The following is a 141130-nucleotide window of genomic DNA, read 5'->3' as shown; positions in this document are numbered from 1 at the left end:
AATCGGCAAAAATTGAGCGTATTTCATCCAGAAGTTGGTCATTTTCAGTCAGAAAACCTCAAAAATGAAAATTTTCAGACTAAAATTCGGTCAATTTAAGTAAGAATCAATGATTTTCGGTCAAAATAACCACTTTTAGGTCAAACCTGAAAAAACCTCAAAATGAGAATTTTCAGTCAGAAATAAATGATTTTCGGTCATAAAATGACAATTTTAAGCCAAAATGTACAAATTTTTCTCGAAAAGTCCCGTTTGGATGAAAAATCGACAATTTTCAGCCAAATTCGGTAATTTTAAGCTCAAAATAAACCATTTTCAGCCAAAAAATGTCTGAAACTAACCCCAAAAAGTTGGGAGCAGTTGAGGTGAAGAACATTCTGGCGATGAGAGCAGCACACTGTCGATGGGAGAGTGTAGCCGATTCAACTTGGCCCATCAGACAGTAGATACGCTGAAAAAAACCTCATTTTTCATTGAAAAATCTCAATTTTCAGCGATTTTCCAGTTAAAACGGACATCTGGACACTCGGAAACACAGATAGACCTATTTTACATCAAAAAATGCGAATTTTCTACCTAAAAACCAAAAATCTGTAATTTTCACTCATTTTCAGCTCAAAATGGACATCCGGACGAACAGACACACAGAAATTCTCAAAATTGTCAATTTTCCACTGAAAAATCACAATTTTCAGCAATTTTCCAGTTAAAATGGGCATCTGGACGCACGGAAACACAGATAGACCTATTTTTCATCAAAAATCCGTTATTGTCGCTCATTTCCAGTTCAAAATAGACATCCGGACGAACAGACACACAGAAAATGTCTAATTTTTAGCGATTTTCCAGTTAAAACGGACATTTGGACGCACGGAAACACAGATAGACCTATTTTTCATCAAAAAATGCGAATTTTCCACTAAAAAATCTGTAATTTTCGCTCATTTTCAGCTCAAAATGGACATCCGGATGGACAGACACACAGAAATTCTCAAAATTGTCAATTTTCCACTGAAAAATCACAATTTTCAGCAATTTTTCAGTGTAAAACGGACATCTGGACACTCGGAAACACAGATAGACCTATTTTTCATCAAAAAATGCGAATTTTCCACTAAAAAATCCGTAATTTTTGCTCATTTTCTTCTATAAACCGTACCTCTGGCAACAACTGATAACCAGACAACGCAATCTGTACGACTCGTCCGAATTGATCCAACGCGTATCGATCGTTTCCTTGATACGATTCGTATTTCGAGAAATATCCAAAGAGCGCCGGGAATGGATGATAGACTGTCATTCCGCACATATCGTGGATCAGGCCCTACAAATTTCAGAATTTTCAGCAAAAATGAACCATTTTTTGGTTAAAATCTATCATTTTTCAGTTAAAAATGACAGTTTTTAAACAAAAAATTGACTATTTTCAGCCAAAACCGGCTCATTTTCAGGCAAAAATATGAGTTTTCACTGAAAATCATACTTGTCAAGGGCCGGGCCGGGCCGGGCCGGGCCGGGCTTTTTTTTCAAAACTTCAGGCCCGGCCCGGCCCGGCCCGGCCCAAGCCCGGCCCGGCCATGGCCGGCCCGGCCCGGCCCCTCAGGCCCGTCTTTTGGAGGGAATTTTTTTTTCAAATTTTTTTCAAATTTTTTTTTCGAATTTGAGTAAAGATGGACTAAGTTCAACTTTGACTTTTTCATAGAATAATGTATGTGTGTCTGAATTCATTTTCATATCGAAAGAAAATTTTCAAAGAATTTTTTTCAAGTTTTATAACATAATTACTTTCGCCATTTTTTTATTGTTTTCTTCCATGGCTACAGAAATGCCCAAACTGTTTCGCCGCTTGATCTCTGCGGGGTTTCGACCGAATTTTTATATTCTTTCGATATGGAAATGAACTCACGAAAACACACAGATTATTCTGGGAAAAAAATCAGATTTGACCTCAGAGTTTTTTATTGCCGGAGGCGTCTCGCTGAAAAATTCAGTCAATCTTTCGAAAAATATACTAAATCATCGTGAAAAAAGTATAAAAAACGAGTAAATTGGGAAATTTTTCATGAGGAAAAATTGAATTTTTGGGAAAAATTTGAAAATTTTTCTCAAAAATCCCATATCCCTGAAAAGAGGGGCCTGAGGGGCCGGGCCCGGGCCGAAGCTTTTCAGGCCCGGCCCGGCCCGGCCCCAGGGGCCGGGCCGGGCCCGGGGCCGGCCCCTCATTTGACAAGTATGCTGAAAATAGACCATTTCCAGCCGAGAATCGAGTATTTTCAGCTCCTGACTAGAAAATTATAGAAAATTGAATTTCAGACCGAAAATCTGGAAATTAATTGAAAAATTTCAGTTTTTCAAGTGAAAATCGTAAAAATGTTAAGTCTGGCGCACCTGTGACGCGTTTTCAGTTCTAAGCCTCAATTTTCGATTAGGAAAAGCGTCAAAGGTGCGCCAGACTCAAATTAGAGTCGATTTTCGGAACTTCGACAGATAAAGTGGTGCATTTCAGCCGAAAATCGATTATTTTCAGTCAAAATTTGGTCATTTTCAGCCATAAATATGTATTTTCAGCAAAATTTTTCAATTTTCAGTCAAAAAATATGAGTTTTCACTGAAAATCGATCATTTTTCAGTCAAAATTTGACTATTTCCAGTCAAAAATTGATCGTTTTCAGCCAAAAATATGAGTTTGCACTGAAAATATGAGTTTTCACTGAAAATAGCCCATTTCCAGCCGAGAATCGAGTATTTTCAGCAAAAAATCGATTATTTTCAGTCAAAATTTGGTCATTTTCAACCATAAATATATATTTTCGCACCTTTGACGCGTTCTCAGTTGTGAGCCTCAATTTTTGATTTGGAAGCGTCAAAGGTGCGCCAGACTCATATTTCTGGGTTTTCGACAGATAAATAGTCCATTTCCAGCCGAAAATCGACTATTTTCAGTCAAAATTTGACTATTTTCAGTCAAAATTTGATCGTTTTCAGCCAAAATTTGACTATTTTCAGCCAAAATTTGACTATTTTCAGTCAAAATTTGATCGTTTTCAGCCAAAATTTGACTATTTTCAGTCAAAAATCGATTATTTTCAGTCAAAATTTGCTCATTTTCAGCCATAAATATGTATTTTCAGCAAAAATTTTCAATTTTCAAGCAAAAATGAACCATTTTCAGTCAAAAATATAAGTTTTCACTAAAAATCGATCATTTTCAGTCAAAAACCCTCTGAATCATTTCGAAAACTTACACTGAACAACATCAAACAGTCCGTTTTGTATCGATTCTCTCTCGCGTATCCAGTCAGTAAATTCTTGTACATCTCGTATCTTGGATTCGGCAAATCTCTCTGAAATTACTAGATTAGGGGCGGAGTTTCAAGGAGGGGGCAGAGCTTCTTACCCATGTCTTCTTACTGTATTTATCCTGATTGATGATGACACGTTCTATTTCAGATCGGTAAACTGTAAGAAATTAGAGATTTATGGTTTTCAAGGTGAAATTTGGACTGAAAATGGGATTTTGAGCTGAAAAATGCTCATTTTAGGCTGAAAACCTCATTGAAAATAGTCAATTTCTGGCTGAAAATGCCGATTTTCAGTCAACTGGCTCATTTTCCGGTGGAAATCGCTGAAATCTCAGGTTTAAAACGAATCTATGACTATAAAACCCAGAGATGAAGTTTTTGGCTAGAAATAACCAAAAAATCTCTTTTTTCATCATCCGAAAACTGTAATTTTTCATTGATAATTTTGAAAAAACCATGTTTTTAGCTTAAAAATCTCATTTTCGACAAAAATTTCAGCCAAAAACCATATTTTCAGCCATTTATCGATCAATTTTCAGCCAAAACCCTTAATTTCAGTCATTTTCAGATTCAAAATCATGTTTTTAGCTCAAAAATTCCATTTTTCAGTCATTTTTTCTATCAGTTTCCAGCCAAAACCCGATTTTCAGCCATTTATCGATCAGTTTTCAGTCATTTTCAGATTCAAAATCATGTTTTTGATTCTGAAAATCTCCTTTTTGACCAAATTTTCAGATAGAAGCCATATTTTCAGTCATTTTACAATGAATTTTCAGCGAAAATCTTAATTTCAGTCATTTTCTTGCTGTTTTCAGTGAAAAACCTCTATTTTCAGCGATTCCTCAAACAATTTTCAGAGAAAAAAACACGATTTTCAATCATTTATCGATCAGTTTTCAGCCAAAACCCATAATTTCAGTCATTTTCAGATTCAAAATTATATTTTTAGCTCGAAAAATCACATTTTTGACTCAAAATTTCGATTTTTCAGTCATTTTTCTATTAGTTATCAGTCAAAAATCCATATTTTCAGCCAGAACTTAACAATTTTGAGCAAAAAATGTGCGTTTTCAATCATTTTTCGGTGAGTTTTCAGCCAAAAACCTCAATTTTCAGTCATTTTTCAATCAATTTTCAGCCAATTCTCACATTCTGCCTGCTTCTGCATCTCATTCACTTCACAGTATCTGTAATTCGTTTTCGGATTGCAATTCGGCGACTGGAAATCCGGTTTGAATATGAGATATTTATTGTCTGGACGGGGACGTGGAGCCGGTTTAGGCTTCGGAGCAACGGGTGACGTCGTCGTGGGCTTTTTGTCTTCTGGAGCAGCCTTCACGTCTTCTGATTTCTCATCGTCTTCTGATAAGACGATCTCTTCGGCTTCATCGCCAGAATTCTGGAAAATTTTTTCAGACGATTTTCAGACGATTTTTAAGGGAAAAAGCGAAAAAAAATGTGATTTTTGACGGATTTTCAACAGAAAATGGTTGAAAATCACTGAAAATCCGGAAATTCGATTCTAAATGTGTCTGGCGCGCCTTCGACGCTTTTACTAATCGAAAAAATTGGGCTCAACGCGTCAAAGGTGCGCCAGACTCGACATTTTTGCATTTTTCTATAATTTTCGAGTCAAAAATCGATAGTTTGCTCAATTATCTGTTGAAAATCCCGGAAATTCGATTCTAAAATGTGTCTGGCGCACCTTCGACGCTTTTCCTAATAGAAAATTGGGCTCAACGCGTCACAGGTGCGCCAGACTTGATATTTTTACGATTTTCACTTGAAAAACTGAAATTTTTCAATTGATTTCCAGATTTTTGCTAAAAATCTGTCAAAAATCGCCATTTTTTCCATCAAAAACTTCGATTTTTGAGGATTTTCAGCCAAAAATTTTCATTTTTTGTCGATTTTCGTCGACTAACCGGTTCCAACGAGACACGTTCTATCTTCTTTCGGCACAAACTCTCTGATTTCGTCTCACTTTCCTGTTCTTCGACGTCTTCGTCTTCTTCTGCTACGACGACGACTTCTGTATTCATCTGAAATAAGATTTTTGACTCAAAAATTGGATTTTTTGTCTCAAAAACTGAAATTTCGGACTAAAAATCTGCAATTTTCAGCCCAAAACTTGATTTTCTAGTCATTTTTTCGATTGTCTCATGTCAAAAATGACTAGAAAATTCAAATTTTCCACACAAAATTGAATTTTAGCTCGAAAATTTGATTTTTTCGACATAAAACAACATGGTTAACATGAATATTTCGGTGTGACCATCTGCTTGGCACTGTGCCAGTTTTCTTAAATTTCAGACCATTTTTAGGCTGAAAATCGGTAATTTTCAGCCCAAAAACCCCAAATTTCAGTTTAAAATCTTATGAAAACTGAAAAACTGCACAACATTTTTTTTGAATTTTTCTTATTTAGTTTTCTTAAATTTTCTTGTTTTTTAAATCGGTCAAGTACGCGCTAAAGGTACGCCAGACTCCCCAAATCTTGTCTAGCGCACCTTTGACGCGTTTCTAAAATGAAACCGTCTCTCCGGACTCCAGATGTCCCAAGTTCCGAATTTATATTTATAAACTGGCGCGCCTTTGACGCGTGTTCAGTTTTGAAGCTCAATTTTCGCATTAAAAGCGTCAAAGGTGCGCCAGACCATTTTTAGGCTGAAAATCGGTAATTTTCAGCCAAAAAAACCGCATATTTCAGTCTAAAAGCCGAATTTTCCGGGAATTTCGAGTGAAAACTGCTAAAAAACTCATTTTTCAACATTTTCTGACTCAAAATTGCCTAATTTTCTAATTTTTTTAATGTAAAAACATGAATTTCTCCATTCCCATGCAATTTTCAGCCGATTTTTCTGAAATTTCGACTTAAAACTCCGATATTCATGCATTTTTCTGAAATTTCCACTCAAAAATCTCCAATTTCAGCCGATTTTTCTGGAATTTCGACTTAAAACTCCGATATTCATGCATTTTTCTGAAATTTTCACTCAAAAATCTGCAATTTTCAGCCGATTTTTCTGAAATTTCGACTTAAAACTCCGATATTCATGCATTTTTCTGAAATTTCCACTCAAAAATCTGCAATTTTCAGCCGATTTTTCTGAAATTTTCGACTTAAAACTCCGATATTCATGCATTTTTCTGAAATTTTCACTCAAAATCTGCAATTTTCAGCGCGAAATCTCGTTTTTCCAGCAGCTCCAACCTCTTCGTGACTCTCCATCCGAACATCGTCAGCCTCATTGACGTCTTCTTCTTTTTCATCTACTTCCATCGTCTCCTCTTCTTCCTCGTTATTTCTGACGACGTCAGTGGATTCTGAATCCTCAAGAATAATCTGTGGAATTTTGACTGATTCGTAGTCGAAAATGTCTTGAGATGACGGTGACTTTTGGAGAGAATTCTGGAAATTACAGATGGTGGCATGCGGGGGTGGGATAGTGGGATACACAGACAGACAAATAGTTATTAAACTAAAATTTGGGAGTTTTTTGGCTGAAAATTGAAGAAAAACGGCTGAAAATGACCGGTTTTCAGCGCCAATTTTGAAAATTTTCAGCTAATTTTTAGCAAAAAATCTCATTTTTTGGATTATTTTCGGTCAATTTTCACGATTTTTAACCAATTATTGACCGATTTTTCAGCCAATTTTCACGATTTTAGCGTCAAAAATCAATCTTAGGCTGATTTTCAGTCAAAAAGACATCTGGACGCATTTTGACTATTTCAGCCGATTTTAAGCATAAAACTCATTTCTGGGTCGATTCTGACGATTTTCAGCCGATTTTCAGCCGCCAATTTTCAGCAAAAATCTCATTTCGATGATTTTAGGTCAATTTTGACGATTTTTCAGCCAATTTTCAGTCAAATTGAGCTATTTTAGCTGATTTTCAGCATACAATCTCATTTCTAGGTCGATTCTGACGATTTCAGCCGATTTTCAGCCAATTTTCAGCAAAAATCTCATTTTTGGGTTATTTTCGGTCAATTTCCACGATTTTCAGCCAATTTTCACCGCAATTCCCCAATTTCCACACCTCTTCTGCCGTCTTCATCTCGATTTCCATCTCTTTCAGCACTTCCTCATCCTCTTGACTCGAATTCGACTCATTTTGCTTGTTTTCAGCAGCTATTCCTCGTTTTTCAGCCTCATAAATCTCTGTTTCATCGAAAACCTCTCCGATTTCCATAGAACCCTCGGATTCGACTTCTTGCGAGTCGTCGACGCATTCTGATTCGATTTCTGGACCATTTTCAGCAAAAATTGACCATTTTCAGCAAAAAATTGACCATTTTCAGCCAATTTTTGAGTATTTTCAGTCAAATTTCCACTCGTTTCCTCATCTTCAATCGATTCTCGACACGTTTCGTATCCATCATTCGACGGTTGAGAACTTGCGAAGACGTCGATACTCTTCGGCTCCTGATTGACTTCTGAATTCACGATGAGTGACGATACAGATGACGTCGTTAGTCGCATCTTTTTCGCCGGTGGCTTATGATGGGCTACGCCGACTCCAATGTACTCGGCGTAGTCTTTTTCCTGAAAAAATCGATATAAAAATAGATTTTTTGGCTGAAAATCAGAAAAAATCACAAATTTCCTATGATTTTTCAGCTAAAATTGATCATTTTCACCCGAAAATCGATCATTTTCAGTCGAAAATCGATCATTTTCAGTCGAAAATCGATCATTTTCAGTCGAAAATCGATCATTTTCAGTCGAAAATCGATCATTTTCAGCCAAAAATGGATAATTTTCAGGCAAAAATCGATCATTTTCAGCCAAAAATCGATAATTTTCAGCCAAAAATCGATAATTTCAGCTAAAAATCTATCATTTTCAGTCAAAAATTTATCATTTCAACTGAAAATTAACAATTTTCGTCCAAAATTGACAATTTTCACCCAAAAATATGAGTTTTCACTGAAAATAGACCATTTCCAGCCAAAAATCGGTTATTTTCAGCCAAAAATTAACCATTTCCAGTCATAAATTGACCAGTTTCAGCCAATAAGAAGTGTTTTCACTCAAAATTGACAATTTGAACTAAAATAAAATGACGAAAAAAAAATCGATTTTTCACGAATTTCCGATGATTTTCAGCTATGCAAGGCAGAAAATTGACTGAAAATTACGAATTTCGAGTCGAAAATGGGATTTTTATGTCAAAAATAAGAAAAATCGACAATTTTCGATTGAAATAACTGAAAAATTGAAGATTTTTGATGAATTTCAGCCAAAAACCATAAATTTTTGTTTCAAGCGAACACATAAAATAGTAGATTTCTCAGTGGGGAAAACTGAAAATGTCAAAAATAGAAGTTTTATTCAGAAATGAATGAAAATCAATTTCAAATCATTCGGGAATCGAAGAGACGTTACAGTAATCTATAAATCTTTAAAAATGCTCAAAAAACTGTCTGAAAATTGCTCGAAAATGGTCAAAATGTCCTTCCTGGCCGAACTTTTTTCAGTTGTGTTTTAAAGCGGTGGCCTAGAAACACAACTGAAAAAAGTTCGGCCAGGAAGGACATTTTGACCATTTTCGAGCAATTTTCAGACAGTTTTTTGAGCATTTTTAATGATTTATTGATTACTGTAACGTCTCTTCGATTCCCGAATGATTTGAAATTGATTTTCATTCATTTCTGAATAAAACTTCTATTTTTGACATTTTCAGTTTTCCCCACTGAGAAATCTACTATTTTATGTGTTCGCTTGAAACAAAAATTTATGGTTTTTGACTGAAATTCATGAGAAATCTTCAATTTTTCAGTCATTTCCATTCGAAAATTGTCGATTTTTCTTATTTTTGACATAAAAATCCCATTTTCGACTCGAAATTTGTAATTTTCAGTAAATTTTTGCCTAGCATAGCTGAAAATCATCGGAAATTCGTGAAGAAAAATCAATTTTTCCACATTTTCAGTCGAAAATTGCTGAAAAAAATCGTACATCTTGATTCATATCGCTTCCGATATCAGGTAGTTTACTCATCTCTCTTGGTGAGATGAATCGATATTCAAGTTCTCGGCTGACGTCTTCTTATTCTTGAGAAGAAAACGGAAGAATCTACCTGAAAATTTCAGATTTTGTAAAAAAAAATCGGCTGAAAATAAAGAAAATTGACGGATTTAAAGCAATTTCAGATAATTTTCAGCATGATTTTGGACCTGGAAGCAGTTCCACCTATACAGCCGGTTTTAAATGTGATTTTCAGCCAAAAATTGACAATTTTAAATTATGCGTTTTCGCTGAAAATTGACAATTTTCACCCAAAAATTGATCTTTTTAAGCCAAAAATCCATCATTTTCAACCAAAAATTGACCATTTTCAGCAAAAAATCGACAATTTTCAGCCAAAACTTGATATTTTCAGCTATAAAATTGATTATTTTCAGTCAAAAATCATAACTTTCTCCAGTTTTTCGATTCAGAATCCCCAATTCTGCCTCCAAAACCACCGGGAAACGAGAAACAAACGAAACAACTAGTTTTCACTTCTAAACCATATTCAAGATGGCTATCTATAGAAGTGAATCTTGATTCTTCAGATTCCGGAGATAAAACATGAAACACATAGCTTACTTCAGTAGGCAAACGGATTCTGTGTTTAGCATAGGCTTAGCTACGAGAGAGAGATACCGTATTCCTGGTAGTTACAGTAGTTCAAGTTGCTACCGTACCCAGCTACAGTATTCCTGATAGCTACCGTATACTCAAAACCTGACTTTGAGAATCGATAGATCCTGGATCTACAGTACTCCGTAGCTACAGTATCCTCTTCTAGCTATTGTATACTCAGAATCATCGCCCACAATTGAGATACAGTATTCCTGATAGTTACGGTATTCAGAATCCGACTACAGTATCCTCCAAGCGATTGCTACCGTATACTCAGAATCTGCTTTTGAGAATCGATAGATCCTAGATCGATCTACAGTACTCCACATAGGATTTCTGGTTATTCGTAGCTACAGTATCCCGCCCTCCAGATACCGTTTACTCAGAATCGGATAGATCCTGGATCTACAGTAATCCACATAGGATTTCTGGCCAGTAGCTACCGTACTCCCTCTCAAAATGTGGTCCCCCTCGACTCAACGAATTCTAATAATTACCGTGATCCTTCTGATTCTCATCAAACTTCTATTCTTCTCTAATTCTAAATTAATCGATTCTGTGGAACCTCGCGATTTGGAGAAATCCGATGTGTTCGACTTTATTGTCGACACGAATTCTCTTTGGGTCGATGAGGGAGAGGAGAAACGATTCGAATCGTATACTAATATTCCAGCATATGCTCAAGTATCCAATAAGATGGCTGTGAGTGCAAAAAATGCCGTTTTCAGAGTCCGATTACCGTAGAAATTGTGATTTTTCAGCTTTTTTAAGTCTTTTGAGTGCAGAAACTGTAATTTTAGGCAGTTCAAGCATACAGGACAGTTCAAGTGTCCCGACCGTTTCTTGTAGTCCGGTTACTGTAGAAATTGGGATTTTCAGCCTTTTCGAGTGCTGAAATTGCAATTTTAGGCAGTAAAACCTCAAAATTTGAGTTTTAGTCCGGTTACTGTAGAAATTGCGATTTTCAGCCTTTTCGAGTGCTGGAATTGCAATTTTAGGCAGTAAAACCTCAAAATTTGAGTTTTGGTCCGGTTACTGTAGAAATTGCGATTTTCAGCCTTTTGAGTGCTGAAATAGCAGTAAAAACCTCGAAACCTCACTATTTCCTCACTATTTCCAGGCAATCACCAAATCGAAGACCGCCGTTTGTGAGACGGACACTTTTATCGGTCAACAAGTGCTCTGTGGTCTACAGGAGAAAATCGATGAGGAGACGTGAGTGTTTCTCAAGAAGTGGGCGGAGCTTATCTTTTTTGGAAAACTGAATAAAATGCAGTCGTGGCATAGAATCCGACAACTCGACCATGGTGACATTTTATCACGAAACGAAAATGACGCACAGCTGAAATGTGTGCTACAGTAATATTTTGGCGGGAAATTTGAATTTTATTGGATTTTTCGATTTTCAAGATATTCAACATAGAAAAATCCAAAAAAATTCAAATTTCCCGCCAAAATATTACGGTAGCACTCGTTTCCAGCTGACGTCATTTTAGTGGTAAAATATCACGATGGCCGAGTGGTCGGATCCTAGGCCACGACTGTCTTTTCATACAGATTTTCATTCTAATGACTGAAAGGGGCGGAGCTAACTTTCTCAATTGTCAGAGCGTGTGACAGTGATTCTCTCCAATACTTCTCTGATTTTGATGATCTACAAAGAGAACAAGAATTGGATCGGAATTTCGCTGATTGGAAGATTCTTTTCGCACGGAGAGATCCAATAGAGAGATTTGTGGATCACTATATGGATACGTGTGTGAGGTGAATGCTTTATACAGCAATTGAGCTCAAAGAGCTGATTTTGATGCTGAAAATCAGCTAAAACAGTGAGAAATCACGTTTTTAGCTGTTTTTGATGCTGAAAATCAATTTTTGTGTCAAAAATATTGTTTTAGCACCTCTTGAAAAAGAAAATCGCCGATTTATAAGATTTATTACAGTAACCAAACTGCAAAGTCTTGTTTCAGCAGCTGAAATAAGTGAAAAATCACGAATTTTGCAGTTTTTCTACAGTAATCGAACTGCAAAGTACTGTTTCAGCAGTTTCAGCTCAGAAGCTCAAGGATACCGCTTTTCAGTGTTTTTCATTAACCAAATAGTGAAAAATCACGAATTTTGCAGTCTTTTCTACAGTAATCAAACTGCAAAGTACTGTTTCAGCGGTTTTCCAGTGTTTCGAGCGTAATTTCAGCTCAAATTGGCGAAAAATCACGAATTTTGCGTTTTTTTCTACAGTAATCAAACTGCAAAGTACTGTTTCAGCGGTTTTCCAGTGTTTCGAGCGTAATTTCAGCTCAAATTGGTGAAAAATCACGAATTTTGCCGTTTTTTCTACAGTAATCAAACTGCAAAGTACTGTTTCAGCGGTTTTCCAGTGTTTCGAGCGTAATTTCAGCTCAAATTGGTGAAAAATCACGAATTTTGCCGTTTTTTCTACAGTAATCAAACTGCAAAGTACTGTTTCAGCGGTTTTCCAGTGTTTCGAGCGTAATTTCAGCTCAAATTGGCGAAAAAATCACGAATTTTGCCGTTTTTTCTACAGTAATCAAACTGCAAAATGCTGTTTCAGCGGTTTTCCAGTGTTTCGAGCGTAATTTCAGCTCAAATTGGTGAAAAATCACGAATTTTGCCGTTTTTTCTACAGTAATCAAACTGCAAAATGTTTGTCTCAGCGGTTTCCCGGTATAGCGATATTTCGAGCATAATTTCAGCTCAAATGTGTGAAAAATCACGAATTTTTCAGCATTTCACGCTGAAAATCAGGAATTTTCTGAAATTTCCTAATTCCAGAGAAGACCGCCCGTGCTACAACTGCCGTCTGGACCTTCGTTGTTATCTCGTGAAGATCTACGCGGAGATCACTCAACTCTACGCCAAAACAAGACAGTAACCGAGGATCAAATGAAATTTGTGCCCCAAAACTGGTTCTGTCAGATGGAATCGATGAATCAGAGGTTCCAATTCGTGGATCACTCACTATTCTCGAATCCAACGAATCCAGCGTATGCTGAGGCGAAGGTGAGTGGGGAATCGGCTGGAAACCGTCTCAAATAGTCGATTTAAGCCAATTTTGGTCATTTTGACTCAAGAAATGAGTCTTTTAGCCTAATTTTAAGCAATCTCCGCCCATTTTGACTCAAATTCGGTCACAAATGAACCGGAAAGGTGTCTCAAAACCAAATTTGCATCAACTTACAATTGGAAATGAGCATTTTTGGCTGGAAACGGTCTCATATAGCGAGAAATCCCGTTTTATAACGAGTTTCTGGTCTATTTCAGCCAATTTTGGTCATTTCGACTCAAAAAATGAGTCTTGGTTAAAATTTCAGACTTTTAGCCACATTTCCAGACAATTCTGATTATTTTGGCTCAAATTTGGCAAAACAAAAACAGAAATTGCACTGGTTTTCGAGGTTTGGACATCAAATTACAGTTGTAAAAGGGATTTTTTGGGATTTTTGGTTGGAAAAATAGGTTTTTGGCTGAAAATTCTCATTTTTAACTGAAATTGATACCAAAAATGATATTACTATCTGAAAATGCCAATTTTCAGTCAACTGACTCAGTTTTCGCTGGAAATTGCTGAAATCTCAAGTTTAAACGAATTTCTGACGGAAAAACGGTCAGTTTTCGACTCAAAATTTCAGAATAAGCGTCAGAAACCAAGTTTTTCAGTTTCAAAATCACTTTTTCAGCGGAAAATTGGAATTTTCATTCAAATTCTCAATTTTTAAACCAAAAAAAAAACCCAATTTTTCTAGTTAAAAATCTTTTTTCCGGCAAAATTACCCCATTTTTGCATCCAAACCTCCATTTCCAGTCATTTTTCGACTCAAAATCTCAATTTTTGGTTTTTTTTAATCAATTTCTTCTCCGCTTTTTTCTACCATTTATACTCTTTTTGCCCCAAAATTGTCAATTTTTTCGAGTATTAAACGATTTTTCACCCATTTTTCCCTTCAAAATTTCAGCGTCCCGACGCCGAGTCGATCTTCGCCGACTCCGTCTCATCCTATGAGAAAATCAGCAAATTCTACACGACATATATCTATTCGCGGCCCGATGTGCTCGATTTGTTCACAAAAACGTATTATTGGGACTATTTGGTGCTGAAAATGCCGTTGCCCGAGTTGAAAGTGGCAGAAGTCAGGGATTATAAGGAAGGATGGTATTGAGACAAGCGATTTTCGTGAATTTTGAATAAAAATGTGTGATTAAATTGCATTTTTTTGCATGAAACACTTGTTTTTCGCCGGGAATTCTGAAAAAAATCGAGAAAATTATCGGAAACTCGCTTTTTGGCCTGAAAGTAGTCGATTCCATCCCAAAATAACGCTGAAAACCTCGAAAAACAAGTTTAGATGAATTTTTTCAATAAAAAATTGTCAAAATTGAGAAAAGCTAGAGCAATATCGATTTAATCATTTCTAGACCAAAATTATCGACTTTCATACAAAAATGACGCTAAAAATGCCGAAAATTTGCTGAAGAATAATTTTTTATACCAAAAGAACTCGAAAAGTGAAAAAAATCGAAATTTTTCAGAAAATTGAATTTTTCAGTGAAAAAACGGATTTTCTGCCTAATACTCTTGAATTTTCCAACTTTATAACATTTTTTTCAATAAAATTCACCTGAAAATCGATAGAAAACTTACATTTTTCAGACCAATGAGTTTTCTACCTTATTTCCACAAATTTTCCCATTTTTCAGCATCATTTCACGCGCCAAACCCGTCTTGATCATAAAATACCGGCTTTTTTCCTCATAAAACTAACAGAAAACTCGAAAAAATCACGAAAAACCATCGAAAACCGGCGAAAAAGCGATAAAAAATAAAACTTGGCGCGTGCACGAGAATCGCGTCAACGCTGCGCACGAGAAACGCGTCTTCAAAAAACATGGCGCATTTCTCGTTCCCGCGCCAAATTTAATTTTCAATCGGTTTGTCGGTGGTTTTCAATGGTTTTTTGTTATTTTTTTTAGAGTTTTTGAGTGTTTTTTAAGAAAATCCTTAATTTTTAGCCTGTTTTTCGAGGTTTTTAGCGTTATATTGGTATAAAAATCGTTGATTTTGGTCTAGAATGTGTGAAGAGCACTCTAACGTAAATATCCGACACTATTTGGCAAGTTGCAAATGCGCTCTATTGAACTCTAACAATAGGCGCGAGTTTTGAATTTTTTGACTATAATTATAGAAATATAAAGCTAAAGTCCCCCAAGTTTTGTAACCAGTTGATACTGGGTCAGAATTGATGAACTTTCAGAAAAACACACCGAGAAAATACCAAAACGTTTAGTTGAAACTCGAATAAAGACACATAGTAGAAATCTGTCCTAAAATAGTAACACTGTGTGCTAAAATCTGTCCTAAGGCCTAAAAAGCAGAAAAAATCTTCCTAACTTATTGAAAAATTGAGAATTAATGTTTAAAAAATATCAACAAAACGATTTCGCCAGCATGGGTTCGATCCCTACACCTACTGACTACCGGCAGCGCCGTCACCCTACTGAGCCACCGAGGCACTGAAACATGACGGTGCGGCAGGTCCCTATATGTGTGGTGTGGGCGTGCGGGTGGTGCAACCGGGCGCATTTGCAACTTGCCAAATAGTGTCGGATATTTACGTTAGACTGTGAAGAGCGATATTGTCAAGTTTTGGAGTGTTTTCCACGCATTTTTAATAATTTTCAATTGGTTTTGTACAAAAACTTACTTTTCAGCAGTTTTTCGAGATTTCTAACGTTTTTTTAGTTTAAAAATCGAAGATTTTCGCGTAGAAATATTTATCGATATTTATCTAGTTTTTGACCGTTTCTCCTGTTTTTTCTTCATTTTAGACTGATTTTTCGATAGAAAATTGAGTTTGAACCAGTTTTTCGAGATTTTTAACGTTTTTTTTAGTTCAAAAATCGATAATTTTTGTCTAGAATGCCTGATGAGCGATGCTTTGAGTTTTGGAGCGTTTTCTCTCGTGTTTTCTTATTTTCAACCAGCCTGGCTGCCGCGCCTTCGGCGCTTCATCCGGCTAGCCTCTCCTCATTTACTTGTTCACCTTCTCAGAAATGTGCCCGCGTGGCCGAGTGGTCCAAGGCGGCGGTCTCTGCGCAAAAAGAGCAAGTTCGATTTTGTGCCCGGACGCTTTTCTTTCTCATTTCTCAAAATTTGCGGACATTGGGACAGATGGACAGACTCCACATGCGTTTTATATATAAGAATGATCGATTTTTTGTAAAGAAACTTATTTTCAGCAAGTTTTTGAAATTTTAACCGTTATTCTGCTATAAAAATCGATGTTTTTGGTGTAGCAATATGTCAATCGAGTTTTGCCGTAAAATACCCGATTCGTTTTCGATAAATCCAGCGATTCACATCAAAGTTTTTGTGGAAATTTACTGGAAATCACTCAAATTTTACCCTTTTTTTCTAATTTTTCACATTTTGTCACGATTCTTTGAGTTTTCGTCCGAGTTCCGCTTCTTTAACTCTTTTTGTCGGCTGCAAAGTTTTGAAATAAAATATTCTTGTAGATCAATACATTATTGTAGCCGAACACTTTGCATTTTTGCTTTAAATCGTTGAAGTTCTGTTGTTTTTTCTCCTCTGATATCCGTTGTTAGGGAAAACGAGCCAAAAATCTTATTTTTCAAAAAAAAAAAACGTCAAAATCGTGGTTTTTGGTCCAAAAAGCATGAAAATCGGTCAAAAATGACTAAAAATCGATTTTTTTTTAAATGAAAAAAACGCGCCGATGGCGCGCCAGACGAGCATAAAACTGAAACTAGTCATTTTTCGAGCATTTTTGCACCATATTCTTCAAAGGTACTCTCAAAAACGCGTCAAAGGCGCGCCAGCCCGTTCAAGACAGATTTTTGATGAAAAATATAGATTTTTATGTCTAAAACGGTCCTACAGCCCCCTGGGGGCGCCGTTGACGCGTTTTTTCATTCAAAAACTAAGTTGCAATCATTTGTGGCCGCTTTTTAAGCTTTTCTGATCGAAAAACCACGATTTTTGACTATTTTTCGTATATAATTCAATTTATTTGCAGCCGGAAGTCTTCCAAACAGTCGAATCATCAAACTGAGACACCCGAAAGAGGGATGTCCACTGTTCCGTATCTCCGACACACATTTTGATGAGTTGAGCACGAAATTCCACTGAAATTTCCAGATTTCCAGTCGAAAAATCTTGAAAATTGTGGATAATCGTGAAATTTAGAGGGTTTTTCAGTCAAAAATCACATTATTTCGCATTTTTCGGCTTATTTTTCTGAAAATGTTCAATTGAAAACGCGACTGAGGCACGCCAGACCGAAATCCAGCGCGTCCGAGGTGCGCCAGTCTCTTTTTTTCACCAGAAACCGCGTCAAAGGTACGCCAGAATTCATTTTCGCTCAATTTTCCCGGTTTTTGACCGGTAAACACGTCAAAGGCGCGCCAGTACCCAATTTCTTCAAATTTACGCTCAAAACGCGTCCGAGGTACGCCAGACACTGAAAATTCCAATTTTCGAATCAAAAATCCAGAAAATTCGAAATTTTTGCTCATTTTTCCACTAAAAACTCCAATTAAAATGTTCAATGAAAAACGCGTCAAAGGCACGCCAGTGTTCAATTTTCTTCAAATTTACGGTAAAAAACGCGTCCGAGGTGCGCCTGACACTGGAAATGCCAATTTTCTAGTCAAAAATCCAGAAAAATTGCTCAATTTTTGCTCATTTTTCCACAGACTTGCATTTTCCTCAATTTTCTTCAAATTTAGGCTCAAAATTAACATCTTCCTACTCTAAAACGCGTCCGAGGTGCGCCAGACACTCTGAAAATCCCAATTTTCTTGTCAAAAATCCAGAAAATTCGAAATTTTTCGCCATTTTTTCACTAAAAACTTCCATTTTCTTGCAGATTCTCGCCATCAACGACGGTCACCGTTCATTCTTCTACGGAGAGAGTATCATTGAGAACGGTACCGTCCATCTCATTGCCCCATTCAATCCCATCTTCACTTGTCTCCCATTTCTCCACAAAACGGCCGACAAATTTCTGGAAATCGACGAAATTCTCGTCGACGAAAAGTTCGAAGGAATCCGAGAAGTGGCGAGAAACGAGAGGATTCTCAAGGCGTTGGAATCAGTCGCTGATGTGAAAGGTACGGGGGCGCTGGTGTGTCTTTGACGCGGTTTTTTCGCTGAAAACGAGTCAAAAAACCGGAAAAATTGAGCGAAAATGAATATACTGGCGCACCTTTGACGCGGATGCTGGTGAAAAAAGAGTCTGGCGGACCTCGGGCGCGTTTTGAGCGTAAATTTGAAGAAATATGGATGCTGGCGCGCCTCAGCCGCGTTTTTTGTGAAAAAAACGAGCGAAAATGAAGCCTGTCGCACCTTTGACGCGGTTTCTGATGAAAAAGAGGCTGGCGCACCTCGGACGCGCTGAATTTCGGTCTGGCGTGCCTCAGTCGCGTTTTTAATTGAACATTTTTAGAAAAATAAGCCAAAAATTGGGAAAAGTATGATTTTTGACTGCAAAATGAGGTAAAAATGTGATTTTCGCATCAAAAAACCTCAAATTTTCACAGTTTTAAATGTTTTTGACTGAAAATCTGGATTTTTTTGTGATTTTAGATAAATCAGCCAAAAATCGAGAAAACGTTTCTGGCGCACCTTTGACCGCGGTTTTCGGGTGAAAATGTGGAGAAAAATGAAGTCTGGCATGCCTCAGACGCGTTTTTGGGTAGAAAATTTTAGAAAAATGAGCCTGGCGCACCTTTCACGCGTTTTTGGAATGGGAAAATATTGATTTTTACTGATTTTCGCACCGAAAACTCCCATCTGGCGCGCCTTTGACGCGGTTTTCCTCAATTTCTCGTTAAAATCATCCCATTTTCAGACGTTCTCGACGTGAAACTGTACCGTCTGAATCAGGAGAAGTTGATGGAATGGATCAAACGAAAATTCGATGGACTGAAAGTGGAAATGGCGAAAGATGCGCATAAATCACTTCTCGATTGTCGTAAGTTTCGAATTTTCCAGAAATTCCCGGAGTCTGGGGCGCTTTTGGAGCGTTTTTCTGGTCCAAAATCCAAAAAAATAGCGTTAAAAGCGCCCCAGTCGCCATTTTTGTGCTCAAAATGCATTTTTTTAGTCTCAAAAACGCGCCAACGTCACGCCAGAACTCTCGAGACGCGTCAAAGGAGCGCCAGTGATGTAAACGCGCCGAAGGTGCCCCAGAATCTCCTAATTTAATAGAAAATAGCCGATTTTTGTCTTTTTTCTCTCAAAAAACGCGCCAATGTCACGCCAGACATATAATTTTGTGTTGAAAAAGCGCCGAAGACGCGCCAGCTCCTGAACTGCCACTTAGACGATTTTCGCTCAAAAACGCGCCAACGTCACCCCAGTCCTCTCCAGAATCCCCCTCAAAACGCCCGATTTTTGTTTCTTCTGCTTCATTAAACGCGTCAACGTCACCCCAGCTCTCTCCAGATCGCTTTTCTAGAAACTTTCGCGTCAAAGGTGCGCCAGAAACGTAATTGTCAAAAACGCGCCAAAAGTGCCCCAGAATCTCCCGATTTTTGTCATTTCCCCCCCCCCCCCCCCAAAAACGCGCCAACGTCACGCCAGACAAATCATTCTGTGTGGAAAAAGCGCCGAAGGTGCACCAGATCCTGTTTTTGTCCAAAACGCGCCAACGTCACCCCAGCTCTTCAGATCCCAAAAACGCGCCAAATTTGAGCCAGAATCTCCAGATTTTTGCCTGAAAAAACGCGCCAACGTCACGCCAGACAAATCATTTTGTGTTGAAAAGCGCCGAAGGTGCCCCAGATCCTGTTTTCGTCCAAAAACGCGCCAACGTCACCCCAGCTCTTCAGATCCAAAAAACGCGCCAAATTTGAGCCAGAATCTCCAGATTTTTGCCTGAAAAAACGCGCCAACGTCACGCCAGACAAATCATTTTGTGTTGAAAAAGCGCCGAAGGTGCCCCAGATCCTGTTTTCGTCCAAAAACGCGCCAACGTCACCCCAGCTCTTCAGATCCCAAAAACGCGCCAAATTTGAGCCAGAATCTCCAGATTTTTGCCTGAAAAAACGCGCCAACGTCACGCCAGACAAATCATTTTGTGTTGAAAAAGCGCCGAAGGTGCCCCAGATCCTGTTTTCGTCCAAAAACGCGCCAACGTCACCCCAGCTCTTCAGATCCAAAAACGCGCCAAATTTGCGCCAGAATCTTCCAATTTAATAGAAAAATACTCGATTTTTGTGTTTCCCCCCCCCCCCAAAAACGCGCCAACGTCACGCCAGAATCCCTATTTTCTTGCAGCTGAAGCGTTCGACCGTCACGTCTTCCAATTTCTGATCGATTACCTGCCAGTCGACATCATCACTGCCGTCAAATCACATCTGAAAATTCAAGAACCGTCCGCATCTGAAAATATCGATCAAAGTATGAAGAGAAAAGCGCCAGAAGACGATGAGTATCCGGATGAGAAGCCTGTTGTGAAGAAACCGAAAGAATCGATTCAGGCGAAAAAATTGCAGGCGGCGTCGAAGGGAACCAAATCGATTTCCGCGTTTTTTGCAAAGAAAAATTAAATTTTTTGGCATTTTTTGATAATTTTTTTTTTGAAATTTACTGAAATCTCACTTTTCCACTTATTGATACTCATTTCCATCTCTTTTTATGTCGGTTTTTATGCTCAATTTGCTATATTTTCGTGTAAAAAATTTAATTGTCGTCAGATATGACGCATTGTACGCAAACACCGTCACGCAACGATTGCGGACTTTTTTTTTGAAAAGTTTTCGAGTTTTTGAATGATTTTTGAGCGGGTTTTCAAAGTTTATAGCGTCATTTTGTTATAAAAATCGATCTGAAATTCAAAATTCAAAATTTCTGATCATCAGGCGTGTCGGAGACGCGTTTCTGCCAACAAAAATCACAAAAAACCCAAAATTAAAGTGGGGGACACTGGAAATTTCGTGTACATCATCATTATCATAATTAAATGAAAAAGTAGTCCCAAAAATATCGAAAATACGTATAAACAGAAAAAATAGAGAGGGAAACTGGGCGGGGCCAGACAGAGATCATTATAAATTATGTAGAGAATACCGGAAAGATAGAGAGGGGGAGGGGGCGGAGCCAAAGAGGAAAATAAAGGGAAAAGAGGGCGTGGCCTATCTTTGAAAAGACAAAAGGCGAGGAAAAGGGGCGGAGCCTAGTATAGAATACGGGAAAACGGCTCAAATTTAACAGAAAAAGGGACAAAAAGTGGGCGGAGCGTGGAAAAAGAAATACGATGAAAAGGGGCGGGGCATCCGGGGAAAAGTAGGGAAAAAAGTGGGCGGGGGCTTATCATAAAATACGGGAAAATGGTTTTAAATTTGTCAGAAAAACGCCAGAAATAATGGGCGGATCTTGGAAATGGAAAATACGGAGAGAAGGGGCGGAGCCTAGCATAGAATACGGGAAAATGGCTCAAATTTTACAGAAAGAAGGGGCAAAAAGTAGGCGGAGCTTGGGCATAAAATTGGGAAAAAAAGGCGGGGCTTGACAAAACTACTTAAATAAAACAGAAAAAAAAACGTCAGAAAGAAGTGGGCGGAGCTTGGGGGTGGGAAAGGGGAAATGGGCGGAGCCTAGCATAGAATACGGGGAAATGGCTCAAATTTAACAGAAAAATTGCCAGAAAACTGGGCGGAGCCTCGTGGATTACTGTGCTTGATGCTGGACGGGAGGCGTGGCTTGCTTCCATTCGGGATCGCTGATCGTCGTGTAGATGTAATCGAAGACGGTACTGTCGGTGAGTGTCGGCAGCGCATCGAGCCTTCTGAGCATTCCGAAGAGAGCGGCTAGAAAAATATGAGATTTGGCTGGAAATCTACTGAAATTTTGGAATTGTTGAGTATTTTTAGCCCGAAAATCGATTTTTTCACTCGAAAAGTATATTTTCAGCTGAAAAATGTAGAAAATTTTCAGATTTTCAATTGAAAATCGCAAAAATATCGAGTCTGGCGCTCATTTGGCGTGTTTTCAAAACAAATAAATCGCGCTAAAGGTACGCCAGACTCATGGAGCACCATTTACTCGTTGAGCCTTAATTTTCGATTTGGAAGCGTCAAAGGTGCGCCAGACTCGAATAAAAGTCGAATTTTCGGAACTTCGACAGATAAATGGAGCATTTTCAGCCAAAAAACTCGCAAATAATAATAAAAATGTAAAAATGTGGAGTCTGGGGCTCATTTGACGCGCTGAGCCCCCCATTTTTCGATTTGGAAGCGTCAAAGGTACGCCAGACACATTGTAGAGTCGAATTTTCGGATTTTCAGCCTGTTTTCCCCCAAAATATCGTTGTTTTCCAACATTTCCTTACAAATAGTGACATCTTTGGCTTTCAACTTTTCCATCAGCTTCCTGCATTGCTCCGAGAGCTTCGTCTCTCCAAATGTACAGAATTGGAGGGGACGGCGAGCGTATCCGGCGGCGATCACTTGGATCATGACTGAAAATTGAAGAAAAATGAATATTCAGTGAGAAAAATAGGGTACAAAGCTCAGTTTTCAGCCTCAAAACGTCGAAAATAGTGCGACTGGCGCACCTTTCACGCGTTTTGAATTGAAAATCGGTCAACTACGCGCTAAAGGTACGCCAGACTCCCTAAATCTTGTCTGGCGCACGTTTGACGCGTTTCTAAAATGAAAACGTCTCTCCGGGCTCCAGTTGTCCCAATTTCCGATTTTATATTTATAAACTGGCGCGCCTTTGACGCGTTTTCAATTTTGAAGCTCCATCTTCACATTAACGCGTCAAAGGTGCGCCAGACACATTTCAGAGCCGAATTTTAGCATAAAAACTCATTTTTCCAGTCAAAACGACCTCAAAAATTCCATTTTCAGATCAAAAATGGCTTTTAATCTCATTTTCTATCATTTTTCAGTCAAAAACACTTCAAAAAACCAAAAAACTGCTCACATTTCATCTGCTTGCATCCACTTGCGCGCTTTTGGCGCGTTTTCAGTTTTGAAGCTCAATTTTCGATTTAAACGCGTCAAAGGTGCGCCAGATAGATTTTTGAGCCGATTTTTTCGGATTTTCAACAGATTTAGCGATGAAAAGACCCATTTCTAACATTTTTCAGTGAAAAAAACCCATTTTTTCGGTGTGAAAAATGTCCCCATAAAACCGCCCTTACATTTCATCTGTTTACACCCTCCGAATGCTCCACACCCCCACCATCCCGTCCGAATCGGAACCGTCTCGAACGGGCGGCCGTCTTGAGCCGTGAATCCGGTGATTGCTTTGAGAATCTCTCGAATGATATTCTCTCCGTCGACTTGTTCTCTTAATGCATTCCATCGACTGTATTGAATCGCATCGATTGCAATCGTTTCGACTGGAAGACGTCCGTATTTATCACGAAGAGACGAGTCGTTCTGATCCGCGTCTTCCGGTTGCAATGGCTTCCATTTCAGTGATTTTCCTGAAATTATTTAAAAATTGCTGATTTGTGAGGTGAAAATCGTATTTTCAGCAATATTTTTTGTCTGAAAATCACGTTTTTAGAGGAAAAAACTTTGAAAATTTCATTTTTCAAGAAAAAATATGGTTTTCGGATTGAAAGGGCAAATTTTAAGTCAAAAAATACATATTTTCGCATTCTTACTAGATAAATCTATCAAAAGTGCAGATCTGAGCTGAAAATCGTATTTTTTAGCAAATTTTTAGTAAAAATGCAATTTTTCGACAGAAAAGCGTGTTTTCAGCTGGAAAAGTATTGAAAAAAAAAGATTTTTATTGTAAAAAACTATGAAAACTCTCGAAAATGTCATTTTTCTAAGAAAAATTAAGATTTAGGATTCGAAATGCAATTTTTAGGCTAAAAATTCGGTTTTTTGAGCATAAGATCGGATTTTCAGCAAAATTTGTTTCAAAAAAGCAATTTTTGAGCTGAAAATCGTGTTTTTAGCAGGAAAAATATCTCAAAAATAAGATTTTTACTATTAAATAAGAGGTATCGCTCAATTTCAGACTGAAAATTGCTTTTTTTCTTCAAAAAATGTTTTAATGAGTTTTATGACTGAAAATCTCATTTTCAGCCGGATTTTCGGATTGAAAATTCAATTTTTAGTCTGAAAATTCAGTTTTTACTGAAAAATCCTCTCAAAAATGCAATTTTCCGGCTGAAAATCGCATTTTTCAACCATAAAAAATGAATTTTCAGCTAAAAATGTAGTTTTTGATCTCATAATCACTTACCGTATCCGTCGTACGAACTGTATACATATGCACCGATGATTGAGAATGATTCTGTGTTGTGCATTGCTGTCTTGCTCAATAGCATTCCGACAATCATCTCTGGACACATCAGGAATCGTATTTCTTCCTGAAAAAAACTTAGATAAGTTAGCAAAAAATGCCGAGACTGGCGCTCATTCGGCGCGTTTTCAAACAAACAAATCGTGCTAAAGGTACGCCAGACTCATGGAGCACCTTTTACGCGTTGAGCCCCCCATTTTTCGTTTAGGAAGCGTCAAAGGTGCGCCAGACACATCTTAAAGCTAAAGTTCCGGGATTTTCAGCCAAAAATATCGACTTTTGACTCGAAAATTATAGACAAATGCCAAAATGTCGAGGCTGGCGTTCATTTGGCGCGTTTTCAGACAAACAACTTGCGTAGGCGCACCTTTGACACGTTCTCACTTTTGAGCCTCAATTTTCGATTTGGAAGCGTCAAAGGTGCGCCAGATACATTTCAATTCAGGAATTTCCGGATTTTCGACCGAAAATCGATTTTTTTACTCGAAAATTAAAAATTAGCTGAAAAATCTGGAAATCAATTGAAAAAAGTAGAAAATGTTCAGATTTTCAAGTGAAAATCACAAAAATGTCGAGTCTGGCGCTGATTTGGCGCGTTTTCAAAAAACCAAATCGCCCTGGCGCACCTTTTACGCGTTGAGCCCCCATTTTCGATCTAGAAGCGTCAAAGGTGCGCCAGATACATTGTAGAGTCGAATTTTCGGATTTTCGACGGTATTTTCAGCCCAAATATCGTTTTTTCCAACATTTCCTTACTAATTCTGACATCTTTTGCCTTCAACTTTTCCATCAGCTTTCTGCATTTTTTTTTGATAATTGACCATTTTCAGCCAAAATATCGTTTTGACTCGAAAATTATAGAAAAATGCAAAAATGTCGAGTCTGGCGCTCATTTGGCGCGTTTTCAGCCAAACAAATCGGGCTGGCGCACCTTTGACGCGTTGAGCCCAATTTTCGATTTGGAAGCGTCAAAGGTGCGCCAGACACATTTTAGAGCCGAATTTTCGGAAAAAAGTTGGAAATTTCGCAACTGTGACCACTTGTAACTGCCTGGATGTCTCATTTCCTTCTAGAAGTGTCAGAATGTGTCCCCTGCTCTAACCTGAACAGAACCCTCTTTCGTCACTCCTCCACCGAGAAATGCGTTTGCAAAATCAACTTGCGTGCACTGTGTCGTCTGCTCAATTCTCTCGTCGTCAAGCATCGTCACTTCTGGAAGTTTCTGGAATTTTCTCTCTCTCCATTTCGTTGTTCTCAATTCTTCCTCGTCTCTGCTGATTCGTCTGAAACTGACGACTCCCTGGGGTGGATTCGCCGAGATTCGATCGAAGTAGGCGAAAAGGAAACGGAGTTTTTCAACGGCGACGGGCGAGTTAGAGTTCAGTATTCTGAAAATATTGAAAATGACAATTGTGGTGATTTTGGATGAAAATTGACTAAAAATGAAGAATTTCAGCCCGAAATTCGGTCATTTTTTGAGGTTATTTGACTGAAAATGGGGCAGATTTTCCGAGGAAATTATGAGTTTTGGCTTAAAATTTGTTATTTTTGACCGGAATTCATTTATTTCTGACTGAAATCGATAGATTTCTAGATGACGCTCAATTTTGACCATTTTGATCTTCTTCGATGTGAAAATTGTGGATTTCGGATGCGCAGCTCAATTTTTAAGCGTTTTCCGTTGAAAAATTACAATTTTCAGTGAAAATTTTATTATTTTAACTGAAAAATTGACTAAAAATGAAGATTTTAAGCCCAGAATCGGTCAATTTCAGTCAAAAACCTCTAGATATGAGCATTTTTAGACTGAAATCTATCATTTTGGCCGAGGAATCAAAACTACCCATTCCTTGCGAAAAAAATGGTAATTTTCAGCCAGACATCGGCGATTTTTGGCTGAAAATTGAGTTTTTTCATCCTTTTACATCGAAAATGATGCAAATCGGCAAAAATTGAGCGTATTTCATCCAGAAGTTGGTCATTTTCAGTCAGAAAACCTCAAAAATGAAAATTTTCAGACTAAAATTCGGTCAATTTAAGTAAGAAATCAATGATTTTCGGTCAAAATAACCACTTTTAGGTCAAACCTGAAAAAACCTCAAAAATGAGAATTTTCAGTCAGAAATAAATGATTTTCGGTCATAAAATGACAATTTTAAGCCAAAATGTACAAATTTTTCTCGAAAAGTCCCGTTTGGATGAAAAATCGACAATTTTCAGCCAAATTCGGTAATTTTAAGCTCAAAATAAACCATTTTCAGCCAAAAAATGTCTGAAACTAACCCCAAAAAGTTGGGAGCAGTTGAGGTGAAGAACATTCTGGCGACGAGAGCAGCACACTGTCGATGGGAGAGTGTAGCCGATTCAACTTGGCCCATCAGACAGTAGATACGCTGAAAAAAAAACCTCATTTTTCATTGAAAAATCATAATTTTTAGCAATTTTCTGTTTAAAACGGACATTTGGACACTCGGAAACACAGATAGACCTATTTTACATCAAAAATGCGAATTTTCTACCTAAAAACCAAAATCTGTAATTTTCACTCATTTTCAGCTCAAATGGACATCCGGATGGACAGACACACAGAAATTCTCAAAATTGTCAATTTTCCACTGAAAAATCACAATTTTCAGCAATTTTTCAGTGTAAAACGGACATCTGGACACTCGGAAACACAGATAGACCTATTTTTCATCAAAAAATGCGAATTTTCCACTAAAAAATCCGTAATTTTTGCTCATTTTCTTCTATAAACCGTACCTCTGGCAACAACTGATAACCAGACAACGCAATCTGTACGACTCGTCCGAATTGATCCAACGCGTATCGATCGTTTCCTTGATACGATTCGTATTTGGAGAAATATCCAAAGAGCGCCGGGAATGGATGATAGACCGGCATTCCGCACATATCGTGGATCAGGCCCTACAAATTTCAGAATTTTCAGCAAAAAATGCCAATTTTTTTGGTTAAAATCTATCATTTTTCAGTTAAAAATGACAGTTTTCAACAAAAATTTGACTAGTTTCAGCCAAAATTGACCATTTTCAGTCAAAAATATGAGTTTTCACTGAAAATAGACCATTTCCAGCCGAGAATCGAGTATTTTCAGCTCCTGACTAGAAAATTATAGAAAATTGAATTTCAGACCGAAAATCTGGAAATTAATTGAAACATTTCAGTTTTTCAAGTGAAAATCGTAAAAATATCAAGTCTGGCGCACCTGTGACGCGTTTTCAGTTCTAAGCCTCAATTTTCGATTAGGAAAAGCGTCAAAGGTGCGCCAGACTCAAATTAGAGTCGATTTTCGGAACTTCGACAGATAAGTGGTGCATTTTCAGCCGAAAATCGATTATTTTCAGTCAAAATTTGGTCATTTTCAGCCATAAATATGTATTTTCAGCAAAATTTTTCAATTTTCAGTCAAAAAATATGAGTTTTCACTGAAAATCGATCATTTTCAGTCAAAATTTGACTATTCCAGTCAAAAATTGATCGTTTTCAGCCAAAAATATGAGTTTGCACTGAAAATATGAGTTTTCACTGAAAATAGCCCATTTCCAGCCGAGAATCGAGTATTTTCAGCAAAAAATCGATTATTTTCAGTCAAAATTTGGTCATTTTCAGCCATAAATATATATTTTCGCACCTTTGACGCGTTCTCAGTTGTGAGCCTCAATTTTTGATTTGGAAGCGTCAAAGGTGCGCCAGACTCATATTTCTGGGTTTTCGACAGATAAATAGTCCATTTCCAGCCGAAAATCGACTATTTTCAGTCAAAATTAGACTAATTTCAGTCAAATTTGATCGTTTTCAGCCAAAATTTGACTATTTTCAGCCAAAATTTGACTATTTTCAGTCAAAATCGATTATTTTCAGTCAAAAGTTTGACTATTTTCAGTCAAAAATCGATTATTTTCAGGCCAAATTTGCTCATTTTCAGCCATAAATATGTATTTTCAGCAAAAATTTTCAATTTTCAAGCAAAAATGAACCATTTTCAGTCAAAAATATAAGTTTTCACTAAAAATCGATCATTTTCAGTCAAAATTTGACTATTTTCAGCCAAAAATCGATTATTTTCAGTCAAAAATACTCTGAATCTCATCTCGAAAACTTACACTGAACAACATCAAACAGTCCGTTTTGTATCGATTCTCTCTCGCGTATCCAGTCAGTAAATTCTTGTACATCTCGTATCTTGGATTCGGCAAATCTCTCTGAAATTACTAGATTAGGGGCGGAGTTTCAAGGAGGAGGCGGAGCTTCTTACCCATGTCTTCTTACTGTATTTATCCTGATTGACGATGACACGTTCTATTCCAGATCGGTAAACTGTAAGAAATTAGAGATTTATGGTTTCAAGGTGAAATTTGGACTGAAAATGGGATTTTGAGCTGAAAAATGCTCATTTTAGGCTGAAAACTCATTGAAAATAGTCAATTTCTGGCTGAAAATGCCGATTTTCAGTCAACTGGCTCATTTCCGGTGGAAATCGCTGAAATCTCAGGTTTAAACGAATCTATGACTATAAAACCCAGAGATGAAGTTTTGGCTAGAAATAACCAAAAAATCTCTTTTTTTTCAGCCGGAAAACTGTAATTTTTCATTGATAATTTTGAAAAAACCATGTTTTTAGCTTAAAAATCTCATTTTCGACAAAATTTCAGCCAAAAACCATATTTCAGCATTTATCGATCAATTTTCAGCCAAAACCCTTAATTTCAGTCATTTTCAGATTCAAATCATGTTTTTAGCTCAAAAATTCCATTTTTCAGTCATTTTTTCTATCAGTTTTCAAGCCAAAACCCGATTTTCAGCCATTTATCGATCAGTTTTCAGTCATTTTCAGATTCAAAATCATGTTTTTGATTCTGAAAATCTCATTTTTGACCAAATTTTCAGATAGAAGCCATATTTTCAGTCATTTTACAATGAATTTTCAGCGAAAATCTTAATTTCAGCCATTTTTCTTGCTGTTTTCAGTGAAAAAACCTGATTTTCAGCCATTCCTCAAACAATTTTCAGAGAAAACCCCGATTTTCAATCATTTATCGATCAGTTTTCAGCCAAAACCCATAATTTCAGTCATTTTCAGATTCAAAATTATATTTTTAGCTCGAAAAATCACATTTTTGACTCAAAATTTCGATTTTTCAGTCATTTTTCTCTTTGTTTTCAGTCAAAAATGCATATTTTCAGCCAAAACTTAACAATTTTGAGCAAAAATGTGCGTTTTCAATCATTTTTCGGTGAGTTTTCAGCCGAAAACCTCAATTTTCAGTCATTTTTCAATGAGTTTCAGCCAATTCTCACATTCTGCCTGCTTCTGCATCTCATTCACTTCACAGTATCTGTCATTCGTTTTCGGATTACAATTCGGCGACTGGAAATCCGGTTTGAATATGAGATATTTATTGTCTGGACGGGGACGTGGAGCCGGTTTAGACTTCGGAGCAACGGGTGACGTCGTCGTGGGCTTTTTGTCTTCTGGAACCTTCGTCACGTCTTCTGATTTCTCATCGTCTTCTGATAAGACGATCTCTTCGGCTTCATCGCCAGAATTCTGAAAAATTGCGATTTTCAGACGATTTTTAAGCGAAAAAGCGAAAAAAAAAATGTGATTTTGACGGATTTTAAACAGAAAATGGTTGAAAATCCGGAAATTCGATTTTAAAATGTGTCTGGCGCACCTTCGACGCTTTTCCTATCGAAAATTGAGGCTTAGAACTGAAAACGCGTCACAGGTGCGCCAGACAGACTTGATTTTTTTTACGATTTTCACTTGAAAACTGAAAATTTTTCAAATAATTTCCAGATTTTTTTGCTTAAAAATCTAAAAAATCACATTTTTTCAATCAAAAACTTCAATTTTTGAGGATTTTCAGCCAAAAAACCAGGGTTTTTTTTTTCGATTAAAATTTTCATTTTTTTGACAATTTTCGGCTACTAACCGGTTCCAACGAGACACGTTCTATCTTCTTTCGGCACAAACTCTCTGATTTCGTCTCACTTTCCTGTTCTTCGACGTCTTCTTCTTCTTCTGCTCCGACGACGGCTACTGGATTCATCTGAAAATAGGATTTTTTGCATCAAAAATCGGAATTTTGGACTAAAATCTGCAATTTTCAGCGCAAAACTTGATTTTCTAGTCATTTTTCTATTGTCTTATATCCAAAAATAGCTAGAAAATTCAAATTTTCCGCTCAAAAACTGGATTTTTGCATCAAAAATTTATTTTTTTAGCTCGAAAAATTGATTTTTCGACATAAAACAACATAGTTAACTTAAATCTTTCGAAGTGACCATCTTCTTGGCACTGTGCCAAGTTGTTCTCTAGGAAATTTTCAAGTACGCGCTAAAGGTACGCCAAACTCCCCCAAATCTTGTCTGGCGCACCTTTGACGCGTTTCTAGAAAAAACCGTCTCTCTGGACTCCAGATGTCCCAATTCCGAATTTATATTTATAAACTGGCGCGCTTTTGTCGCGTTTTCAGTTTTGGAGCTCAATTTTTGCATTAAAAGCGTCAAAGGTGCTCCAGACCATTTTTAGGCTGAAAATCGGTAATTTTGAGCTCAAATCCCGCAAATTTCAGTCAAATTTCTTGTTTTTTTTCTATTTTCAGCCGAATTCTCCGGGAATTTCGAGAGTGAAAACTGCTAAAAACCAATTTTTCACCGTTTTCTGACTCAATATTGCCTAATTTTCTAATTTTTTGAATGTAAAAACATGCATTTCTCCATTCCCATGCAATTTTAAGCCGATTTTCTATGAAATTTCGATTGGAAATTCCAATTTTCTATCTATCAACATGCAATTTTCTGGGAAAATTATAGATTTTTTTCGATAAAAGTGGTCTAGATATCGTCTCGCACCTATTTTTCTGACATAAATCGATCGAAAAGCATATTTAGGATGGAAATTGAGTAAAAAATGCTGAAAATGGCGTATTTTCAGTCGAAAAATGGTCGGAAACTGAGAAAACGTGGTGTGAAACTCCGTAAACGATTACAGACGATTTTTCAGCTAATAAATCAGTATTTTTGAGTTGAAATTCCAGAAAAATAGTATTTTCAGCCATTTTTGGTGCCATTTTCCGATTTTTAAGTGATTTTAGCTGGAAAATCAGGAATTCTTGGATCATAATCTTAGGAAATTGGCTGCAAATGACAATTTTTCCGACCAAAAACCTAGATTTTCTCGTTTTTTCCTATAAAAATGATGAAAATTCATTGAAAATGACATTTTCTATGGAAAAACATGCAATTTTAAGCCGATTTTCTAGAATTTCGACTCAAATATCTCATTTTCATGCATTTTTCTAGAATTTTCACTCAAAAATCTGCAATTTTCAGCCCGAAATCTCTTTTTTCCAGCAACCTCTTCCTGATTTTCCATTCTGACATCGTCAACCTCCTTGACGTCTTCTTCTTCTTCTTTTTCATCAACTTCCATCGTCTCCTCTTCTTCCACGTTATTTCTGACGACGTCAGTGGATTCTGAATCCTCCAGAATCTGTGGATATTTGTCTGATTCGTAGTCGAAAATGTCTTGAGATGACGGTGACTTTTGGAGAGACATCTGGAAATTACAGAGGTGGCATGCGGGTGGATAGTGGGACACACAGACAGACTAATAGTTATTAAACTAAAATTTGGAGTTTTTTGGCTGAAAATTGAAGAAAAACGGCTGAAAATGATCGGTTTTCAGCCAATTTTGACCATTTTTTAGCTAATTTTTAGCAAAAAATCTCATTTTTGGATTATTTTCGGTCAATTTTCACGATTTTTAACCAATTATTGACCGATTTTCAGCCAATTTTCACGATTTTAGCGTCAAAAATCAATCTTAGGCTGATTTTCAGTCAAAAAAGACATCTGGACGCATTTTGACTATTTCAGCCGATTTTAAGCAAAAAACTCATTTTTGGCTCGATTCTGACGATTTTCAGCCGATTTTCAGCCGCCAATTTTCAGCAAAAATCCCATTTTTGTGTATTTTTAGATCAATTTCCACGATTTTCGGCCGGTTGTCAGCCAATTTTCAGCAAAAATCTCATTTTTGTGTATTTTTAGATCAATTTCCACGATTTTCGGCCGGTTGTCAGCCAATTTTCAGCAAAAATCTCATTTTTGGGTAATTTTAAGTCAATTTTCACGATTTTCGACCAATTTTCACCGCAATTCCCCAATTTCCACACCTCTTCTGCCGTCTTCATCTCGATTTCCATCTCTTTCAGCACTTCCTATCCTCTTGACTCGAATTCGACTCATTTTGCTTGTTTTCAGCAGCTTTTTTCTCGTTTTTCAGCCTCATAAATCTCTGTTTCATCGAAAACCTCTCCGATTTCCATAGAACCCTCGGATTCGACTTCTTGCGAGTCGTTCGACGCATTCTGATTCGATTTCTGGAGCATTTTCAGCCAAAAATTGACCATTTTCAGCAAAAAATTGACCATTTTCAGCCAATTTTTGAGTATTTTCAGTCAAATTTCCACTCGTTTCCTCATCTTCAATCGATTCTCGACACGTTTCGTATCCATCATTCGACGGTTGAGAACTTGCGAAGACGTCGATACTCTTCGGCTCCTGATTGACTTCTGAATTCACGATGAGTGACGATACAGATGACGTCGTTAGTCGCATCTTTTTCGCCGGTGGCTTATGATGGGCTACGCCGACTCCAATGTACTCGATGTAGTCTTTTTCCTGAAAAAATCGATATAAAAATAGATTTTTTTGGCTGAAAATCAGAAAAATCACAAATTTCCTATGATTTTCAGCTAAAATTGATCATTTTCACCCGAAAATCGATCATTTTCAGTCGAAAATCGATAATTTTCAGCCAAAAATCGATAATTTCAGCTAAAAATCTATCATTTCAGTCAAAAATTTATCATTTCAACTGAAAATTAACAATTTTCGTCCAAAATTGACAATTTTCACCCAAAAATATGAGTTTTCAATGAAAATAGACCATTTCCAGCCAAAAATCGGTTATTTTCAGCCAAAAATTAACCATTTCCAGTCATAAATTGACCATTTTCAGTCAAAATAAGAGTTTTCACTCAAAATTGACAATTTGAACTAAAACAAAATGACGAAAAAAATCGATTTTTCACGAATTTCCGATGATTTTCAGCAAAAAATCGACAATTTTCGATTGAAATAACTGAAAAATTGAAGATTTCCGATGAATTTCAGCCAAAAATCATAAATTTTTGTTTCAAGCGAACACAGAAAATGATAGATTTCTCCGTGGGAAAACTGTGAAAATGTCAAAAATAGAAGTTTTATTCAGAAATGAAAGAAAACTAATTTCAGAACGTTTGGGGTTGAAGATACGTTACAGTAATCTATAAATCTTTGAAAATGCTCAAAAAACTGTCTGAAAATTGCTCAAAAATGGTCAAAATGTCCTTCCTGGCCGAGCTTTTTTCTGTTGTGTTTCTAGGCCATCGCTTTAGAACACAACAGAAAAAAATTCGGCCAGGAAGTACATTTTGACCATTTTTGAGCAATTTTCAGACCGTTTTTTGAGCATTTTTAAAGATTATAGATTACTGTAACGTCTCTTCGATTCCCGAATGATTTGAAATTGATTTTCATTAATTTTTGAATAAAACTTCAATTTTTGACATTTTTACAGTTTTCCCACTGAGAAATCTACTATTTTATGTGTTCGCTTGAAACAAAAATTTATGGTTTTTGACTGAAATTCATGAGAAATCTTCAATTTTCAGTCATTTCCATTCGAAAATCGTCGATTTTTCTTATTTTTGACATAAAAATCCCATTTTCGACTCGAAATTTGAAATTTTCAGTCAATTTTTGCCTTGCATAGCTGCAAATCATCGGAAATTCGTGAAGAAAAATCTATTTTTTCGTCATTTTCGGTCGAAAATTGCTGAAAAATCGTACATCTTGATTCATATCGCTTCCGCCGATATCCGGTAGTTTACTCCTCTCACGGTGAGATGAATCGATATTCAAGTTCTCGGCTGACGTCTTCTTATTCTTGAAAAGAAAACGGAAGAATCTACCTGAAAATTTCAGATTTTGTTTTAAAAAATCGGCTGAAAATAAAGAAAATTGACGGATATTTAAAGCAATTTTAGATAATTTTCAGCATATTTTGGACCTGGAAGCAGTTCCACCTATTTACAACCGGTTTAATCATCCGAAAATTGACAATTTTCTGTGAAAATTCGAGCGTTTTCAGCCAAAATTGATCTTTTTCAGCCAAAAATCCATCATTTTCAGCCAAAAATTTACCATTTTCAGCCAAAAATCGACAATTTTCTGCCAAAACTTGATATTTTCAGCTATAAAATTGATTATTTTCAGTCAAAAATCATCATTTTCTCCAGTTTTTTAATCCAGAATCCCCAATTCTGTCTCCAAAATCATCGGGAACGAGAAACAAACGAAACAACTAGTTTTCACTTCTAAACCATATTCAAGATGGCTATCTATAGACTACAGTATTCCTGGCAGCTACAGTATTCCTGGTAGTTACAGTATTCCTGGTAGTTACAGTATTCAGAATCTGACTACAGTATCCTCCAAGCGATTGCTACCGTATACTCAGAATCTGTTGTTGAGAATCGATAGATCCTAGATCGATCTACAGTACTCCACATAGGATTTCTGGTTATTCGTAGCTACAGTATCCCCCCTCCAGATACCGTTTACTCAGAATCGGATAGATCCTAGATCTACAGTAATCCACATAGGATTTCTGGCCAGTAGCTACCGTACTCCCTCTCAAAATGTGGTCCCCCTCGACTCAACGAATTCTAATAATTACCGTGATCCTTCTGATTCTCATCAAACTTCTATTCTTCTCTAATTCTAAATTAATCGATTCTGTGGAACCTCGCGATTTGGAGAAATCCGATGTGTTCGACTTTATTGTCGACACGAATTCTCTTTGGGTCGATGAGGGAGAGGAGAAACGATTCGAATCGTATACTAATATTCCAGCATATGCTCAAGTATCCAATAAGATAGCAGTGAGTGCAAAAATGCCGTTTTCAGAGTCCGATTACCGTAGAAATTGTGATTTTTCAGCTTTTTTAAGTCTTTTGAGTGCAGAAACTGTAATTTTAGGCAGTTCAAGCATACAGGACAGTTCAAGTGTCCCGACCGTTTCTTGTAGTCCGGTTACTGTAGAAATTGGGATTTTCAGCCTTTTCGAGTGCTGAAATTGCAATTTTAGGCAGTAAAACCTCAAAATTTGAGTTTTAGTCCGGTTACTGTAGAAATTGCGATTTTCAGCCTTTTCGAGTGCTGGAATTGCAATTTTAGGCAGTAAAACCTCAAAATTTGAGTTTTGGTCCGGTTACTGTAGAAATTGCGATTTTCAGCCTTTTGAGTGCTGAAATAGCAGTAAAAACCTCGAAACCTCACTATTTCCTCACTATTTCCAGGCAATCACCAAATCGAAGACCGCCGTTTGTGAGACGGACACTTTTATCGGTCAACAAGTGCTCTGTGGTCTACAGGAGAAAATCGATGAGGAGACGTGAGTGTTTCTCAAGAAGTGGGCGGAGCTTATCTTTTTTGGAAAACTGAATAAAATGCAGTCGTGGCATAGAATCCGACAACTCGACCATGGTGACATTTTATCACGAAACGAAAATGACGCACAGCTGAAATGTGTGCTACAGTAATATTTTGGCGGGAAATTTGAATTTTATTGGATTTTTCGATTTTCAAGATATTCAACATAGAAAAATCCAAAAAAATTCAAATTTCCCGCCAAAATATTACGGTAGCACTCGTTTCCAGCTGACGTCATTTTAGTGGTAAAATATCACGATGGCCGAGTGGTCGGATCCTAGGCCACGACTGTCTTTTCATACAGATTTTCATTCTAATGACTGAAAGGGGCGGAGCTAACTTTCTCAATTGTCAGAGCGTGTGACAGTGATTCTCTCCAATACTTCTCTGATTTTGATGATCTACAAAGAGAACAAGAATTGGATCGGAATTTCGCTGATTGGAAGATTCTTTTCGCACGGAGAGATCCAATAGAGAGATTTGTGGATCACTATATGGATACGTGTGTGAGGTGAATACTTTATACAGCAATTGAGCTCAAAGAGCTGATTTTGATGCTGAAAATCAGCTAAAACAGTGGTGAGAAATCACGTTTTTAGCTGTTTTTGATGCTGAAAATCAATTTTTGTGTCAAAAATATTGTTTTAGCACCTCTTGAAAAAGAAAATCGCCGATTTATAAGATTTATTACAGTAACCAAACTGCAAAGTCTTGTTTCAGCAGCTGAAATAAGTGAAAAATCACGAATTTTGCAGTTTTTCTACAGTAATCGAACTGCAAAGTACTGTTTCAGCAGTTTCAGCTCAGAAGCTCAAGGATACCGCTTTTCAGTGTTTTTCACTAACCAAATAGTGAAAAATCACGAATTTTGCAGTCTTTTCTACAGTAATCAAACTGCAAAGTACTGTTTCAGCGGTTTTCCAGTGTTTCGAGCGTAATTTCAGCTCAAATTGGCGAAAAATCACGAATTTTGCCGTTTTTTTCTACAGTAATCAAACTGCAAAATGCTGTTTCAGCGGTTTTTCCAGTGTTTCGAGCGTAATTTCAGCTCAAATTGGTGAAAAATCACGAATTTTGCCGTTTTTTCTACAGTAATCAAACTGCAAAGTACTGTTTCAGCGGTTTTTCCAGTGTTTCGAGCATAATTTCAGCTCAAATTGGTGAAAAATCACGAATTTTGCCGTTTTTTTCTACAGTAATCAAACTGCAAAGTACTGTTTCAGCGGTTTTTCCAGTGTTTCGAGCATAATTTCAGCTCAAATTGGTGAAAAATCACGAATTTTGCCGTTTTTTCTACAGTAATCAAACTGCAAAGTACTGTTTCAGCGGTTGTGTTTCGAGCATAATTTCAGCTCAAATTGGTGAAAAATCACGAATTTTGTCGTTTTTTCTACAGTAATCAAACTGCAAAATGTTGTCTCAGCGGTTTCCCGGTGAAAAGCTGTTTCGAGCATATTTTCAGCTCGAATGGGTGAAAAATCACGATTTTTCCAGCATTTCACGCTGAAAATCGTGGAAATTTTCAATTTTTTTCACAATTTCAGAGAGGACCGCCCGTGTTACAACTGCCGTCTGGACCTTCGTTGTTATCTCGTGAAGATCTACGCGGAGATCACTCAACTCTACGCCAAAAACAAGACAGTAACCGAGGATCAAATGAAATTTGTGCCCCAAAACTGGTTCTGTCAGATGGAATCAATGAATCAGAGGTTCCAATTCGTGGATCACTCACTTTTCTCAAATCCGACGAATCCAGCTTATGCTGAGGCGAAGGTGAGTGGAGGAATTGGCTGGAAACCGTCTCAAATAGTATATTTAAGCCAATTTTGGTCATTTTGACTCAAAAAATGAGTCTTTTAGCCAAATTTCAAGCAATTTCCGCCCATTTTGACTCAAATTCCGTCACAAATGAACCGGAAAGGTGTCTCAAACCAAATCTGCATCAAATTACAATTGGAAATGAGCATTTTTGGCTGGAAACGGTCTCATATAGCGAGAAATCCCGTTTTATAACGAGTTTCTGGTCTATTTCAGCCAATTTTGGTCATTTCGACTCAAAAAATGAATTTTGGCTGAAATTTCCGCCTTATAGCCAAATTTCCACCCATTTCCGCCCATTTTGACTCAAAATTGGTCACAAAACCGAAATTACACTGTTTTTCGAGGTTTGGACATCAAATTACAGTTGCAAAACGGATTTTTTTGGGATTTTGGGTTGGAAAAAGAGGTTTTTGGCTGAAAATTCTCATTTTTAACTGAAATTGATACCAAAAATGATATTACTATCTGAAAATGCCTATTTTCAATCAACTGACTCAGTTTTCGCTGGAAATTGCTGAAATCTCAAGTTTTAAACGAATTTCTGACGGAAAAAGCGTCAGAAACCAAGTTTTTCAGTTTCAAAATCACTTTTTCAGCGGAAAATTGGAATTTTCATTTAAATTCTCAATCTTTTAACTAAAAAAACCCAATTTTTTCTAGTTAAATCTCTTTTTGCCGGCCAAATTACCCCATTTTTGCATCCAAACCTCCATTTTCGTTCATTTTTCGACTCAAAATTTCAAATTTCGGTTTTTTAATCAATTTTTCCGCGTTTTTCTACCATATATACTCTTTTTGCCCCAAAATTGTCAATTTTTTCGAGTTTCAAACGATTTTTCCCAAATTTTCGCTCCAAAATTTCAGCGTCCCGACGCCGAGTCGATCTTCGCCGACTCCGTCTCATCCTATGAGAAAATCAGCAAATTCTACACGACATACATCTATTCGCGGCCCGATGTGTTCGATTTGTTCACAAAAACGTATTATTGGGACTATTTGGTGCTGAAATGCCGTTGCCCGAGTTGAAAGTGGCAGAAGTCAGGGATTATAAGGAGGGATGGTATTGAGACGGCGATTTTTGTGGATTTTTAATGAAAATTTGTAAATTTTTGTATTCATTCTTATTTTTCGCAGGGAAATCTGAAAAAAAATCGAGTTTTCGGTCGGAAATTGTCGGAAACTCGTCAAAATAACGCTGAAAACCTCGAAAAACAAGTTTAGATGAATTTTTTCAATAAAAAATTCGTCAAAATTGAAGAAAAGCTAGAGCAATATCGATTTAATTATTTCTAGACCAAAATTATCGACTTTCATACAAAATGACGCTAAAAATGTCGAAAATTTGCTGAAAAATAATTTTTTTATACCAAAAGAACTCGAAAAAGTGAAAAAATCTAAATTTTTCAGAAAAATTGAATTTTTTCAGTGAAGAAACGGATTTTCTGCCTAATACTCTTGAATTTTCCAATTTTATAACATTTTTTAGATAAAATTCACCTGAAAATCGATAGAAAACCTACATTTTTCAGACCAATGAGTTTTCTACCTTATTTCCACAAATTTTCCCATTTTTCAGCATCATTTCACGCGCCAAACCCGTCTTGATCATAAAATAACGGCTTTTTCCTCATAAAACTAACAGAAAACTCGAAAAAATCACGAAAAACCATCGAAAACCGGCGAAAAAGCGATAAAAAATAAAACTTGGCGCGTGCACGAGAATCGCGCCAATGCTGCGCACGAGAAACGCGTCTTCAAAAAGCATGGCGCGTTTCTCGTTCCCGCGCCAAATTTAATTTTCAATCGGTTTGTCGGTGGTTTTCAATGGTTTTTTGTTATTTTTTCGAGTTTTTGAGTGTTTTATAGGAAAAAACTCAATCTTTAAGCTGTTTTTCGAGGTTTCCAGCGTTACTTTGGTATAAAAATAGTTGATTTTTGTTGTATCTCGTGCTAATAGAGAAACAATGTATATTAATCACTCGTTTATTCTGATTCAGAATAATAGAAATGAGGGGGACAAGGGGTACAATCTATCCGTAACAGTCACGTTCCGGAACCAGGTATAAAACTACAACTGACTTTAGAACGAGAGGAAAAAGATGACAATTCCTCTTCGCGGGCAAACGGGGGAAAACGAGGGACAGCGGGTAGATCAAAAATAATAATATAAATCTTTGTGACTAAATAAACAACGTCACAACACCTCCCTACGTAAAGATAAAACATACTGGTTAATCAGGTAACAACAATGATGGTATCAGGATAAGTAGAACAAAATAGAAAGTATCACAAATAAGAATTTAGCTGTGATCTGATGGATCGTACTTGACGACGTTCTTCCTGACACGGGTTGTCCTTCTTGGCTGAACTGGAGACGGAGCAAGTCGTTGTCCTTGAACTGCTGTAGTTGTTGTTGACTGACTTGACGATTGTTGAGTAGATGCCCTCGACTGAACTTGTTGCGCTGGAGATGCCGATGTCCCTTGACCTTGATGCACTCGTTGTGGTGAATCCATGACTGGTGTAGACGTCGCATTATCCCTCCTTGCTTCATCGGTTGACTTCCTTGCTGACCAAACTGTCGGCAACTCGAACACATCGAACATAGTGGTAGCCCACTCATGCTCCTTGCTTTGCTCCTGTGTTGACTCCTCCAATCTCATCTTCATTTGATTGGCATGTACAACACGCTCTCGTCCGTCCTTCAGACCGATGACGTAGACGACTCGACCTTGTCGCTGGTTAACCTTTCCAGGTTTCCACGACCATGTATTCTTCTCGAATACCTTCACAAATACAGAATCACCTTTACGGTAACTTCTGGCTTTCACTCCGTGATGCGTATCAAACTGTTCTTTCATTGCACGTTGCTCTGAATCTACAGTCTTATTCAACTGTGGTATCATCAAAGATAACCTCGTTCTCAGACGCCTTCCGAGATGAACTTCTGCTGGTGTCAAACCTCCAAGAGCATTTGACGGTGTTGAGCGATAGTGCAACAGAAATTGAGATAAAATCTCATTGTTCACACTTCCCTCCCCTTTTAACTTTTTCAATCCTCTCTTCAATGTGTCAACAAATCTTTCTGCTTGACCGTTCGATTGAGGGTGAAATGCTGGTGAGCGAACATGCTCAATTCCTGCCTCCTGGCACATCGTAGCAAATTCCTTTGACACGAACTGTGTACCATTATCAGAAACCAAAGTTTCAGGGTAACCGTGTTGACTGAACATGTCTTTCAATGTTCCGACGGTCGAAACTGCCGATATCGACTTCACTATCTTAACCTCTGCCCATTTTGATTTAGCATCAACTGCGACAAGATAGTATTGTCCGTTCTCTGGACCTGCATAGTCGATATGAACTCTTTGCCAAACACGCTCCGGTGTTTTCCATGGCTGTAATGGGACCTTCTTTGGAGTTTTCCCATGAACCTGACAGATAGTGCACGCAGACACTACTTTCTCAACGTCTTCATCTATTTTCGGCCAATAGACAAACGATCTTGCAAGCTGTTTCATCCGGACCATTCCTGGATGCCCTTCATGCAATTGTTTCAGAACAGCTCTTTGCAGACTTTCTGGAACCACGACTCGATCTGACATCATCAGACAGTTTTGAACAACTGAGAAAGAACACTTGACAGAATAGAATTTCTTCAACTTCTCGTCAATTTTCTTTGGCCATATTCCTCTTGAAACATACTTCATAACATTTTGCAACATGTTACTCTTTTCAGTTTCCTCCTGAATATCTCTGACCCTTACTGGCAACTTCCTTATTGCTGAGCGCAATGTCTCCTCCACGTCAACTTCTACCTGAGCAATGACAACATCCTCATGCTCGTTTGGCATCTTCTGAATCATTCGCGACAAAGCATCCGCTTGTCCGAAATCATCTGTTTTGATATACTCAATATCAAAATCATACGCCAAAAGAATTGTGGACCATCTTACGAGACGGTTCTGGGAATGCACTGGGATTCCTTTCTTGCTTCCAAAAATGGACAACAACGGTTTATGATCTGTTCTGAGCAAAAATTTGCGACCCGAACAAAAACTTGTGGAATCTTTTCACTGCAAAGATCAATCCAAGTCCTTCCTTCTCAATCTGCGAATAGTTCTTTTCAGCAGAATTCAGAGAACGGGCAGCATGTGAGATTGGTTTTTCAGTTCCATCGGGAAATCGATGACTGATAACCGCACCAATTCCGTAATCGCATGCGTCCGCAGCGACTACGATCGGGACATTCGGCAAGAAATGGGTAAGATTCAAGTCCGATGACAAGATATCTTTCAACTTTTGGAACGCTTCTGCTTCCAACTTTGACCATTTCCATTCAACATCTTTAATCAGAAGTTTGTCAAGAGGTCCACGTAGAGACTTCATATGCGGAATGAACGCACTGTAATACGTTATCATCCCCATGAAACTTTTAAGCTCTTTCTGATTAACCGGTTCTTTCATTCCCTTTATTGGCGCCACCTTTGCCTCATCTGGTCTTCTACCATCTTTATCGACGATAAATCCCAGAAACTTGATCTTTTCCTCCAGAAATTTGCACTTTTCGAGTTTCACTCGGAATCCATACTCGGATATCCTTTTGAACAACTCGAGTAAGTTCTCAGTATGCTCCTTTTCTGTACTACCGACAATGATAATATCATCAAGATATGCGGTTACACCCTTCAATCCCGTGATCATTTTATCCATTATTCTCTGAAATACCATTGGTGCCGTCTTGGCTCCAAATGGTAGACGTTGGTACTCGTACAGACCTCTGTGTGTATTCACCGTACACAAGGCTTTCGAATCATCACTCAACTCAATTTGTAAATACGCGTCTTTCAAATCGACGGTTGAGAACAATTTCCCTCCATTCAACGTCGCAAAGACGTCCTCCGGAGCGGGAATCGGATGATCTTCATCTTCAAGCGCGGTATTCAACCCTGTCTTGAAGTCAGCACAGACTCGCAAGTCTCCTCCAGCTTTCTTAACAACAACTAGAGGTGCCGCCCACCTACTGTGGTTCACTTTCTTGAGCACGCCCAGATTTTCCAACCTGTCCAGCTCTTTCTCCACGACCTCCGTAGCTCCATATGCAACTGGACGCTTCGGTTTGAAGACCGGTGTAGCATTCTTTTTTACCGTAAGAACTGCTTTCTCTTTTACACACCGTCCTAGTCCCTCTTTGAACACCTCCGGAAACTTTTCTTTCAATTCCGCATGAATTGAATCTGTGTTTGAACGTGTCAGCTCATTGACCATCATCTCCATGTGATAAGACATCTCCTCGGATTTTCCAATCCAGTCTAACCCCAACAAATTTCCGTGTTCTCGGACATACACATAACCGGATCCAACTGATCCTTTGAGTCTGAAGTCCACTAGCGCCCTGCCTAGCAACTTCAACTCATTTCCACTTGCTGACTTGACCTTTGATGTACATTTCTCCAGGTCAGGCTTTCCTATTCTAGTCCAATCTTCCTTCCCGATGAGTGTGATATCAGATCCCGTATCCAACTGAAACTCCACCGACTCACTATTCACATCAACTGACACATACTGACGGACAGAATTGACCTCAGCATCTTCCGAAGAAGCCCCACCAACTATGGCAACGTTCTGTGTCTTTTATATGATGAACTTTTCTTTGCTTTGCAGAATGAAGACATGTGTCCGCTTCTCTGACATTTGAAACATTTTGTGAGTGGTTGGGAACATTCTGGCTTTTTATGGCCACCTTTCCCACAGTTCCAACACCGTTCACCCTGTGAACTCTCATGTTTTGCTGTGTTTTTGGATGAATTTTGTTTCTGATTACTCGGCTTTTTAGCATAAACTGCTCTCACTGCCGTATCACTTTTCTCCATCTCCGATACCGCACTAGTTTGACTCTGAATTTTCTGCCATTCTGTACACAACTCATTGATGTTAACTTTTTCTCCCAGTTCTGTCTTCTTCTCGACATATTTCAGAAAATATGCACGAGTTTTGGTATCCTGTGCGGGATCTAACCCTCTTAGCCAAAAGAACACCTTCCAACCATCAGGGTCAATGTCTTTCAACATTGCCAATTCACACAACGCATTCACCTTGTTTGTGTATTCCACTGGAGAATCACCATCACGAGCAATATTGATGCACGCGAATCTATGCGAGAACAAACTCTTCTTTATATCGAACATTTCTTTCAAAATGTCGACGGTATCTTTGAAGTCCACCTCATGGTGCAACTTGGGACAGATTCTTCTCGAATACTGTTCATATACCTCCTCTGACAATTTACTCACTAACAGAGCAACTTTGTTTTTGTCATCGAGACCCTTCCCTTCCTCAGTAAACGCCGTACTGTAACGCGCGTACCACTTTGAGAATGTTTTCTCGGTTTCCAAATCGAATTGGAACACCGAAATTCTACCACCAATGTCGTTCATCAACTGTGATTGTGACACGGTTAGTCCGCTTGATGTTCCCAAGGAACCATCAATTTGACTCTTTTCCGCCACGGCTTTTGTCAAGACCGCAATGGTTTCTTCATGCTTTTTGGCTTGTTCTGCCATTTGCTTTTGCATGAATTCCATCATTTCGATGAACTTTCGGTTCATCTCTGCGTCTGACATTTTTCAATCAAACTTTAGATAAACTGGGTAACAACCAGTATCTTTAGCTTTGATCGCCTCAATCACCAGAAAAATCGATATTCGCCGGATAAAAATCCAATCGAAAAACGAATACTTTTCGTTTTCGATTACGAAAAATCGATATTTCTCTGTGAAATTGAGTGTGCTTCCGGATCCACGTTTAGCAACACACAATTCTTTGAGAACTAGAGGCAGCGAAAACTGATTTGCTTTCCGGATCTACGTTTAAGCAAACAGAATTCTTAAAACTAGAGGCAGAGAAAACTGATTTGCTTTCCGGATCACGTTTAAGCAAACAGGATTCTTAATCAACTTGTTAGTCTTTCTTTCCGGATCACGTTTAAGAAAAGAGCTAACAAGTGATACGGTGGTCTTCTTACTCAAACTGAGCTCGAAATCTGATCGCCACTGTTGTATCTCGTGCTAATAGAGAAACAATGTATATTAATCACTCGTTTATTGTGATTCAGAATAATAGAAATGAGGGGGACAAGGGGTACAATCTATCCGTAACAGTCACGTTCCGGAACCAGGTATAAAACTACAACTGACTTTAGAACGAGAGGAAAAAGATGACAATTCCTCTTCGCGGGCAAACGGGGGAAACGAGGGACAGCGGGTAGATCAAAAATAATAATATAAATCTTTGTGACTAAATAAACAACGTCACAACAATTTTGGTCTAGAATGTGTGAAGAGCGATATTGTCAAGTTTTGGAGTGTTTTCCACGCATTTTAATAATTTTCAATTGGTTTTGTACAAAAACTTACTTTTCAGCAGTTTTTCGAGATTTCTAACGTTTTTTTAGTTTAAAAATCGAAGATTTTCGCGTAGAAATATTTAAATCGATATTTATCTAGTTTTTGACCGTTTCTCCTGTTTTTTTCTTCATTTTAGACTGATTTTTCGATAGAAAATTGTGTTTGAACCAGTTTTTCGAGATTTTTAACGTTTTTTTAGTTCAAAAATCGATAATTTTTGTCTAGAATGCCTGATGAGCGATGCTGTAAGTATTGGAGCGTTTTCTCTCGTGTTTTCTTATTTTCAACCAGCCTGGCTGCCGCGCCTTCGGCGCTTCATCCGGCTAGCCTCTCCTCATTTACTTGTTCACCTTCTCAGAAATGTGCCCGCGTGGCCGAGTGGTCCAAGGCGGCGGTCTCTGCGCAAAAAGAGCAAGTTTGATTTTGTGCCCGGCCGCTTTTCTTTCTCATTTCTCAAAATTTGCGGACATTGGGACAGATGGACAGACTCCACATGCGTTTTATATATAAGAATGATCGATTTTTTGTAAAGAAACTTATTTTTCAGCAAGTTTTTTGAAATTTTAACCGTTATTCTGCTATAAAAATCGATGTTTTTGGTTGTAGAAATATGTCAATCGAGTTTTGCCGTAAATACCCGATTCGTTTCGATAAATCCAGCGATTATCAACGTTTTTGTGGAAATTTACTGGAAATCACTCAAATTTTACCCTTTTTTTTTCTAATTTTTCCCATTTCGTCACGATTCTTTGAGTTTTCGTCCGAGTTCCGCTTCTTTAACTCTTTTTGTCTGCTGCAAAGTTTTGAAATAAAATATTCTTGTAGATCGATACTCATTGTAGCCAAACACTTTGCATTTTTGCTTTAAATCGTTGAAGTTCTGTTGTTTTTTCTCCTCTGATATCCGTTGTTAGGGAAAACGAGCCAAAAATCTTATTTTTCAAAAAAAAAAAAACGTCAAAATCGTGGTTTTTGGTCCAAAAAGCATGAAAATCGGTCAAAAATGACTAAAAATCGAATTTTTTTTAAATGAAAAAACGCGCCGATGGCGCGCCAGACGAGCATAAAACTGAAACTAGTCATTTTTCGAGCATTTTTGCACCATATTCTTCAAAGGTACTCTCAAAAACGCGTCAAAGGCGCGCCAGCCCGTTCAAGACAGATTTTTGATGAAAAATATAGATTTTTATGTCTAAAACGGTCCTACAGCCCCCTGGGGCGCCGTTGACGCGTTTTTTTCATTCAAAAACTAAGTTGCAATCATTTGTGGCCGCTTTTTAAGCTTTTCTGATCGAAAAACCACGATTTTTGACTATTTTTCGTATATAATTCAATTTATTTGCAGCCGGAAGTCTTCCAAACAGTCGAATCATCAAACTGAGACACCCGAAAGAGGGATGTGCACTGTTCCGTATCTCCGACACACATTTTGATGAGGTGAGCACGAAATTCCACTGAAAATTCCAGATTTCCAGTCGAAAAATCTTGAAAATTGTGGATAATCGTGAAATTTAGAGGGTTTTTTCAGTCAAAAATCACATTATTTCGCATTTTCGGCTTATTTTTCTGAAAATGTTCAATTGAAAACGCGACTGAGGCACGCCAGACCGAAATCCAGCGCGTCCGAGGTGCGCCAGTCTCTTTTTTTCACCAGAAACCGCGTCAAAGGTACGCCAGAATTCATTTTCGCTCAATTTTCCCGGTTTTTGACCGGTAAACACGTCAAAGGCGCGCCAGTACCCAATTTTCTTCAAATTTACGCTCAAAACGCGTCCGAGGTACGCCAGACACTGAAAATTCCAATTTTCGAATCAAAAATCCAGAAAATTCGAAATTTTTGCTCATTTTTCCACTAAAAACTCCAATTAAAATGTTCAATGAAAACGCGTCAAAGGCACGCCAGTGTTCAATTTTCTTCAAATTTACGGTAAAAACGCGTCCGAGGTGCGCCTGACACTGGAAATGCCAATTTTCTAGTCAAAAATCCAGAAAATTGCTCAATTTTTGCTCATTTTTCCACAGACTTGCATTTTCCTCAATTTTCTTCAAATTTAGGCTCAAAATTAACATCTTCCTACTCTAAAACGCGTCCGAGGCGCGCCAGACACTCTGAAAATCCCGATTTTCTAGTCAAAAGTCCAGAAAATTGCTCAATTTTTGCTCATTTTTCACTAAAAACTTCCATTTTCTTTCAGATTCTCGCCATCAACGACGGTCATCGTTCATTCTTCTACGGAGAGAGTATCATTGAGAACGGTACCGTCCATCTCATTGCCCCATTCAATCCCATCTTCATTTGTCTCCCATTTCTCCACAAAACGGCCGACAAATTTCTGGAAATCGACGAAATTCTCGTCGACGAAAAGTTCGAAGGAATCCGAGAAGTGGCGAGAAACGAGAGGATTCTCAAGGCGTTGGAATCAGTCGCTGATGTGAAAGGTACGGGAGGGCGCTGGTGTGCCTTTGACGCGGTTTCAGGTGAAAATTCTGTGGTAATCCAGTCAAAAACCGGAAAAATTGAGCGAAAACGAAGGCTGGCGTGCCTCAGACGTTTTTTTTTTTAGAAAAATGGCCAAAAAAATTGAGAAAGGAGTGTCCGGCGTGCTTTTGACGCGGTTTTCAGGTGAAAATTTGGAGAACGTCGGTCTCAAAAAAGGCTGTCGCGCCTTAGACGCGTTTCGAGCGTAAATTTGAAGAAAATTGATTACTGGCGCACCTCAGACGCGTTTTTTTTGTAAAAACTGTGTCAAAAAACGGAAAAATGAGCGAAAATGAAGCCTGGCGCACCTTTGACGCGGTTTATGATAAAAAAGAGGCTGGCGCACCTCGGACGCGCTGGATTCCGGTCTGGCGTGCCTCAGTCGCGTTTGTAATTGAACATTTTTGGAAAAATAAGCAAAAATTGGAAAAAGTATGATTTTCGACTGAAAAATTGCGGTAAAAATGTGATTTTCGCATCAAAAAACCTCAAATTTTCACGATTTTTCACAGTTTTAAAGGTTTTTGGCCGAAAATCTGGAATTTTTTGTGATTTTAGATAAATAAGCCTAAAATCGAGAAAAGAGTGTCTGGCGCACCTTTGACGCGCTTTTCAGGTGAAATTTTGGAGAAAAATGAAGTCTGGCATGCCTCAGACGCGTTTTTAAATAGAAAATTTTAGAAAAATGAGCCTGGCGCACCTTTCACGCGTTTTTTGGAATGGGAAAATATTGATTTTCACTGATTTTCGCACCGAAAAACTCCCATCTGGCGCGCCTTTGACGCGTTTTTCCTCAATTTCTCGTTAAAATCATCCCATTTTCAGACGTTCTCGACGTGAAACTGTACCGTCTGAATCAGGAGAAGTTGATGGAATGGATCAAACGAAAATTCGATGGACTGAAAGTGGAAATGGCGAAAGATGCGCATAAATCACTTCTCGATTGTCGTAAGTTTCGAATATTCGAGAAATTCCGAAGTCTGGGGCGTCTTTGGCGCGTTTTTTTTCGTTTGAAATCCGAAAATAGAGTTAAAGGCGCCCCAGACGCCATTTTTTTGGTAAAAATGATATTTTTTGCCTCAAAAAACGCGCCAACGTCACCCCAGCTCTCTGTCAAGATAGTTTTTTGGGAACTTTCGCGTCAAAGGTGCGCCAGCTACGTAATTGTCAAAAACGCGCCAAAGATACGCCAGAGTCTCCGAATTTACTTCAAAAATGCCCGATTTTCGCCTTTTTGCCTGAAAAAACGCGCCAACGTCACGCCAGACAAATCATTTTGTGTTGAAAAGGCGCCGAAGGTGCCCCAGATCCTGCTTTCGTCCAAAAACGCGCCAACGTCACCCCAGCTCATGAGATCCCAAAAACGCGCCAAATTTGAGCCAGAATCTCCAGATTTTCGCCTTTTTGCCTGAAAAAACGCGCCAACGTCACGCCAGACAAATCATTTTGTGTGGAAAAAGCGCCGAAGGTGCGCCAGAAATGCAATTTTCGTTTCAAAAACGCGCCAAAAGTGCCCCAGAATCTCCCGATTTTTGTCATTTTTTGCCTCAAAAAACGCGCCAACGTCACGCCAGAATCCCTATTTTCTTGCAGCCGAAGCGTTCGACCGTCACGTCTTCCAATTTCTGATCGATTACCTGCCAGTCGACATCATCACTGCCATCAAATCACATCTGAAAATTCAAGAACCGTCCGCATCTGAAAATATCGATCAAAGTATGAAGAGAAAAGCGCCAGAAGACGATGAGTACCCGGATGAGAAGCCTATTGTGAAGAAACCGAAAGAATCGATTCAGGCGAAAAAATTGCAGGCGGCGTCGAAGGGAACAAAATCGATTTCCGCGTTTTTTGCAAAGAAAAATTAAATTTTTTGGCATTTTTTGATAATTTTTTTTTTGAAATTTACTGAAATCTCACTTTCCCACTTATTGATACTCATTTTCATCTCTTTTTATGTCGGTTTTTATGCTCAATTTGCTATATTTTCGTGTAAAAAATCAAATTGTCGTCAGATATGACGCATTGTACGCAAACACCGTCACGCGGACTTTTTTGAAAAAACTTTCGAGTTTTTGAATGATTTTTGAGCTGTTTGTCGAAGTTTATTGCGTCATTTAGTAAAAAAATTGATCTGAAATTCGAAATTCACAATTTCTGATCATCAGGCGTGTCGGAGGCGCGTTTCTGCCAAAAATCACAACAAAAAAACCGAAAATTTAAGTGGGGGACACTGGAAATTTCATGTACATCATCATTATCATAATTAAATGAAAAAAAAGTAGTCCCAAAAATATCGAAAATACGTATAAAACAGAAAAAATAGAGAGGAAACTGGGCGGGGCCAGACAGAGATCATTATAAATTATGTAGAGAATACCGGAAAGATAGAGGGGGCGGAGCCAAAGAGGGAAATAAAGGAAAAAGAGGGCGTGGCCTATCTTTGAAAAGACAAAAGGCGAAGAAAAGGGGCGGAGCCTAGTATAGAATACGGGAAAACGGCTCAAATTTAACAGAAAAAAGGGAAAGTGGGCGGAGCTTGGAAAAAGAAATACGATGAAAAGGGGCGGGGCATCCGGAGAAAAATAGGGAAAAAAGTGGGCGGGGCTTATCATAAAATACGGGAAAATGGTTTAAATTTGTCAGAAAAACGCCAGAAATAATAGGCGGATCTTGGAAATGGAAAATACGGTGAAAAGGGGCGGAGCCTAGCAGAGAATACGGGAAAATGGCTCAAATTTTACAGAAAAAGGGGCAAAAAGTAGGCGGAGCTTGGGGCATAAAATTGGGAAAAAAGGGCGGGGCTTGACAAAACTACTTAAATAAAACAGAAAAAAAACGCCAGAAACAAGTGGGCGGAGCTTGGGGGTGGGAAAGGGGAAATGGGCGGAGCCTAGCATAGAATACGGGGAGAATGGCTCAAATTTTACAGAAAAAGGGGCAAAAAGTAGGCGGAGCTTGGGGCATAAAATTGGGAAAAAAGGGCGGGGCTTGACAAAACTACTTAAATAAAACAGAAAAAAAACGCCAGAAACAAGTGGGCGGAGCTTGGGGGTGGGAAAGGGGAAATGGGCGGAGCCTAGCAGAGAATACGGGAAAATGGCTCAAATTTTACAGAAAAAGGGGCAAAAAGTAGGCGGAGCTTGGGGCATAAAATTGGGAAAAAAGGGCGGGGCTTGACAAAACTACTTAAATAAAACAGAAAAAAAACGCCAGAAACAAGTGGGCGGAGCTTGGGGGTGGGAAAGGGGAAATGGGCGGAGCCTAGCATAGAATACGGGGAGAATGGCTCAAATTTAACAGAAAAAGGGCCAGAAAACTGGGCGGAGCCTCCTGGATTACTGTACTTGATGCTGGACGGGAGGCGTGGCTTGCTTCCATCCGGGATCGCTGATCGTCGTGGAGATGTAATCGAAGACGGTACTGTCGGTGAGTGTCGGCAGCGCATCGAGCCTTCTGAGCATTCCGAAGAGGGTACCTAGAAAAATATGAGATTTGGCTGGAAATCTACTGAAATTTTGGAATTGTTGAGTATTTTTAGCCTGAAAATCGATTTTTTCACTCGAAAAGTATATTTTCAGCTGAAAAATGTAGAAAATTTTCAGAATTTCAAGTGAAAATCGCAAAAAATTTCGCGTCTGGCGCTCATTTTGGCGCGTTTTCAAAAAAACAAATAGCGCTAAAGGTACGCCAGACTCATGGAGCACCTTTTACGCGTAGAGCCCCCATTTTTCAATTTGGAAGCGTCAAAGGTACGCCAGAAAATTATAGAAAATTCGATTTTCAGCTAAAAATCTTGAAATCAATTGAAAAATTTCAGTTTTTCAAGTGAAAATCGTAAAAATATCAAGTCTGGCGCACCTGTGACGCGTTTTCAGTTCTAAGCCTCAATTTTCGATTAGGAAAAGCGTCGAAGGTGCGCCAGACACATTTTAGTATAAAATTTCCGGATTTTCGACCGATAATTTATCATTTTCAGACCGAAAATCGATTTTCAAGTGAAAATTGCAAAAAATGTCGAGTCTGGCGTACCTTTGACGCGTTTTCAGTTTTGAGCGTCAAAGGTGCGCCAGACACATTTCAGAGTCAAATTTTCGAATTTTCAGCCCAAAATCAATGATTTTTCCAACATTTCCTTACCAATAGTGACATCTTTGGCCTTCAACTTTTCCATCAGTTTTCTGCATTGCTCCGAGAGCTTCGTCTCTCCAAATGTACAGAATTGGAGGGGGCGGCGAGCGTATCCGGCGGCAATCACTTGGATCATGACTGAAAATTGAATATTTAGTGAGAAAAATGGCGTAAAAAGCTCAATTTTCAGCCTCAAAACGCCGAAAATACTGCGACGGGCGCACCTTTGACGCATTTTTGAATGGGAAAATATTGATTTTCACTGATTTTCGTTCTGAAAACTCCTATCTGGGGCGCCTTTGACGCGTTTTTCCTAAATTTCTCGTTAAAATCATCGATTTTCAGACGTTCTCGATGGGAAACTGTAAAAAAATCTTGTCTGGCGCACCTTTGACGCGTTTCTAGAATGAAACCGTCTCTCAGGACTCTAGATGTCCCGATTTCCGAATTTATGATTATAAACAGGCGCGCCTTTGACGCGTTTTCAGTTTTGAGCCTCAATTTTCGATTTAAACGCGTCAAAGGCGCGCCAGGCACATTTCAGAGTGAAATTTTACCTTCAAAACTCATTTTTCAGTGAAAAAAACCCATTTTTCCAGTCAAAAACATCTCAAAAACTCTATTGACAGCTAAAACAATTAGAAACCTCATTTCTTTAAAAACTCATTTTTCAGCCAGAAAAACCACTTTTCCAGTCAAAAATATCTCTAAAACTTCATTTTCAGATCTAAAAATGGTTTGAAATGTCATTTTCTCTCATTTTTCAGCCTAAAAACAAACAAACAAATCGTGCGAACGGTACGCCAGACCCATGGGGCACCTTTGACGCGTTATCAGTTTTGAAGCTCAATTTTCGATTTGAACGCGTCAAAGGTGCGACAGACTCGAATTAGAGTCGAATTTTAGCTTGAAAACTCATTTTTCCAGTCAAAAACGCCTCAAAAACTTCATTTTCAGATCAAAAATGGCTTTTAATTTCATTTTCTATCATTTTTCAGCCCAAAACCCCACTTTTTCAGTCAAAAACATTTCAAAAACCCAAAAAACCGCTCACATTTCATCTGCTTGCATCCACTGGCGCGCTTTTGGCGCGTTTTCAGTTTTGAAGCTCAATTTTCGATTTAAACGCGTCAAAGGTGCGCCAGATAGATTTTTGAGCCGAATTTTCGGATTTTCAACACATTTAACGATGAAAAGGCCCATTTCTAATATTTTTCAGTGAAAAAACCGCCATAAAACCGCCCTTACATTTCATCTGTTTACACCCTCCGAATGCTCCACACCCCCACCATCCCGTCCGAATCGGAACCGTCTCGAACGGGTGTCCTTCTTGAGCCGTGAATCCGGTGATTGCTTTGAGAATCTCTCGAATGATATTCTCTCCGTCGACTTGTTCTCTTAATGCATTCCATCGATTGTATTGAATCGCATAGATTGCAATCGTTTCGACCGGAAGACGTCCGTATTTATCACGGAGAGACGAGTCGTTCTGATCAGCGTCTTCCGGTTGCAATGGCTTCCATTTCAGAGATTTTCCTGAAATTAGAAAAAATTGCTGATTTTTGAGCTGAAAATCGTATTTTCAGCAATATTTTTTGTCTGAAAATCACGTTTTTAGAGGAAAAAACTTCGAACATTTCATTTTTCCAAGAAAAATGAGGGTTTTCGGATTGAAAATGCAATTATCTGATTAAAAAATTCAGCTTTTTGACCAGGAATTGGATTTTTACGAGAAAAATCAATCGAAAATGAATTTTTTTGCTTCCATTTCAGAGATGTTCCTGAAATTCGAAAATTGCTGATTTTTGAGCTGAAAATCGTATAATATTTTTTGTCTGAAAATCACGTTTTTAGAGGAAAAAACTTCGAACATTTCATTTTTCCAAGAAAAATGAGGGTTTTCGGATTGAAAATGCAATTATCTGATTAAAAAATTCAGCTTTTTGACCAGGAATTGGATTTTTACGAGAAAAATCAATCGAAAATGAATTTTTTTGCTTCCATTTCAGAGATGTTCCTGAAATTCGAAAATTGCTGATTTTTGAGCTGAAAATCGTATAATATTTTTTGTCTGAAAATCACGTTTTCAGCCAGCAAAAAACTTTGAAAATGTCCTTCTTCTAAGAAAAATAAAGAATCGCGTTTTTAGCGGGGGAAAAATATCTCTAAAATAAGATTTTTACTATTAAATATTTTTCTTCAAAATTTTATATCAAAAATGAGTTTTATGACTGAAAATCTCATTTTCAGCCGGATTTTCGGATTGGAAATTCAATATTTAGTCTAAAATTGCAGCTTTTACTGAAAAATCCTCTCAAAAATGCTATTTTTGAGCAAAAATCGCATTTTTCAACCATAAAAAATGAATTTTCAGCTAAAAATGTAGTTTTCGATCTCATAATCACTTACCGTATCCGTCGTACGAACTGTATACATATGCACCGATGATTGAGAATGATTCTGTGTTGTGCATTGCTGTCTTGCTCAATAACATTCCGACAATCATCTCTGGACACATCAGGAATCGTATTTCTTCCTGAAAAATTGAAATTTCATTCAAAAATTGCTGAAAACACAGTTTCTGAGCTCAAAATTTAATTATTGAACTGAAAATGCTGTAGTTTGACTGAAAATCTAGTTTTCTAACCCAGAAAACGGGAATTATCGGCTAAAAATGGAATTTTTGACAGATTTCGATAGATTTTTCAAGTAAAGCTGCAATTTGTGCTAAAAAAAACTGAATTTTAAGTCTAAAAAACTCATTTTTGACTCCAAAAATTTAATTTTTTATAGAAAAAATCAAAGTTTCTTTCAGCTCAAAATGTGATTTTCAGTCATAAAACTCATTACTGATATAAAAAATTTAAGAAAAAAAATCATTTTCAGTCTGAAATTGAGCGATACCTCATATATAATAGTAAAAATCTTATTTTTGAGATATTTTTCCCTCTAAAGACGCGATTTTCAGCTCAAAAAACTTGCCATTTAGCCAAAAAATTGCATTTCGAATCCGAAAGTCTTCATTTTTCTTAGAAAAAGGATATTTTCAACGTTTTTTTTTGCTGGCTGAAAGCGTGATTTTCAGACGAAAAATATTGCTGAAAATACGATTTTCAGCTACAAAAACTGCAATTTTCGAATTTCAGGATCATATCTGAAATGGAAGCAAAAAAATTCATTTTCGATTGATTTTTTCTCGTAAAAATCCAATTCCTGGTCAAAAAGCTGAATTTTTTAATCAGATAATTGCATTTTCAATCCGAAAACCCTCATTTTTCTTGGAAAATGAAATTTCCAAAGTTTTTTCCTCTAAAAACGTGATTTTCAGACAAAAAATATTATACGATTTACATTTTTAGCTGAAAATTCATTTTTTATGGTTGAAAAATGCGATTTTTTGCTCAAAAATAGCATTTTTGAGAGGATTTTTCAGTAAAAACTGCAATTTTAGACTAAATATTGAATTTCCAATCCGAAAATCCGGCTGAAAATGAGATTTTCAGTCATAAAACTCATTTTTGATATAAAATTTTGAAGAAAAATATTTAATAGTAAAAATCTTATTTTAGAGATATTTTTCCCCCGCTAAAAACGCGATTCTTTATTTTTCTTAGAAGAAGGACATTTTCAAAGTTTTTTGCTGGCTGAAAATGTGATTTTCAGACAAGAAATATTGCTGAAAATACGATTTTCAGCTACAAAAACTGCAATTTTCGAATTTCAGGATCATATCTGAAATGGAAGCAAAAAAATTCATTTTCGATTGATTTTTCTCGTAAAAATCCAATTCCTGGTCAAAAAACTGAATTTTTAATAAAATAATTGCATTTTCAATCCGAAAACTCTCATTTTTCTTGGAAAAATGAAATGTTCGAAGTTTTTTCCTCTAAAAACGTGATTTTCAGACAAAAAATATTGCTGAAAATACGATTTTCAGCTCAAAAATCAGCAATTTTTTCAGTAATTTAAATTTCCAACCTGAACAGATCCCTCTTTCGTCACTCCTCCACCGAGAAATGCGTTTGCAAAATCAACTTGCGTGCACTGTGTCGCCTGTTCAATTCTCTCGTCGTCAATCATCGTCACTTCTGGAAGTTTCTGGAATTTTCTCTCTCTCCATTTCGTTGTTCTCAATGTTTCCTCATGTCTGCTGATTCGTCTGAAACTGACGACTCCCTGGGGTGGATTCGCCGAGATTCGATCGAAGTAGGCGAAAAGGAAACGGAGTTTTTCAATGGCAACCGGCGAGTTAGAGTTCAGTATTCTGAAAATATTACGGGCGTTTTACGGCGAAAATGACAATTTTCCGACTAAAATTGACCAGTTTTGATGAAAAATTGACTAAAAAATGAGGATTTTAAGCCCAGAATCGGTCAATTTCAGTCAAAAACCACAAGATATGAGCATTTTTAGACTGAAATCAAGCATTTTGGCCGAGGAATCAGTGATATTCGGTTGAAAACTACCCATTCCTTGCGAAAAATGGTAATTTTCAGCTAGAAATCGGTGATTTTTGGGCTGAAAATTGACAAAATCCACGATTTTCACTGATTGGGCAAAAATTTAGCATTTTTGACCAAGAACTGGCGTATTTCATCCAGAAGTTGGTCATTTTCATTTAGAAAACCTCAAAAATGAAAATTTTCAGACCAAAATTCCATAATTTTGAGCCAGGAATCAATGATTTTTGGTCAAAATAACCACTTTTAGGTCACACCTAAAAAAACCTCAAAAAATGAGAATTTTCAGACTAAAATGAATAATTTTCAGTCAGAAATAAATGATTTTCGGTCATAAAATGACAATTTTAAGCCAAAATGTACAAATTTTTCTCGAAAAGTCCCGTTTGGATGAAAAATCGACAATTTTCAGCCAAATTCGGTAATTTTAAGCTCAAAATAAACCATTTTCAGCCAAAAAATGTCTGAAACTAACCCCAAAAAGTTGGGAGCAGTTGAGGTGAAGAACATTCTGGCGATGAGAGCAGCACACTGTCGATGGGAGAGTGTAGCCGATTCAACTTGGCCCATCAGACAGTAGATACGCTGAAAAAAAACCTTATTTTTCATTGAAAAATCTCAATTTTCAGCAATTTTTCTGTTAAAACGGACATTTGGACACTCGGAAACACAGATAGACCTATTTTACATCAAAAAATGCGAATTTTCTACCTAAAAACCAAAAATCTGTAATTTTCACTCATTTTCAGCTCAAAATGGACATCCGGACGAACAGACACACAGAAATTCTCAAAAATGTCAATTTTCCACTGAAAAATCACAATTTTCAGCAATTTTCCAGTTAAAATGGGCATCTGGACACTCGGAAACACAGATAGACCTATTTTTCATCAAAAATCCGTTATTGTCGCTCATTTCCAGTTCAAAATAGACATCCGGACGAACAGACACACAGAAAATGTCTAATTTTTAGCGATTTTCCAGTTAAAACGGACATTTGGACGCACGGAAACACAGATAGACCTATTTTTCATCAAAATCCGTTGTTTTCTACCTAAAAATCTGTAATTTTCGCTCATTTTCAGCTCAAAATGGACATCCGGATGGACAGACACACAGAAATTCTCAAAATTGTCAATTTTCCACTGAAAAATCACAATTTTCAGCAATTTTTCAGTTAAAACGGACATTTGGACATCAGGAAACACAGATAGACCTATTTTTTATCAAAAAATGTGAATTTTTCACCCAAAAAATCCGTAATTTTTGCTCATTTTCTTCTATAAACTGTACCTCTGGCAACAACTGATAACCAGACAACGCAATCTGTACGACTCGTCCGAATTGATCCAACGCGTATCGATTGTTTCCTTGATACGATTCATATTTGGAGAAATATCCAAAGAGCGCCGGGAATGGATGATAGACTGTCATTCCGCACATATCGTGGATCAGGCCCTACAAATTTCAGAATTTTCAGCAAAAATGAACCATTTTTTGGTTAAAATCTATCATTTTTCAGTTAAAAATGACAGTTTTCAACAAAAATTTGACTAGTTTCAGCCAAAATTGACCATTTTCAGTCAAAAATATGAGTTTTCACTGAAAATAGACCATTTCCAGCCGAGAATCGAGTATTTTCAGCTCCTGACTAGAAAATTATAGAAAATTGAATTTCAGACCGAAAATCTGGAAATCAATTGAAAATTGTCAGTTTTTCAAGTGAAAATCGTAAAAATGTTAAGTCTGGCGCACCTGTGACGCGTTTTCAGTTCTAAGCCTCAATTTTCGATTAGGAAAAGCGTCAAAGGTGCGCCAGACTCAAATTAGAGTCGATTTTCGGAACTTCGACAGATAAGTGGTGCATTTTCAGCCGAAAATCGATTATTTTCAGTCAAAATTTGGTCATTTTCAGCCATAAATATGTATTTTCAGCAAAATTTTTCAATTTTCAGTCAAAAAACATGAGTTTTCACTGAAAATCGATCATTTTCAGTCAAAATTTGACTATTTCCAGTCAAAAATTGATCGTTTTCAGCCAAAAATATGAGTTTGCACTGAAAATATGAGTTTTCACTGAAAATAGCCCATTTCCAGCCGAGAATCGAGTATTTTCAGCAAAAAATCGATTATTTTCAGTCAAAATTTGGTCATTTTCAGCCATAAATATATATTTTCGCACCTTTGACGCGTTCTCAGTTGTGAGCCTCAATTTTTGATTTGGAAGCGTCAAAGGTGCGCCAGACTCATATTTCTGGGTTTTCGACAGATAAATAGTCCATTTCCAGCCGAAAATCGACTATTTTCAGTCAAAATTTGACTATTTTCAGTCAAAATTTGATCGTTTTCAGCCAAAATTTGACTATTTTCAGTCAAAAATCGATTATTTTCAGTCAAAATTTGCTCATTTTCAGCCATAAATATATATTTTCGCACCTTTGACGCGTTCTCAGTTGTGAGCCTCAATTTTTGATTTGGAAGCGTCAAAGGTGCGCCAGACTCATATTTCTGGGTTTTCGACAGATAAATAGTCCATTTCCAGCCGAAAATCGACTATTTTCAGTCAAAATTTGACTATTTTCAGTCAAAATTTGATCGTTTTCAGCCAAAATTTGACTATTTTCAGCCAAAATTTGACTATTTTCAGTCAAAAATCGATTATTTTCAGCCAAAATTTGACTATTTTCAGTCAAAAATCGATTATTTTCAGTCAAAATTTGCTCATTTTCAGCCATAAATATGTATTTTCAGCAAAAATTTTCAATTTTCAAGCAAAAATGAACCATTTTCAGTCAAAAATATAAGTTTTCACTAAAAATCGATTATTTTCAGTCAAAAACCCTCTGAATCATTTCGAAAACTTACACTGAACAACATCAAACAGTCCGTTTTGTATCGATTCTCTCTCGCGTATCCAGTCAGTAAATTCTTGTACATCTCGTATCTTGGATTCGGCAAATCTCTCTTAAATTACTAGATTAGGGGCGGAGTTTCAAGGAGGGGGCGGAGCTTCTTACCCATGTCTTCTTACTGTATTTATCCTGATTGATGATGACACGTTCTATTCCAGATCGGTAAACTGTAAGAAATTAGAGATTTATGGTTTTCAAGGTGAAATTTGGACTGAAAATGGGATTTTGAGCTGAAAAATGCTCATTTTAGGCTGAAAACTCATTGAAAATAGTCAATTTCTGGCTGAAAATGCCGATTTTCAGTCAACTGGCTCATTTTCCGGTGGAAATCGCTGAAATCTCAGGTTTTAAACGAATCTATGACTATAAAACCCAGAGATGAAGTTTTTGGCTAGAAATAACCAAAAAATCTCTTTTTTCAGCCGAAAACTGTAATTTTTCATTGATAATTTTGAAAAAACCATGTTTTTAGCTTAAAAATCTCATTTTCGACAAAAATTTCAGCCATTTATCGATCAATTTTCAGCCAAAACCCTTAATTTCAGTCATTTTCAGATTCAAAATCATGTTTTTAGCTCAAAAATTCCATTTTTCAGTCATTTTTTCTATCAGTTTCAAGCCAAAACCCGATTTTCAGCCATTTATCGATCAGTTTTCAGTCATTTTCAGATTCAAAATCATGTTTTTAGCTCAAAAATTCCATTTTTCAGTCATTTTTTCTATCAGTTTCAAGCCAAAACCCGATTTTCAGCCATTTATCGATCAGTTTTCAGTCATTTTCAGATTCAAAATCATGTTTTTGATTCTGAAAATCTCATTTTTGACCAAATTTTCAGATAGAAGCCATATTTTCAGTCATTTTACAATGAATTTTCAGCGAAAATCTTAATTTCAGTCATTTTTCTTGCTGTTTTCAGTGAAAAACCTCTATTTTCAGCGATTCCTCAAACAATTTTCAGAGAAAAAACACGATTTTCAATCATTTATCGATCAGTTTTCAGCCAAAACCCATAATTTCAGTCATTTTCAGATTCAAAATTATATTTTTAGCTCGAAAAATCACATTTTTGACTCAAAATTTCGATTTTTCAGTCATTTTTCTATTAGTTATCAGTCAAAAATCCATATTTTCAGCCAGAACTTAACAATTTTGAGCAAAAAATGTGCGTTTTCAATCATTTTTCGGTGAGTTTTCAGCCAAAAACCTCAATTTTCAGTCATTTTTCAATCAATTTTCAGCCAATTCTCACATTCTGCCTGCTTCTGCATCTCATTCACTTCACAGTATCTGTAATTCGTTTTCGGATTACAATTCGGCGACTGAAAATCCGGTTTGAATATGAGATATTTATTGTCTGGACGGGGACGAGGAGCCGGTTTAGACTTCGGAGCAACGGGTGACGTCGTCGTGGGCTTTTTGTCTTCTGGAGCAGCCTTCACGTCTTCTGATTTCTCATCGTCTTCTGATAAGACGATCTCTTCGGCTTCATCGCCAGAATTCTGGAAAATTTTTTCAGACGATTTTCAGACGATTTTTAAGCGAAAAAGCGAAAAAAATGTGATTTTTGACGGATTTTCAACAGAAAATGGTTGAAAATCACTGAAAATCCGGAAATTCGATTTTAAAATGTGTCTGGCGCGCCTTCGACGCTTTTACTAATCGAAAAAATTGGGCTCAAACGCGTCAAAGGTGCGCCAGACTCGACATTTTTGCATTTTTCTATAATTTTCGAGTCAAAAATCGATAGTTTGCTCAATTATCTGTTGAAAATCCCGGAAATTCGATTTTAAAATGTGTCTGGCGCACCTTCGACGCTTTTCCTAACAGAAAATTGGGCTCAACGCGTCACAGGTGCGCCAGACTTGATATTTTTACGATTTTCACTTGAACAACTGGAAATTTTTCAATTAATTTCCAGATTTTTGGCTGAAAATCGAAAAAATCGCCATTTTTCCATCAAAAACTTCGATTTTTGAGGATTTTCAGCCAAACATTTTCATTTTTTGTCGATTTTCGGCTACTAACCGGTTCCAACGAGACACGTTCTATCTTCTTTCGGCACAAACTCTCTGATTTCGTCTCACTTTTCTGTTCTTCGACGTCTTCTTCTTCTGCTACGACGACGGCTACTGTATTCATCTGAAAATAAGATTTTTGACTCAAAAATTGGATTTTTATCTCAAAAATTGGAATTTTGGACTAAAAATCTGCAATTTTCAGCCCAAAACTTGATTTTCTAGTCATTTTTCTATTGTCTCATGTCCAAAAATCGCTAGAAAATCAAATTTTCCACTCAAAATTGTATTTTTAGCTCGAAAATTCGATTTTTCGACATAAAACAACATAGTTAACTCTAGGAAATTTTCAAGTACGCGCTAAAGGTACGCCAGACTCCCCCAAATCTTGTCTGGCGCACCTTTGACGCGTTTCTAGAAAAAAACCGTCTCTCTGGACTCCAGATGTCCCAATTTCCGAATTTATATTTATAAACTGGCGCGCCTTTGACGCGTTTTCTGTTTTGGAGCTCAATTTTTGCATTAAAAGCGTCAAAGGTGCTCCAGACCATTTTTAGGCTGAAAATCGGTAATTTTGAGCTCAAAAACCGCAAATTTCAGTCAAATTTCTTGTTTTTTTCTATTTTCAACCCAAAATCTCCGGGAATTTCGAGTGAAAACTGCTATAACTCAATTTTCAACATTTTCTGATTCAATATTGCCTAGTTTTCTAATTTTTCAAATGTAAAAACATGCATTTCTCCATTCCCATGCAATTTTCAGCCGATTTCTATGAAATTTCAAATTGAAATTCTCATTTTCAGCCGATTTTTTTCTAGAATTTTGACTTGAAATTCCAATTTTCAATCTATCAACATGCAATTTTCTGGGAAAATTATAGATTTTTTGATAGAAGTGGTCTAGATATCGTCTCGCACCATTTTTCTGACATAAATCGATGGAAAAGCATATTTAGGATGAAAATTGAGTAAAAAATGCTGAAAATGACATATTTTCAGTCTAAAAATGGTCGGAAACTGAGAAAACGTGGTGTGAAACTCCGTAAAACGATTACAGACGATTTTCAGCTAATAAATCAGTATTTTTGAGTTGAAATTCCAGAAAAATAGTATTTTCAGCCATTTTTTGGTGCCATTTTCCGATTTTCAAGTGATTTTAGCTGGAAAATCAGAATTCTTGGATCATAATCTTAGGAAATTGGCTGCAAATGACAATTTTCCGACCAAAAACCTAGATTTTCTCGTTTTTTCATATAAAAATGATGAAAATTCATTGAAAATGACATTTTCTATGGAAAAACATGCAATTTTGAGCCGATTTTTCTGAAATTTCGACTGGAAATTCCGATATTCATGCATTTTTATCAAATTTTCACTCAAAAATCTGCAATTTTCAGCCCGAAATCTCGTTTTTTCCAGCAACCTCTTCCTGATTCTCCATTCTGACGTCTTCTTCTTCTTTTTCATCCACTTCCATCGTCTCCTCTTCTTCATCCGGTCGTCTTCTGACGACGTCAGTGGATTCTGAATCCTCCAGAATCTGTGGATATTTGTCTGATTCGTAGTCAAAAATGTCTTGAGATGACGGTGATTTTTGGAGTGAATTCTGGAAATTACAGATGGTGGCATGCGGGGGTGGGATAGTGGGACACACAGACAGACAAATAGTTATTAAACTAAAATTTGGGAGTTTTTTGGCTAAAATTTGAAGAAAAACGGCTGAAAATGACCGGTTTTCAGCGCCAATTTTGAAAAATTTCAGGTAATTTTTAGCAAAAATCTCATTTTTGGATTATTTTCGGTCAATTTTCACGATTTTTAACCAATTATTGACCGATTTTCAGCCAATTTTCACGATTTTAGCGTCAAAAATCAATCTTAGGCTGATTTTCAGTCAAAAAAGACATCTGGACGCATTTTGACTATTTCAGCCGATTTTAAGCAAAAAACTCATTTTTGGCTCGATTCTGACGATTTTCAGCCGATTTTCAGCCGCCAATTTTCAGCAAAAATCCCATTTTTGTGTATTTTTAGATCAATTTCCACGATTTTCGGCCGGTTGTCAGCCAATTTTCAGCAAAAATCTCATTTTTGGGTAATTTTAAGTCAATTTTCACGATTTTCGACCAATTTTCACCGCAATTCCCCAATTTCCACACCTCTTCTGCCGTCTTCATCTCGATTTCCATCTCTTTCAGCACTTCCTCATCCTCTTGACTCGAATTCGACTCATTTTGCTTGTTTTCAGCAGATTTTTCTCGTTTTTCAGCCTCATAAATCTCTGTTTCATCGAAAACCTCTCCGATTTCCATAGAACCCTCGGATTCGACTTCCTGGGAGTCGGCGACGTATTCCGATTCGATTTCTAGAGCATTTTCAGCCAAAAATTGACCATTTTCAACGGATTTTTGAGCATTTTCAGCCATTTTTTGGTCATTTTCAGCCAATTTTTGACCATTTTCAGCCGGATTTCCACTCGTTTCCTCATCTCCAATCGATTCTCGACACGTTTCGTATCCATCATTCGACGGTTGAGAGCTTGCGAAGACGTCGATACTCTTCGGCTCCTGATTGACTTCTGAATTCACGATGAGTGACGATACAGATGACGTCGTTAGTCGCATCTTTTTCGCCGGTGGCTTATGATGGGCTACGCCGACTCCAATGTACTCGATGTAGTCTTTTTCCTGAAAAAAATCGATATAAAAATAGATTTTCTGGCTGAAAATCAGAAAAATCACAAATTTCCTATGATTTTCAGCTAAAATTGATCATTTTCACCCGAAAATAGACTATTTTCAGTTAAAAACCTATCATTTTCAGTGAAAAATTTATCATTTCAACTGAAAATTGACAATTTTCAGTCAAAAATATGAGTTTTCACTGAAAATAGACCATTTCCAGTCAAAAATCGGCTATTTTCAGCCAAAAATTGACTATTTTCACCCAAAAATATGAGTTTTCACTGAAAATAGATCATTTCCAGCCAAAAATCGGTTATTTTCAGCCAAAAATTAACCATTTCCAGTCATAAATTGACCAGTTTCAGCCAATAAGAAGTGTTTTCACTCAAAATTGACAATTTGACAAAAGGAAATGACGAAAAAATCGATTTTTCACATACTTCCGATAACTTTTAGATTTTCAGCACAAAATTTGACTGGAAATTAGATAAATTTCGAGTCGTAAATGGGATTTTTATGTCAAAAATAGGAAAAATCGACAATTTTCGCATGGAAATGACTGAAAAATTGAAGATTTCCGATGAATTTCAGCCAAAAATCATTAAATTTTTGTTTCGAGAGAATACAGAAAAGGATTGATTTCTCCGTGCGAGGAAAACTGTGAAAATGTAAAAAATAGAAATTCAAATCATGCGGGAATCAAAGAGACGTTACAGTAATCTATAAATCGTTAAAAATTCTCAAAAAACTGTCTGAAAATTGCTCAAAAATGGTCAAAATGTCCTTCCTGGCTGAGCTTTTTTCTGTTGTGTTCTAAAGCGATGACCTAGAAACACAACTGAAAAAATCTCGGCCAGAAAGGGCATTTTGACCATTTTTGAGCAATTTTCAGACAATTTTTCGAGAATTTTTAACGATTTATAGATTACTGTAACGTCTCTTCGATTCCCGAATGATTTGAAATTGATTTTCATTCATTTCTGAATAAAACTTCTATTTTTGACATTTTCACAGTTTTCCCACTGAGAAATCTATCATTTTCTGTGTTCGATCGGTGAAATTCATCGGAAATCTTTAATTTTTCAGTAATTTCCATTCGAAAATCGTCGATTTTTCTTATTTTTGACATAAAAATCCCATTTTCGACTCGTAATTTATCTAATTTTCAGTAAATTTTTGCCTTGCATAGCTGAAAATCATCGGAAATTGGTGAAAAAAATCTATTTTTCCACATTTTCAGTTGAAAATTGCTGAAAAATCGTACATCTTGATTCAAAGCGCTTCCGATATCCGATAGATTACTCATCTCTCTTGGTGAGATGGATCGATATTCAAGTTCTCGGCTGACGTCTTCTTATTCTTGAGAAGAAAACGGAAGAATCTACCTGAAAATTTCAGATTTTGTTTTAAAAAATCGGCTGAAAATAAAGAAAATTGACGGATTTAAAGCAATTTTAGATAATTTTCAGCATATTTTGGACCTGGAAGCAGTTCCACCTATTTACAACCGGTTTAAAGGTGAGTTTCATCCGAAAATTGACAATTTTCTGTGAAAATTCGAGTGTTTTCAGCCAAAAATTGATCTTTTTCAGCCAAAAATCCATCATTTTCAGCCAAAAATTTACCATTTTCAGCCAAAAATCGACAATTTTCTGCCAAAACTTGATATTTTCAGCTATAAAATTGATTATTTTCAGTCAAAAATCATCATTTTCTCCAGTTTTTTAATCCAGAATCCCCAATTCTGTCTCCAAAATCATCGGGAAACGAGAAACAAACGAAACAACTAGTTTTCACTTCTAAACCATATTCAAGATGGCTATCTATAGAAGCGAATCTTGATTCGTCAGATTCCGGAGATAAAACATAAGAAACACATAGCTTACTTCAGTAGGCTAACGCATACTTGCAACGGGCCGGGCCGGGCCGGGCCGGGCCGATTTGAGAATTTTCACCGGCCCGGCCCGGCCCGGCCCGGCCCGGCCCGGCCTGGCCCGGCCCGGCCCGGTCGGCCCGGGTCACAGTACAAAAATTTGAAATTTTGAATTTTTTTGAAAATTTTTTGTTTTTTTTCGCAAAAAAGTCGAATTTTCGACTATGTTTTTACATATCGATAAAACTCAAGTTTACATAGGATTTTTGACTATTTTTGACGAAAATTTCAAAAAATTTCGAAAAATTTTGTGAAAAAGTTGTGCTCATTTTTTGACTCCGGGCCGACCGGGCCGGGCCGGGCCGACGGGCCGAGCCGGGCCGGGCCGATATTTTGCAAGTCTGGGCTAACGGATTCTGTGTTTAGCATAGGCTTAGCTACGAGTGAGATACCGTATTCCTGGTAGTTACAGAATCCGACTACAGTATCCCAGCTACCGTATACTCAGAATCCAACTACAGTATTCCTGGCAGCTACAGTATTCCTGGTAGTTACAGTATTCCTGGTAGTTACAGTATTCAGAATCTGACTACAGTATCCTCCAAGCGATTGCTACCGTATACTCAGAATCTGCTTTTGAGAATCGATAGATCCTAGATCGATCTACAGTACTCCACATAGGATTTCTGGTTATTCGTAGCTACAGTATCCCGCCCTCCAGATACCGTTTACTCAGAATCGGATAGATCCTGGATCTATAGTAATCCAAATAGGATTTCTGGCCAGAAGCTACCGTACTCCCTCTCAAAATGTGGTCCCCCTCGACTCAACGAATTCTAATAATTACCGTGATCCTTCTGATTCTCATCAAACTTCTATTCTTCTCTAATTCTAAATTAATCGATTCTGTGGAACCTCGCGATTTGGAGAAATCCGATGTGTTCGACTTTATTGTCGACACGAATTCTCTTTGGATCGATGAGGGAGAGGAGAAACGATTCGAATCGTATACCAATATTCCAGCATATGCTCAAGTATCCAATAAGATGGCTGTGAGTGCAAAAATGCCGTTTTCAGAGTCCGATTACCGTAGAAATTGTGATTTTTCAGCTTTTTAAGTCTTTTGAGTGCAGAAACTGTAATTTTAGGCAGTTCAAGCATACAGGACAGTTCAAGTGTCCCGACCGTTTCTTGTAGTCCGGTTACTGTAGAAATTGGGATTTTCAGCCTTTTCGAGTGCTGAAATTGCAATTTTAGGCAGTAAAACCTCAAAATTTGAGTTTTAGTCCGGTTACTGTAGAAATTGCGATTTTCAGCCTTTTCGAGTGCTGGAATTGCAATTTTAGGCAGTAAAACCTCAAAATTTGAGTTTTGGTCCGGTTACTGTAGAAATTGCGATTTTCAGCCTTTTGAGTGCTGAAATAGCAGTAAAAACCTCGAAACCTCACTATTTCCTCACTATTTCCAGGCAATCACCAAATCGAAGACCGCCGTTTGTGAGACGGACACTTTTATCGGTCAACAAGTGCTCTGTGGTCTACAGGAGAAAATCGATGAGGAGACGTGAGTGTTTCTCAAGAAGTGGGCGGAGCTTATCTTTTTTGGAAAACTGAATAAAATGCAGTCGTGGCATAGAATCCGACAACTCGACCATGGTGACATTTTATCACGAAACGAAAATGACGCACAGCTGAAATGTGTGCTACAGTAATATTTTGGCGGGAAATTTGAATTTTATTGGATTTTTCGATTTTCAAGATATTCAACATAGAAAAATCCAAAAAAATTCAAATTTCCCGCCAAAATATTACGGTAGCACTCGTTTCCAGCTGACGTCATTTTAGTGGTAAAATATCACGATGGCCGAGTGGTCGGATCCTAGGCCACGACTGTCTTTTCATACAGATTTTCATTCTAATGACTGAAAGGGGCGGAGCTAACTTTCTCAATTGTCAGAGCGTGTGACAGTGATTCTCTCCAATACTTCTCTGATTTTGATGATCTACAAAGAGAACAAGAATTGGATCGGAATTTCGCGGATTGGAAGATTCTCTTCGCACGGAGGGATCCAATAGAGAGATTTGTGGATCACTATATGGATACGTGTGTGAGGTGAATGCTTTATACAGCAATTGAGCTCAAAGAGCTGATTTTGATGCTGAAAATCAGCTAAAACAGTGAGAAATCACGTTTTTAGCTGTTTTTGATGCTGAAAATCAATTTTTGTGTCAAAAATATTGTTTTAGCACCTCTTGAAAAAGAAAATCGCCGATTTATAAGATTTATTACAGTAACCAAACTGCAAAGTCTTGTTTCAGCAGCTGAAGTGAGTGAAAAATCACGAATTTTGCAGTTTTTGTACCGTAATCAAACTGCAAAGCACTGTTTCAGCGGTTTTCCAGTGTTTCGAGCATAATTTCAGCTCAAATTGGTGAAAAATCACGAATTTTGCCGTTTTTTTCTACAGTAATCAAACTGCAAAATGTTGTCTCAGCGGTTTCCCGGTATAGCGATATTTCGAGCATAATTTCAGCTCAAATGTGTGAAAAATCACGAATTTTTCAGCATTTCACGCTGAAAATCAGGAATTTTCTGAAATTTCCTAATTCCAGAGAAGACCGCCCGTGCTACAACTGCCGTCTGGACCTTCGTTGTTATCTCGTGAAGATCTACGCGGAGATCACTCAACTCTACGCCAAAAACAAGACAGTAACCGAGGATCAAATGAAATTTGTGCCCCAAAACTGGTTCTGTCAGATGGAATCAATGAATCAGAGATTCCAATTTGTGGATCACTCACTATTCTCGAATCCAACGAATCCAGCGTATGCTGAGGCGAAGGTAAGCGGGGAATTGGCTGGAAACCGTCTCAAATAGTCTATTTAAGCCAATTTTGGTCATATTGACTCAAAAATGAGTCTTTTAGCCAAATTTCAAGCCATTTCTACCCAATTTGACTCAAATTCGGTCACAAATAAACCGGAAAAGCGTCTCAAACCAAATCTGCATCAAACTACAATTGGAAATGAGCATTTTTGGCTGGAAACGGTCTCATATAGCGAGAAATCCCGTTTTATAACGAGTTTCTGGTCTATTTCAGCCAATTTTGGTCATTTCGACTCAAAAAATGAGTCTTGGTTAAAATTTCAGACTGTTAGCCACATTTCCAGACAATTCTGATTATTTTGGCTCAAATTTGGCAACAAAAAATGAAATTGCACTGGTTTTCGAGGTTTGAACATCAAATTACAGTTGCAAAAGGGATTTTTTGGGATTTTGGGTTGGAAAAATAGGTTTTTGGCTGAAAATTCTCATTTTTAACTGAAATTGATACCAAAAATGATATTACTATCTGAAAATGCCAATTTTCAATCAACTGACTCAGTTTTCGCTGGAAATTGCTGAAATCTCAAGTTTAAACGAATTTCTGACGGTAAAAGCGTCAGAAACCAAGTTTTTCAGTTTCAAAATCACTTTTTAAGCGGAAAATTGGAATTTTCATTTAAATTCTCAATCTTTTAACTAAAAAAAACCCAATTTTTCTAGTTAAATCTCTTTTTTTTCCGGCCAAATTATCCCATTTTTTGCATCCAAACCTCCATTTTCAGTCATTTTTCGACTCAAAATCTCAAATTTCGGGTTTTTAATCAATTTTTCCGCTTTTTTTCTACCATTTATATTCTTTTAGCCCCAAAATTGTCAATTTTTTCGAGTTTTAACCAATTTTTGCCAAATTTTCGCTCCAAAATTCCAGCGTCCCGACGCCGAGTCGATATTCGCCGACTCCGTCTCATCCTATGAGAAAATCAGCAAATTCTACACGACATATATCTATTCGCGGCCGGATGTGCTCGATTTGTTCACAAAAACGTATTATTGGGACTATTTGGTGCTGAAAATGCCGTTGCCCGAGTTGAGATTGGCAGAAGTCAGGGATTATAAGGAAGGATGGTATTGAGGCGGCGATTTTTGTGGATTTTTAATGAAAATTTGTTAATTTTTGTATTAATTCTTATTTTTCGCAGGGAAATCTGAAAAAAATCGAGTTTCCGGACGGAAATTGTCGGAAACTTGCCAAAATAACGCTGAAAACCTCGAAAAACAGGTTTAGATGAATTTTTTCTACGAAAAATAGTCAAAATTGAAGAAAAACTAGAGGAATATTGATTTAATTACTTCTAGACCAAAATTATCTACTTTCATACAAAAATGACGCTAAAAATCACGAAAAACTGCTGAAAAATGATTTTTTATACCAAAAGAACTCGAAAAAGTGAAAAAATCGACATTTTTCAGTGAAAAAAACGGATTTTCTGCCTAATTCTCTTGAATTTTCCAATTTTATAACATTTTTTCAATAAAATTCACCTGAAAATCGATAGAAAACCAACATTTTCAAGACCTACCACTTTTCTACCCTACTTTCACTATTTTTTATATTTTTCAGCATAATTTCGCGCGGCAAACCCATTTAGAGCATAAATTACCCACTTTTTCCTCATAAAACCAACAAAAACTCGAAAAAAATCACGAAAAACCATCGAAAACCGGCGAAAAAGCGATAAAAAATAAAACTTGGCGCGTGCACGAGAATTGCGCCAACGCTGCGCACGAGAATTGCGCCAACGCTGCGCACGAGAAACGCGCCTTCAAAAAGCATGGCGCGTTTCTCGTTTCAGGCGCCAAATTTAATTTTCAATGGTTTTTTGTTATTTTTTCGAGTTTTTGAGTGTTTTTTAATAAAAATCTTAGTTTTTAAATTGTTTTTCGAGGTTTTCAGCGTTACTTTGGTATAAAAATCGTTGATTTTGGTCTAGAATGTGTGAAGAGCGATATTGTCAAGTTTTGGAGTGTTTTCCACGCATTTTTTCCATTTTCAGAAGATTTTTCGTACAGAAACTCATTTTTCAGCAGGTTTTTGATGATGTGAGCGTTCTTTTGGTATAAAAATCGAAGATTTTCGCGTAGAAATATTTAAATCGATATTTATCTAGTTTTTGACCGTTTCTCATGTTTTTTTCTTCATTTAAGACTGATTTTTCCATAAAAAATTGTGTTTGAACCAGTTTTTCGAGATTTTCAACGTTTTTTTAGTTCAAAAATCGATAATTTTAGTCTAGAAATGCCTGATGAGCGATGCTGTAAGTATTGGAGCGTTTTCTCGTGTTTTCTCATTTTCAATCGATTTTTGTTTGAAAACTCACTTTTCAGCAAGTTTTTTGAAATTTTAAGCGTTATTTTGCTATAAAAATCGATGTTTTTGGTGTAGAAATGTGTCAATCGAGTTTTGCCGTAAATACTCGATTCGTTTCGATAAATCCAGCGATTATCAACGTTTTTGTGGAAATTTACTGGAAATCACTCAAATTTTACCTTTTTTTTTCCTAATTTTTCCCATTTTGTCACGATTCTTTGAGTTTTCGTCCGAGTTCCGCTTCTTTAACTCTTTTTGTCGGCTGCAAAGTTTTGAAATAAAATATTCTTGTAGATCGATACTCATTGTAGCCGAACACTTTGCATTTTTGCTTTAAATCGTTGAAGTTCTGTTGTTTTTTCTCCTCTGATATCCGTTTTTGCTACTTTTTTGCTCTCGGCTGCTTTTTAATCTCATGTTCACTGTCTCTTTTGTTTTCTTATCATCTTTCTTGTTTCTTCCCAAATGTCTTACAACATTCACATTTTTCAGAACCGACGTCAATAGTTCTCGAAAACTTGAAGAAAAAGGCTATGATGAGTGTCTACAACAATCGCTCTAGCTTTTTTTGATGCCGAAGATCCTCTTACGAGAGGTCTTCGCACGCGTTCCCTTAGGAACGACTCCGGATCAGTGGCTAGTCTACTGTTCCATGCGTTTAGGAGTAGGTTCTGTACGCCCAGAAAATACGCGAACTCTGTTCGCAAGTCGGAGAACCTCTTACGAGAGGTCTTCGCACGCGTGCCCTTAGGAACGACTCCGGATCAGTGGCTAGTCTACTGTTCCATGCGTTTAGGAGTAGGTTCTGTACGCCCAGAAAATAAGGCGAACTCTGTTCGCAAAGTCGGAGAACCTCTTACGAGAGGTCTTAGCACGCGTGCCCTTAGGAACGACTCCGGATCAGTGGCTAGTCTACTGTTCCATGCGTTTAGGAGTAGGTTCTGTACGCCCAGAAAATAAGACGAACTCTGTTCGCAAAGTCGGAGATCCTCTTACGGGAGGTCTTCGCACGCGTGCCCTTAGGAACGACTCCGGATCAGTGGCTAGTCTACTGTTCCATGCGTTTAGGAGTAGGTTCTGTACGCCCAGAAAATAAGGCGAACTCTGTTCGCAAAGTCGGAGAACCTCTTACGAGAGGTCTTCGCACGCGTGCCCTTAGGAATGACTCCGGATCAGTGGCTAGTCTACTGTTCCATGCGTTTAGGAGTAGGTTCTGTACGCCCAGAAAATAAGACGAACTCTGTTCGCAAAGTCGGAGAACCTCTTACGAGAGGTCTTCGCACGCGTGCCCTTAGGAACGACTCCGGATCAGTGGCTAGTCTACTGTTCCATGCGTTTAGGAGTAGGTTCTGTACGCCCAGAAAATACGCGAACTCTGTTCGCAAAGTCGGAGATCCTCTTACGAGAGGTCTTCGCACGCGTGCCCTTAGGAATGACTCCGGATCAGTGGCTAGTCTACTGTTCCATGCGTTTAGGAGTAGGTTCTGTACGCCCAGAAAATACGCGAACTCTGTTCGCAAAGTCGGAGATCCTCTTACGGGAGGTCTTCGCACGCGTGTCCTTAGGAACGACTCCGGATCAGTGGCTAGTCTACTGTTCCATGCGTTTAGGAGTAGGTTCTGCACGCACAATTCGCAATGATTACATCCACGCGGAATGATCCGGTGATTAGATTTATGAGCGAATTAAGGATTAAAAATATAGAACGGTGAAGACGAAGACAAAGCAGAAGGAATGCAGCTGATGAAGCAACTGGAAACTGGAGGAATTCAATCAGATGAACACGGTGCGTTTTGAAAAGTTAGTCCACAAAAAGGGGCGGAGGCGGCCAATGAGACGCAAGAAAGTTATTGCAACCCGGGCATGCGTTTTTAGCAATAACAGCGCCCGCATTATCTAGTTTTGTAATAAGCCAAATTTCAAGTAGTAAAGCATAGGTTTCTCCGTTTTTAGCGAAAGGTTTTCAATATGAAACATATTTGTTTCATTTTCCGGTGATTAGAGGTGTGTCTAAAAATGATTATTTAAGGCGGAAAAGAGTTTCGAAGCACGAACGAAGCCATAATGGAGGTTCACGTGACTCGTTTAATGGCTCAATTGGATAATTCATGCTTGGCTGGGACCTCTCGGACGCACATCGATGACACAAGAATTCGACGGACAGTTGGCTGCGTTGGAGCTGGCATAACTACAGGTGAGGATACAGTGGATATAGCTGAAAATGAAATGTGAAATAATTTCAGAGCGGAGATGGAGAATCGATAAGTGTAAAGCGACAATGCTACACAAATAAAACGGCTGAAAGTGAAGATCCGTCGAAATTGGAAGACAGAGAAGGATAATACAAACGAATTCATAGAATGATTATGTCAATAGCATCATGTATAATAAATCAATAATTGTCTAATTTAAAAATTCAAAAACCAATTAATAACCAACACCATCCATAAACTCAAAAACATAAATCTAGAGATTACTGTAGAATTCTGAGTTGGCAAACGTAATTCCGGCAATTTATTCACTTTAAACACGCCACAATCCTTGGGGAAGTTGTCAGGCGGCATGTAGATCTCATTGTGGTTACCCACTCTGTACGCGTACCCGGTACCGCCCATCAGATGGAGTTCCAGGTGACAATGGGCGAACCACCAGCCGGGGTTTGTCGCACGGAATCTGGAAAAGCTTAGCATGAAACCGTCGCTCTCAGCACATTTTGGAGCTTTGAAAACGCGTAAATGGCGCGCCAGTATCCAAAAAACTGACTTTAAAGTGATTTTTCACGGTAAAGAGCCTAAAAACTGTGGAAAATTCAATCCTAATCCCAAAATTTTTATATATTTTTAGAATCAGTGTGACTCGGGGATTCAGAAAAGTATAATCAGGCCCGGTCTTTGAAAAATTATCACCGGAATTTCTGAATTTTCCTCTGATTTCATTGGTTTCTGTCCGAATTTTCCGGAATTTATGAAAAAAAAATCCGGAATGCTGTGAAAAAAGTGAAGTTGGGCCGAAACGCAAGAGCGGCAGGGAGTTGTGGGCGGAGCTTAGACTGCAAGTGGTGGAACTCCAGCTTCTTTTTCAACAAGCAACACTGAATTTCAAGATAAATTCGTGTTTTAATTGATTAAGCATGAAAAATGTGCGAATATACAGCTGGAAATTTTATTGGTTTGCAGTTTAAGCTCCGCCCACAACTCTCTGCCGCACTTGCATTTCCTTGCGAAACCTTAATTTTTTCACAGTACATCCGATTTGACCAGGCTTGGTCGAGGTCGGGAAATCGGGATACTCGATTTCTCGGTTTTCCCGACTTTTTTCGGGAAAATTTCCCGACGAGAATTTTCCCGAAACATTTTTTCGAGAATTTTTCCCGACCGGGAATTTTCTCGAAAAAAATTTTCGGGAATTTTTCCCGACGGGAAATTTCCCGAAAAATTTCGAGAAAATCGGGAAATTTTTTGTAACAGTAATATTCAAAAGTTCGAAATTTTCCATTTATTTTTACAGGGTTTCAACCGATTTTTTGTTGTTTTTGAACAAAATACTTCTCAATTTTCATTAACGGTGCTCCAAAATAGAAAACTATTGAGTGCTGAAAGTTTTTCGAAACTGATGTTTCTCCAGCAAAACGTTTAATTGATGGGGTACCAATCTCGAACTGTGAAACCAAGTATACATTAATGAATAAAAATAAAATCTATCGAAAAATAGTTATTTTTAAGTCATTTGAAGTCAGTTTGACAAAATTCTCGAATTTCTCGAAAATTCTCGATTTTCCCGAAAAAAAAATTCGAGAAAAATTTCGAGTACTCGATTTCCCGAAAAAAAATTTCGAGAAATTTTTTCGTTCTCGATTTTCCCGAAAAGTTTTTCTCGACCAAGCCTGGATTTGACGCAAAAATGCACAGAATTGGAAAAACCGTAACCTGATGTGCGATTTTAGGCTGTTTTTCAGTGATTATTTAGCATACTTGCAAACACGAGCCGCCGCGTAACTCGCTTCAAACTCAATATTATGAGCTCAAAAATATACCAAAATGTAGATCTCAGCGAGTTCTATGTCCGTGACCTACTACGGGCCGGATGGCTATTCGTTAATGCACCGCAGGCCGGGAAAAAGTGCCAAAAAACGCGAAAATGGCCAAATAAGCCTTTCTAGCCCGGCCCGCGGTACATTAACGAACAGCCATTCGGTCCGTAGTAAGTCAAGGACATAGAACTCGCTGAGATCTACATTTTGGTGTATTTTTGAGCTCATAATATTGAGTTTGAAGCGAGTTACGAGCCGGCCCGGTTTGCAAGTATGCTATTTACTCCTAAAACACTGATTTTCCTTCAGAAAATGCGATTTTTCTTCAAAACTATCGATTTTAAGCGAAAAAATGTCCCCCAAAACCAACCTTATAGTGATATATCCTCCAACCGGCAACGTGATCGTATCCCTCTTCGTCGGATTCTTCACATTCATTCCCTCCAACGCTCCGCCCAACCACTCCTTCTTCCTCCACTTCTTCCCATTACAACTCACATCGGGTCCATCACAATCGATATCCTGATTCATTTGATCAATGAATCCTGTCTCATTGTACGTCGGCCATCCCACTTTCATCACGTAAAAGTGATGACCGTGTAGATGGAACGGATGGGCGTAACCGGTGCCCATCGCCCCGCCGAGACCCATATTGTAGAGAGTTATTTGGACAATGTTGTTGAGTTTGTGCTCCAGATTGTAGAAGCAACGGCATGTGGTGTCGAGATCGGAGGACGAGTTGTTGGCACATGCGGTGTCTTCGCATGCCTGAAAACGGGAGGGGGACGTTTTGAAACCACTGGGACGGTTTAGAACCGAGAAAGTTTTCTAGAATTAGGAAAGCACAGTTTTTACAACAGCGCTCTATCGAAACCAATGAAAAGAGTGTGCGAAATCGAGAGACTCAGAGAAAAAGAGACATTTTTAAGGGCGTTTCGTTAGAGCGCGGTAGTAAGACGTGTGCCGTGTTAATAAGCGGTTCGAATAGGGACGTTTTAAAACCACTGGGACGGTTTAGAACCGAGAAAGTTTTCACAGTTGTTACAACTGCGCTCCATTGAAATGACCATACTTCGATTTCGGTAGAGCGCGGTAGTGAGACGTGTGCCGTGTTAATAAGCGATTCGAAATGGGACGTTATGCAACCGGGACATTTCGAAACGTCCGAAATGTCTGATGTCAAAATGTCAAGGTTGTTAAATGTCCGGTTGCGAAACGTCCCGAAGTTCACAATTTGAAAAACGTAACATTTCGAGACGCCTGGTTACGAAACGATTGCTAAATGTCTCAATTCTGAAATTTTCGGTTTCGAAACGTCCTAATTTTCGGTTTCGAAACGTCCCTGAGCGAAAAACCGAGGCGTTTCGCAACCGGATAATTTTTTTGTTTTCAAAACGTCCTCTGGACCCAAAATAGTCCAAAAATTTCGATTTTTTGAGTTGGCAATTAGTTAATTACTCTTAATTACTCTTAATTACCCTCGAAATCGTTGACATATCATCCTGATGGTAGTACGGTATCCCCCATGGGAACTGGAATAAGAATTGATCCATTTGAGAGTCGTGGTGCATGTTGATGAAGTGCTCCTGGAAAAGTGTGTCCACTTAATTACCCTTAATTACCCCAATTACCTCAAAGCCCCCATTAAACGCTTCCGCCTGCAAAATTTCCTTCTCAATTTTCTCGGGATACGGATTCTCCAAAGTGTCATAGGAGATACATGTGAAATTCGGTTGGGCCGTCCATTTTTGGAACGGGCAATTAAGAACCTTGCATTTATTGATTGCCGTGCATTCCGGGTGCATCAAATTGGCTGGAAATTGAGGTCTTAATTAGATAATTGCTCTTAATTACCCTAGAGCAAAGGAAATGTAAAAAGATTTTTTGCCTGAAACTAACGCGGTCTTATTTATAGTTCACTAAACTGGAAAAGAGATCTCAATTACTTAATTGCTCTTAATTACCTTTGAGCAAAAACAAATACGCTGAAAGTGACAACTAAATTAGTTAATTGATATTAATTACTTTGAAATCACGCGGGGTCTTATTTATACTTAATTAACAATTAAACCTTAATTATTTAATTGCACTTAATTACCCTTCAGAAAAATTGTCTGGAACTCACGCGCTGTTTTATCTGGAAATGACATCCTAATGATTGAATATCTTAATTAGTTAATTGCTCTTAATTACCCATGAGCAAAAAAAAATGTCTGAATTTTTTTTTGCTCGTTTTAAACACTAATCATATTTGACTGGAAATATGATCCTAATTAGTTAATTGCCTTTAATTGCCCTTAATTACCCTTGAGCAAAAAAATTCCGAGATTTTTCTTGTCTGAAACTCACGCGCAGTCTTATCCTCCGTCAATCCATCCACCTGATATTCAATGAATCCGAATCCATAAACAATCGGAATCTCTTTCCAGTCGAAAAAGTATCTCTGAATAGTCTCCACCTGGATACGGTAGCTTTTTTTAGTGGGCGTGGCCAGTCCCTTGATAAGGATGTCGTACCGCTCGCCGGGGAACACTATGAGGCGGTCGACCTGGAAATTTCAAAAAAAAATTTTAAAGAAAATTTACGATTTTCAGAAAAAAAAATTTTTAATGCTCACATTCATCGGCACCACTTCATCGCCGTCCGCGGCGACTACGGTCATTTGATGACCCTCTACGTAGAGCATGAGCTCCTGAGCAACACCTCCATTGACTATACGGAACAGGATGTCTTCGGCTGAAAATTAATAATTAATTAATTAGAAAAAAATTTTAAAAATTTTTGAAAATTTTATTTTTCAAGGTTATGCCACGGCGCCCAAAATAGCTTTCAGAGTTTCAAATTTAGTGTGTTTTGTAGAGAAAATTAAGGACTACATTTTTGTAATTAAACATTTTCTTGTAGAACAGATCCCTGAAAAGTTATGAGACATTTTTCAGATTCTGCAAACATTTTTTTTTGAAAATTTTTTCATTTTTCAAAGTTATGGTACTGGGCTCAAAATAACTTTCGAAATTTCAGATTTAATGCATTTTGTAAAAAAATCAAAGACTACATTTAGAAGGTAGTAAGACCCCTCCTTAAAAAGTTATGAGTCTTAAAAATTGTAAAATTCAAAAAAAATTTTCTTAAACGTGTCATATCTTTTTTCCTTGGAGACCTATATAAAAGTTGTTGTTATATTCTGAAAGCGTATGAAATTTGCTACAATATCCTCTAAATTCTGAAACATTTGGACCGCCCATGACGGTATACCATATGTTCCAAAAAAATTTTTTCAAAAATTTCAAAAAACTTTTTTTTTTCAAATTTTCAAATCCTAATTATCTTAATGGTTTTCGCATTAAAATCATATTTTCAGCCAATTTCAGCACCAAAAACTCACTGGCATTAATCTTGAACCGGTCCAACGGCAAGTTGAATGGTTGTGTCTTCACAATTTCATGGTCATACCATCCCTTGTTATTCAGAAGGATTGCAGATATCGGCACGGCGCCACCGACGTTTCCTGAAAGGCAAATAGATTTTAAAAAAGTTTTAAAAAAATGAGAAAAAATCGATCTGAAACAGTTTAAGACAAAAAAAGTTTGAAAATTTTTTTTTTTGAAATTTTTGAAAATTTGCATTTTTCTGCGATTTACATCTTAAAATTACCAGATTCGTGATCTCCACGAAATTTCCAAAATTTTGAGCCCCATATCGACTATATTCCGTCAACTTTAATTATTGACCGCGCCGCGCGCACGCGACGCGTGGCCGAAAATAGAAATTACTCGAAAAACGTCGATATGGGGCTCAAAATTTCGGAAATTCCATGGAGATCAAAAAGTTCTGTTATTTAGAAGCTAGACCTCAATTTATTACAATTTATTGAAAAACAAAAATTCAAAAAAATTTTTTTGAATTTTTGAAAATTTGCATTTTTCTGCATTTTACATCTTAAAATTACCAGATTCGTGATCTCCATGAAATTTCCAAAATTTTGAGCCCCATATCGACTATATTCCGTCAACTTTAATTTTTGACCGCGCCGCGTGGCCAAAAAACCAAGTAACCCGAAATACGTCGATATGGGGCTCAAATTTTCGGAAATTGCATGGAGATCACGAATATTGCATCGAATTTATGATCAATGAAGAAGTATTTGAGTTTAAGACAAAAAAATTTTCGAAAAAATTTTTTTTTGAAAAAAGTATCTTTTTACCTCCATCAGAAGTTCTCGTCGGCTCCCAACATTTAGTGAAGTCATCGTATCCGTACATCCATTTCATTGTCTTATCCTCCAACTGCATCCACGCCTCCTCACCCACTTTTGTCGCCCAGTCCTGAAAAAACCTTTTTTTTTTTTTGAAAATTTCAAATTTTTGGACTAAGCAAGTGTGCTCTACCTGCAACAGGATGAAATATTCACGGGATGGAGTAATACGCTGACGGTCATCGAGTGTTGGTACCGTCCTGTCGTTTTCATCGATAACGATGAAGCCTGGAAGAAATTTTCAAAATTAATTGCTCCTATTTACCCCTTAATTACCGCCAGCAATTCCATCTCCTCTATCTGTCTGCATGTGTCCGTGATACCAATGAGTTCCCTTATTATCAGCAATAAATCGATATTCGAATCGATTGGTACTCTGAATTGGGCACTGTTGGACGAACGCCACTCCATCCATGAACCACATTCCGTGTTTGTCGATTCCGTGTACGTGGATTGTCATCGAGTCCATCAGAATCGCATTGGTGACACGAATCCACACTTCTGACATGTAGGGGACCACGATCGGGGCGCCAGGCCTGCAGAAATTTCGGTTCTTTTCTGATTTTTTGAAAAAAGTTGCGAAACGTCCTGGTCGCAGTTCTAAAACGGCACACAGTTGCAAAGTGTCCAAGACGTTTCAAAACCACCAAAAATTCGCTGTTTCAAGGGGGAAATTTGACCAAAAAAGTGGGTTTTTTGAGAAATTTGATTTGAGATCGGAAAAAGACGGTTTTTTTGAAAACGGTTGCATAGAGTCGCATAGTTTTAAACCGGCACACAGTTGTAAAGTGACCTGAGGGGCACTGGGACGTTTCAGAGCCGGTTTCAGGGGGAAAATTTGGTATTTTTGGAAAATGAGACATTTCGCAACTTTTTTGAAAGTTTCGGACGTTTTGAAACGGTTTCCAGACGTCTGTGTGAAATTCAGACGCTTTGCAACCGTTAAGAACGTTAGAAATTTACAATCCTGTTAAAATTCGCTGTTTCAGGGTAAAATTTGACCAAAAAAGTGGGTTTTTTGCAAAAGTTGCGAAGCGTCCTGGTAGCAGTTTTAAAACGGCACACAGTTGCAAAATTTCATTACAATAAAATTGGGGGCGTTTTGAAACCGAGACGTTTCCAAACGGCCAAAAATTCCTTGGTTTTGTTGAGAATGGTTGCGAAACGTCCCGGTTATAAAACGCAACAGTTTCAAAACGTCTCGGACTCAATTTTGATTTCAGGAAGGCTTCCAAACCATTTTTATAGATTTTTCAAAAAATACGGTCATTTTAAAACCAGTACGTTTCGAAACCGCAGTTATGAGACATTTCAAAACCGCAAGCGGGAAATTTGACCAAAACGGTGAGTTTTTTGAAAAAAAAGTTGCCAAGTGTCCTTTGGTCATCGTTTTAAAACGGAACACAGTTGCAAAGTGTGTAAGACGTTTCAAAACCGCCAAAAATTCACTGTTTCAGGAGGGAAATTTGACTCAAAAACAAAAAGTGGGTTTTTTGAGAAAGTTGCGAAACGTCTCGGTTTCAGAACGTCTCGGTTTCAGAACGTCCTAAAACCGGTTGTCATGTGACCTCAATCTCCGGGAATTGGACGTTTCGCCACCGTTCTCCCCCCATTTCGCAACCTACTGGTTTTAAAATGACCTTATTTTGAAAAATCTATAAAAATGGTTTTCAAAATGTTCTGAAATCAAAATTGAGTCCGAGACGTTTTGAAACTATTTTGTTTTGCAACCAGGACGTTTCGCAACCATTCTCAAAAAAACCTCATTTGTCAGATCACATTTCCCCCTGAAACAAGGAACTTTAACGCGGTTCTGAAACGTCTCGGTTTCAAAACGACCCTTTGTCAATCTAAAACAAGGAACTGTGCCGTTTTAAAACTGCGACCAGGACGTTTCGCAACTTTCTCAAGAAACCTTTCTTTTTGGGTCAAATTTTACCCTTGAAACAGTGGATTTTTTCAAGACGTGCTTCACGGTTTTGAAATGTCTCACACATTTAAAAAGTTGCGAAACGTCTCGGTTTCAGAACGTCCCAAAACCGGTTGTCATGCGATTTCAAGGTTTTCAGAGGGTTCTGGACCTCAATCTCCGGGTATTGGACGTTTCGCAACCCCATTTCGCAACTCACATATCCCCATTAATCGTGATAACCCTCTTGTGCAACCCATCGGCCACCAGTACATCCGTCATTGCGTTCTCATCGATTGGACTTGAGTGAGGGTTGAACTCGTAACTCGCGAAACAATCCACCAGCTGATTCGGGTCTCGTTTTGTCCAATTTTGCTGAAAATTTAGAGTTTTTTGTCTGAAAATTTCAGGAAAACCAACCGCTTCATAATGATAGTCGACAGGTGTCGCGTGTTTCGCCGGATTATCGTTATTGTAGGACATTGTTAACTTCTTGGCGACCAGCATATCGTAGGCGTACACACCGTTCTGGAAATGAGAGAGACGTTTTGCAACTTTTTTGCGACATTTCGCAACTTTCAGCTAGTTTTAAAACCGTCAAAACTACCGAAACGGCGATTTTTGGAAAAAAAAAGACGTTTCGCAACTATTCCGTTTCGAAACCGTCCCTATTAAACTGACCTCATCGGGTTTCATGATTTGAATGGGATCTGTATATTTTGAATATCCATTTGAAACAGGAATCAGAGCAGCTAATGAGATCAGTATGAGGGGTAGAAGAGCCCTCATTTTTTTGGCTGAAATTGAATGAAATTTGCTGAAAACAGTAAGAAAAATGCGTCGGGGATTGAGAATCAGGCTGAAATAATGGCGGAAATCGCAAAGAGATTTACAGTTCGGTATTTTTCAGTTGAAATTGACCAACTTTGAGAGTGTGTCATGGTTATATTTATTGTCCCATCAAGTAGATTTTTAATGAAAATTATAGATCAAATGTAGAGCTCCATTTTTATAGTTGACAACTTTTTAATAGCACCGCTCAGTCTTGAGATAAAACGCTTTGAAGTTGAGGAGAGACGCAGACAGCGAGACACTCTAGCTTCTCTGCGTCTCCCACTTCACGGCGATGTATCTCAAAAAGGGGCGGAGCTAGAAAAAAGTTATCAACTAACGAAATATTGGAAATTTCAAGTAGATCATATTTCTAGTTGACAACTTTTCAATAACACCGTTCAGTCTTGAGATATAACGCTTTGAAGAGAGACGCAGACAACGAGACACTCTACCTTCTCTGCGTCTCTCTCCCTACCGTATCTCTTTACTTTTTGAAGCTACCAAAAAGTTGTCAACTACAAAAATGTGCCAAACTTTATAAGGATCATTTTTGTAGTTGAAAACTTTTTTGTACGGACACTCCCTAAAGAGTTATGGTCATTTTAAGGGGACAATCCCTTGAGATCGTTTAAGATCGGCTAAGATCGGTTGAAATCAGGGAATTTAGGTAAAAAAGCGGAGATTTTTGAAATTTTTCAAATAGAACTGAAAATTTCCAATATTTTAAGCCTAAAACCAGGTCAATACGATGAAAGTGAAAAAAGTTACAGAGTTTCGACAAATTTTTTTTCGACAAAAAAAATCAATTTTTTTTTTGAAAATTCACATTTTCTGTTGTAACTCAGTCATATTTTGTTCGAAACTGATAAATTTAATATTTTTGAAATCAGCGCAATATTGCGGTTCAGAAAAGTATAATCATGATTAACTTGTTAGGGAAAATGAGCCTTCGTGGAGGAGTTTGGCCGCGTACTCCTCTCGGACAAGATTTTCTACCATGGCGGCATTTCAACACCATGGTTTCGAAAAGTCCCGGTTTCCAGCTGTCTCGAAACTGTTTCAGAGGAGAGCAGTACATGAGTAGAGTAATAAAAACTGACGAAATGTATTTTTTTACTGTTTCACAAATCCTATTTCAAGTTATTTTCCATAAATGGTCAGTGATTTAAGCTGAAATCTAAAATTTTGATAAAATTAAAACAATTCACAATTATTCTAATTATTGGCTGTAATTGGCTGAAGCTGTTTCCAATGTTCCCGCGATATAAATGGAAAAAAAATGAGGAAAAGAGAAATTGAACAGAAATCTTGTCCGAGAGGACTACACGGATTCGAATTTTTTCCGGGTCGCGTTGCGTGCGCGCGTCGCGGTTCATATTGAAAGATACGACAAATAAAAGTAAAAATTCTTGGCACCCTGCCAACCATTGTCTATTCTTCCCAGAACTACAGAATCATTATTCTGAGAATAACGGTACACATCTGTCCCGACCTCCGGAATGTCCAGATGTCCAAAAGGGTAAAGCAGATCATTTCCGGGTTCCGGTTATGTCCAGATGTCGCAAAAACTCCCCAAAAACCACCCAAAAACCCAAAAAAAAACATAAAAATCGCCGCATGATGACAAAAAGGCAAAAGTGAGCGTAGTAAAAGTAATGCTCCTCCATTTTGATATCAATCCTCCCCACTCTTTTATCTATAATTCCTTATCAAAACGCGACGCCTCTCAAGATTACTGAAAATAATCTGAAAATGTGTGGAGAGAATTGACACTTTACGTGTGAAAATCGACACGAAATGAAATGAAATGAATAAATGAAACATGGGGTGATAAGGGAGTGGTGGTAAACGGGGAGAGAGAAAGAACATAAAAATTATGAAAGAATTTTCAGACAAAGAGCAGAAAATGAGAAATCAGAAAAACCACGATTGAGGAAGTAAAATAAGCAAAAATTATAATAAATACAAACTAAAATAGTGGCAATTTTATAGGAAAAAACGGAGAAATTTGGGTTTTAAATCGGGAAAAAATTGTGGTTTTGGAGGTGGAAATTGAATTTTTAGGCTGAAAAGTTGGGTTTTTTGATGGAAAAATGTGATTTTAGAGAGAAAAATTGAATTTTCTAATGAAAAAGTTGGTTTTTCTGTGAGAAAAGCGATTTTTGAAATTCCGGTAGACTCCGCCCATATGTATACCAGGCAACGCCCCTTTTGAGTTTTAAGATGGGGAAAATGGGGTTTTTGGAGGTGGAAATTGAATTTTTGGCAATAAAAATTGATTCAGTGAGTTTTCAGAGCCGCAAATTCAGTTTTTGAGCTAGAAACTTGGTTGAATGTCCAAAATTGAATTTCCGAGACGAAAATTCGGATTTTAAATTAAAAAATCTATTGAAATTTGAATTTTTGAACTGGAAATCCGAATTTCAGAATTTCAGCTAAAAAAAATGCAAAAAAAAGCAGAGTTTGGGCGAAATTTTGAGTTTTTGAGCCAAAAATGCCGTTTTTAACACGAAAAAGTGAGTTTAAGAGCTAGAAAACCCAATTTTAAGCCTAAAAAATCAAATTTTCGATCAATTTCCAGACAAAAAACACAATTTTTACATCAAAATCAAGAGGAAAAAGAGTCCTAATAATAACACGTCGAATTATAATGTTCTCCGAGATGATAGGCGTGTCGAAGGTAGACGAGACGAAGTGGGCGGTCCCGAGGCGATGAGAACTGCTCACCGATTTTGTAGGTGCCGCCGGAGACGCGGTAGACCTGGAAATGGGTAAAAATGAGTCTAAAATAACTGAAAAATAAGCATTTTTCACATTTTTTGAGCTAAAAATTCAAGTCTTCAGCGAAAAACCCACCAAAAACTGGGCTTTTCTGTCTGTGCGTCGGTTTGTCCTGATTTTAAACGGGTTTTTTTTTAATTTTTCAGATTTAAAATGCGTTAAACATTGAATTTTCACCGCCGAAAAGTCAATTTTTGAGCTGTAAACTCGAGTTTCGATCGCTTTTCAACCTAGAAATTCGGATTTTAACGTTTTGAGCTGGAAATCCAGTTTGTTGCATGAAAAATTCAAATTTAACTCGAAAATAGCTTAAAAAGCTAGAGTTTTCCGTCTGTGCGTCGGTTTGTCTTGCGGACATTTTCAGTTTTTTTCACATTTTTCCAATAAAAAACCGGTTTTTCGTCGTGAAAAATTGTAAGAAAACGATGTCGGCGTGTCTGTGCATCCGGATATCCAGATGTTCACTAATTTTCAGTCAGAAAACCAAAAGAGTACAATAAAACGTGCATTCCGCATGGCCGGTCTACCCAATTCGATACTTTGTGCAACAGAATTACAGCAGAATTAGAAATGATAAGAGAAGTAAGTGTGTGATTAATCTGTGTCCGTGAGTTCCCCACAAAATGGAGTGATGAGGAGATTATGACTAGAAAATGGAATGATGAGGGAGGTTTCGAAATAGATATCAAAAACATAGTTGTCAAGGCCCGGCCCGGCTTCAAAAAATGACCCTTTTTTTCCCAATTTTTTTTCTCGAAATTTTTTCAATTTTTCATCGGAAATGTGTCCATTTTTGACTATTTTTCAGAATTTCTTCTAATTCTGACTGATAGTCGAAAATTTGACTTTTTCGCGAAAAAATTCAAAAAAATTCAAAAAATTTGAAAAAATTTGAAAATTTGACTTTCGCGCCAATTTGCCCGGGCCTTAAGCCCGGCCCTGATTTCGCCGACAAGGCCCGGCCCGGCCCGGCCCGGGCCGGGCCTTGACAACTATGATCAAAAAGGGTTTCATAATGCAAAGCTGTTCCTAAAGGCCCGAACCCGATTCAAAAGTGGAAAAACGTTAGTAAATCTTCATTTTTCGTGAGTAAATTGATATTTTCAGACTAAAAATTGTTCATTTTTGGGTTGAAATTGGTCAAAACAGCTGAAATAACTCTGAAATTGGCAGAAAGTTGGCGTTTTCCAGATGAAAACGTCAATTTTTTTTCTAGCTGCCAGAGTTGCGCGGAAGTGATTTTTTCAAAAACGGATGTCGGAAGTCGGAAGCCGGAAGTAAAATTTCTAATCCGGAAGTCGGAAGCCGGAAGTAAAATTTCTAATCCGGAAGTCGGAAGCCGGAAGCCGGAAGTAAATTTTTGAAAACGGAAGTCGGAAGCCGGAAGGCGGAAGTGAAAAAACGCCCGGAAGTCGGAAGTCGGAAGCCGGAAGTCGGAAGTAGATTTTTTCACAAAGATTCAAAAACTCCAAGAGAAAAAGTTCATAAAATTCGCGAAAATCAGTGAAAAATTAGTTTTTGGCTGAAGAAAAGCCTATTTTCTGTTCTTGTAGACCATTTTTCCATGTATTTCTGCGAGATGTACTTTTCGGAAATTCCACAATTATGGAATGACGGAAGTCGGAAGTAAAATTTTCGAAACGGAAGTCGGAAGTCGGAAGTGAAATTTTCAAAACGGAAGTCGGAAGTCGGAAGTGAAATTTTCAAAACGGAAGTCGGAAGTCGGAAGTGAAAAACAGCCCGGAAGTCGGAAGCCGGAAGTCGGAAGTGAAATTTTCAAAACGGAAGTCGGAAGTGAAAAACAGCCCGGAAGTCGGAAGCCGGAATTCCGCGCAACTCTGCTAGGCCGGCCCGTGACAAAAGTCTGATTAGGCGCGTTTTTAAACAAGAAGTCGCTTCAAACGCTCGTTTTCTTCGCTGTTTTCAAGAGTCTGGCGTGCCTTAGACGCGTTTCACGATCTCATCACTTTGAAAATGTCAAAAACAGGCTGAAATTGCGATTTTCAGACATTTCGGGGGTGAAAAGTGGTATTTTAATTCTACTTTTCGGACCGGAAGCTGAATTTTTGACATTTCAAAATCAAAAATCGGACAAAAACCACTATTTTAAGGTGTTTTTCGCTCATTATTACATGATTTTTCTCTCAAATTTTCGCATTTTTCCTCCAATTTCTCAAACCAACCACAATAGTCTTCTCATAAATCAACGAAGCGGCCTTCAACTCGAGTTCTCCACCCCAGACTCCGCCCACATCTGCACATTTCTCCACTCCCTGAAGATATGTCTCCCATTCGGCCGCCTTATCGGCTCCAGCTGAGACTCCGCCCACATCAGCATCCGAGATGAATGGAGCGAATTCCTCTTTGTTATCACGCATGTATTGGGCACAACTCTTTCGGAGTTTTCGCACGGAAATCTGGAAGAAATTGGTGAATTTTCGGTAAAAAATTAGTCATTTTAAGCTAAAAAATGTCTGAAATCGCTCATTTTCAGCTGAAAATGTAGATTTTTGAGTCAAAAAAGGCCAAAATTGGTCATTTTTCGTCTAAAAATGAGCGATTTCAGACATTTTCAGCCAAAATTAGTCATTTTGAGCTTAAAATTGGAAAAAATGCTCGTTTTTCACATAAAAACGAGCAATTTTGAGTCATTTTCAGCCAACATTAGTCATTTTAAGGAAAAAAAATCGTCTGAAATCGCACATTTTTTGCTTAAAATGACTAATTTTGAGCCAAAATACGTCGTTTTAAGATGAAATTGAGCGGATTTTGAGTCATTTTGAGCCAAAACTAACCATTTTTAAGCTGAAAATGCTCATTTTCCACCTAAAAACGAGCGATTTCAGACATTTTTGAGCAAAAATTGCTCATTTTCTACCTAAAATGGCAGAAAAATTGTCCATTTTGAGTAATTTTGAGCTAAAAACGAGCGATTTCCAACATTTTCTAGCTGAAAATTGCTCATTTTTACGTCAAAATGACTAATTTCAGTTCAAAATTACTCAAAATTGACAATTTTTACAGCTTTCGGACCGAAATCTGGAAGAAAATTGGTGAGTCATTTCAAAGCAAACATTGGCTGGAAATGTCGATTTTTGAGCCAAAAAAGGTTAAAATTGCTCATTTTTCACCTAAAATGGATGAAAAATGGTTAATTTTGAGTCATTTTAAGCGAAAAATGAGCAATTTTCAGTCATTTTCAGCCAAAATTGGTCATTTTTCGTTTGAAAATGAGCAATTTCAGACGTTTCAAAGTTAAAATTAGTCATTTTTTGCTTAAAATTGAGCAATTTTGGGTAGTTTTGAGCTAAAAACGAGCGATTTCAGACATTTTCTAGCTGAAAATTGCTCATTTTGAGCCAAAATACGTAATTTTAAGCTGAAAATGAGCAATTTTGAGTCATTTGAAGCCAAAATTAACCATTTTTAAGCTGCAAATTAGCGATTTTGGACATTTTTGAGCAAAAAATGCTCATTTTTCGCTTAAAAATCGCTTCAGAATCACCTCAATTCCCTCCTCTTGCAATTGATGAGAAATCGATGCATACAAACAGTCGCCGTCGGCTGGAATGTCAATCATTCGGAGACTTTCCTCTTGCAGCATCTGGAATTTAAGATTTATGGCTGGAAATCGGAATTTTTAATGAATAGTTGATTTTTTGTGCTGAAAATTGCTGAAAATCGCCTTTCTGGATGATTTTTGAGGTAGGAATCGACATCCGTACACTTGGACACCACTTTTAGCCTATTTGACTGAAAATTCATGATTTCCAGCAAATTTTCATCATTTTCTGCTCATTTTTCACCCAAAAAACGCCAAAAAACTCCTTTTTTTCTAGATTTTCTCCAAATGCCTTCTCCAAAATGTTTCTCCGAATGTTTCTCCGATTTTCAGCTAATTTCAGACAATTTTCCATCATATCCAGTCATTTTTAATTAATTTCAGCCGATTTCAGCTCAATTTTCACCGTTTTTCACTCAAAAACGCCAAAAAACTCCATTTTTCTCGATTTCTTTTCAAATTTCAGCCAATTTCAGAGAAAGTTTTTATCATTTTTCAGTCATTTTCAGCCAATTTCAACAGATTTCAGCCATTCTCAACTAATTTTTCATCATTTTCAACCAATTTTCAGCCAATTTCAGCTCATTTTTCATCATTTTTCACCCAAAAAACGTCAAAAAACTGCATTTTCTCGTCTTTCCCCAATTTGCATTCTCCAAATGTTTCTCCGATTTTCAGTCAGTTTCAGCCAAGTTCAACTCATTTCAACCAATTTTCAGCCAATTTCAGCCGATTTCAGCTCATTTTTCACCGTTTTTCACCCAAAAATCGTCAAAAATTCCATTTTTTCTCGATTTTTTCAAATTTCAACAAAATTTCGACCGACTTTCATCCAGATTTCGATTTTCCAGACATTCTTAACTGATTTCAGACAATTTTCAACCATTTTCAAGTCATTTTCAGCCGATTTCGGCTTATTTTTCACCATTTTTCACTCAAAAAAACGCCAAAAAACTCCATTTTTTACCGATTTTGAGCCGATTTCAGCTTATTTTTCACCATTTTTCACTCAAAAAACGCCAAAAAACTCCATCTTTCACCGATTTTCAGCCGATTTTGAGCCGATTTCAGCTCATTTTTCATCATTTTTCACTCAAAAAACGCCAAAAAACTCCATCTTTCACCGATTTTCAGCCGATTTCAGCTCATTTTTCATCATTTTTCACCCAAAAAACGCCAAAAAACTCCATTTTTCTCGTTATTACCTGTTTGATGGCCGCCTTCTCCAAATGTTTCTCCGAATCTTTGCTCTTCGACGCCTCCTTATCGGCGGCCTGTGCCGCTTTCAGTCTCTCCTCTTGTTCCTTTTTTTTCGCTTGTTTCTTCGCATTTTTCGACGAAATTTTGAAATTTTTATAGAATTTCGACGACGCTCCGCCCCCTTCTTCCTCTCCGTCCTCCTCTTCTTCAGGCTCCGCCCCCTCTTTCGACGGAGTGGGCGTGGCTTCAGGGGGCGTGGCTTCAGTGGGCGGAGCTTGCGAGGAGCTCTCTTGACGATGACGTTCTTCGAGCTCTTTTTCGAGCTTTTCGCACTGAAAATATGGGATTTTTTGGCTAAAAAGTCGGTTTTTGGGTCAAAAATGCCGAAAATTCCAAATTTTTAGGCTAAAAAGTGATTTTTTGGCTGAAAAATCGGTTTTTTCAGCTCAAAAATCAGTTTTTTACCTCCGCATTGACTTCCTTCGCCTTCTGCTTGTTTCCACTCTTCGCCGCCTTCTTCATCGCAGTTATTTTGGCTGAAAAAGAGAGATTTTTAGCTGAAAAATGAGGGCCAAAAACTGGGAACAAGAGCTAGTTTCAGCCCAAAAATGGCATTTTTAGGCTGAAAAATAGTAGAAATCGGTCATTTTTCGGATTTTTAAGCCGAAAAACCTGAAAAATTAGCGATTTTCAGCTGTTTTCAGCGAAAAAATGGCTGAAAAATAGCTGAAATTGGTTGTTTTTCGGACTTTTGAGGCGAAAAAATTGGAAAAATGATAATTTTAGACTGAAAAGTAACTGAAATTTGCTTTTTTGAAAATTTTTAAACTGAAAATTGAGATTTTAAGCCAAAAACTGGAAAAAAGAGCTAGTTTCAGCCCAAAAATGGCATTTTTAGGCTGAAAAATAGCAGAAATCGGTCATTTTCTGGATTTTTAGCCTGAAAATTGTCATTTTCAGGCAGAAAAACTTGGAAAAATGGCAATTTTAGGCTGAAAATAGCTGGATTTGGTCGTTTTTTCGGTTTTTGACCAAAAAAACTCTGAAAAATGACAATTTTCAGCACGAAAATTGATAATTTTCGGATTTTTTTGTCTCAAAAATCCGAAAAAAGTCCAAATTCAGCTATTTTCAGTCTAAAATCACCTATTTTCGTGCTGAAAATTGTCATTTTTCGGAGTTTTTGGTCAAAAAATCCCAATTTTCAGCTCAAAAATCCAAAAAACGTCCAAATCTAGCTATTTTTCAGCCTAAAATCGTCATTTTTCCAAGTTTTTCCGTCTGAAATCGGCAATTTTCAGGCTAAAAACCCGATAAAATTACCGATTTCTGCTATTTTTCAGCCTAAAAACGCCATTTTTGGGCTGAAAATCGATCATTTTCCGAGTTTTTCGGCCAAAAAAAATCCGAAAAACGACAAATTCCAGCTATTTTTCAGCCTAAAACCATCAATTTTGGCTGAAAATTGTCATTTTTCGGAGTTTTTGGTCAAAAAATCCCAATTTTCAGCTCAAAAATCCGATTTCCAGACATTTTTCACCCTAAAACCCTATTTATTTTTTTCATTTTTCAGACTTTTCTGTCTCAAAAATCCGAAAAACGTCCATATTCAGCTATTTTCAGTCTAAAATCGCCAATTTTCGCGCTGAAAATAGCTCTTTTTCTCAGTTTTTGGCTGAAAATCTCAATTTTCAGTTTAAAAATTCAAAAAAAACGTCCAAATTCAGCTATTTTCAGTCTAAAATTGTCACTTTTCGAAGTTTTTCAGCCTGAAATCGGTAATTTTCAGCCTAAAAATGCCATTTTTGGGCTGAAAATCGCTCATTTTTCAGATTTTTTGACTCAAAAATCCGAAATTTCAGCCATTTTTCGCTATTTTCGCTCCATATCTGTGTCATCCAGTAATACCTCTCAACTCTTTCTTCTCCTTCCGATGACGTGTCACCATTGGATTCTCATCGGCGCCGTGCTCGTCGTCAGATGTCATTCTGGAGCCAAAAAAATCAAAAAAATTCTCAAAAAATCCACAAAAATCGATAAAAAAGGTACTAAAAAAGCGAAAAATTCAACTTTTCGTTCAAAAATTGATTAAAAATGGCAGAAATTCGAGTATTTCATCAATTCGGGACGTATTTAAAGCACTTTGGGGGCTAAAAATCAATAAAATCAATAAAATCAATGGGAAAATCACCAGAAAACCAGTTAGAATTATGAATTGGGTAGTTAATCACAGAAAATTGGGGAAAATCACATAAATTATGGGGAAAATGGGCTAAAAACACAATTTTTGAGTGGAAAAAGTATAAAAATGGGCGAAAAATAAGGAAAAATCACAAAAAATTGGCTAAAATTATCAATTTTCAGTCAAAAAATATGAATTTTCAGTCAAAAAACATGAATTTTCACCCAAAAAACACGATTTTTCAGTCAAAAAACATGATTTTTCAGCCAAAAAACATGAATTTTCAGTCAAAAAAACCCGATTTTTCAGTCAAAAACAGCTTAAAATTTGGGAAAATACAAAAAAAGGGTTAAAAACACTATTTTTCAGGTCAAAAATGGTCAAAAACGGGGAAAAATCACAAGAAAAAAGCGATAAAATGGCTGAAAATGTCTGAAATTCAGGCGGAACGAATGCTCAAAACGACTTGTTCCAATGATTTTCCGAGGAGAAGAGTGTTTTCGACAGTATCCGCTTCGGCGTAGATACGGACAATGTTCTCGGTGCCAGATGGTCTGAAAATTACACCGATTTTTGGCTGAAATTTTTGACATTTTAAGCTGAAAAATCAGAATTTCAGGCTATATTTATTTAAAAATTCAGTAAAAATTGCTGAAAATGCACAATTTTAGTGAGAAAGCTAGACAAAAATCATAATTTTAGGTTGAAATTGGTCGAAAATTTAGGTAAAATCGCTTAAAAATTAGCTCAAAAATTCCGTAAAATCACTGGAAATTGAGATTTTCAGCTAAAAATCGTGGTTTTCAGGGCGAAAATGCTAGAAAATTGAAGAAAAATGATTGAAAATCGGTATTTCAACACGGAAAATAAGATTTTCAGGTTGAAATTGTTCAAAATTGATATTTTCAAGCTGAAAAATAGGATTTTCAGGGTGAAAATTGCTTCAAAATAGGGGAAAAACGACTTAAAATGACTGAAATTGCTCCAAATCGAAATTTTCAGCCAAAAATCGTAACTTTAGGTTAAAATTTGTCAAAAAATTAGAGCATTTTTGGGCTGAAATTGTAAGAAATCGACTGAAAAATCGGAAAAATACCTAAAATCACCGATTTTCGTGCTGAAAATCGCTAATTTCCTTCAGTTTTTCCACTTTTTGGTCTCAAATTCCGACAATAATAATCAATTTCTGTACCTAATAAAAGCTCTAGAACTCTTGAATTTGGCGACATCTTCATCGATTCTCTTCTGAATTCCATCCGGTTTCAAAAGTGTCTGCTCAGCATTCGTCGTCTTAAAAATCGATCGATCGTCGACGGGAACTTTGATTTGAATATTCGGAACATCCGTATACAATTTCTGATTCCAATCGTCCATCGACCATCCGAAATGACGAAGACACATCTCAATGGCCATCAAATCTGCGAATGCGTCTCCGACAGTCTCGTTGATCACTCGAGAGAATAGGGCGAGACGGCGGATACACATGATAGACGAGGGCGCTCTGGAAATTATAGTTTCAGACGGAAAATTGGAAAAAATGACTGAAAATCACGTTTTTGTGAGAAAATTCGTCGAAAACTGACTGGAAATGGCTGAAATTCTCAAAAATTCAATAAGCATCGCTGTTTATTGAGATTTTCAAATGAAAAATTTGGAAAAAAATGGCTGAAAATCATCATTTTTCGCGAGAAAATCTATATTTTTAGCCAAAAAATCATAATTTTAGGTTGAAATCGATCGATAATTGGTCGAAAACTGGCTGAAAAATAACATTTTCAGGTGTAATACCGGTTTTTTGGATTTTCATCATTTTTCGCGAAAAAATCTCTGAAACTTGACTGAAAATCGGTGGGTATGATAGAAGAGAAAGCTCTGGAAGATAAAGAGAGATTTTCAGATGAAAAAATGGAAAAAATTACTAAAAATTGACATTTTTGTGAGAAAATCGGTGAAAAAACTGACTGAAAATCAATATTTTCAGCTGAAAAACTGGGTTTTTAGGTTGAAATTGCACGCAATTTTAGTAAAAAATACGGTTTTTCGAATGAAATTAGATAAAAGTCGCTGATAAAAGACATTTTCAGATGGAAAATCAAGTTTTCAGAGAGAAATTAGAGAAAAAAACGAGAAAAAATTACTGAAAATCTCATTTTCAGGCTGAAATAACTTCAAAATAAGCTGAAAATTGGAATTTTTCGGATGAAATTCGTCTAAATGTCGAAAAAATTCGTCAATTTTCATAAATTCTTATATTTTCAGCCAATTTTCAACCGATTTTCAACCAATTTAAGACATTTTAGGCCTATTTTCAGATAGATTTTCATCCAATTTCAACCAATTTCAGCCGATCTTCACCGATTTTTAGCAAATTTAAGAGTATATCAACTGATATCAACTGAAAAATGACGTTTTCAGCTGAAAAATCGGATTTTTCAGGACGAAATCGCTAGAAAATTCAATAAAAACTCTGAAAATATCGAAAAAAGACTCAAAATCGTCTTTTTTTCTGAGGATACAGCTGAAAATCCATAATTTACAAACAAATTTCAGACTTTTCAGCCAATTTTAAACGATTTTCAGTCTTTTTCAACCAATTTTGGTCATTCGTAACCGATTTCAGCCGATTCTCATCTAATTTTGCCCATTTTCCAACAACTTTCAGCCAATTTCAGCCATTTGTAACCGATTACCAACCGATTTTCAGCCGTTTTCAACTAAATTTTAGACGATTTTCAGTCATTTTCAGTCATTTTCACCCATTCCTAATCGATTTTCAGCTAATTTTCAACCGATTTCAACCGATTTCAGCCAATTTTACACAATTTTCCATCATTTTTAACCGATTTTCCGCCAACTTCGGTCGATTTTCAGCCAATTTTCAACCGATTTCCCCCCAAACTCACCTCCGAATAGCACTATTAAACTGTTCACTGAACACCACCGTTCCGTGTCCATTCGCCTCAAAATAGATGCCCACATCGAATTCAGAAGCCGCTTCATGCAAGTGTTTAACGCCCGTCGGTACAATAACCGTCTCAATTTTCAGCGAATCTCGAATGAATCGAGTTGACGCTCCGTTGGCATACGCCGTCTGGATAATACCCATTGTCAGACGATAATTGGTCTTAATTGCCGCAAATTCGTCTAATTGCTCTTTGAGATACATTGCAAAGAGCACAGCAATACGGTCACCATCGAAGAGCTCCACGCATTCAGAATCCCCAGACTCCGCCCCTTTTCCTCTAAAATACAGAATCCGATCCGCATCGCCGTCAAACGACACACATTTTCCTTCCTTCCCCTCCTCGGAATTCCCGAATTCCGTCGGCATTTTTTGTGAAATTTTCACAAAATCCGCTCCACAATCGTGATTCAACTCTCCTCGCTCGTTTCTCAACTCGATTTCCAACATATCACGTGGAATGTGTTCGATGAATTCGCGGAGACGTGGAGCACCGACTCCGTTTGCACAATCGACGATCACATGGGGTTGGTAGCTGAAAATATTAGGATTTTTGTGAAAAATGGGTATTTTAGAGGTCAAAAATGACATTTTTTGATGGAAAAATTGAATTTTTTGCGAAAAAAACTGGTTTTTTGGAGAAAAAAAAAGTGAAAAATGGGTATTTTATAAGGAAAAATTGAATTTAGAGGTCAAAAAATAGGATTTTTCAGTGAGAAAAGCAATTTTAGAAATGCCAGTAAGCTCCGCCCATTTCTAGGCCACGCCCACTTTTTCCGATTTTTTCGCATAGAAACTGTCGGGGGCACATTAGGCGCGCTTTTTCGCAGTCTTCAAGGTGGCTGGCGTGCCTTAGACGCGTTTTAAGGTCTCATCGCTTCGAAATTGTCAAAAACAGGCAGAAAATGCCATTTTTAGACCATTTTTCGGCCTCAAAACTGAATTTTTGACTATTTTTGCTCATTTTTTCACATTTTTCATAAAAAAATCGGACAAAATTGATCAAAAACACTATTTCATTGGTCATTTTTGCAAATTTTTATGCACAAAAACCGGCGAAAACCTCATTTTTTGCGTTTTTACTTGAAAATAGCTCTTTTCCAGCCATTTTTCCAGTAAAAACCTCATTTTCAGATGATTTTTTGCGGTTTTTTCTCAAATTTTCCCCAATTTTCCCTCTAATTTCCTCTTACCGAGATCCTTCCGGCTCTTGCGTAATCCCATACAACTCTCTAAACGCCGAACTAATCGCCCGATAGTATCCCTGATTGGTTGGCTCAGCGAACTCGGGCTCCGCCCACTTTTAGACCACGCCCTTTTTTAAAAAGCAGAAAAAATCTCATTGCTCCAGGCGCGTTTTCAAACCATGAAATCGCTTAAAATCAGATTTTCAAGGTGTCTGGCGCGCCTCGGACGCGATTCATGATAGCATTTTGGGGGAGGGTGTCGGGATGTCAAAAACAGGCTGAAAATGCAATTTTCAGACATGTTGGGGTAGAAACTCGTGTTTTTCATCCAACATTTAGGTCAAAAGCTGAATTTTTGACTATTTTTGCTCATTTTTCCAGTAAAAACCTGATTTTCAGATGATTTTTCTCAAATCTTCGCGCAAAAAAAGCGAGATTCGTCCATTTCTAGGCCACGCCGACTTTTTCCGATTTTTTCGCATAAAAACTGTCTGGGGTGCCTTAGGCGCGCGTTTTTTTTGAACCATGAAATCGCTTCAAACGCTCGTCTTTTTCGCTGTTTTCAAGAGTCTGGCGCGCCTTAGACGCGTTTTCTAGTCTCATCACTTTTAAATTGTCAAAAACAGGCAGAAAATGCGCGTTTTGAACCAATTTTCGGCCTCAAAACTGAATTTTTGACTATTTTCGCTCATTTTTCCCGTAAAGACCTCATTTTCAGATGGTTTTTTTCTCAAATTTTCACATTTTCCCTCCAATTTCCTCTTACCGAGACCCTTCCGGCTCTTGTGTAATTCCATACAACTCTCTAAACGCCGAACTAATCGCCCGATAGTATCCCTGATTCGTCGGCTCAGCGAAATCGGGCTCATTGAACGATTTGACAGTGTAATGAAGCATCGGAGTCGTCACAATTCCCACGTCGACGAATTGGACATTGAAGAGGGCGGAGCCTGCACGGGCGGCCGATATCAAATGGGGACCTGATAGACGGGTATCCATTCCACACACCACTCGAGCATTCTTTGTCTGTCCAGACGAAATTCTCGATTTCTCAACTTGAGACATTTGTTTCTCGAGGGCTCGAACGGCAGATGGAAGATCCTCGTCTGTTGCATTCACGATTTCTGTCGCGTATTTCTGGAAATCATGATTTTTGCAAAAATTGGAGGGTTTTTGGGTGGAAAATCGGAAAAAAATCGTGTTTTTCCGATAAAATTCGAGCAAAATAGGAAAAAAATGACTGAAAATCATCATTTTTCAGACCAAAATTGTGTTAAAATCGCTGAAAATTAAGAAAAACTGGGAAAAAAATGAGTGAAAATCGGTACTTCAACACGAAAAATTCGATTTTTTAGATGAAAATTGAGAAAAAGGAAATCATGATGTTTGCCAAAAATTGGAGGGTTTTTGGGTGGAAATAGCTCGATAACTGAGTGAAAATCGAACATTTTAGTTAGAAAACTGAAAAAAACACTTGAAATCGATCATTTAAGACCGAAAATTAGAATTTTTAGGTTGAAATTGGTCGAAATTTCAGTAAAAATCTCGTTTTTCCGCGTGAAATATTTTTAAAAAATGGAAAAATGACTGAAAATTGAGATTTTCAGATGAAAAAAAAACCGGTTTTTGAAGTTTTCAGACATCAATTTTCGTGACAAAATGGTACTAAACCTGTCTTAAACGATACTTTCGCATTACAGATTTTGATTTTTGAATAGAAATTATTCGAAAATTCAATAAAAATTACTATAAACTGAAATCTTCAGCTAAAAAATAGGGTTTTCAGGTTAAAATTTCTCGAAAATTCAATAAAAAACCGTAGAAATTGGGTTTTTGTGCATGAAATTTGAGAAAAATCGGGAAAAGTGCTGAAAAATCGAGTTTACCCGATGAAAATCGACATTTTCAGCTGAACGGTTGGGTTTTCAGACTGAAATTGTTTAAAAATTCAATAAAAATCACTGAAAATCAACAATTTTAGCAGAAAATTAGAGTTTTTCGGGTAAAATCAGATTTAAAAGTGGAAAAATGATCTGAAAAAAATCACTAAAATTGTCAAATTTCGGTTGAAAACCCCAATTTTAGCGCTAAAAATCATGTGAAAATCACATTTTCAACCAAAAATTGACGATTTCTGAGCTGAAAACTGCTATTTTCACCATATCTGATTCATTTTCTAAAAAAAAAAACTGTTTTTTCCAAGGTTTTGACAGTTTTTGACCAATTTTAGGCCAGAAAATGTAATTTTTTCTGGATTTTCGCTCAAAATTTCCATATTTTCAGCATTTTCGCACCTCCCACTGCTGACTGAGCATATCTCCACTCGGATCGACCAATTTGACGCCATTATCGGCCGCCGGATTATGGGACGCCGTGATCATCACACCGATTGCCGAGTCGAGTTGACGGGCGCGAAGACTTGCCACGTACGCGCATCGGAACACAATGAATGGCAGTTTTTCGGCACGGAAACGGAATCCGGCGGTTCCTGAAATCATTTTTTAAGGAAAAAATCCAGAAAAATCGAAAAAAATCGCAAAAATTTGGAGTTTTTTGGTCAAAAACTCAGTTTTCGGTGGTTTTTAACCTAAAGAACCTGCCGAAAACCCGATTTTTCTGCTATTCCTCACCATAAGCCAGTTGTTCTTCTTGTGGAATGCTGAAAACGTCTCCGGTGTGAGTAGTGTTGCCTGCACGGCTGAATTGTTGCGGGAACACTGGGTCGGCCATGTCTAAAAGTGGGAATATAGTGATTTTAGGGTGAAACGGCATTAAAAATAACGAAAAATAAGACAAAAAATCGCGAAAAATGAGCGAAAATGGCCTAAAAATCACCAAAATAGCCTAAAAATACTGGAAAGTCAGTGTAGATTTACGGCGCTAAACAACACGCTGGCGGGATGGCGGAGTGTCGTACTGAATGGAATTTTGATGATTTTTGATGAAAAATAGTACAAAAAATGACAAAAAAAGGGCGTAAAAGTGGGAAAAATGTACTGATAACATGAAAACTAGCAATTTTTATAAATTTTTATCAATATTTATCAATTTTAGACAGAGAAAATGGGGAAAAATGGGTGGAAAACGACGAGTGACCTGAAAAATGACGATATTTCAATGCCAGCTGTGCTTTTATACTGATAACAAAAAAAAGAGTGCGCCGAGAACTGCGATCAAACGTGTAGATCAAAATTTTATATTTATTTTCAGCGTGTCCGGGAAATATATGTGGTTTTCAACGAGGTTTATTGGATTTTTCGATGGGAAATGAGGAAATTTTGACATTTTTATTGGAAAATTGATTAAAAAATAAGGGAAAACGGGGAAAATCGGAAGTAAAAGAGGAAAAATCCGCCGAAAAATAAATAATTTTATAAATAATTACAGTAAGATTAAAGGCACATGACGTTTTGTGAGAGTCGGGTCTCGACACGATTTAAGAAATTACTGTAGGTAATTAGATTTTTCAGTGATTTTCAGGGTTTTTGCCTAGGACAGTGAGTTTCCGGTTGGTTTTTCTTGGTTTTTAGCTGAAAATTGGGTTTTTAAAAACGAAAAATTCATTAAAATCGTAGAAAAGAATAGTAATTCCGATGAGAAAAGAAAATAAAAAAGAAAACTGAAAGAGGGAAATCTGAGAGCAATTATCCGAATAATTGGCTCAATTTTCCTGCCGTTTTTAATGATGATCATTAGCGTTATTTATTCGGTGAAAGATGAGACAATGGTGCATCGGAGGGGGTCGTAGACATGGTGCATCGGGGGCATTATTTACGAAATCAAGTTGCAATACAGTGCGGTTGTACAGCCTTTGCAAAGACTTGGACATTGCCGATAGCGAAAATCGAAGAGAGTGTAACCCAATACGACCATCCCGCCTGAAAAATTGAAAATTTTGATTTTTAATTTCCAAAAAAAACCTCACCTCATTTTCACCATCATTCAGTAGGAACACAAGGAAAGAAATAACAATTAAAAAAGCATAGAGAGCAGCGAAGAGGCGAATAAGTATGACCCGAATGCGAAGATTTTTTGGGGTGGTGAAAACCGCTTTTGAGGAATTCAATTCTGAAAATAAAAGCGATTTCTCACTTTTCTTGTATGAAATTTCATATAAAGCATCTGCGCTCCATTAAAGTTATCGCTAAGTGCAACGAGAAAAATGGAAGATTTGGCTGAGCGGCGACTCAGCCAGCCAAGTTTTTCACTCACACTACAACAATATATGTCGCCATAATGATTACTATAACTGCAACCGATACGAACAACATCCAACTGGTTGCCGCTAGCCACGCAGGTTCCGTCTATAATTAGTTAATTGGTCAATTAAAATTATGAAACAACTAACCGAATCAAATGGGACTATACCAGTACAATTTCGGCCATCGCTAAACCAACAGTTGGTGAATACTCCGGTTATGTCGAGTACAGTGGTTATTCCAATTGAAATTCCCAGAAAAATGAGTGCAAGGTTTGGATTCATGTTGGCAGAAGTGTGCCCGGTTGGTTAATGAGGTTTCAGTTTTATAGTAGTTAATATGATGATGAAGTTTTATATAGCAAACAGCATTATTTCCATGCGTTATCTACCGAGGAGAATCGATTATTAGTCAGAGATAAGAGAAGTGTAGAAGATCAGATCATAAAACGTCCTGAATCGAGTTTGTGCTACCGTAAAAACTGTAATAGAAGCGCATGCGCCTCTATTTTTCAACATGTGCGTTCGATTATTTTTCCAACTTTTAACTGAACAATTTTCAACCAAACTATCATTTTTGGACAAAATTACACGAGAATCCCCAAATTTGCAGTACTTTTAACGAAAAAATTGGGTTTTAGTTGTGTTTTTTCATGAACTTTGATAAAGAACGACTGAAAACCAGAAAAAATACTCGAAACGTATTAAGGGGGCGCCTCAAATAAAGGGGTGCTTCTATTACAGTTTTTACGGTAATTGAAATGACGCTGAAATGTTGCACAACAGGGTTGAGCGGAATTCCGCCTTCCGCCTTCCGCCTTCCGCTTTCCGCCACTTTTTTCTTTCCGCCTTCCGCCTTCCGCCTTCCGCCAAAAATTTTTCTATTCCGCGTTCCGCGTTCCGCCTTCCGCCAAAAATTTTTCTCTTCCGCCTTCCGCTTTCCGCCTTCCGCTAATTTTTCTCCCTTTCCGCTTTCCGCCATATTTTTCATTCTGGTTTTTTGTTTTCGCCTTCTCGCGATTTTTTTAATTCAAATTGCCGCCGATTTAATTTGCAACGAAGCTCCGATATTACGGTGTGCACCGTAAATCCACACCAATTTTTTAAAACAATTTTGCGTCTTTTCTCTTGATTTCTGGAAATTTTCATACTTTTTTCAAGAAAAAGAAAGTAGTTCAATCAGAAAATGTCGAATAAAAGAAGTAAGTACTGTGCACACTTCAAAAAAATCGAAGACACCGCCGAATGCGTCTATTGCGGATCGATTTTGAATTGGTCGAAAAGTGTTGGAACTAATAACATTCGAACGCATCTGAAAAATGCACACCCAGATGTATTAAAACAGGTGAGTGAGTTCTAAGCTTATTATCAATCCTTATTTCTTATTTAGATCGAGAAAGAAGAAGTCGAAAAAATAGATGAGGAGCGGGCCAAGCTAGAGAAAAAACGACAAAATTCAATCCAATTCCCGGTTGTAGAACTAAAGAAGATTAGAACATGCGAAACTGCATCTCGAGCGGAAAAATTCTGGAGAAGTGGTGCTGATAATAGTGAGGCAATTGAAATGGCTGTTATGAAAATGATTGTTTCTGATAATTTGCCTTTGAGAACATTGGAAAAGGAAGGATTTCAATTTCTAATGAAAACAATTTGTCCTTCAGTGAAGTGAGTAAAACTTGTATAGTATTTCCCAATACTTATCATTTTTACAGACTGAAATCTCGTTTTCATTATACGGAAAAACTGCTACCGCTTCTGGAGTCCAAAATTAATGAAAAAATTGTCGAGGATCTCAAAACGATGGAGCATATCAGCATTACGACTGATGGGTGGAGTTCAAAACATAATAATCATCACATGCTGAGCGTCACAGGTAAACAGAATCATCGTTTCCAATCGAATGAATCAAAATTGCAGCTCATTGGATTGACAAGAACAATTTCGGCCCGAGGTATTGTATTTTGGGTTGTAAATCTGTTTACGGAAAACACAACTCGATCAACTATTGTGAAAAAGTACAAGAAACATTGTCATTATATGGAATCTCCGAATCAAAAGTGGTTCGAGTTGTAAAAGACGGGGCATCCGTAATGACAGCAATGTGTGATCGAATGGATTTAGATGGATTACATTGCTTTGCCCACTTCTTGCAATTATGTGTTTCCGACGTATTTTACGAGGATAACTTGGAATTTGGAAGAGTGATAGAAAAAATGAAAAAAATTATCAGAAAAGTTGCGAAGTCGTCGACAATCCGGGATCAATTCAAAATGATTTTACTCGAAGAAGAACTACCTGAGCGTATGCTCCAGAAAGTTGGTCGCTCATACTTTTCGAGAAAAAGTCATAATGTTTTCAGGAGTGCAGGGTTAGATGGAACAGCATGTTCAAAATGATGTCGACATTCATTGAATCAAAACGGGCAATTATGATTCTACTGCTAGACAATAAGAATAAAAAGTGCGCTGAAAAAATGTCTTCAATACAACTTTTTATCTTCAGATTTCCGGATTTAACCGATATGGATTGGAGTATGATTTCCGCAGCACATCAGGCTCTTGAACCACTTTCCGAAACTACGAAAGCCCTTCAGAGTCGCTTTTCGGCCACCTCTTCTGTAATCGTACCTTGTCTGCAAGTTTTGGATTTTAAGTACAATGAAATCATGAAACAAATTGATGAAGATGATAATCTGGCGATGAAATACGTTGAAGGCTTGATAAAAGCTCTGAAATCTCGCCGCGCAAAATACATCAACGATGAACAATTAAAAATTTCCACTTTTATCGATCCTCGTTACCGTGATGCATACTTCACGCATTCGTTCAAGGTATTTTTCATTCAAACAAAACGGTCCTGAACATGTTTCTTACAGGAGAACATTGTTGCCCTACTCGATACTGAAAATGAATTTCTGGAAAGTTCAGATAGTGAAGTTGAAGAGGAGGCTGTAAAAGAAATAGTGTCTGGTTCGCTATTCGATCGTTATCTTAATATGAACAAAAGATTCACTCCTACGATGCAAATTAACAAGAATAGAAACAAATATAAAGAAGTGAGTTCACAACACTTCATTTCATATCAGAGCAAAATTTTCTGCAGGAAGTTGATTTATATCTTTCAACGAGACCTGATCCATCTGTGAACCCGTTCCAATTCTGGAAAGACGCCACAACTTTCCCAAATCTCAAAAACCTGGCACTAAAATATTTATGCATTCCGGCAACTTCTACTGAATCGGAGCGTCTATTCTCGGTCACTGGAATGATTTGCACGGATAAAAGAACGAGAATGAGAAGCGACCGAGTTGAGCGCTTAACTACATGCAATTTGAATCTCAAAGTGTATGGTATTGAAATTTAATGAATTTGGAGTTTTTTTTAGGGCTATTTGTTTTCTGTTATTGTTATGCCCCTTTTTTCCCGTTTCTTGTTGTTTTTCGAAAAAAAAACTGATTTCTGTTATGCAAAACGTTCTTATTTTAATTAAATTTTTATCTTTCGCCATTTTTTTCTATTCCGCCTTCCGCCTTCCGCCTTCCGCCTTCCGCCAAAAAACTTTTTTTCCGCCTTCCGCCTTCCGCCTTCCGCCATATAAATTTTCCTTCCGCTTTCCGCCTTCCGCCTTCCGCTAAAAAAATTTTTTTCCGCTTTCCGCCTTCCGCCTTCCGCTAAAAAAATTTTCATTCCGCTTTCCGCCTTCCGCCTTCCGCCATTTTAAAAAACGCATTCCGCTCAACCCTGTTGCACAAACTGTATTCAGGAAATTTTATGACATCATCATTTTAACGACTCTAAAACTGAAAACTCATTAACCTACCCACCAATTCTGCCACCATGTCTCCAAACCGTGCCCTCATTATTCTGGGAGTTTCAATTGGAATAACCTCTGCACTCCACATATCAGGAGTATTTACGAACTGTTGGATAAACTATGGCAAAAATTGTACAGGCATAGTCCCATTTGATTCGGTTAGTTGTTTCACAATTTAATTGACCAATCAACCAATTATAGTCGGGACCTGCGTGGTTAGTGGCGTCTAGTTGGATGTTGTCCTCGGTTGGAGTTATGGTTATCATTATGGCGACGTATATTGTTTTAGTGTGAGTTGTTTGGAGTGGAAAACTTGCGTGGCTGAGTCGCCTTTTTGGATTTTGCGCTAACTGTAATGGAGCGCAGATGCATCATTGAGGATTTCTACGACAATTTGACTAGTCAGACATGAAAACTTGAGTTTTTTCAGAATGGAAGTCCTCAAACGCGGTTATCACATCACAATTCGCAAATTGCTTTCAGTAATTGACAGCTTATCATTGCTCAATGTTCTTCTAATTTATATTTCTATCATAGTCATCCAATCCAATCTTGATACATACACAAATGGAAAGGTAAGTACCAATCGAGTCTAATTAAAAAAAGAGAAAATTCTATTGGTCGTGTTGGTTGACAATCGTTGCGAAACTACCGGCCTGGTAGGAACTACCGGCCTGGTCCGATTATTAGGGCGGTGCATAAGTATATTTCTATCAAATGCCCGTTTTGGAAAGTAATTTGGTTTTTCATATTGGAAGATACGACAAACCGTGAGAAGTCTGGAAAACATGTATACTGAACGTTGGTCACAGTGGCAGGACGTGCTCTTTATATTTGTCTCAGGACACCTCAATCTTGGTAATTAAACCTTTATTAAAAGATAAAAGATAAGCTCTCGACTCTGCTTTTATACGAAGCAGAGGCGGAGCCAGACAGAAAATGTGTGGGCGAAAGAATTCAATTAAAACAGATAGAAAGAATGATTCAAGACTAAAAGCCTATGAATCATATCCGATGGGAGCGGGGAGAAGAAAGTGGGAGATGTACAAAGTACAATCGAGCACAACATGTTCGTCATTTTCAAAATTAACTTCCGGCTTCATTTTTAAAAATTTTAGTTCCGCACACCTCTCGTGTGATCAAACTCCATTCGAATCATCTTTAATTGTACACATGCTCTGGAGAGATTACACAAACGTGAGAGACTCAGACATGCAGTGCCAATTATAAATGATTTTTTGATATTTCTGCTTCCGCTTTCATTTTGCATCTCTGCATTTTTCTTATCTAACAATACAGTATAAAATTCATGAGTATGCACTACAAATCACTTTTTATTTCAATAAGGTATGCCTACTCTTCTTTTGCTCCTCTCTTTTCTTGTTGGAGTTACTGCGAATCCTAAGATTTTTTATTTGAAAGACTTTCCTGCCCGTGATAATCACTATGTGTATGATATGGTGGAGATCGGAGCCAACTTGTATCTCGCTTCTAATGATGACTGGATGTACTTGAAGAACATTACAATAAGAACAGGCGCCCACACATATACGTAAGTGACTATTGACTCGTATAGGTGCAATTGATGATATCAGATTGGAAAAACTGTTGGTGCCTAATGACGATGGATCAGCAGCTAGTATTCCAATACCTGGCAACTTTTCTGTTGTAACTACTAATAACAATACTGTAACATCAAAGTTATCTGGTTTCTTCTATTTTACCACGGCACTTCAAGCACAGGACCCAACGTTTCATGTGTTCGTGGTTCAGACAACTCGATCCGTTAGTGTGACCGGTATGAAGTCTACTGTGGTCATTCTGAATACTCGACTCAAAACCTCCTGTCGACACCCACAGCCATGGAAGACGTCATATGTGACTAACATCAAACAGTCGCCGAATACAAATCTATATTTTCATTGGGACATGCCATATGACGATTGGATGAGTGAGACAAATAATACGTTCTTCCAAAATCCTATTGTATTGAAAAATGGAACAGAAAGTGTGCGAATGTAGGTTCATCGTGATATGATGAGACTCAACTCATGTTTTATAGGTTTTTCGATCACGTCGAGCCGCTTCAAATCGGATTGGAGTACTGGTACTTCACAGTTGATGGCCCCGTTAGCATGGACATGGAGAACAAGTTCGTGATCGATGATGACTACAATGCGACTGCGGCTTCTACCACCGGAGTGGTGATCAGTTATTTTGGTATTTACGACCATTTTGTGAAATTCCGATCACAAGACTCTCTAGGTGTAGCTTCCGGAACTATTGTGAGTCAGGGAACGACGTTGAAAATTTGTAGTATACATGTTCAGACTTCTGCGTTCATAGACAGAGACTCTTATCTCGACATTGAACTTCGGTACTTCTTTATTGGGGGCTCCTCCAACGTGTACGATGGCTATAACAATATTGGAGTACAATCATGGGACTACCAGCTAGCGGAAACACTATACGTCCAGCTACGCGACGAGGGGAGCTTTTATCTCCAGTATTTTAATTTCGTTGGGGATTTGTGGCAAACCAGTACAATTGGAAACAATGTGACATCTACTACTCCTGTCCCAACAACGCATAAAAATGGATCGTCTGCGGTGTTTGCTATGGAGGTTGTCGTTCTGGTTCTGATGGCTTCATTGGTTTTATGATTTGTGTAACGATATTTTTGTAACTATGTGATTTTTCATCGATTGATTGTTTTGTTAACGACGGTAAAAAATTATTGTCAAATCATTACACACCCTAACCGCAGATTTTATAAACTGAAAAATATACCAAAATGTGTCTGGAAGTAGGAAGAAATGGCAAAAAAAGCAAGTGACCAAAAAATCGATTCTTGGCCGGGCCGCGATAAAAAAACGAATAGTCATCCAGCCCTAAGTGGTCACTAACGTCGCCCTCACCGTGATTTACATTTTTGTATATTTCTCAGAGTTTTAGGCGAGTTACGTCACGGTTCATATCATGTCCAAACGGTTCTCCGATCTCCCAGATCAGTACTATGTCTTAACCTTCGTGTCTTATAAAATTATCTCGTTTAATAACCGATTCTGGTTGTTTTCAAAACCTGGCATTTTCTGTTCAAAGCCTATAATTCCAGTGATTTTCTTTGATGAATTCAATTTTTTCTGTGCAAAGAAAGCTTGCCCCGCACCCAGTCACGCCCACTCCAGAAAAAATGAATTCATTGTTAGGACGTACAGTGATTCATCTGATAAGAGAGTATTGCATATGTACAATTAAAAGTGTTGTTGAGGTGTGCGGAACTAAAATCTTCCTCTCAAAATGAAGTCGGAAGTCGGATGTTAATGACTAATTTGAAGAACAGTTTTTCTAGTCATCACTGAAGAATAATCACACAATTTCATCAAAAGCAACCAAACTTCAGCCGAAACTTCCGTCGAAAATCCGTCCCGTAATAGGACTAGCTATTAACTGACATGATGCACAAACTCTATTCAGGAAATTTTATGACTTGATCTTCTACACTTCTCTTATCTCTGACTAATCTTTGATTCTTCTCGCTAGATAACACACGTAGGGTGAAGCATTTGTCTTAAAACATCATCTTATTAATCCAGTTCATGTTGAGCAGTTTGTAGCATAGTATAAAATAATTTTGAAAAAAAACCGTTTTGTTCACAATCAGTCAAAAAGCACAAAGTTACACAAATCAAGAAAGCAATAAAACCATCAGAACCAAAACGACAAATTCCATTGCAAACACCGCAGACGATCCATTTTTATGCGTTGTTGGGACAGGAGTAGTAGATGTCACATTGTTTCCAATTGTACTGGTATGCCACAAATCCCCAGCGAAATTAAAGTACTGGATATAAAACGGTCCATCGCCTATTTGAAGAACGCTGGCGGATAGCGTGTACGCTTGCTGGTATTCGTATGATAATACTCCAACATTGTTACAGCCTTGGTAAAGTTTATCGGAGGAGCTATAATCATAGTAATCAAGTTTAATTTCGAGATAAGAGTCGCGGTCGTCAATGAACGCAGAAGTCTGAATATTTATATTGCAAATTTATAATTTCGTGCTCTAACTCACAAAATATCCGGAAACTCCACCTGAACTCCAATCTAACTGGAAGTTCACAAAATGATCGTAAAAATAATAATAACTGATCATCACTCCGGTGGTTGAAGTCGCAGTCGCATTGTAGTGATCATCGTTCTCGAACTTGTTCTCCATGTCCATGCTAACGGGGCCATCAACTGTGAAGTACCAGTACTCCAATGCGATTTGAAGTGGCTCGACGTGATCAAAAAACCTGTAAATCATGAGTTGAATCTCATCAAGACTAGATATACCTACATTCGCACACTTTCTGTTCCCTTTTTCAATACAATTGGATTCTGGAAGAACGTATTGTTAGTCTCACTCTTCCAATCGTCATATGGCATGTCCCAATGAAAATATAGATTTGTATTCGGTGACTGTTTGATGTTAGTCACATATGACGTCCTATGTGGGAGATCACCATCCAATAAGCTGGCTTTGAGTAGAGTATTCAGAATGACCACAGTAGACTTCATACCGGTCACACTAACGGATCGAGTTGTCTGAACCACGAACACATGAAACGTTGGGTCCTGTGCTTGAAGTGCCGTGGTAAAATAGAAGAAACCAGATAACTTTGCCGTTACAGTATTGTTATTAGTAGTTACAATAGAAAAGTTGCCAGGTATTGGAATACTAGCTGCTGATCCATCGTCATTAGGCACCAACAGTTTTTCCAATCTGATATCATCAATTGCACCTATACGAGTCAATAGTCACTTACGTATATGTGTGGGCGCCTGTTCTTATTGTAATGTTCTTCAAGTACATCCAGTCATCATTAGAAGCGAGATACAAGTTGGCTCCGCTCTCCACCATATCATACACATAGTGATTATCACGGGCAGAAAACTCTCGCAAATAAAAATAATTAGGATTCGTAGCAACTCCAAAAATAAGAGAGAGGAGCAAAAGTAGAATGTACATTGCTGGTTGAAAAAACGTGTTTCGTGGTGCATGTTCATATGATTTATATACAGAAACATTTTTGTTAGATAAGAAATTCAAAAATGCAACAATGCAAAATGATGGTGTTGTATCAATAAATCATTTATAGTTCCCACTGCAGCACAAAAACTGAAACTGTGAATATAAAGGCGTGCATGTCTGCGTCTCTCGCGTTTGTGTAATCTCTCGCTTTTACAGCAAGCGAAATCGAAAGTCGACCCATAAATTACCAGTTATTTTCTTTTCGTTTAGTGTCGAAATGTCTCTGTTTCCAAAAGATTCAAAACGTCCTGGATGAGCCTTCTTGCTTTTTTTTGCTATTTGCTCCCGCGAGTATTATTGGTTATCGAGTTCCTGGTTAGGACGTACCAATGATTCATCTGATACGTGCATTTGTACATTTAAAAACGTTGTGTCAACACATAGTTGGTCGTGGTGATTCGAATGGAGTTTGATATTACAATAGATCTGTGCGGAACTAAAAATTATAAAATTAATGCCATGGCCACCAATTTTCCTCGGCCTTCTCAATGACCAAACTTTCCGGCGCTCGCTCTCAGCGGGTTGTGGACCGAATTAAAAAATTCTTGAACTATGAAAATGAACTCGCCGAAACTCATACATTAAAATATGAAAACAGCACAACAGACCACAATATGCCTTTAATTCTCGTTTGAAGGGAGATACCCACTTCAAGCTATTCAAAATAACTAAAATAATGCACAAACTCTATTCAGGAAGTTTTATGATTCGATCTTCTACACTACCCTTATCTTTTTTGACTAATATTCGACGATTCTTCTCTCTTCCAAACGGTAGAAAACGTTTGTAAATAATGCAAGCATCAAACTGAAACCTCATTAACCCACCAGCCACTTCTGCCAACATGACGGTCTTCAACGACATGCAAAAGGAGTATCCAAACCGTGCCCTCATTATTCTGGGAGTTTCAATTGGACTAACCACTGTACTCGACATAACCGGAGTATTCACAAACTGTTGGATTAGCGATGGCCAAAATTGTACCGGTATAGTCCCATTTGATTCGGTTTGTTGTTTCACAATTTAATTGACCAATCAACCAATTATAGTCGGGACCTGTCTGGCTAGCGGCAACCAGTTGGATGATGTTCATATCGGTGGGAGTTGCGGTTGTCATGATTGCTTTGTATTTTGTTATAGTGTGAGTTGTTCGGAGTTAGGACGCTTAAAAACTTGGCTGGTTGAGTCGCCGCTCAGCCGAATCGCGTTTTGGAATAACTTTTCTGAATTTCGCGCTAACTTTAATAGAGCGCAGATGCATATGATATTGTATGAAATTGTGAAGAAACCATTATTAGTTATTTTCAGAATTGAAGTCCTGAAACTCGGTTATCACATCACTATTCGCAAACGGCTCATCTTCATTCGTCTCTTAGCTGTTCTCTATTTATTTTTAATTGTTATTTCTATCCTAGTGTTCCTACCAAATGTTGGAAGTTACAAAAATAGTGAAATGTGGAACCAGGTGAGTTTTTTTTTCTCAAGTCAAATCTCTTGCATCAAATCAAAATTTGCAGGCGGGATGGTCGTGTTGGTTGACTATCATTTCGATTGTCGGTATCGGCCTAGTCGAACTCTTTGGACAACTTGTACAACGGCAGTGTATTGCGACTTGAAAAATAATAATTGTCGATTTATCTCATTCTATTGAATTTTTCGCCTTTTAAAACCGATTTTCGTCAAAAAACCAGCCGAAAATTCGCTTTTTCAGGCAAAAATCACAGCGCCTTTAATCTTACTGTATTTATTCAGGTGTTTTTCTATTTTTCGGTGAATTTTTCCTCATTTGTTCTCAATTTTAAAATAAAAATGTCGAAAATTTCTTATTTTTTGTAAAATCGATAAAAAAGTGCCTTATCTTTCATCAAAAAGTGTTTTTTTGCTCAAAAATAGGTTTTTTTTTCTAGAAATTAGTTTTTGGGTGGTTTTCAAAGCTTCTGAATCGAACTGCATTCACAGTACTTTCAGATCACTTTTCCATTTTCTCGGAATTTTCATTTTAGGGGGGGGGGTGTCTTATCACTATTGGACACTTTGTAATAAAAACGATATTGTTTTACTATAAAAATTTTAGTACTGAGAAAAGAGACTATAAAAATGAAACCGAAAAGAGACTCACAAACAATATGACATACCTCGACGACTTGCAAAAGAAATATCCAAATCTTGCACTCATCCTTCTGGGAGTTTCAATTGGAGCAGCCACTGTGCTCGACATAACCGGAGTATTCACTAATTGCTGGATTAGCAATGGCAAAAATTGTACAGGCATAGTGCCTTTTGATTCGGTTAGTTGTTTTAAATACGGATTTAATTGACCAATTAACTAATTATAGTCGGAACCTGCGTGGCTTGCTGTATCCAGTTGGATGTTGTTCATATCGGTTGGAGTTATGGTTATCATGATTGCTACATATATTGTTGTAGTGTGAGTTTTTGAGAGTTAAGACTTTTAAAAACTGTAGGAGTTCTAAATAAGGATATTTGAAAACCAGGCACACCGGGATATCTGCAAGCCGCCCCCAATGATATAAGTCTTGCCGAGATCTACATTTTGATTAATTTTGAGTCTATGATATTGCGTTTTAAAGGACGATAGAGACTCTGGAACAGAGTTGCGCGGAAGTGATTTTTTCTAAAACGGAAGTCGGAAGTCGGAATTCCGCGCAACTCTGCTCTGGAATTTTGGGGTTTTTCATAAAATCTGATGGACCCCCCTGATAATGAGCCAAGACCTTTTACGTTTATTTGTCGTATCTTTCAATATAAACCGCGACGCGTGCACGCAACGCGACCGAAAATTCGAATCTGTTCAAAAAATTTTTATTTTCAGAATTAAAGTCCTGAAACACGGTTATCACTCCAATCTTCGCAAATGGCTCATCACCATTCGTATCTTATCAGTTCTCTATTTTTCGCTTATTGTTATCTCTATCATAGTTATGAAATCCTTTCTTGGTATATATACACCATCAATCTGGGTGAGTTCCGTCGAGTCATCAGAAATCTCAAATCAAAATTTCAGCTGGGATTGTCGTGTATTTTGACAGCCTGCTCGGCATTACCTCTCTGCTGGGTCCAATGCGGTCTACATCTTGTACAACGGCAGTGTATTGCGACTTGATTTCAAAAATAATAATTATCGATTTATCTCATTCTGATGAATTTTTGCCATAAAATACCGATTTTCAGCAAAGAAATCTGGAAAAACCCACCGAAAACTCACTTTTTCAGGCAAAAATCGCTGAAAATCAATAACTCCCTACAGTAGTTTGCTAATTCGTGTTGGGACCCAACGTTCGTGTAACGTTATGCGTCTTTAGTCTTACCGTATTTATTTGCTTTTTTTTCTTATTGTTAGGCGGATTTTTCCTCATTTTTCTTCATTTGTTCTCAATTTTAAAATAAAAATGTCAGAAATTGCTTTTTTCCCATCGAAAAAATAGAAAAATAGAAATAATCCTTGACGGAAAACTTCAAAAAATTATAAATCAGGTTCCTAGTGAGGACGTTGTTGATGAAATCTCTCTGTTTCCGAAAATCTAGTTTCGAAATATCCCGGAGGAACTTTTTTGCTCAGTGACCTCCCCACGTGTGTTAATGGTTATCGAGTTCCTGGTTAGGACATGTCAATGATTCATCTGATAAGAGAGTATATGGAAAATGTACAATTAAAAATTTTGTGTAAATAGTTGGTCGTGGTGATTTGAATGAACTTTGATTACACGTAATTGAAATTTTCAAAAAAAAAAGTCGGAAGTCGTAAGCGAATTTTCCAAGAATGAACTCGGAAAGACACACGTCAGGAAGGCAATGACAGTAGATTGGTAGGTGAAATTTACCACCATGTCGTCAAATTTACCATGAGATTTTGTGACTGATGGCATTAGCGTATGACTCAAGATTGAAGACTGGCCAGAGAGCTGACCAGAGCTTGAGCAAAAAGAGCTCAAAAATGTGTCGAAGATGCTCCAGGGGACCTAAACTATAGGGTCATATGGGTAAATTAACCGCATTTGAACCACACTCCTAATGGTGATAATTTTACCACGAGATATTATGTTGTGAGTTGACCAGTCACCTACAATCAAATACTAGGCTCAGTAGATTCTCACACGCTCACTGGCTCAGAATAGGAGCTCAAAAAGACGTCGAAGGTGCGCCAGCTGGCTCTAGCTATTGGGTCATATGGTTAAATTCACACCGCCCAGCCTATCCTCAGATGTAGTTAATTTCACCATGGGGTTCTCTTCTGTGAGATCTAGGGCCAGATTCAAGGTTGCTTAGATAGACGAAACTTTGATCCGTGACCCGTAGACCTGACTTTCCGTCATGTGAACATCAAGTGTGGGTAATGTGAGGCCCACAGAGTCCATGTTTTTGGGAGGTTCTCGCGCGTTCTAGGCACATAGGACAGATCTCCAAATTTACACGTTTTGTCAAGTTCATGGCCAGGCTTTTTATCAATTTTCACTCAATGTTTGATCTGATGATGATGATTGTAGGAAAGGCACAATCATGTAAAACCTGATGGGTAAAAAATTTTTGTTTTATCTTCTATGTTGTTAAAATTGTGAGAGACTCCTCACTTCACACAACCAGGCAAGGATTGTGCGAGTCGAGGGCATAAGTAAGTGTGGTTTATTCTCAGACAAGGGGATCTTTTTCATACACCGGTTGAAAATTCTCATTTGACATATGTATGACGCATCCACAGAGAAGACGCTTCCATGTTTGTGAGTCACATTCAAATGCTAGCGATTAAAACTTTATTGTTTTTCATTAATTCTCAACATTTTACCGTTTTTAAATATTGTATATACAAAAAAAAAAAAAAAAAAAGACATTAGAGATGATCATAGAATATTATTATTCAGACTTTCCGGGTATCCGCGGCTTCATTCGATTTGGGAAAAGATAGTTTTGGAAAAATAGTCTTGGAAAGATGGTTGTTGTGGAGTGTGGAAAATTTTTACAGGAGGAGCACGGTGTTCTGAAAGATTTGAAGAAATGTTAACAAATATATCGATGATTACTTACGGAACTTTGGCAATAAACAGTTCAGAAATAGGATAGTATATCCTTTGCTTATCCATCACAACAAATTGTTCATCAGTAATATTCTCCTTGAGCCTGCTGTTGTAAAATTCAAGCAAGTTAACACCGTCTTGGATCGAGGGGACTTCACTTGGACATTTTGTAATCACTTCACAGTATTCAAGAATTCGACCGTCCTTATAGTAGAAAATTGCTTCATCTTTTGCCAATTGGTCAGCAATTCTGTACCGTAAAGTTTCCGAATCCTGCAGGAGTCCACATTCTATGCCCAAACCTCCACGATATCTTATTTCACGAAAAGTACGAAACATCTTACATTGACTTGTATATTTTGATCGAATATTACGAAGAGGGTCCATACAATTACATCGTTTTCCACGTTTGCCGGATAATTTTGGAGGCATTAGAAAATCTGAAAAACAATTATAGAAAAGAGAGAACTCAGAAACAGGTCACCTACCACTATCACGTAATAAATCACGAATGACAATTTTGCGTGACGGTTAAAACCATAGAATGAGAGAGTATGAAAAGGAGAGACGAAGAAAACAAAATAAAAGTTAGTGATGACGTCATCAACCAAAAAGTAACAGCTGACGTTTGCAGAGAGTGATTTGAGATATTCATAATCTGTGGCTCATTCTCATCTTTTTACCGCATGGTAAATGGTGACCTATTTTTAAGCTCTCATTTCTCATTTCTTTTCTCGTTTCGTATCGTCCGTTTATTCATCCTTCTTCATCCTTTCTTTTTCAGTTATGAAACGCAAAACGCTAAACACTCACAATTCACCAGGAGGACCCCCTCCACCAACTAGTCTTGAACCAAAGACGAAAAAGAAAAAACCAGAAAGTATATTTCTTGGAGAAGAAGTGACCAAAGACCACACAAGAACGGATATGAAGAGAAAATATAAACCATCAACAAGTCCAGCTCAGAATCAAGAAGGATTTTCAGAAGAAAAGAAAAGACAGTCTAAGCCAGCCAGAATAGTTTCGACACAAAGACGTGAGTGATAATGAAAACATAAAGAATTTCAATTATTCATTTTAGATGGCAGAGGACCGCAGCGAAAAATGCAATTACGAGACTTTGAAAGAAGCGAGACCTTTCCAACACCTGAGGAAGAAGAGTTTTTCACAGAAAATGTTATAACTTCTAATGAACCACATTTTCGAAGACACAACAGCCAGTTTCTGATTGCGGACACTGTCAGAATGAAATTCGTTAATCTTGATAAAGTAAAAGACAACAAAATACTCCATCAGCATGTGGCCAAGCTCTTGGACATTTTTATTCGTAGAATGCTCAAAAAAGCAGGAGGAAATCTGAAAACAACCAAATACTGGCTTCAGTAAGCTTTATCATAATTTCAAATCATAAGAAGAACGTTTACAGACTGAACCATGATGGGTATACCGATAGAGACGGTTTCTTTGTAACCCACAAAACGTATGCAGTGGCTGATGGAGGAGTGATAATGAATGAAATTGCTAAGCAGATGCAATCTAATAAAGAGCTACGCTTAGATGAAAGTTTTACTGTTGCTATGAACGTTTTCAAGGATAAACAATCACAACTACGAGGCAGGGGAACACAGACTACTCGGAAAACTGATAAAATTGAAAAAATAAGAAAAGCACTATTGGTAAGGCATACTGGCTTTTGTCAAACTATAATATTTGTTCATAACAGAAACAACATTTCGGTGTTAGCCTCAGCAGGGTCACAGGGATGAGCCACTGTCTACCAAAAGCACTTGCACTAGGAAAACTGGAAAGTGATATAGAAACTACGACCAACGGAGACGAAAGGCAGAAAATGGAAAAATTTTATCGAAGCCTCGTAAGACCAGAGGTACTTTTAGACTCTTTGATTGTCCGTAATATGTGCTTTTTACAGATAACCCCAAAATTCAAAAGTGAATCACAAGGAAAGCTTGCCAAGCAGCTTTTGGCCGATGCAGGGATGGATGTGAACAAAGAGGAGCACGGCCGAAAAGATCTTATAGAGCTTGCAAATTATCTTTCAAACTATCAAATAATATTGTGGACTGCAAACAAAAATCAAGCCGTCCCAACTGAAGAAAAGCGCTTCAATCCCGATGGCAAAGGATTTATTGGATTATTTTATTATGAAGGACATTATGAACATGTGAATCACACCAAAGGAAAACACGCATCAAGGTAAGTTATCAATTTATCGTTATAAGATATTTTTATTATTAGGTTTTGTTTCCAATGCTCTACTTTTGACGACAACCAGCATTATCGAAAATGTAAAGCCAAGTGCAAAAGATGTGGCACCGTGGGATGCAAACAAGAAGATGAGAACATTCATTGCAGCTTTTGTAATATTTACTTTCGAAGTAGAATGTGCTTCGACGCCCATCTCACTCCACAATCAAAGAAGGGGTTGTCACATTGCAAGAAATATAGCAGGTAACTAATCAATTAGACAAACATTAGTAATGTCTTACAGATGCGAAAAGTGCAATTTGATTGATAGATCAGAGAGGATTCGTGGAGAAACACACGTATGTGACGCAAAAGCATACTGTCCTATATGCAGGGAGAAATCATTGAAGGGTCATACTTGTGCTCACCACGTCCCTGACGAGATGGAAAAGTTGAGGAAGCAAGAAAACCAAAAACAATGGGCTATTATCGTGTATGATATGGAATGTATTGTGGCAGAGTCGGGATTATTCGAAGGTAAGGACGTAAATATTCAAAGCATACATTTTCCTTTTTCCAGGACATATTGAAAGAGGTCCCAAGCACAAACCCAACTTTATTTGTGTAAGAATGATCTGCAGTGATTGTCGAGGAGAGGAAGGATGTCAATTATGTTTCCAACCATGGACCTACAGCTACAAGGATTTTCCACCTTTCAAAAACAACAAACACGATTCTCCATTAGCCAGTTTTGCAGATTTCCTACTACATAACCCACGGGCAAATGGTGCATATGTGATCGCACATAATGGTGGAAGGTATGTTTCAGTAGTTAACTTTTTCAACTTCCAAGATATTTTCAGGTATGACCATGTTATGTTGTTAGCAGAGCTCGATAGACAAGGAGGCACAAAGGCAAAAGAACCAAAAATTTTACTGAATGGGATGACAATCATAACGGCAGAGTTTGAATATGAGAAAAGAAAGCTGCATTTTCGTGATTCTTTCCAATACTTGCAAATGGGATTAGCAAAAATGCCTGGAGCTTTTGGCCTGGAGGGCGAGGCAAAAGGTTTCTTTCCCCACTTATACAACCATCCGGACAATTACGATAAAGAGTTGAAAACGTTGCCAGCAAAGGAGTACTACAGCCCACAGTTCATGGCCCCTTCTACAAAGAAAGAATTTGATGACTGGTATGAAAAGCGTTACCATGATGGATTCAAGTTACATGATGAATTGCTAAAGTATTGCCAATCTGATGTTCGCATTCTTACATTAACATTGATGTCTTTCATTGAGGTAAGTAAATTGTTTCAACCTGTTAGTATTTTTGTTTTACAGATGTGTGAATCGACTTTCAATGGTTGGAATCCAATTGTCAATGGATGTACTATAGCTTCCTATGTTATGTTCGTATTGAAGCACGAATACATTAAAAAAGGAGATGTTGGATATATTCCCGAGAATGGCTATGGAGGAGGAAATAATTCAATGTTAGCGTTAAAGTATATCCAATGGCTCGAGAAAATAGATCCAACACTACATTTGAAGTACAAATTACGTGGAGGGGAAGTCAAAATTGAAGCTAATGGACATTCTTACTTTGCTGACGCTTTCAATGAGGCCACAAATGAAGTTTTTGAGGTATATTTTCATTTTTGATACAAACCCATTTCATTTACACGCACACAAACACACACAGACCCAAGGAAGACTGACCCTCACAGCAAGTGAGGTGAAGGAAACCTTTTTCTCTGTATCGAATAATATTAATTTTCATGTAATTTTTTCAGATTTACGGATGTGTATGGCACGGGTGCCCAAAGTGTTATCCGGATCGTGACAAGAAATGTCCAATGAGGCCCGACAAGACAATGGAAGCTTTGTATAAGGAAACAATGAAGAGAGAAGAAGATATTCTAAATGAGGGATTTAATCTAAATTCTGTTTGGGAATGTGAAATATACGAGCAGATGGAAAAAGATAGAGAGATGCAAAAATTCTTTGAACTAGTAAGTTTTCAAACAAATAGGCTAAACATAAAGTTTTCTTCAGAACAAGTACGATCAAAGACTCAAACCACGCGAAGCATTGTATGGAGGAAGAACACAGGCATTTCGATCAATGGCAGTTGCGATTGAAGACATACTTCTAAATTATTATGATTTCAATAGTTTATACCCATATCTCAATGCAGGAGGTACAGCTTACCCGCGAGGAAACCCAATTGTGGTCGATAAGGACTTTCCCAATACTGATGAACCATTAAAACTTAAAGGTATGCATATTTTTCCTATTCTTACTAACATTTACATTATAGGAATTGTGTTTTGTGATGTACTACCCACACAAGACGCAGCCATGGGGTATTTACCGCAGAAAATAATGAAGAAACTCATGTTTGTTCTCTGTAGAACTTGTGCGAATAATCAGAATATTGAAGGAAAATGTACACATACCAAGGTCTCTGAAAGATTTTTGACTGGAGTATGGTGCACAGATGAGCTGAACAAGGCCGTTTCTAAAGGGTACAAGGTGCTCAAGTACCATGAAATCTGGCATTGGCCAGAAGAGGCTTGGGTCAAAGGAGGGTTCTTTGCCGATTACATCAGACCTCTATTGAAATTGAAACATGAAAGTAGTGGATGGCCAAAGGAAAATATGACGGATGAGGAAAAGAAAGCATACATCGCAAGAATATGGGAGATGGATGGAGTCAAACTGGATCCCTTGAAGATCATAAAAAACAAAGCACTGCGAAGCCTGTGCAAAATATTTCTCAATTCCGCCTGGGGTAAGTAGAAATCTATTGTCTTCTAATGTTGTTCCTTCTTCAGGAAAATTTGCACAAAACCCAATGAAAGTTGAGACAAGACTCATCTACAACAGTGATGGACTTGCAATGACCAATTTTTTCAACGATCCCAACTTTGAACCAACTGGACTACTTCCTTATGGCGAACACAAGCATTTCATCTCAAGAAGACCCAAGAAAGACTTTCTCAAAACATCACCATTCACAAATCTTGCTATCGCGGCGATCACAACATGTGCGGCCAGGTTAAGACTCACTGAAGCTATAGAGAGAGTTGGAATCGAGAATATGATTTATTGCGGTATGTGAGTAAATGTAACACAAATACAACTATTATTTTTTAGACACTGACTCTGTGATTTTCAAACAGAAGAAAGACAGTGACCCTCTTGGGGACCTCAAGGGAGATAATTTAGGCTACTTAACGAACGAAATTCCACCAGGGAATGAGTTGGTTGAAGCCGTAGCAATGGCTCCAAAGGTTTATGCATTGAAGATAAGAGACAAGGACGGCAACTACAACTATACAGTAAAAGCAAAAGGAATGTGTTTGAACAGTGGCAACACTGGAAGTATCAACTTTGACACTATGAAAAAAAGTGTAGGTATCAGTTCTGTTATGCTTTGGCAAACGTATTCTTTTCAGATGAATGCATTCATTCGAGATGGCGTAGCAACTCCCATGGAAGGCGAGATGTTAACGTTCAAAAGAGGAGATAATGCATTAGATGGCCTTTGGACCTTCAGATTGAAGAAGACTCTTAACCCTCGAATGGACAAGGGACACTACGTTGATGGTGTTGTAGCACCATTCGGACAAATATCAGGAGATATACAATTAATTAATGATTATCCTTTCTAACATTGTAAATAAATATTGTAGAGACAAAACATTTGTACACATTTCATACACAATCTGCACAATCTACGCACAATCTTTGCACAATCTTTGCACAAAAAATATATTGAAAAACAATCTATGCACAATCTCAAAACAAAAATTTTGCAGAGACACAATCTATGCACAAAAATGTTTTGACAGAAATCAGTGTGAAATCTTACAAAAATTGAGAAAAAAACAGCACTTTTATCAGGTTTTCAAAGCTTTTTAGTCAATTTTTCATGTGGACATGTCTGATTTCACGACAATTGTATGCATATATCAACGTTCTTAGTAATTTATTCTGAACAAATACTCGTTTTAATAGCATTTTCATACATACAGGTCTATATTTTGATCCATATACAAGCACTTTTACAATATTTTGGTGTATATGCACACGTTTTTGATATATTTCGGTGTATACGCACACGTTTTCACAATATTTCAGTGCATATGCAGACATTTTCACAATTGTTTAATGTATATGCGTACATTGCTTGCATTATTTTAGTGTATACGCACAGATTTTCACAATACTTTAGTGTATATACACCCATTTTCACAATATTTTGATACATACGCACAGATTTTTAAAATATTTTGATCCATATGCGTAGATTTTCGCAATACTTTGGTGTATATGCACCCATTTTCACAATATTTTAGTTGTATATACATACATTTCAACATTATTCTGGGGTATACGCACAGATGTTTGCAATATTTCTGTGTATATACACATGTTTTCAAGATATTTTGGTGTATATGCACACCCTATCACAATGTTTTAGGTGTATATGCACACTTTCTACATTATTTTTGGTGTATGCACACACATTTTCACGATATTTTGATGTATATGCGCACATTATCACTATATTTCAATCCATATACATAACTTTTTTACTTTATTTTCATACGTGGACACACGTTTCAGACTACTTTGTATGTATGTCTACGCATCTTTGCCTACACGTCTACACTTTTTTCGTGCGCATACACATATTTTTCATGTATTCCTACAGATGTTTCGTTTATTTCTGCACTTTTTTCAAGTATTACCACAGATTTTTCGTAAATGCACATATATTTTCGTGCGCATACACACGTTTTTACATGTGCCTACAAATTTTTCGTGTATGTCTTCTAGTTTTTTCATATACGCCTACATTTTTCATGTATAACTACATATTTTTTGTGTATGCACACATTTTTATGTATGAATACAACTTTTTTCGTGTATGTCTTCTAGTTTTTACATATACACCTACACTTTTTCGTGTATACCTACATATTCTTCATGCATACCGGCATATTTTTGCGTATGTCTACACTTTTTTTCTCTATAGGATTATGGTTTTTCAATCTTTTGAGATGATACTCGAGCTTCAATATGGTGGCAACGTTTCTTATTAACAATATTTACCGTGATACACACTAACTTATTCATATTTCGAAGTACTTGTCACCATATTACCGCGTAATGCAAAGAAAGCTAATGATACGGGCGCGCATTTTTGCGTCTAGGGATGTTTTCCGAGGAAGATGTTTAGTGTTTGTTCATCAACAAATGCCTAAGTTCAGACGTATAAGCTTCATATTTTTATCAATAACTACTTATATTTGCTACCGTTTTTATCTATGTTCATATTTTCTTTACATTAGGTGGTCATGGTATACAACATTTTTCATGGACATATACCTACAGAGCATCAGCATACTACATTCTTCAATTCTATCAACAAAAAACACTAAGGTGTAGTTTTTCAATGATGGTTTGATAATCTATTTCAGGTACAAGATATGCAACCAACACTATGTATCCTTGAAGAAATATATGTGTACAGAATAGAACTAAATAGGTAAGCGAGAATTTCCAGAAAGGAGAAGGCTTTTTGTGACCTATGAACTTTCTCTGCGTCTCTCACTCTTTCACATACAGATACTCAGGGACTATTCTGTGCCATTCCGTATTTTTAACGTCATCGTGATTGGTGATCTATTTCCTACGCTCTCGTCGTGTCATCATTATGGATTCCTGTGAAGATTTTGATATGTGTGAGGACTTGGACAAAGCAGATATGTACTTGCCAACTAAGAAAGAGGATAACTCAAAACCATGCAATCATCAAGAGATTGAAGACCGTTTTCGCGAATTCAAGCAATCAACATACAAAGAAATTCACCAACTGTCTTGTGCTTTGAAGAAAGTTGGATATTCTCCTTTATGTCCGGACTTCAAACGCCGAACAGATTTGGATTATATTCGCGAATGTTTGGATCGAATGACTGCTGACCAAGCCGTGTTTTACAGCCGAGCTGGTGAAGTATTGGTAGGGTGCTACGTCACTCCTTTACGACCGACTGAAGTTCAATGTGGCCAAGGGAATCTTAACCTTTGCCAGTATTTTGCTGCTAAATGGTGCTATAACATTGATGACAACCAGTATGTAGTGATCAACGGATGTGGGGCTGCTTATCCTGTGTCAGAGCTGTTCATCGTCAGAGTTCCAAGGTAACTACACTTGTTTTAGTCAGAAAATATATTGGTTTTTTACAGACCTGAAGCTATGCAAAACGATAGAGAGGTTCGTGCTCAGAAGAAACGAGACAGCGGCATGAGATGGTCAATACCTTCACAGGATATTTCTGGCGCTCAAAAAATTCTACGTCCTAACAAGTGATATGCTATTCCCAAATTGATGAATAATTGATCTTTATGTATATGTTTTGTGTGCTTACTCCTACTTGTTAATAATGTATCAATTTTACACGAAAAATGCAACAATATCAGTTACACAACTTTTTTATAGTGCCTAAAACTGTGTTGAATAAAGAACTATACATAATGTGAAGTTGAAAGAAACATCTATAAACATGCGGTCTTTACCACAAAGTCATCAAAAACAAAAGAACTGACAGGTCTTTGAACCAAATGGGTTTGAAACATATGCATACTTTATCAAAAGACAGTGTCTTCTAACCCATATGCATTATTCGTCGGCATAATTATAACATATAACTCCAATAAATGATTATAGTCATAATTTGTGTGCACTTTCGGAGATTGTTAAAGACAAAAAGGGGAATTTTTGAAGAAAATAAGAGGAAAAGTAACTCAAATAGGTGCAAAGTCAAATAGCTGCATTGCGATATAATAAGCTTTGTAGAGAACACACGAAACCTATGTTTCAACATTAATTTAGCAAAATATTTGTATTTAGAAATACCTTTCATTGAAAAAGTCATTCAATTTATGAGTTTTTGTCATGAATACTCATTTTTGCAACTCAAAACAGCACGCAAAAAGACATAGACCCCCGATATTTTTCCGCAATTGTAAGGGTAAGGGGAGGGATGGTCCGGTTTTTTGGCACTCGGTGAGATAGAGTGTGTAAAGACAACACACCCCGGTTTTTTGACGACGCGAATAGCGGCTAGTAGTATGGAGAGATGAGAGTCGGGGCGGGGGGGTCCCCTAGCAGCTGTTCGCCACCCCACAACCCAGCGGAAGAATATCGGGGCACCCTCCTCTTTTTACACACTCTCTCGTCACCCCAGCGGAAAAAAACGGGACCACCCTCCTCCCCACCCAAAGCGGCGGCCCCCACTAGCGGAAAAAAAACCGGGGGGGGGGGGGGGGGGGGGGGGGGGTTTCCCGCCGTCTCGCCTATCTCTCCATACTACTAGCCGCTATTCGCGTCGTCAAAAAACCGGGGTGTGTTGTCTTTACACACTCTATCTCACCGAGTGCCAAAAAACCGGACCATCCCTCCCCTTACCCTTACAATTGCGGAAAAATATCGGGGGTCTATGTCTTTTTGCGTGCTGTTTTGAGTTGCAAAAATGAGTATTCATGACAAAAACTCATAAATTGAATGACTTTTTCAATGAAAGGTATTTCTAAATACAAATATTTTGCTAAATTAATGTTGAAACATAGGTTTCGTGTGTTCTCTACAAAGCTTATTATATCGCAATGCAGCTATTTGACTTTGCACCTATTTGAGTTACTTTTCCTCTTATTTTCTTCAAAAATTCCCCTTTTTGTCTTTAACAATCTCCGAAAGTGCACACAAATTATGACTATAATCATTTATTGGAGTTATATGTTATAATTATGCCGACGAATAATGCATATGGGTTAGAAGACACTGTCTTTTGATAAAGTATGCATATGTTTCAAACCCATTTGGTTCAAAGACCTGTCAGTTCTTTTGTTTTTGATGACTTTGTGGTAAAGACCGCATGTTTATAGATGTTTCTTTCAACTTCACATTATGTATAGTTCTTTATTCAACACAGTTTTAGGCACTATAAAAAAGTTGTGTAACTGATATTGTTGCATTTTTCGTGTAAAATTGATACATTATTAACAAGTAGGAGTAAGCACACAAAACATATACATAAAGATCAATTATTCATCAATTTGGGAATAGCATATCACTTGTTAGGACGTAGAATTTTTTGAGCGCCAGAAATATCCTGTGAAGGTATTGACCATCTCATGCCGCTGTCTCGTTTCTTCTGAGCACGAACCTCTCTATCGTTTTGCATAGCTTCAGGTCTGTAAAAAACCAATATATTTTCTGACTAAAACAAGTGTAGTTACCTTGGAACTCTGACGATGAACAGCTCTGACACAGGATAAGCAGCCCCACATCCGTTGATCACTACATACTGGTTGTCATCAATGTTATAGCACCATTTAGCAGCAAAATACTGGCAAAGGTTAAGATTCCCTTGGCCACATTGAACTTCAGTCGGTCGTAAAGGAGTGACGTAGCACCCTACCAATACTTCACCAGCTCGGCTGTAAAACACGGCTTGGTCAGCAGTCATTCGATCCAAACATTCGCGAATATAATCCAAATCTGTTCGGCGTTTGAAGTCCGGACATAAAGGAGAATATCCAACTTTCTTCAAAGCACAAGACAGTTGGTGAATTTCTTTGTATGTTGATTGCTTGAATTCGCGAAAACGGTCTTCAATCTCTTGATGATTGCATGGTTTTGAGTTATCCTCTTTCTTAGTTGGCAAGTACATATCTGCTTTGTCCAAGTCCTCACACATATCAAAATCTTCACAGGAATCCATAATGATGACACGACGAGAGCGTAGGAAATAGATCACCAATCACGATGACGTTAAAAATACGGAATGGCACAGAATAGTCCCTGAGTATCTGTATGTGAAAGAGTGAGAGACGCAGAGAAAGTTCATAGGTCACAAAAAGCCTTCTCCTTTCTGGAAATTCTCGCTTACCTATTTAGTTCTATTCTGTACACATATATTTCTTCAAGGATACATAGTGTTGGTTGCATATCTTGTACCTGAAATAGATTATCAAACCATCATTGAAAAACTACACCTTAGTGTTTTTTGTTGATAGAATTGAAGAATGTAGTATGCTGATGCTCTGTAGGTATATGTCCATGAAAAATGTTGTATACCATGACCACCTAATGTAAAGAAAATATGAACATAGATAAAAACGGTAGCAAATATAAGTAGTTATTGATAAAAATATGAAGCTTATACGTCTGAACTTAGGCATTTGTTGATGAACAAACACTAAACATCTTCCTCGGAAAACATCCCTAGACGCAAAAATGCGCGCCCGTATCATTAGCTTTCTTTGCATTACGCGGTAATATGGTGACAAGTACTTCGAAATATGAATAAGTTAGTGTGTATCACGGTAAATATTGTTAATAAGAAACGTTGCCACCATATTGAAGCTCGAGTATCATCTCAAAAGATTGAAAAACCATAATCCTATAGAGAAAAAAAGTGTAGACATACGCAAAAATATGCCGGTATGCATGAAGAATATGTAGGTATACACGAAAAAGTGTAGGTGTATATGTAAAAACTAGAAGACATACACGAAAAAAGTTGTATTCATACATAAAAATGTGTGCATACACAAAAAATATGTAGTTATACATGAAAAATGTAGGCGTATATGAAAAAACTAGAAGACATACACGAAAAATTTGTAGGCACATGTAAAAACGTGTGTATGCGCACGAAAATATATGTGCATTTACGAAAAATCTGTGGTAATACTTGAAAAAAGTGCAGAAATAAACGAAACATCTGTAGGAATACATGAAAAATATGTGTATGCGCACGAAAAAAGTGTAGACGTGTAGGCAAAGATGCGTAGACATACATACAAAGTAGTCTGAAACGTGTGTCCACGTATGAAAATAAAGTAAAAAAGTTATGTATATGGATTGAAATATAGTGATAATGTGCGCATATACATCAAAATATCGTGAAAATGTGTGTGCATACACCAAAAATAATGTAGAAAGTGTGCATATACACCTAAAACATTGTGATAGGGTGTGCATATACACCAAAATATCTTGAAAACATGTGTATATACACAGAAATATTGCAAACATCTGTGCGTATACCCCAGAATAATGTTGAAATGTATGTATATACAACTAAAATATTGTGAAAATGGGTGCATATACACCAAAGTATTGCGAAAATCTACGCATATGGATCAAAATATTTTAAAAATCTGTGCGTATGTATCAAAATATTGTGAAAATGGGTGTATATACACTAAAGTATTGTGAAAATCTGTGCGTATACACTAAAATAATGCAAGCAATGTACGCATATACATTAAACAATTGTGAAAATGTCTGCATATGCACTGAAATATTGTGAAAACGTGTGCGTATACACCGAAATATATCAAAAACGTGTGCATATACACCAAAATATTGTAAAAGTGCTTGTATATGGATCAAAATATAGACCTGTATGTATGAAAATGCTATTAAAACGAGTATTTGTTCAGAATAAATTACTAAGAACGTTGATATATGCATACAATTGTCGTGAAATCAGACATGTCCACATGAAAAATTGACTAAAAAGCTTTGAAAACCTGATAAAAGTGCTGTTTTTTTCTCAATTTTTGTAAGATTTCACACTGATTTCTGTCAAAACATTTTTGTGCATAGATTGTGTCTCTGCAAAATTTTTGTTTTGAGATTGTGCATAGATTGTTTTTCAATATATTTTTTGTGCAAAGATTGTGCAAAGATTGTGCGTAGATTGTGCAGATTGTGTATGAAATGTGTACAAATGTTTTGTCTCTACAATATTTATTTACAATGTTAGAAAGGATAATCATTAATTAATTGTATATCTCCTGATATTTGTCCGAATGGTGCTACAACACCATCAACGTAGTGTCCCTTGTCCATTCGAGGGTTAAGAGTCTTCTTCAATCTGAAGGTCCAAAGGCCATCTAATGCATTATCTCCTCTTTTGAACGTTAACATCTCGCCTTCCATGGGAGTTGCTACGCCATCTCGAATGAATGCATTCATCTGAAAAGAATACGTTTGCCAAAGCATAACAGAACTGATACCTACACTTTTTTTCATAGTGTCAAAGTTGATACTTCCAGTGTTGCCACTGTTCAAACACATTCCTTTTGCTTTTACTGTATAGTTGTAGTTGCCGTCCTTGTCTCTTATCTTCAATGCATAAACCTTTGGAGCCATTGCTACGGCTTCAACCAACTCATTCCCTGGTGGAATTTCGTTCGTTAAGTAGCCTAAATTATCTCCCTTGAGGTCCCCAAGAGGGTCACTGTCTTTCTTCTGTTTGAAAATCACAGAGTCAGTGTCTAAAAAATAATAGTTGTATTTGTGTTACATTTACTCACATACCGCAATAAATCATATTCTCGATTCCAACTCTCTCTATAGCTTCAGTGAGTCTTAACCTGGCCGCACATGTTGTGATCGCCGCGATAGCAAGATTTGTGAATGGTGATGTTTTGAGAAAGTCTTTCTTGGGTCTTCTTGAGATGAAATGCTTGTGTTCGCCATAAGGAAGTAGTCCAGTTGGTTCAAAGTTGGGATCGTTGAAAAAATTGGTCATTGCAAGTCCATCACTGTTGTAGATGAGTCTTGTCTCAACTTTCATTGGGTTTTGTGCAAATTTTCCTGAAGAAGGAACAACATTAGAAGACAATAGATTTCTACTTACCCCAGGCGGAATTGAGAAATATTTTGCACAGGCTTCGCAGTGCTTTGTTTTTTATGATCTTCAAGGGATCCAGTTTGACTCCATCCATCTCCCATATTCTTGCGATGTATGCTTTCTTTTCCTCATCCGTCATATTTTCCTTTGGCCATCCACTACTTTCATGTTTCAATTTCAATAGAGGTCTGATGTAATCGGCAAAGAACCCTCCTTTGACCCAAGCCTCTTCTGGCCAATGCCAGATTTCATGGTACTTGAGCACCTTGTACCCTTTAGAAACGGCCTTGTTCAGCTCATCTGTGCACCATACTCCAGTCAAAAATCTTTCAGAGACCTTGGTATGTGTACATTTTCCTTCAATATTCTGATTATTCGCACAAGTTCTACAGAGAACAAACATGAGTTTCTTCATTATTTTCTGCGGTAAATACCCCATGGCTGCGTCTTGTGTGGGTAGTACATCACAAAACACAATTCCTATAATGTAAATGTTAGTAAGAATAGGAAAAATATGCATACCTTTAAGTTTTAATGGTTCATCAGTATTGGGAAAGTCCTTATCGACCACAATTGGGTTTCCTCGCGGGTAAGCTGTACCTCCTGCATTGAGATATGGGTATAAACTATTGAAATCATAATAATTTAGAAGTATGTCTTCAATCGCAACTGCCATTGATCGAAATGCCTGTGTTCTTCCTCCATACAATGCTTCGCGTGGTTTGAGTCTTTGATCGTACTTGTTCTGAAGAAAACTTTATGTTTAGCCTATTTGTTTGAAAACTTACTAGTTCAAAGAATTTTTGCATCTCTCTATCTTTTTCCATCTGCTCGTATATTTCACATTCCCAAACAGAATTTAGATTAAATCCCTCATTTAGAATATCTTCTTCTCTCTTCATTGTTTCCTTATACAAAGCTTCCATTGTCTTGTCGGGCCTCATTGGACATTTCTTGTCACGATCCGGATAACACTTTGGGCACCCGTGCCATACACATCCGTAAATCTGAAAAAATTACATGAAAATTAATATTATTCGATACAGAGAAAAAGGTTTCCTTCACCTCACTTGCTGTGAGGGTCAGTCTTCCTTGGGTCTGTGTGTGTTTGTGTGCGTGTAAATGAAATGGGTTTGTATCAAAAATGAAAATATACCTCAAAAACTTCATTTGTGGCCTCATTGAAAGCGTCAGCAAAGTAAGAATGTCCATTAGCTTCAATTTTGACTTCCCCTCCACGTAATTTGTACTTCAAATGTAGTGTTGGATCTATTTTCTCGAGCCATTGGATATACTTTAACGCTAACATTGAATTATTTCCTCCTCCATAGCCATTCTCGGGAATATATCCAACATCTCCTTTTTTAATGTATTCGTGCTTCAATACGAACATAACATAGGAAGCTATAGTACATCCATTGACAATTGGATTCCAACCATTGAAAGTCGATTCACACATCTGTAAAACAAAAATACTAACAGGTTGAAACAATTTACTTACCTCAATGAAAGACATCAATGTTAATGTAAGAATGCGAACATCAGATTGGCAATACTTTAGCAATTCATCATGTAACTTGAATCCATCATGGTAACGCTTTTCATACCAGTCATCAAATTCTTTCTTTGTAGAAGGGGCCATGAACTGTGGGCTGTAGTACTCCTTTGCTGGCAACGTTTTCAACTCTTTATCGTAATTGTCCGGATGGTTGTATAAGTGGGGAAAGAAACCTTTTGCCTCGCCCTCCAGGCCAAAAGCTCCAGGCATTTTTGCTAATCCCATTTGCAAGTATTGGAAAGAATCACGAAAATGCAGCTTTCTTTTCTCATATTCAAACTCTGCCGTTATGATTGTCATCCCATTCAGTAAAATTTTTGGTTCTTTTGCCTTTGTGCCTCCTTGTCTATCGAGCTCTGCTAACAACATAACATGGTCATACCTGAAAATATCTTGGAAGTTGAAAAAGTTAACTACTGAAACATACCTTCCACCATTATGTGCGATCACATATGCACCATTTGCCCGTGGGTTATGTAGTAGGAAATCTGCAAAACTGGCTAATGGAGAATCGTGTTTGTTGTTTTTGAAAGGTGGAAAATCCTTGTAGCTGTAGGTCCATGGTTGGAAACATAATTGACATCCTTCCTCTCCTCGACAATCACTGCAGATCATTCTTACACAAATAAAGTTGGGTTTGTGCTTGGGACCTCTTTCAATATGTCCTGGAAAAAGGAAAATGTATGCTTTGAATATTTACGTCCTTACCTTCGAATAATCCCGACTCTGCCACAATACATTCCATATCATACACGATAATAGCCCATTGTTTTTGGTTTTCTTGCTTCCTCAACTTTTCCATCTCGTCAGGGACGTGGTGAGCACAAGTATGACCCTTCAATGATTTCTCCCTGCATATAGGACAGTATGCTTTTGCGTCACATACGTGTGTTTCTCCACGAATCCTCTCTGATCTATCAATCAAATTGCACTTTTCGCATCTGTAAGACATTACTAATGTTTGTCTAATTGATTAGTTACCTGCTATATTTCTTGCAATGTGACAACCCCTTCTTTGATTGTGGAGTGAGATGGGCGTCGAAGCACATTCTACTTCGAAAGTAAATATTACAAAAGCTGCAATGAATGTTCTCATCTTCTTGTTTGCATCCCACGGTGCCACATCTTTTGCACTTGGCTTTACATTTTCGATAATGCTGGTTGTCGTCAAAAGTAGAGCATTGGAAACAAAACCTAATAATAAAAATATCTTATAACGATAAATTGATAACTTACCTTGATGCGTGTTTTCCTTTGGTGTGATTCACATGTTCATAATGTCCTTCATAATAAAATAATCCAATAAATCCTTTGCCATCGGGATTGAAGCGCTTTTCTTCAGTTGGGACGGCTTGATTTTTTGTTTGCAGTCCACAATATTATTTGATAGTTTGAAAGATAATTTGCAAGCTCTATAAGATCTTTTCGGCCGTGCTCCTCTTTGTTCACATCCATCCCTGCATCGGCCAAAAGCTGCTTGGCAAGCTTTCCTTGTGATTCACTTTTGAATTTTGGGGTTATCTGTAAAAAGCACATATTACGGACAATCAAAGAGTCTAAAAGTACCTCTGGTCTTACGAGGCTTCGATAAAATTTTTCCATTTTCTGCCTTTCGTCTCCGTTGGTCGTAGTTTCTATATCACTTTCCAGTTTTCCTAGTGCAAGTGCTTTTGGTAGACAGTGGCTCATCCCTGTGACCCTGCTGAGGCTAACACCGAAATGTTGTTTCTGTTATGAACAAATATTATAGTTTGACAAAAGCCAGTATGCCTTACCAATAGTGCTTTTCTTATTTTTTCAATTTTATCAGTTTTCCGAGTAGTCTGTGTTCCCCTGCCTCGTAGTTGTGATTGTTTATCCTTGAAAACGTTCATAGCAACAGTAAAACTTTCATCTAAGCGTAGCTCTTTATTAGATTGCATCTGCTTAGCAATTTCATTCATTATCACTCCTCCATCAGCCACTGCATACGTTTTGTGGGTTACAAAGAAACCGTCTCTATCGGTATACCCATCATGGTTCAGTCTGTAAACGTTCTTCTTATGATTTGAAATTATGATAAAGCTTACTGAAGCCAGTATTTGGTTGTTTTCAGATTTCCTCCTGCTTTTTTGAGCATTCTACGAATAAAAATGTCCAAGAGCTTGGCCACATGCTGATGGAGTATTTTGTTGTCTTTTACTTTATCAAGATTAACGAATTTCATTCTGACAGTGTCCGCAATCAGAAACTGGCTGTTGTGTCTTCGAAAATGTGGTTCATTAGAAGTTATAACATTTTCTGTGAAAAACTCTTCTTCCTCAGGTGTTGGAAAGGTCTCGCTTCTTTCAAAGTCTCGTAATTGCATTTTTCGCTGCGGTCCTCTGCCATCTAAAATGAATAATTGAAATTCTTTATGTTTTCATTATCACTCACGTCTTTGTGTCGAAACTATTCTGGCTGGCTTAGACTGTCTTTTCTTTTCTTCTGAAAATCCTTCTTGATTCTGAGCTGGACTTGTTGATGGTTTATATTTTCTCTTCATATCCGTTCTTGTGTGGTCTTTGGTCACTTCTTCTCCAAGAAATATACTTTCTGGTTTTTTCTTTTTCGTCTTTGGTTCAAGACTAGTTGGTGGAGGGGGTCCTCCTGGTGAATTGTGAGTGTTTAGCGTTTTGCGTTTCATAACTGAAAAAGAAAGGATGAAGAAGGATGAATAAACGGACGATACGAAACGAGAAAAGAAATGAGAAATGAGAGCTTAAAAATAGGTCACCATTTACCATGCGGTAAAAAGATGAGAATGAGCCACAGATTATGAATATCTCAAATCACTCTCTGCAAACGTCAGCTGTTACTTTTTGGTTGATGACGTCATCACTAACTTTTATTTTGTTTTCTTCGTCTCTCCTTTTCATACTCTCTCATTCTATGGTTTTAACCGTCACGCAAAATTGTCATTCGTGATTTATTACGTGATAGTGGTAGGTGACCTGTTTCTGAGTTCTCTCTTTTCTATAATTGTTTTTCAGATTTTCTAATGCCTCCAAAATTATCCGGCAAACGTGGAAAACGATGTAATTGTATGGACCCTCTTCGTAATATTCGATCAAAATATACAAGTCAATGTAAGATGTTTCGTACTTTTCGTGAAATAAGATATCGTGGAGGTTTGGGCATAGAATGTGGACTCCTGCAGGATTCGGAAACTTTACGGTACAGAATTGCTGACCAATTGGCAAAAGATGAAGCAATTTTCTACTATAAGGACGGTCGAATTCTTGAATACTGTGAAGTGATTACAAAATGTCCAAGTGAAGTCCCCTCGATCCAAGACGGTGTTAACTTGCTTGAATTTTACAACAGCAGGCTCAAGGAGAATATTACTGATGAACAATTTGTTGTGATGGATAAGCAAAGGATATACTATCCTATTTCTGAACTGTTTATTGCCAAAGTTCCGTAAGTAATCATCGATATATTTGTTAACATTTCTTCAAATCTTTCAGAACACCGTGCTCCTCCTGTAAAAATTTTCCACACTCCACAACAACCATCTTTCCAAGACTATTTTTCCAAAACTATCTTTTCCCAAATCGAATGAAGCCGCGGATACCCGGAAAGTCTGAATAATAATATTCTATGATCATCTCTAATGTCTTTTTTTTTTTTTTTTTTTGTATATACAATATTTAAAAACGGTAAAATGTTGAGAATTAATGAAAAACAATAAAGTTTTAATCGCTAGCATTTGAATGTGACTCACAAACATGGAAGCGTCTTCTCTGTGGATGCGTCATACATATGTCAAATGAGAATTTTCAACCGGTGTATGAAAAAGATCCCCTTGTCTGAGAATAAACCACACTTACTTATGCCCTCGACTCGCACAATCCTTGCCTGGTTGTGTGAAGTGAGGAGTCTCTCACAATTTTAACAACATAGAAGATAAAACAAAAATTTTTTACCCATCAGGTTTTACATGATTGTGCCTTTCCTACAATCATCATCATCAGATCAAACATTGAGTGAAAATTGATAAAAAGCCTGGCCATGAACTTGACAAAACGTGTAAATTTGGAGATCTGTCCTATGTGCCTAGAACGCGCGAGAACCTCCCAAAAACATGGACTCTGTGGGCCTCACATTACCCACACTTGATGTTCACATGACGGAAAGTCAGGTCTACGGGCCACGGATCAAAGTTTCGTCTATCTAAGCAACCTTGAATCTGGCCCTAGATCTCACAGAAGAGAACCCCATGGTGAAATTAACTACATCTGAGGATAGGCTGGGCGGTGTGAATTTAACCATATGACCCAATAGCTAGAGCCAGCTGGCGCACCTTCGACGTCTTTTTGAGCTCCTATTCTGAGCCAGTGAGCGTGTGAGAATCTACTGAGCCTAGTATTTGATTGTAGGTGACTGGTCAACTCACAACATAATATCTCGTGGTAAAATTATCACCATTAGGAGTGTGGTTCAAATGCGGTTAATTTACCCATATGACCCTATAGTTTAGGTCCCCTGGAGCATCTTCGACACATTTTTGAGCTCTTTTTGCTCAAGCTCTGGTCAGCTCTCTGGCCAGTCTTCAATCTTGAGTCATACGCTAATGCCATCAGTCACAAAATCTCATGGTAAATTTGACGACATGGTGGTAAATTTCACCTACCAATCTACTAATGACTTGCCATTGGATCCAAACTTTTACCTCGTTTTTCTCGAATATCTGAAATCGAGGGCAAAAACTGAATATATATTTAGAATCAGCGTTTTCTCAGCTTTCCAACGATATCTCCAGACCGACTCGGCGACCATCCCTAGTCAGTGCAAAATTACTACGGAGTCTGCATTCTGACGTGAGAAAAAATGCCGGAACTTTTTTATTTCGACAATTAAATTGCGTTTTATGGGAATTACGTGTCGATACTCTGGAATTTTCGTACTCTGAAATTTTGTGATCTTCTAAACTTCTCTTATCTCTACTGACTAATTTTCGATGATTCTTCTACGTGCTAGATAAGCATAGTATTTGCAATAAAGCGACATCATTTTACTATAAAAAAAAGTCGTTAAAAAAGGGTACTATAAAAATGAAACCCAAAAGAGACTCATTACTCTCTGAAACAACATGACATGCCTCGACAACTTGCAAAAGAAATATCCAAACCTTTCTCTCATTCTTCTTGGAATTTCAATTGGAATAAGCGCTGCACTCGACATATCAGGAGTATTCACTAACAACTGGGTTTGCTTTGACGGACAATGTGGTGGCATAGTCCCATTTGATTCGGTTAGTTTAAGCCGGATTTAATTGATTAATTGACCAATTATAGTCGGGACCAGCGTGGCTGACGGCAGCCAGTTTTATGTTGTTCATATCGATTGGAGTTATGGTTGTCGTTATTGCTTTGTATTTTGTTTTAGTGTGAGTTGTTGGGAGTTCCTCAACGGATTAAAATCCTTAAAATCCCCTCTATTTTCAGAATCCAAGTCCTCAACCACGGTTATCACATCAATTTTCGCAAATGGTTTCTACTCCTTTTTATCATATCATCGCTCGCCCTTCTTCTAATTTTTAGTTCTTTCGCAGTTATTCAAGTGTCTCTTGATAACTTCAATTACAAGTATCTTTTATATTCACCTCAAAAACTCGACGTAAGCACCCATCAAGTGACTTGAATCTAAAACCGAAATTTCAGCTGGGTTGGTCGTGCGCGTTATCATATGTTGCGATAGTCCCACTCGGCTTGGTCTTATTCTGTATCCATCGTGTAGATCTGCAGTGTATTTAATGATTTCAAAGAAAACAATAATCGATTCACCGAATAAATAACGCTAATGATCATCATTAACTTTTCCGCCGACGAAAATTGAGGCAATCATATTTTTCTCCGGGAATCAATATACTTTTCTTCATTTGTTCTCAATTTTAAAATAAAAATGTCAAAAATTCCTTGTTTCGAATCGAAAAAAAATTTTTTGTCGAAAATGTCCTTAAGGAACTTTTTTGCTCAGTGGTCTTCCCACTAGGGCTTACAATGATTCATCTGATAACAGAGTATTGCATATGTACAATTAAAAGAGTTGTGTAACTAGTTGGTCGTGATTCGAAGCATGCTATCTTGGTCTAATGGTATTTTGTGGAGGCAAGGTATGATCTTCATTGAAATTGTACAGAAATGAAATGTTCAATGATCAAGTAGCTGTACACTGTCGTTTCACACGAATTCGGAAGAATTCGACCAGGAAGAGAGCACCTATCGCAATGCCTGTCAACCAATACGACCATCCCAGCTGAAATCTTGGTTTGAGATGAGATTCAAGTGACTCGATGTGGGTACTCACCTTTTCATTTGTGTAGTTAGAAAGAGCGCATGGGATAACTACGATAGGATTAATAATTAGAAGAACATTGAGCACAAATAAGATACCAATGAGTAATAGCCATTTGCGAACTGTGATGTGATAACCGCGGCGGCGAATTTCAATTCTGAAAAAAGAAAAAGTGTATGACGACTAGTCATAGGTTCATAGAAAGTTTATATCCGCCCTCCATTAAAGTAGATCAAATTTATGGCTATATTTTTGCAGTTGACAACTTTTTGATAGCTATTCACACTTTCGAGATATGCGCTTTTAAAGGAAGTAAAATCAAACCAGGTGGAGAAAAATGAGGTAATACTTTGAAGCCGTTTATCTCAAAACCTTTAAAAGCTATCAAAAAGTTTCTAACTGCAAAAATGTAGATCACGTCGCAAACTCTATTTTTGTAGTTGACAACTTTTCAATAGCTATTCACGCTTTTGAGATACGCGCCTTTAAAGAGGGCGTTTAGCTTCTCTGCGTCTCTCCACTTACTCTTTCTCTCTTCTACTCTATTTTTGAACGCGCATATCTCGAAAGCGTGAGGAGCTATCAAAAAGTAGTCAACAACAAAAATGGAGATCTAGTTCTGATCTACACGGTGAATACAAATTTGAAGCCGTTTGATAAAACATGAGTCCATGGGGGCTACTCAAAGTTGCCAGCCAGCCAAGTGAAAAAAAAACTCACATTACAACAATATATGTAGCAATCATGATAACCATAACTCCAACCGATATGAACAACATCCAACTGGATACAGCAAGCCAGGCAGGTTCCGTCTATAATTTGCTAATTGGTCAATTAAATCCGTATGTAAAACAACTAACCGAATCAAATGGCACTATGCCTGTACAATTTTTGCCAATTCGAATCCAGCAATTAGTGAATACTCCTGTTACGTCGAGTACAGCGGCTGCTCCAATTGAAATTCCCAAAAGAATAAGAGGAAGGTTTGGATGCTGTACATCAAAGAATGTCAAGACGTCGTCAAGTTTCATGTCGTTTCGTTTTTTTCAGACAGTAATTAGTTTTTGGGTTTCGGTTTTTATAATTGTTAAAATGATGATGTGTTTTATAACAAACACTGCACTTGCATTGTTTACAATCGTTATCTACCGAGAAGAATCATTGAATATTAGTCAGAGATAAGGAGAGTGTAGAAGATCACAACACTTCCTGAATATACATCATGTCAATTATTGTGAATAGTTTGATGTGTGTAACTCACTTGAATTGCATTATTATGAGCTTTAAAAATATGTTGGATGACTAGTCGTTAATGTACCGTGGGACAAAATGCCAAAGAACCCAAAAAATTGATTCAAATAAATTTTAATCAGAGTTTTAGTCATTTAAACCCAATAACCAACTTTCTAGCACATTTTCAGTCTGAAATACGGTAGTGACTCATCTGATAAGAAACTATTTCATATGTAAAATTAAAAACGTTGTGTAAACAATCGGTGATGGTGATTCGAATGGAGTTTGATACTATGAATAAATGATCCGGTTTTCAATTTTCTTTAAGCAAATTTTCAGCGTCTAGTAGAAAACAACTTTATTCACCATACTTTATATAATAATATAATGCTGAAACTGAAATTATTTTTTCAAAAATATTAAAATTTTTATTTCCATGCCTCTTCACTGCCTGAAATCGGCCTTTCTCTTGAACTTGCTCTTCCGATGGTTGTTACGCATGTGTTGCACCAAGTCGCCAGTTAGTCTGAATTAGTTTTTTTCTGTCGGGGTGTCTTAGGCCAGGGTGCAGTACCCAAAAAATAAAAATTCCAGCAAAAACCAACCTAAAAACCGCTCCACACACCGCACAGCAATTCTCATTGACCAATGAGCTGCCGAGAGCAGTGGCCACCAATGGATTGGACATCTGGAGCCCCTGCGATGCTCCAGATGTCTTAGATGACGTCGACGAGTTAGAAGATGTAGACGTCGAGGATGAAGACGTGGAAATCTTCAGATTCAGATTCTGCACCGCCTGTGGCGGTGGAGCGACGTGGCAGAGGGTGGTAAGGAATTGGCGACGCGCCAACTCCTCCATTTGACGTTGTTGTTGGAGGCGGAGCATGAGGGGAGCCAGTTGGAGGTAGTTCTGAAATGGGGAGGGAGACGTTTTGAAACTTTTTTTGAAACTGGAACGTTTTAGAACCTTAAATTGTTGAAACAAAGATTTGAAACTGGGAAACGTTATAAAACCTGAAAACGCCGGGCTAACGGGAAGGGAATTGGTGGGTCCTGGCTCTAAAGGGTCTGGTTTCAAAACAACCCGGATTTTTCGAAACTGCGACATTTCAAAACGGAAAAATGTTGAAATAAAGTTTCTGTTTCAGATTTTTCTCTTATTAAATGAGACTTTTCAGAAACTGATGCTTAACAAATTGTAAGAGATTCTGTGATTCAAGATTTTACCATTTGAAACCGGAACGTTTTAAAACTAGACATTTCAAAACCATTAAAAAGTTCTAAAACGTAGGGTCACTTTGTAACCGTTGTGAAAATTGAAAATGTGATAAGAATGGGTGGTTTCTAGTTGTAAAAAAAGTAACTCGGTTTCAAAATAACCCGGATTTTTGGAAACTGGGACGTTTTGAAACTAAACATTCCGAAACCAGTAAAAACCAACATCTGGTGGTTTCAAAGCGTCCCAGTTCCGAAATTACCGGTTTTTTTTGCTTGAAAGCTTTTTTGAAATCAAGACGGTTTGAAACCAGTTTCAAATCATCCGATTTTGAAACGTCTTAATATTTTAAAACTAAGACGTTCTAAAACCAAGACGTTTCAAAACTAGGACATTTCAAAACCAGTTCTAAACCGTACTCACCTGAAAGACCTCTGGAAACTGGAATTGAGTTGTTTTGGAGGTACAATCCAGTGGTTTCTCATCTGTCGTCTCCTCATCTTGAGTCTTTTGATCTTCTGGAACTGCCGGATTCCAGATTCGGAATTTTTTCGTTATTGGACCATCGGTCATTGTTAATTAGTTAATTTGGAGGGGAAAATCTGAAAATTAAATTGTTGAAAAAATTTGATAACAGTATAGAGGGCGGTAACAGGAGGAATAAGGAACGGAGTACTGTAAAAGCGCCATTTCGCAACAAGTAGACAGTTTCAAAACGTCCTAATTGAAAAACTGCCTTTATTTTAAGCCGGTTAGGAAGAGATGATGGAAACTTGGAAAGATCGAAAAAAGGATTTTAGGAAAACCGTGAAACTGCAATTTTTTTTCAATTTTGGTTTTTCTTGGTTCTGGAGCGTTTTGAAACCGGGACGCTATGAAACTATGTGTAAAGTTTAGAGATAAACCATAATTGTTCTGATTTCAAACTGTAGGACGTTTTGAAACCGGGACACTTTGAAACCGGACAAATAGGGATGTTTACATTACGGGAACTAGCGTCAAGTTGGTTTTCAAGAAGTCTTGAAACAGTAAAATATAGTTTTTGAACTAAAAGTTTTTTGCTATGTGTAAACTTAGTGGTTTTCATTAGCGATACAAAAATAGTAATGTTTCAAATATTTTTAGAAAGTTTTATGGTTTTCTATTTTTGTTTTCTGATATGTTTTTGATATATATATATATATATATATATATATATATAATGAAAACCAAAATTTTCCATTTTTCTGACTGTTGGACGTTTTGAAACCGGGACACTTTGCAACCGGACAAATAGAATAATTTTATGACGAGTCATTATACTGCCTTGTAACGAATTGGTTTTCGAAAAGTTTTGAAACAGCAAACATATTTGTTTGTTGGTTTTCTGATATATTTTTAGAACCAGGGCACATTTTGCTATGAGTATTCACAATCTCTGAAAAAGTTGGTTTTTCGGGGTCTGGTACGTTTTGAAATCGGGAAATTTCGAAACTGGTATGTTTCAAATCATTTCTTGGCTCTATTTCCAGAACGTCCTGATTTCAAAACGTCCACAGTTTCCAAAATTTGCAAAATCTAAACTGGTTTAAACATCGTTTCCAATTCACATATTAGGTCCCGGATGACAGTTTTATTTCGGATTCTACAGTAGCCCTATCTAGCCAGATTGTGACTACCGGCTGGTGACCAATAAAAAAGAAAAAAAACGGGGAGGAAATGAACAAAATTAACATATTTCTAGGGCGACAGGTGTTGAATGGAGAACAGGAATACGGTAGAAAAGAAATTAGGACGTTTTAAAACTGATCTTGGTTTCAAAACGTCCAAAAAATCAAAAAAATTTCTAAAGGAGTTTTTTTTTGAGAATACGATGCATAATCAAGTTTAGATTTAGCAAAACTTTGAAACAGTGGACGTTTTAAAACCGGGGAAATTTTGAAACTGGGCAAATAGGCTGCCTGTCCTCGTTTCAAAACGTACCAGAACCAGAAATTGGCAAAAATAGATTTTTCCAATAAGTTTTGGCTTTGAAACGTCTCGGTTTTGAAATATATCAGAAAACCAACGGAAAAATGTTTGCTGTTTCAAAACTTTTCAAAAACCAATTCGACACTAGTCCGCATACTTATTCTCAATAAAACAATTCTATTTGTCCGATTTCAAAGTGTCCCGGTTTCAAAACGTCCTACATTCAGGAAACAGAGGAATTATGGTAATGAATATACTTTACAAACAACAAAAAAGGAGAAAAAATGAAAGTGTACATGAAATTTTTGAAATAGTAAAACATTTTTAACTTCAAATTGCTATAACGCAGTTTCAAAACGTCCCAGTTTCAAAACGCACCAAAAATGACAAAAACTGTTTCAAAATGTTTCTAAAAGTCGTTTGAAGGCAGCCTTAATATTATTATGAATGCTCCGATTTCAAAACGTACTGATTCAGAAAAATTGGAGAAAAGCAATTAAATTAATTACCAAAACGTTCAAAACTTCCCGGAGCAACCCATTTTTATACCACAAAAATACCTAAAAACCCCGCCTTATTTTTCTCCCCGTATGACTACGGTAATCGTAAATCGCAGAATCGCAATATGAATATTTATGAAGTTTTCGGGATGGGGAAAAGATGGAATATAATAATAATAATGAATATGTGGAATCTCATTGACGGAATACGGGAAATGATAATGAAGACGATGGGGGGGGGGGGGGGGGGGATAAATATGCGTTGCTCAGCGTAATAACAAATTATAATAAGGTATAACGAATTCGGTATGACGCAATATTACGGCGTTTTAGAACCGGGACGTTTTGAAACCGCAAACTGATTGTGAGTCAGTAAAGAATTACATTATAATAAGGCACTACAAAACGGTTCAAACTTGTTCCTTAAAAAATTTTGAGAAAATTTTGAAACAGTAAAATATTATTTTTGAGGAACATGTTTTTTTCAGCAGTAAGTTTTGGAAAAATAGTTTTTTTGGCATTTTGAGGTGTAATTGAAGTGAATTGACTAATTTAAGTAGTTCACGGCCTCCCACACAGCGAAAAAGAACTACAAGAAACGTGGAGCC

The 141130-nt window shown here is 37.4% G+C and overlaps 25 protein-coding genes across 25 annotated transcripts in view; 14 read left to right on the top strand and 11 right to left on the bottom strand.

The window, feature by feature from the left end:
- The window catches only part of GCK72_016039 (uncharacterized protein), a gene marked incomplete at both ends in the record, with an annotated part of 13994 nt that extends 4682 nt beyond the window's left edge, over positions 1 to 9312 (bottom strand). The window contains 10 exons of the mRNA XM_053731283.1: positions 342 to 451; positions 1160 to 1324; positions 3246 to 3344; positions 3398 to 3459; positions 4452 to 4701; positions 5228 to 5344; positions 6517 to 6714; positions 7349 to 7554; positions 7602 to 7854; positions 9271 to 9312. Of these exons, the coding sequence (XP_053586055.1) occupies positions 342 to 451; positions 1160 to 1324; positions 3246 to 3344; positions 3398 to 3459; positions 4452 to 4701; positions 5228 to 5344; positions 6517 to 6714; positions 7349 to 7554; positions 7602 to 7854; positions 9271 to 9312 (1502 nt within the window). The remainder of the gene's footprint in view (positions 1 to 341; positions 452 to 1159; positions 1325 to 3245; positions 3345 to 3397; positions 3460 to 4451; positions 4702 to 5227; positions 5345 to 6516; positions 6715 to 7348; positions 7555 to 7601; positions 7855 to 9270) is intronic.
- Positions 9313 to 10398: 1086 nt separating this feature from the next.
- Positions 10399 to 14117, top strand: GCK72_016038 (uncharacterized protein; the record flags this gene model as incomplete). Its single annotated transcript, XM_053731282.1, has 5 exons — positions 10399 to 10641; positions 11060 to 11154; positions 11548 to 11698; positions 12733 to 12960; positions 13914 to 14117. 5 exons carry the CDS (start codon positions 10399 to 10401, stop codon positions 14115 to 14117), a joined length of 921 nt encoding a protein of 306 aa, XP_053586054.1.
- A 3408-nt stretch (positions 14118 to 17525) lies between these two features.
- On the top strand, positions 17526 to 20532 carry GCK72_016037 (uncharacterized protein; the record flags this gene model as incomplete). The annotated part of the gene is made up of 4 exons (XM_053731281.1): positions 17526 to 17576; positions 17847 to 18090; positions 18831 to 18953; positions 20261 to 20532. The coding sequence occupies 4 exons, from the start codon at positions 17526 to 17528 to the stop codon at positions 20530 to 20532; spliced, it is 690 nt and encodes a 229-aa protein (XP_053586053.1).
- A 14499-nt stretch (positions 20533 to 35031) lies between these two features.
- On the top strand, positions 35032 to 38671 carry GCK72_016036 (uncharacterized protein; the record flags this gene model as incomplete). Its single annotated transcript, XM_053731280.1, has 4 exons — positions 35032 to 35274; positions 35692 to 35786; positions 37369 to 37597; positions 38510 to 38671. 4 exons carry the CDS (start codon positions 35032 to 35034, stop codon positions 38669 to 38671), a joined length of 729 nt encoding a protein of 242 aa, XP_053586052.1.
- A 6606-nt stretch (positions 38672 to 45277) lies between these two features.
- On the top strand, positions 45278 to 49395 carry GCK72_016035 (uncharacterized protein; the record flags this gene model as incomplete). Its single annotated transcript, XM_053731279.1, has 5 exons — positions 45278 to 45296; positions 46397 to 46488; positions 47247 to 47490; positions 48356 to 48478; positions 49124 to 49395. The coding sequence occupies 5 exons, from the start codon at positions 45278 to 45280 to the stop codon at positions 49393 to 49395; spliced, it is 750 nt and encodes a 249-aa protein (XP_053586051.1).
- A 1470-nt stretch (positions 49396 to 50865) lies between these two features.
- GCK72_016034 (uncharacterized protein) lies at positions 50866 to 65035 on the bottom strand (the record flags this gene model as incomplete). The annotated part of the gene is made up of 14 exons (XM_053731278.1): positions 50866 to 51005; positions 51668 to 51796; positions 52907 to 53194; positions 54068 to 54194; positions 55637 to 55922; positions 56594 to 56703; positions 57412 to 57576; positions 58984 to 59082; positions 59136 to 59197; positions 60281 to 60530; positions 61057 to 61170; positions 62469 to 62651; positions 63205 to 63732; positions 64994 to 65035. The coding sequence occupies 14 exons, from the start codon at positions 65033 to 65035 to the stop codon at positions 50866 to 50868; spliced, it is 2523 nt and encodes an 840-aa protein (XP_053586050.1).
- Positions 65036 to 66411: 1376 nt separating this feature from the next.
- Positions 66412 to 69560, top strand: GCK72_016033 (uncharacterized protein; the record flags this gene model as incomplete). Its single annotated transcript, XM_053731277.1, has 5 exons — positions 66412 to 66654; positions 67071 to 67165; positions 67559 to 67714; positions 68215 to 68443; positions 69357 to 69560. The coding sequence occupies 5 exons, from the start codon at positions 66412 to 66414 to the stop codon at positions 69558 to 69560; spliced, it is 927 nt and encodes a 308-aa protein (XP_053586049.1).
- A 2158-nt stretch (positions 69561 to 71718) lies between these two features.
- On the top strand, positions 71719 to 73089 carry GCK72_016032 (uncharacterized protein; the record flags this gene model as incomplete). Its single annotated transcript, XM_053731276.1, has 5 exons — positions 71719 to 71866; positions 72001 to 72408; positions 72511 to 72582; positions 72826 to 72990; positions 73040 to 73089. The coding sequence occupies 5 exons, from the start codon at positions 71719 to 71721 to the stop codon at positions 73087 to 73089; spliced, it is 843 nt and encodes a 280-aa protein (XP_053586048.1).
- Positions 73090 to 73223: 134 nt separating this feature from the next.
- GCK72_016031 (uncharacterized protein) lies at positions 73224 to 81779 on the bottom strand (the record flags this gene model as incomplete). The annotated part of the gene is made up of 14 exons (XM_053731275.1): positions 73224 to 73262; positions 73319 to 73469; positions 75197 to 75594; positions 76305 to 76412; positions 76458 to 76639; positions 77176 to 77374; positions 77444 to 77562; positions 78212 to 78334; positions 79031 to 79151; positions 79215 to 79309; positions 79358 to 79617; positions 81211 to 81365; positions 81411 to 81518; positions 81672 to 81779. The coding sequence occupies 14 exons, from the start codon at positions 81777 to 81779 to the stop codon at positions 73224 to 73226; spliced, it is 2166 nt and encodes a 721-aa protein (XP_053586047.1).
- A 10209-nt stretch (positions 81780 to 91988) lies between these two features.
- On the bottom strand, positions 91989 to 98428 carry GCK72_016030 (uncharacterized protein; the record flags this gene model as incomplete). Its single annotated transcript, XM_003092430.2, has 6 exons — positions 91989 to 92103; positions 92742 to 93050; positions 94453 to 95046; positions 96465 to 96835; positions 97993 to 98186; positions 98329 to 98428. 6 exons carry the CDS (start codon positions 98426 to 98428, stop codon positions 91989 to 91991), a joined length of 1683 nt encoding a protein of 560 aa, XP_003092478.2.
- A 1049-nt stretch (positions 98429 to 99477) lies between these two features.
- GCK72_016029 (uncharacterized protein) lies at positions 99478 to 100181 on the bottom strand (the record flags this gene model as incomplete). Its single annotated transcript, XM_053731274.1, has 3 exons — positions 99478 to 99576; positions 99943 to 100002; positions 100047 to 100181. 3 exons carry the CDS (start codon positions 100179 to 100181, stop codon positions 99478 to 99480), a joined length of 294 nt encoding a protein of 97 aa, XP_053586046.1.
- Positions 100182 to 101082: 901 nt separating this feature from the next.
- GCK72_016028 (uncharacterized protein) lies at positions 101083 to 103259 on the top strand (the record flags this gene model as incomplete). Its single annotated transcript, XM_053731273.1, has 8 exons — positions 101083 to 101241; positions 101287 to 101561; positions 101609 to 101769; positions 101814 to 102211; positions 102256 to 102356; positions 102399 to 102726; positions 102772 to 102951; positions 102999 to 103259. 8 exons carry the CDS (start codon positions 101083 to 101085, stop codon positions 103257 to 103259), a joined length of 1863 nt encoding a protein of 620 aa, XP_053586045.1.
- A 473-nt stretch (positions 103260 to 103732) lies between these two features.
- On the top strand, positions 103733 to 104305 carry GCK72_016027 (uncharacterized protein; the record flags this gene model as incomplete). The annotated part of the gene is made up of 3 exons (XM_053731272.1): positions 103733 to 103867; positions 103911 to 103999; positions 104140 to 104305. 3 exons carry the CDS (start codon positions 103733 to 103735, stop codon positions 104303 to 104305), a joined length of 390 nt encoding a protein of 129 aa, XP_053586044.1.
- Positions 104306 to 105058: 753 nt separating this feature from the next.
- On the top strand, positions 105059 to 106372 carry GCK72_016026 (uncharacterized protein; the record flags this gene model as incomplete). The annotated part of the gene is made up of 4 exons (XM_053731271.1): positions 105059 to 105261; positions 105305 to 105727; positions 105772 to 105994; positions 106040 to 106372. The coding sequence occupies 4 exons, from the start codon at positions 105059 to 105061 to the stop codon at positions 106370 to 106372; spliced, it is 1182 nt and encodes a 393-aa protein (XP_053586043.1).
- A 1025-nt stretch (positions 106373 to 107397) lies between these two features.
- On the bottom strand, positions 107398 to 108723 carry GCK72_016025 (uncharacterized protein; the record flags this gene model as incomplete). The annotated part of the gene is made up of 4 exons (XM_053731270.1): positions 107398 to 107739; positions 107785 to 108007; positions 108052 to 108477; positions 108521 to 108723. 4 exons carry the CDS (start codon positions 108721 to 108723, stop codon positions 107398 to 107400), a joined length of 1194 nt encoding a protein of 397 aa, XP_053586042.1.
- Positions 108724 to 109630: 907 nt separating this feature from the next.
- Positions 109631 to 110402, top strand: GCK72_016024 (uncharacterized protein; the record flags this gene model as incomplete). The annotated part of the gene is made up of 4 exons (XM_053731269.1): positions 109631 to 109792; positions 109836 to 109927; positions 110095 to 110251; positions 110304 to 110402. 4 exons carry the CDS (start codon positions 109631 to 109633, stop codon positions 110400 to 110402), a joined length of 510 nt encoding a protein of 169 aa, XP_053586041.1.
- Positions 110403 to 110912: 510 nt separating this feature from the next.
- On the top strand, positions 110913 to 111910 carry GCK72_016023 (uncharacterized protein; the record flags this gene model as incomplete). Its single annotated transcript, XM_053731268.1, has 4 exons — positions 110913 to 111074; positions 111123 to 111214; positions 111620 to 111767; positions 111812 to 111910. The coding sequence occupies 4 exons, from the start codon at positions 110913 to 110915 to the stop codon at positions 111908 to 111910; spliced, it is 501 nt and encodes a 166-aa protein (XP_053586040.1).
- A 1912-nt stretch (positions 111911 to 113822) lies between these two features.
- Positions 113823 to 114248, bottom strand: GCK72_016022 (uncharacterized protein; the record flags this gene model as incomplete). The annotated part of the gene is made up of 1 exon (XM_053731267.1): positions 113823 to 114248. The coding sequence occupies one exon, from the start codon at positions 114246 to 114248 to the stop codon at positions 113823 to 113825; it is 426 nt and encodes a 141-aa protein (XP_053586039.1).
- Positions 114249 to 121752: 7504 nt separating this feature from the next.
- Positions 121753 to 122406, top strand: GCK72_016021 (uncharacterized protein; the record flags this gene model as incomplete). Its single annotated transcript, XM_053731266.1, has 2 exons — positions 121753 to 122237; positions 122283 to 122406. The coding sequence occupies 2 exons, from the start codon at positions 121753 to 121755 to the stop codon at positions 122404 to 122406; spliced, it is 609 nt and encodes a 202-aa protein (XP_053586038.1).
- A 1759-nt stretch (positions 122407 to 124165) lies between these two features.
- Positions 124166 to 124819, bottom strand: GCK72_016020 (uncharacterized protein; the record flags this gene model as incomplete). Its single annotated transcript, XM_053731265.1, has 2 exons — positions 124166 to 124289; positions 124335 to 124819. The coding sequence occupies 2 exons, from the start codon at positions 124817 to 124819 to the stop codon at positions 124166 to 124168; spliced, it is 609 nt and encodes a 202-aa protein (XP_053586037.1).
- Positions 124820 to 130643: 5824 nt separating this feature from the next.
- Positions 130644 to 131970, bottom strand: GCK72_016019 (uncharacterized protein; the record flags this gene model as incomplete). The annotated part of the gene is made up of 5 exons (XM_053731264.1): positions 130644 to 130826; positions 130872 to 131033; positions 131081 to 131330; positions 131375 to 131675; positions 131721 to 131970. 5 exons carry the CDS (start codon positions 131968 to 131970, stop codon positions 130644 to 130646), a joined length of 1146 nt encoding a protein of 381 aa, XP_053586036.1.
- Positions 131971 to 132324: 354 nt separating this feature from the next.
- On the top strand, positions 132325 to 132750 carry GCK72_016018 (uncharacterized protein; the record flags this gene model as incomplete). The annotated part of the gene is made up of 1 exon (XM_053731263.1): positions 132325 to 132750. The coding sequence occupies one exon, from the start codon at positions 132325 to 132327 to the stop codon at positions 132748 to 132750; it is 426 nt and encodes a 141-aa protein (XP_053586035.1).
- Positions 132751 to 134418: 1668 nt separating this feature from the next.
- Positions 134419 to 135082, top strand: GCK72_016017 (uncharacterized protein; the record flags this gene model as incomplete). Its single annotated transcript, XM_003092432.2, has 4 exons — positions 134419 to 134580; positions 134624 to 134715; positions 134774 to 134945; positions 134990 to 135082. The coding sequence occupies 4 exons, from the start codon at positions 134419 to 134421 to the stop codon at positions 135080 to 135082; spliced, it is 519 nt and encodes a 172-aa protein (XP_003092480.2).
- A 403-nt stretch (positions 135083 to 135485) lies between these two features.
- On the bottom strand, positions 135486 to 136654 carry GCK72_016016 (uncharacterized protein; the record flags this gene model as incomplete). The annotated part of the gene is made up of 4 exons (XM_053731262.1): positions 135486 to 135584; positions 135636 to 135780; positions 136344 to 136435; positions 136484 to 136654. The coding sequence occupies 4 exons, from the start codon at positions 136652 to 136654 to the stop codon at positions 135486 to 135488; spliced, it is 507 nt and encodes a 168-aa protein (XP_053586034.1).
- Positions 136655 to 137300: 646 nt separating this feature from the next.
- Positions 137301 to 138645, bottom strand: GCK72_016015 (uncharacterized protein; the record flags this gene model as incomplete). The annotated part of the gene is made up of 3 exons (XM_003092426.2): positions 137301 to 137382; positions 137462 to 137766; positions 138496 to 138645. The coding sequence occupies 3 exons, from the start codon at positions 138643 to 138645 to the stop codon at positions 137301 to 137303; spliced, it is 537 nt and encodes a 178-aa protein (XP_003092474.2).
- Positions 138646 to 141130: the final 2485 nt, after the last annotated feature.

The sequence above is a fragment of the Caenorhabditis remanei genome, chromosome IV (assembly GCF_010183535.1).
Source record: "Caenorhabditis remanei strain PX506 chromosome IV, whole genome shotgun sequence".
Classification (NCBI taxonomy): domain Eukaryota; kingdom Metazoa; phylum Nematoda; class Chromadorea; order Rhabditida; family Rhabditidae; genus Caenorhabditis; species Caenorhabditis remanei.
Note: the sequence above shows the minus strand (reverse complement) of the source record. Positions and strands in the feature narration are given on the sequence as shown.